The sequence below is a fragment of the Homarus americanus genome, unplaced genomic scaffold, assembly GCF_018991925.1.
Source record: "Homarus americanus isolate GMGI-L3 unplaced genomic scaffold, GMGI_Hamer_2.0 scaffold30535, whole genome shotgun sequence".
Classification (NCBI taxonomy): domain Eukaryota; kingdom Metazoa; phylum Arthropoda; class Malacostraca; order Decapoda; family Nephropidae; genus Homarus; species Homarus americanus.
In genome coordinates this window covers 1,649,820-1,793,998 of record NW_024732440.1, presented here as the reverse complement: position 1 = coordinate 1,793,998, position 144,179 = coordinate 1,649,820, and the positions used below count along the sequence as shown (strand labels likewise).

At 41.7% G+C, this 144,179-nt stretch overlaps 1 protein-coding gene across 1 annotated transcript; it reads right to left on the bottom strand.

Annotated features, from left to right (window-relative positions):
- Positions 1–51,603: 51,603 nt before the first annotated feature.
- LOC121868749 (frizzled-4-like) lies at positions 51,604–123,995 on the bottom strand. Its single transcript, XM_042369626.1, has 4 exons — positions 122,746–123,995; positions 85,753–85,919; positions 56,917–57,146; positions 51,604–56,727 (listed from the first exon to the last, which is right to left on the bottom strand). The coding sequence occupies exons 1-4, from the start codon at positions 123,696–123,698 to the stop codon at positions 56,272–56,274; spliced, it is 1,806 nt and encodes a 601-aa protein (XP_042225560.1). The 5' UTR covers positions 123,699–123,995; the 3' UTR covers positions 51,604–56,271.
- Positions 123,996–144,179: the final 20,184 nt, after the last annotated feature.

Here is a 144,179-nt window from a genome sequence, read left to right as displayed (position 1 = left end):
GTTGTTTTTACCTGCTGTTGTTACATCGTTAAGTATTATTATAATTCTTTTACGACACCTGTCAATAATATTACAATTCCTTTCGTTTTTATGTTGTGGTTGTGGTTGTTGTTTTTTGGTTGTTGTTGTTGTTTGTTTTTGTAATTGTTGTTGTTGTTACTGTTGTTTTTTTATTGTTTTTATTATTGTTGTTTGTTGTTGTAAGTTGTTATTGTTTGTTGTTGTTGTTGCTGTTGTTGTTATTGTTAGTTAGGTGCCAAATTCCTCATGTTGTACAGTAAGGATCTCAGCACACGTTTCTGCCCACATGATGAAGTTATCATTGTGTGGGGGGGAGGGGGTGTAGTGAGGTGAGGGGGGGTGGGGGGTGAGGTGATGGGAGGGGGGTGGGTAGTGAGGGAGGGGGTAGGAGGGGTGTGGGTAGTGAGGGGAGGGGTGATAGGAGGGGAGGGGGGTGGAGGAGGGAGGGGGTGTGGGTAGGGAGGGAGGGGGTAGGGAGGGGAGGAGGTGGTAGGAGGGGAGGGGGGGGTGTAGTGATGGGAGGGGGTGGGTAGGGAGGGAGGGGTGGGTAGAGGGAGGAGGGGGTGGTAGTGAGGGGAGGGGGTGGGTAGTGAGGTGAGGGGGGTGGCAGGGAGGGGAGGGGGGTGGTAGGGGAGGGGGTGGGGGTGGTGAGGGGAGAGGGTGGGGTGGGTGGGAGGAGGGAGGGGGGTGTGGTGAGGGGGGAGGGGGTGGTGAGGGGAGGGGGTGGTGGTGAGGAGGGGGTAGTGAGGGGAGGGGTGGTAGTGAGGGGAGGGGGTGTAGTGGGAGTGGAGGGGGTGGTGGTAGTCAATATGATCACTATCTATCGTAAATGTTGAGTGTGAGGACGTGGTGGCTGGTGAGGTGAGATATGAGGGGGGAGAGGTGAGGGGGGAGAGAGTGAGGGAGAAGAATTAGGGGTGAGAGGGGGAGAGAGTGAGAGGGGAAGGGAGTGCGAACTCGAAGCTTCGGGTTACCGCCCATACCTCTACATGACCAGCACCAGGGCCAAGACAGAGCTAAACCACGACCCTCTCTTACGGTCGACCTTAACTCACTATCCCATTGTAAGACTCGACCTTAAGACAGAGTGAGTGAAAGGTCCTCCTCGTAGTCAGGTTCGGTGGTTAGAGTGGTGTCAGGTTGGTTGGTGATCGAGGCTGACGTTCTGAGTTGGAAAATTTATTCTGAAAGTATTAAAGTTTATTCTGAAAGTTTTAAAGTTTATTCTGAAAGTTTCAAAGCTTATTCTGAAAGTTTTAAAGCTTATTCTGAAAGTTTTAAAGTTTATTCTGAAAGTTTCAAAGCTTATTCTGAAAGTTTTAAAGCTTATTCTGAAAGTTTTAAAGTTTATTCTGAAAGTTTTGATAAGATTACAAAAGTTATTTTATAAGAAATATATACAATAAAAGTTCAAAAGTACCAAAATAGTTTTAGAATCATTGATGAAAGTTTGAAAGTTTATTAACAAGATTAGAAAAAATTAGAAAATATAGAAGTTGTTTACGGATTATCAATATAAGTACGAAAGTTTATTGAGAATTAACACTAAAAGTATAACAAACTTTAAACAAAACTATTCATAAAACCACAAGAATTTATTTCTAGTGAATAATGAAAAAAAAAATCATTTAAAGTCATTAGGAAAAATACAAAAACTCAGGTATAAATTACAGGTACAGTCATATTACAAGGTGACTGTATCATACTTACGGTACAGATACAGTATTAAACTACCCTGAGACATTTCCATAACTGAAGAAGAAAAAAAAATGCTGACAAAAAAATCTTAGAAAATTCTTAAAAAATTCATTACGGTTTTAGTTGAGTCTTTGTATGATTTCGACGCCATCTTTTCCCGATTTGATCTGTTAAGGAGATAGGATATAACTTACGATTCTTTGAAAATTCATTCATAAGATTCTTAAACCTCAGGTGAACTTACTATTATGTTTTACCTGAATTGAAGATAATTTTTTTTTGTTTTTAAGGTTTAGTCACGGTGTAATTTCGACTCCATCTTGTCGCCTCAATATCCTGGCAGTAGAGGATTGATCAAATGCCCCCCTCCCCCTCTAATCCATACGGGTGTCTAATCCTAATGGTGTCTAACCCTAATGATCCCTAATCCAAATGAATAGGTTAGATTGGGGCCCAGCAGGACGGGGTTTATTAGTAGTGGGCCCCAGATGACCAGCACCTCACTGTGTGTGTGTTGATGGAAGGTTCACGGTCTAACATTCACGTGTTTTTATGGTTGTATGAACGTCTATCCGCTTGTTTGTCCTGCCACTCACTCCCTCTGTGTGTGTGTGTGTGTGTGTGTGTGTGTATGTCTGTGTCAGGAAAGTATTAAGGGGTAACTTAACCTAACCTTATGGTGGTAAACGACATCTTAATTGAAACAGACCAAAATTTTTCACCATAAACCAATTAATTTACAGTAAGTTGTAGCTATAATACTATGATCTGGGTAAAGGTTGATGGCGAGATGATTGAGGGTTGTTCTGGAGTCTGTTCAGCGTGTTCTGGCGGACAGTGTAATGAGGGGTTCGAGTTGTTCACACTAATGCCAACGAGCGAGAGAATCCTTAAGGAGCGTTGTTTATGAGGAAGCAGAGCGATCCTATCCTAGTATCTTAATTGGAAGGGGTAGAGGGATGCCACAGGTGAGTAAATAACACAGGTAATAATCATCAATTGTGTTGTGGTTGAATCAAACACTCACTGAAGTCTATGAAAGTGACACCCACAGAGGTCTCTTGTGCTTCTCAGGGCTGCGTTACGGTATAGAGTCACGGAAGTAAACAAAGCAGTGAGCGGTGGAGGAGGTCTTCACAGGTGTTTGTTACTGAGGATCTATGCCACCTGAAATGTCTATGTAAGTCCACTCGCAGGTTAAGCTGGGGATCGAGTTGATGTCAATGGCAGTCAATTTGATGATTGTGTAGATGACTTCAGCGCTGGAGAAACATAATTATGAAGTGTTCCAATCGGCTGGGGTTAGTTTTGCTTGTGTGAGAGAATCATTGGTGATGGGGCAGACAGGTTGAGCTATAGTTTAGGGGAAAACTCCTTGTAGAGCTTCATTGGTAAAGTAGTGGTAGTGATGGAAAGCTTAATGTTAAGGGTGTGGGTGTGTGTGTGTGTGTGTGTGTGTGTGTGTGTGTGTGTGTGTGTGTGTGTGTGGAGAGAGAGAGAGAGAGAGAGGGAAGAGTTTGTGTGTGGTGGGGTAAGTTTATTTGCATGTGTGTGTGGTGAAGGAAGGTTTGTGTGTAAGTCTACGGATATTTGCGTGGGTGTGAGGAAGAATTTATTTTTGTGTCTGGTAATGTTTGTGATATAAGAATTCATTGAACTGATAACAATAATAATGACATCATTTTCTAATAACTGGATAGGTATATTATTAGATCTCACTTCATTATATATCACATAATCACATAAACCATTTAATTACATTTAAACAGAATGGTTAAAAGTGCTGGCAGAGGGTTGAAAATTATTAGGAAAATACCATAAGGGATTATTGTATATTATGAGAGGAGAAGTACAGTGTTGTAAAAATCCCTTCAATGGTTGATAGAAGATGGTGTTTTCAAGGTACTGTGAGTAGGAAGTCGTCCTGGTGGTTAGGTAGTTGTGTTGTTAGATCTTAACTTTGTCCGAGTTATCTATACTCGTAGTTTAAACCTCTTCATATGTGTAGCTGTATAGTTTAGATCCATTTAAATTCACTAGTTCCATGATTCGTGTATTCTAGCAGTTTTACGGACACCTAACCTAACCTAACCTCACCTAACCTAACCTAACCTAACCTAACCTAACCTAACCTAACCTAACCTAACCTAACCTAACCTAACCTAACCTAACCTAACCTAACCTAACCTAGCTTGTCTTCATTAAAGCTGTAATGTGTTTTTCTCTACCTTGTCTACAGTACGTGTTTTCATCTTTTGGCCAATACTGGTGGGTTGTTTTGTGTGTGTGTGTGTGTGTATGTGTGTGTGTGTGTGTACGTCAGAAGAGCTGTCAGCATTTTTTCCCTTTCTGTATAGTGTGAATGAATAGATAAACACCTGAACAAAAGAGAGAGAAAGAAAGAGAGAGAGAGAGAGAGAGAGGCGGTCAGGAAGAGACAGACAAACAGACGGAGAGAGACAGAGACAAACAGACAGACAGACAGACGGGAATACAAAGACAGACGGAAAGAGAATGATCATTAAATAAATATATAAATAAATTAATACATAGTGTTCACAATTAGTGGTAGAGAGGAGACGGTGGTGGTGGTGAAGGTGTGGTGGTGGTGGTGAAGGTGTGTGGTGGTGGTGGTGAAGGTGTGGTGGTGGTGGTGAAGGTGTGGTGGTGGTGGTGAGAGGTGTGGTGGTGGTGGTGAGGTGTGGTGTGGTGGTGGTGGGGTGGTGGGTGGTGAGGTGTGGTGGTGGTGGTGGTGTGTGGTGGTGTGGTGGTGGTGGTGGAGGTGTGGTGGGTGGTGGGTGAGGAGGGTGTGGTGGGGTGGTGGTGGAGGGTTGGTGGTGGTGGTGGTGAAGGTGTGGTGGTGGTGTGGTGGTGGTTGTGGTGGGGTGGTGGGGTGGGGAGGGACGGTGGGGTGGTGGGTGAGGTGTGGTGGTGGTGGAGGGTGTGGTGGTGGTGGGGTGGGGGGACGGTGGTGGTGGTGAGAGGGGGTGTGGTGGTGGTGGTGAAGGGTGGTGGTGGTGGTGAGAGGTGTGGTGGTGGTGGTGAGGAGGGGTGGTGGGGGTGGTGAAGGTGTGGTGGGTGGTGGTGAGAGGTGTGGTGGTGGTGAGGGTGGTGAAGGTGTGGTGTGGTGGTGGAGGTGTGGTGTGGTGGGGTGGTGGAGGTGCGGTGGTGGTGGGGGTGGGGTGAGAGGGTGTGGTGGTGGTGGTGGAGGGTGTGGTGGGGTGGTGGTGGTGGAGGTGTGGTGGTGGGGTGGTGGAGGGTGTGGTGGTGGTGGTGGGGGTGGGAGGTGGTGGTGGTGGGGTGGAGGGTTGTGGTGGTGGTGGTGAGAGGTGTGGTGGTGGTGGGGTGGTGGGGTGTGGTGGGTGGTGGGGTGAAGGTGTGGTGGTGGTGGTGGTGTGAGGGTGTGGTGGTGGTGGTGAAGGGGTGTGGGTGGTGGTGGTGGAAGGTGTGGTGAGAGTGGTGGTGGTGAAGGTTTGATTGGTGGTGAAGGTGTGGTGGTGGGTGGGTGGTGAAGGTGTGGTGGTGGTGGTGAAGGTGTGTGGTGGTGGTGGTGGTGAAGGCTGTCCTGGGAGTAGTAGTGTGGTGTGGTATGGTAGTAAGGTGTGGCTAGGAGTGGTAGTATGGTGTGAATAGGAGTGGTGTAAGGTGTGGCTGTGAGTGAAAATAAGGTGTGGCTGGGAATGTGTAATATAATGTGGCTGTGGGGTGGTGCATGATGTGGCTGGGGGTGGGAATATGGTGGCTGTGAGTGGTACTAAGGTGTGGTGTTGAAGCAAGATGGTCGGAGGTGCTGGGTCAACAAATGTGGTCAAGAAGCCAAAATAAACAATGTGTCACACTTTAAGATGGAGACGCCTCCTGGTGGGTGGCCCCTACACCCCCAGGCACCCGGCCAGATAGATAGATAGATAGATAGATAGAAGACTTTGTTTTATAGTTAGTTACCATAATGTTTCAGTGCTAATTAATTTAAACCATATGAATGACTTACATCTTTACTGGTAATGATAATAGTAAACATATTGATAAACTAAAGCCCCATAAGTCGCCAGGTGCCTATGTGATATTGGCTAAGGTAGATGAATGTTAGGAGGATTTTCATTTACCTTTTGGCGACTATTTTGAATGTCATTAAAATCGGCCGTTGTATATCAGAATCTTTTAGTATAGCGCCCAATCAGACTAACATTTTAATGACTGGAAGCAAATAGTTATAAATTAACATCGTAATCACCTTGAGGAACATAAGTTGATTAATGAATGTGTCAGAATGGTTTTACCAGAAGGCATTCGTGTCTGACAAATATATTATCATTTTATTCAGGCGTTTTCGAATCTGTGAACGATGGACTGGATTATAATGCTGTTTACATAGACTTTAACAAAATTTATGATAGTGTCCCTCAGGAAAGATTAATAAGGAAAGTAGAGACATGAAGCCGTGGTTTAGCGGACGGGAAGCAAACATCACTAGTGGCGTACCATAAGGCTCAGTACTTGGACCATTACTATTTATATATATATTAACAACAAGGACATCAACAAATTTCCTGACGACACAAAAATAGGAATTATAATTAAATCTGACGAGGACTTGGAAATATTACAAGAAAACCTAAGAACCTAAAGAAATTTGGAGTATGGACCAGCACATAGCAGATGTTAGTAGTTATAAGGTGCCCGAATGGAAACGCGAACCAGCTATCACCTGAACACTGTAGATATAGAGGAATCTGAGCACTAGAAAAAAATAATGGGTAATGATGAATAGGGAGTTAATACCTAGGCAATACTGTATTAATGTATGTAGTAAGATTAACAGAATACTAGGGATCATAACAGGAGTGACAGGAGTAGTAGTAACAGGAGTAGTAGTAGTAACAGTAGTAGTCGTAACAGGAACAGAAGTAAGAGAAACAGTAATACTATTTTATAACTATATCTAACCGTTAGTGAGACCACGACTATAGAGTGACCAAGAACATTATTACGTCTTCTTGTTGATCTCATGAGGTTGACGCGTCCACCACTGGCAGCAACCCAGAGGAACCCAACATTTGAGTGACCGCATTATGGGTCTATGAGTGATCTAAGTGACGGTAAACCCAGTTTTATTTATTTTAAGAAATAAATTTCCTCTTGAAAATATACTTTGGATCCATCAATCAACAAACTCGAAATAGCAAAAAAAAATCATATAGGCAGTGTGTATATAATTTACCTTCACTATAATGTTAATGTGTTTACAGCCTTTTTATGATATATGAGTTGTTTGAAGACACCTCTTAATCTTTCGAGGAGCACTGTAGTGTAGTGTAGTGTAGTGTAGTGTAGTGTAGTGTAGTGTTGCCCATCATCTCCGCGGTTGATGTTATCACGGTCAGTGTAGTGGTGACGGTAACGGCAGTGTCACATGATGGCGGTAGTGCCTTCTGTCTCTTAGATGACCAGATTATAACTTTAATATCAAAGACTCCGCCACCGCCGCTTGACTTGATAACAAGGTCGCGTTGCCCTACAGGTTACCCGGTGTATAGCGTGTATGGTTGGGTGTATAACGTGTATGGTTGGGTGTATAGCCTGTATGGTTGGGTGTATAGCGTGTATGGTTAGGTGTATAGCGTGTATGGTTGGGAGTATAACGTATATGGTTGGATGTATAGCGTGTATGGTTGGGTGTATAGCGTGTATGGTTGGGAGTATAGCATGTATGGTTGGGAGTATAGCGTGCAAGGATGGGTTGGGCAAGTTTCATAACGCCATTTGCCTCTGTCTACCCAGCAGTAATTGGGAACTTGAATGTTAATCAATTTGGTGATCGTGTTCCGGGATTATGGTTAGCCAGTGTAGTTGGCGAGTTGTCCGGTCTTTTCGGACTATTCCTTGGCACTGGGTCATGCAACTCGTTAACTCAGGGTGTGGTTGTTGTGTTGGTGACAGTTTCTACACCTGTAACAAATTCACGCTGAGGTGGCCCTTGGACCGTCCATCCTTGCACACAAGAGGCAACCATTATAATGATAGGTGTATGGTTGGTGTATAATGTGATATATTTGAGTGTTTAGCTTATCCATTCCCTGCACAACACTCTTGGTTTGTGTAATGAATTCTAGCATAAATTTAGATCGATCCTGATTTAGCCCTAGAGACATTTACATAAGATTGTGCTCGTGCAGAATGTCCTGTATAACCACGCTATTGAGGGCTACGTAACCACGCTGTTGAGGGCTTTGTGACCACGTTGTTGAGGGCTTCAGTACCCTTTTGTTGACAACCACAGCTCAAGTAGATGTTTTAACACGGGGAGAAGAGGACGGTGATGATAACCCCGGCGTCTACAGTGTTTGAAGACTGGAGATAATTATGAAGAGCCTTAACTTTGTCAACTTCGGGCGGGTATCAACAGAACTTAAAATACTCCGAAGGTCTTGTGTTGTTATTGTTGGCCACAGTAAAGTTGGTATTTTTTTCCACCTATTCTTGATGTGAAGTTAAAGAAGAAATATTAGATTGTATTTCTGAGTTTCTTTAAGGATTGAGTATAAATTTAAGAGATATATGAGTAAATATATGAGAAAAAGTATTAAAATAAGATGGTGGGTGATGGTAGTGGTTAGGTGTGGAGGGGTGACCAAACAGCAGTACAGTAAGATACAAGATGGAGTTGACGGAAAACTAACACGACCTCAGAGCCGGAAGAGAGAGAGAGTACCAGGATAATTGAACGAAATGGAGAACCCTGAAGGAAGGAGACGGGAAAAACCTTAAGGATATATGAGAAAAAGGAATTATTAAGAAAGAGAATAAAGAAGAAACAAGAACTGGAGAGAATAAAGTATAAACAAGTAATGGTACAGATCGTCTCTATAGCAGGCACGTGAGGGTATAAATTTACGAGCCACCAGTTGAATATCATATATGCCAGGCAGAACAGAGAGTAATTACAGGCGGCCATAAGAGGAAAATCAGTAGGTCTTGGTCGCCTGGGTGATATATGACGAGTGCCTGATAACAAGACCAAAGTTAGATAGCCTGAAGCGTAATGAACACAGGGCTCCATCTGTCCAAGAGAATTAATCCCTTGAGTACGATGCCAACCCCAATGAGTACAATAAATCACCCCACGAGTACAATGACTTTATCCATTGAGTTTGATATTTCTTCTTTGTATACAGTGATTTTAATGGACTCATCATCGTTGCCCTGTGGATTTAGGTTCGTCTGGGATGAATGAAATTTGGAAGTAACTTGCAGGGAAGTTTTTGGGAGGTGTAAATAAAATAGGTGTTTTCAGGGTGTTGGGGAAGGAGATTTTTGAGATTTAAGTCCATGGATTTTTTCGGGGAGGTGGATTTATGGGGAAGGAGAATAGGAGATGGAACAAGTCCTCACCAGAGTACAAGGAGCGAGGATACCCTCTATCTGGGTGGGGTGGGGTGGGGGGAGACTATCACATAATCCCTTCTAAATAAAAATGCGGGTTACCGGAAGGCTGCCAGGTGTCGCCAGGGATTATAATTCTTTTGTTTATTATACATATAAAAATATACTTAGATGTATATTTATAGTATACTAATTCTCCACATCATACGTATATTTGATGTATATTGTATAAATCATATTATTATCAAAGTATACATTACGTCTGGCCTAAAATTTATACATATAGAGAATATACGAAAAATATTTTATTATAATCTACACTACGACAGTCATACACATTCAATAACTTTTCAAAATGTTCCTGAAAGAGTTCTACAGTTAGTAATGTTTATGTGTGTACTGTTGCACCAATTGTATGTAATGTAATGTAATGTAATGTATGCATGATGGAAGGAGGGCAGGTAGGTAGGCAGGCAGGCAGGTAGCAGGCAGGTAGGTAGGCAGGCAGGCAGGCAGGTAGGCAGGCAGGTAGGTAGGCAGGCAGGCAGGTAGGCAGGCAGGTGGAGCAGGCAGGTAGGTAGGTAGGCAGGCAGGTAGGCAGGCAGGTAGGGACAGTTACTTGTATTATCAGTGAGAGATAAGATAAGGAAAATGCTTATATTAGACAATGTAGATAACCCTCAAGTGTACCACAAACACCTGGCCTAGTGACTCTTACCTGTTGTGGTGGCTGACTGTCTACGAGGGTCTTGTGACTGTCTCTTGGTGATTGATTGTTGGTTTGACTGTCTGGGGGTCTTGTGACTGTCTCTTGGTGATTGATTGTTGGTTTGACTGTCTAGAAGGGTATTGTGACTGTCTCTTGGTGATTGATTGTTGGTTTGACTGTCTAGAAGGGTATTGTGACTGTCTCTTGGTGATTGACTGTTGGTTTGACTGTCTAGAAGGGTATTGTGACTGTTTCTTGGTGATTGACTGTTGGTTTGACTGTCTAGAAGGGTATTGTGACTGTCTCTTGGTGATTGACTGTTGGTTTGACTGTCTGGAAGGGTCTTGTGACTGCTCTTGGTGATTGACTGTTGGTTTGACTGTCTAGAAGGGTCTTGTGACTGTCTCTTGGTGATTGATTGTTGGTTTGACTGTCTAGAAGGGTATTGTGACTGTTTCGGTGATTGACTGTTGGTTTGACTGTCTTGAAGGGTATTGTGACTGTTTCTTGGTGATTGACTGTTGGTTTGACTGTTTAGAAGGGTATTGTGACTGTTTCTTGGTGATTGACTGTTGGTTTGACTGTCTTGAAGGGTATTGTGACTGTCTCTTGGGATTGATTGTTGGTTTGACTGTCTGGAAGGGTCTTGTGACTTCTCTTGGTGATTGACTGTTGGTTTGACTGTCTAGAGGTATGTGACTGTCTCTTGGTGATTGATTGTTGGTTTGACTGTCTGGAAGGGTTGTGACTGTTCTTGGTGATTGATTGTTAGTTTGACTGTCTAGAAGGGTATTGTGACTGTCTCTTGGTGATTGACTGTTGGTTTGACTGTCTAGAAGGGTATTGTGACTGTCTCTTGGTGATTGACTGTTGGTTTGACTGTCTAGAAGGGTATGTGACTGTCTCTTGGTGATTGATTGTTAGTTTGACTGTCTAGAAGGGTATTGTGACTGTTTCTGGTATTGACTGTTGGTTTGACTGTCTGAAGGGTATTGTGACTGTCTCTTGGTGATTGATTGTTGGTTTGACTGTCTAGAAGGGTAGTGTGACTGTCTCTTGGTGATTGATTGTTGGTTTGACTGTCTAGAAGGGTATTGTGACTGTCTTCTTGGTGATTGATTGTTGGTTTGACTGTCTAGAAGGGTATGACTGTCCTTGGTGAGTGATTGTTGGTTTGACTGTCTGGAAGGGTATTGTGACTGTCTTGTGATTGATTGTTGGTTTGACTGTCTGGAAGCGTCTTGTGACTGTTTCTGGTGATTGATTGTTGGTTTGACTGTCTGGAAGGGTCTTGTGACTGTCTGTTGATGATTAACCGTTGAGCTGACTGTGTAGAATAAGTGTAGAAAGTAATACTATAACTTTATTAGAATGACTGTAAAAACAGTCTCTCTCTCTCTCTCTCTCCATTAAACAGTTAAGTGATGGTAAGAATGCCACTCTAAAATGGGTAACTGTCAACATATATCACAGTTAATTACAGTTAATGGTATCCGGTTTTTTAACATTAACTAAGTGTTAGAAAAGTTTAAACGTTTGTCATAAGGGATGGTGACACACACACACACACACACACACACCTGAAACAACTCCTTAAATGGTTCATAAATTTTCTATTTACTCCATAACCGCAAGTCTTTAACCACACAACATAACTTACGACTTTAGTTAAGGGATAATGGTGACCTCCCTTAACCCTGCCTTCGTCTAAATCAGTAACACTAACCACTGTAATGGAATGTATTAAAGTACAGTTAATTGACCTTTTCCCCTTAGTTAATACACACAGGACAATACTAATTAAATATAAATTGGTACTTAACTAAGGGGTATTGAAAACCATTAATTCCCCTACCCCCGCCCTCCAATGGTAATGGTACTCGTAAAATTAATCCCTTTAGTTATATAATCTTAGGATATTTACTTAATGGGTAATAGTAACCCTTAATTCTTCCCTTACCAATGCAGTAATGGTGATAAATGGTGAGACTAATAGTTAATGATGATAAATGGTGAGACTAATGGTTAATGATGATAAAGGGTGAGACTAATAGTTAATGATGATAAATGGTGAGACTAATGGTTAATGGTGATAAAGGGTGAGACTAATGGTTAATGATGATAAAGGATCAAACTAATGGTTAATGGACATCACAACTTATGTACCTGGATATCTCCTATGCAGGTAATGGGTAAAAGAAGGCATTAATATCTCACTGTGATGATAAGTGGCAGGGTTAATGGGGAGCCTTAAGGGACCAGGGACCAGCTGAGTCCCTTGAGGGCAATACCGCCGAGAGCTTGTCCTCCTCACTCAGGTATAAGGGGGGGAGGGGGGTAGGGGTGAGTAAAGGGGTGTCCGGAGGTGAGGGGTAATGATGATAGGTGAGGCACTTGGGTGATGGTGGTAGTGGGTGAGGGATAAGGGTGATGGTGGTAGTGGTGGTGGTAGGTGAGGGATAAGGGTGATGGTGGTAGTGGTGGTAGTGGGTGAGGGATGGGGGATGGTGGTAGTGGTGGTAGTGGGTGGGGATAAGGGTGATGGTGGTAGTGGTGGTAATGGGTAGGGATGGGTGATAGTGGTAGTGGTGGTGTAGGTGAGGATAGGGGTGATGGTGGTAGTGGTGGTGGTAGGTGAGGGATATGAGTGGTAGTGGTGGTAGGTGAGGAAGGGGGTGATGGTGGTAGTGGTGGTGGTAGGTGAGGGATAAGGGTGATGGTGGTAGTGGTGGTGGTAGGTGAGGGATAAGGGTGATGGTAGTGTGGGGTAGGTGAGGGTTAGGGTGAGAGACAACTGGGCTGAGTGTCTTTACATGTTATATACGTAAGTGACATTCTTACCCCCTTCCGCCCCTTTACCCTTTCTCACTCTACCCCTACCCCTTCCCCACCCTTGCCCCTACCCCTTATCTCCCTGTCCCTACCCTTGTCCCCTACCCCTTGTCCCCTATGTCCCCCTACCCTTGTCCCTTGTCCCCCCTACCCCTTGTTCCCCCTACCCTTACCCCTTACCTACTCCCCTACCCTCTTAAAACTCAAAGCCAGGTGAGGCTTTATCGTGTGTTGAGGAAGCGGCGTAAGGTAAAGGAGGATGACAGGTGAGGTAAATGTTGTGAGGCGTCTACAAACTGATCACTGAGAGATGAAGTCATTCTCGTGGGGAGTTTTCTTTCGCTTAAACTCACAAACACAAATGACGGGTTATCTGCAGTTTGACACAGCCGCAGCCTCTGACGCAGCCGAGGTTCATGGTCCTTAATTCCTTACCCACAAAGGTAAATAAAGTAATATTTATTTTTATAGTCTTTAATTACAGGTGAGAGATTACATTTACCTGTAGTTAATAACCTAACCTGTGATCTAATGGTGTTTATATTATACCGTAAATTTTATCTTCCTCTTAAAAGTGTAAAATATCCCAACGTAAAAGAAGTTTTGAGGCTCTGGGATTTAGTTTATGTGTGGAAGGTAACATCACAGGAGCCGCTTGGAGGTTGGTCCACGGGGACAGCAAACCCGACAAAGGACGCCGCCCCCCTCTTTCCAAAACCCGACTAAAAAGAGAGAGAAGTTGATAAATGTTTTCACTCACGGCACAACAAGAAAGGAAAAATGAGTGCGGTCAACGTTGATAACTGTGGATCAAGAGGTCACTGGTTTACGGGTCACAGGTCACACTGGTCGTGGTCTTATGCTGCCGGTGATACATTTTAACTAAGTAACAAACTCACTACACTACAGGATGTTACTGTCAGATTCACGCTGAGTTACGAGTACCTCTGGCCGTTAAAGTTTTTTTGTTTACTTATTGATGGACTTGGTGAGACACACGTGAGAGTCTACCCTGATAATGTGAACTAAACCCCAAGTTAAGCTTTGTGTAAATTACGACTCAATTCAGGGCGTCAACCACGTGTACCTGGCGCCACACAGTTAGACTAAGTGTATCTCTCTCTATTGTCTGGATATTTGCGATCCTCCTGGGTATTTACGACAACCTGGGAAGGAGAGGAGGAGAGGGTAATGGCCACACTACCAGTACTGACTCACACAGATACCAGTTATATTTTGTCTCCTCAGTGGGAGATTCATACCCAACCCAATGTGACAACCACTCCACCACAGTATCGTTAGAGATGAGAATCAACTGATTATAAAATAAGTGGATAGAGATAAAGTCACTCTAAAATATTATCTCTCAGACTGCAATAAGACTGAACCTTTTAGATATGGTTGTAAACACACTGGGTCCATAATAAGATATCTGAAATCTTGACACTATCTTAATGTCACATCTTGTAAAAATGTTAACTACTTCATAGAGAGAGACAGTGTGTAAGGGAAGGTAATGCATCACCTCTGAGACATCTAATGTTATAATTAACTGACCAGTGGCGCCTGACAGAGAGTCTTTGTGACCCTCAGCTCTCTGGTCTTGTTTGAGTTGCCGCCCACAGGGGTATATGGTGTGTACAGTTAACCAGATACCACTCGCGGCATAATTATTATAGTCTAATGTAAGTATTCACTATTTTGATTTCAATTTAATTATAGTTCATTAATTTAATTATTTTTATTGCGTAGAACTAATATTTCGCATCATATTAAAAAAACATTGTTAGATACTAGAGGCTGCATTAAATGAATTATGATTTCAACTAATATATTCTAATCTTTCTTAATAGTTCTCTAACAATCAATGCTCCTGCGTATAATAAACCTTAAATGAGGAAAAAAAGAAGAAATATACATAGAAATAACTGATAACAATAACGAATAAGAAAATCCGAATGTTGTTCAAAGTCCAACCAACAGTGTCGGTCTAGACGCAGACATGAACTTCATTTACCACATTGCTGTATTTTGTGTGAATATTTCCGCTGTGTTTGGTGGTGCTGGTGAGAGAAAGCGTGAGGAGAGGGAGTGAGAGCTGGAGGGCGGGGAGAAAGGGAGGTGTGAGAAGAGGGGAGTGAGGCTGGGGTAGAGGTAGGTGTGAAAGAAATGGGGACGGCAGGGGAGAACGGCAGAGTCTTTTGATCTGACGTGTAAATATGGATCTGTGTGATTTTTTATTACACATTTCACGAAGAACACATTTTACACTTCCTATTTCTTACTGTTCTTATGTGTTATTGTCCCTACGTGTTATTGTTCTTGTGTGCTAATGTTATTGTTATTTGTTTTTGTTCTCCAACAGTGGGAGTGAGGTGTGGTACTACTGTGGTGGAGGTGTGAGGTGTGGTACTACTGTGGTGGAGGTAAGAGGTGTGAGGTGTGGTACTACTGTGGTGGAGGTAAGAGGTGTGAGGTGTGGTACTACTGTGGTGGAGGTGAGAGGTGTGGTACTACTGTGGTGGAGGTGAGGTGGGGGTGAAGGTGTGGTACTATTCATCAGTCAACTAGTGCACCAGGTGGCAGTGGTCGTGACCCCTGACACTGCGAGTGGTGACCTGTGACCTTTACTGACCGCTAACCCACAGCTGTGATAATCTTATTGACCACTAAGAAAATAGGTTAGGTTAGGTTAGGTGACGTTAGGTTAGGTTAGGTAACATTTTTTGAGACTTTTTTCCTAGATTCTACACTTGGATTGCTTACCCCAAATAGTGGACAAAATATAAGTGACACCAAACTATACTTGTGGTGCCGCCTGATGGTTCATTTCTCAGGTCAGAGTGAGATGAGGGCCACCTGTCTCTACATCACAACTCATCTGTCTCTACGTCACAACCCACCTGTGTGTATCAGTAACATGACTCGATAACAAAAAGAAATCCTGGTGTTCATATTGTGGCACTCTCTCTAGATCCGTTATGGTTGCTTCTCGTTCTACTGTCACTGGTTCGAACCCCGGGTCTCATGGGAGAACTTGAGAAGGGTGTTATCCAATGTTTACTCCAGGTTCTCCTATTTCCTCCCGTACCAACACTAGACAATATATCCCATAACAAAGACTAGATCCACCGCTCGAACAGCTAAATGGTGAGAATTATATTAAAAAAAAAATTAAAATACCATCTTGTGAATAAAAGGTACCGGCCGGCAGGAGTTGGCACCTCGCTCGAGTGTGGTGTGAGTCGGAGTGTGTGACAGCCTGGCAGAAGACGTCGAGATGGTGAGAGTATGTTGGTGGTTGATATGAGGAGAATAATATTATGTGTCCTCTCCTACAGTACAGGTAATTTGATGTGTATCTGTAGCTGTACCTATAATTACACCTGTTCTCTTGTCTAAGTTAACTGTAGTAAAACTCTCCTTGTTCTACCTCCTTAATGATAACTAGCTACCCTCTACGTGCCAGTGACCTGAGACAGTGACCTAACACAGCCTCGCTATAAGTAAGGTGATTAATGATCCTACCTGACGTGACTTCTAACCGACTGAGTCATTACCACGCTCCCCAATGAGGCTGTAATGGAAGATGTAATTATGGTGATTCGTTAACGTCTATAGTGAGTAATTAATGATATGAGTAAATTGGAGTGATAATATGCAGGGTCAAAGGTGGTAAGGTTGAGAAAAACAGCGCTAGTGTGAGCATTCTAAAAACGCCAAGCTTTACCCCCCTTAAGACGCACTGACAGGAATATGTATATGCGGTAAAGGCGTCTTAGATGTCCGCCCCCGCTCCTTACATCCCCCTTCGCGTCCCCCCTCCGTCGCCCCGCCGCCCCCCGCCCCCGCCGCCCCGCCCCGCGCCCTCACCCCCTCGCCTTCACCCCAGCCGCCCTTCACCCCAACCGCCCCTCGCCCCCGCCGCCCCTCGTCCCCGCCACCCCCTCACCCCCGCCACCCCTCACTCCCGCCGCCCCTCGTCCCCGCCGCCCCTCACTCCCGACACAAACATCAGTCAACTGCTCATGAATTATGGAATATTGTAACCTGAGTGCAAACCAAAAACTCCCTTACAAAATCATCAATATCCCTTACCCTTAACATAGAGTATACACAGTGAAGGTTAATTAGTTACATAGAAAACACATAGAGACTTAAAGGTTAGTTATAGACACACTAAGATACACACAGACAGGACTGAAGGAACTGTGTAGGAGAGAGATGTAAAGGTTTATTCATGGGTGAGTCAAGTACAGTATATATAGCCAGTCGTTTGAAGTTATAATGGGCGCAGTTGTAGCTATCTATAGGGCGTCACTTGCCAGGTTTCTCAGCCGCCTGGTACAAGTGACTCAGACTAGGGTACCAGTTGATCGTACCACTAACGCCATTGGTACTAACAGACAGTGATATTAACAACCAAGTGTTATCAGGTCGTGCCGTTAATGTCATAGTGCCAATAGACAATGCTAATAATACCCCCTTGTATAATTAGGCATTGCCACTAACATGGTACCAGCTGACAGTGGCATTAACATCATGGTACCAGCTGACAGTGCCATAACATCATGGTACCAGCTGGACAGTACCATTAACGCCATGATATATGCAAACATTGTCATTAATACTAAGATGTCAACATGCAGTGTCACAACCCCTGCTGCAGTGCCCACAGACTAGCCTGGCTCAACCTACTGTAATTCAACCTAGCCTGGCCTACTTTAATGCAGTCCATTTTAGTGTAATCTACCCTCTTGTAAATCTATTTAGTCTAACCTAACAAAGCTTACACTGGCGTAATCTAACCAGTGCGCCGTTAACTCCCACGGGGAACACCAACGCCATATTTTGTGGTATAATTAATCAGCGTCGAGGTTCTCAGAGAAACCTGCCAGCTGTTGTGTCTCTTAATGGAGGTTTAGAGAAGTTATCTTGTTACTGTAGAGTCCCTTAACCCGTCCATCTGTGTGTCGCAGGTGAGGTGGGAGGTTAGATGGGTCCTCAAGAGCTTCTGTGACGTGAAAATATTTATCTACGAGCCTCTTGAGATTGTAAGCTTCACCCCATGACCCGGGCTAGTAAGACATGTAGACTTGTCGTTGTATTTTGAGGGTAATAAATGCCAGCGTGGTAAATCATATCAGATTGGTGGTGAGCGTCGCCGTGGGTCCAGCTTATCTCACAATGGTTGGCGGTGTTGACGCGGGCGAGGCAACGCACCAACACTGGGATTAGCACTGTCGGGTGAAGCCTCGATGGCTGTCTCCGTCGGCAGTTTACTCTGTGACAGTTTTATGGTGGTTAAGTAAGAGGTGCTCATGTTAATTCTATATTACAGGCGATTATTTGATGATAAATGAATGAACGCGGAGACACACATCTTGTTTTAATGGTGGGCTGTCTCGCCAGTCATGCCCCCACCACTACCGCCTCACACCGATGCTTCTGTTTGTTTTTAATCCTTCACACTCTACACCTTGTTCCTGCAGTACTCAACACATAAATACTGTTGTATGACTCAATGTTTTCAATATTTTACTAAAAAATTCCCGCCAAATTAACCGTGAATCTGTAGTACTACGCTCGTAAGACGGAGTATGATCGTGCGCCAGGCAGCGAGGTGGTGAGGCACTGATGGTGCCAGTGTGACCAGAATGTTTATTCAGAGTTGGCGGTCCAATCCTCTCAGATTTTTACGGCGTTTTATTTACACGTTCTGTCTCTATTTCACTTCTCCATGTTTCTTCTCTTGGTAAATCGTTCTTTATAAATTACTCAGCAACAAAAGACATAAAAAACATATTTTCACAGTCTTTAATGACGTTTTAAAATTTGACGTCCTCTTAACTGTCAATCAACAGTTAGCGTGTTGGCACTCCAAAGAAACGTATGGAGGCACCCGACCCCTCTGGTGCCAATCCCCTGGTAGTGACCTGACCCCTTTGTGGCACCCTGGGAGACGCCAGTGCCATTTGACACCACTCATTGTGTGTAGGGTCGTTTATCACTCGGGCCTCATAAGGCACTTGACACACCAGACCACCGCTATTCTGCGCCATAATTAATGGTTGCTCTCGGCTATCATGTTGTATATTTTTCTCCTCTGATTATTATTATCTCTCCTGACACTCTTACTGTTGCTTTGTTCTCTAAGTTACTCTCGAAAAATGTGATATGAGAATTTGAAGATAAGAATGTATACAATGTCGTCTCTTCCTTTAGTGTTATCGTTTTGTTTATCGTTCTTGTTTATTATTGTTATTATTATTATTATTATTATTATTTCTGTGTGAGCCTAATAAATAAGCATACATGTAAATGCATATTAGTAATGTATACGTGAAAAAATGTATAGAAGTTATTTTGAATATGTATACTATACAAATTTATATAATTTTGAGAAGTGCATATTGTGATGTGTCTCCTGTACTGTATATGTGTACAGTAATATAAAATTTAAATTATGATATGTGTTTTTATGTGTACAAAGCTATGTGTTAAATTATGTGTCATGTGTACAAGATTATATGAATCAATTATAATGTACCTGCTACTGTACCTGTACCTGCGACTGTACCTGTACCTGCTACTGTACCTGTACCTGCGACTGTACCTGTACCTGCTACTGTACCTGTACCTGCTACTGTACCTGTACCTGCTACTGTACCTGTACCTGCTACTGTACCTGTACCTGCGACTGTACCTGTACCTGCGACTGTACCTGTACCTGCTACTGTACCTGTACCTGCTACTGTACCTGTACCTGCGACTGTACCTGTACCTGCTACTGTACCTGTACCTGACTGTACCTGTACCTGCTACTGCTGTACCTGCTGCACCTGCCTGTACCTGCGACCTGTACCTGTACCTGTACCTGCTACTGTACCTGTACTGTACCTGTACCTGCGACTGTAATTATAACTGTAACTTCCTACACTGTTGTCTTTAAGTTAGTTACAGTGTCATTAATTATATTAGTATATACTGTACTTCAGTTAGTACATATTAAATACATAATACATAACAAGTACAGGGTATATTACAAATGCACATTCATATTCATATTTAAAGACTGTACGTAATTACCATAGTGTGTGTGTGTGTGTGTGTGTTTAGGTGTCAATCTCGTTGTCCGTGGCCAATAAGTGATGTGTATATACATGGCTGTGTGAGTATCCATGTAAGTTTATATCAGTATACATATATTTATGTAAGTATATCAGCGTACACATACATCCACATACAGTATACCCATGTGCGTATATCCGTACACGTATACTCCTGTGGGTATAACTGGTATGCGTGTCAGGCACATACCCAGCAGAGGTCGGGCAGGGTCAGTAACACTATACCCGAGGGAAGAAGGGAAACCTGTATAGGGTATATATATATGTTTTTTCCCTGACCTTAAACTGTGAGGGGGGTGGGGTGAAGGAGGGGGTGGAGAGGGGGGGAGAGGGAGGTATGGTAGGTAGAGGGGGGTAGAAGGACAGGAGGAGGTGGGGGAGAGGGGGAGAGATAGATCAGGGGATGGTGGGGGTGATTAGGGAGGGTTAGTATAAAGAAAATATAAATAAATATATCAAATTATAAGTAAGTGAGTTAGCTGTCATAGGAATTAAAAGATGGAGAGCGGAGTACTGCAGGGTAATGTTCTCTCTCCCTGGCTGTTTCTCTCTCCTCATAGACTATATTAAGAGAGGCAATTGGAGTTAAACACAAAGGCATTGATGGAGGGTTGACTGTCTTGCTGAGTAAGAATCTTCAGAATGCATCACAGGAACTAACAGAAAGGCTAAGGAGTGTAAAATGGAAGGGGGAAAAAAGATTGGGTTAAATGTAAACACTGAGAAGAAAGAGGTCATGTGAACTGAACAAGGTCATCCGGGTCATGTTTTCCTTCTGAAGGGTCATAGGATCAAGGGGGTAAGTTTAAAGACCTTTTACATATAGAATTTTTGAGAGAGAACTGCAGAAGGCCAAACCGAACTATGGGTATTGCTGACTCCTGAAGGGAAGTCACTCACACACGGGCGATTGTAAACGATTCCTTGTGATTGAAAATAAAGTCAAGACCTAAGGAGAAGTTTTGAAGTTAAATAACAAGACTGAATAAGAAATGATATTGTACATACCATATCATCATCACCATCGTCACCATTACCATACATTGTCACCACCATCACCATCAATTTGGTTGTTTCTGTATTATTTAAGCCATTTATTTATTGACACTCAGGATCGAATAAGTAACTATTATCAAACAGATCATTGAAAAAACTCACAAGTGACTTTGTAACATATAATTAAGAGGAGATAATAATACCAATACCACGTGCTGGTCAAGCTCCGAAAGAGTTGTCCGGGGGTCTAGCTAACCTCTGGTCGGGGCTTGACCAGCACGAAAAAAAAAAAAGCCTTTTGTGGAAAACTATTGGTGATTAAATACGTTACAAGTATCTACTGCAGTAACACTACAATATGAAAGACAAAGAACATCTCAATATATGTATTTTGTTTGAAGGTTTATTATTATTTACACTATAATATTTGTTTTCCTCTCATCTGTATAGTTTAAGTCTTTACTGTTGGTTTAAGTAATTTCAGATTAAATTGTTTGCTTTTCTCCCGAGCTTATGTTGACATTTTCATTTTTACAATATATCTTTAGTCTGTACTCACCCCTGAAGATGTGAATTACACGAAAGCGCTTGGGAACTTCGTGTTTTCTTCTTTCCTTGTGGTTATCAGCATATACCTAGATTACGCGCACCTACAGTGATTTACTTGCATATCATAAAAGTGCATCGCCCATCATGACCATCCTGTATTTAAAACGAAAAAATAAAAAAAATAATAAGTTATGTAAACTTTCATTTGTTTTTCTGTAACACTGTTCATGTACTGTATACTGTAACTAATATGATGAGCTCCGTGATGACCGAAGGCCAGTGAGAATTAAAAATATATATTGAATTTATTGATATTAGGCGTACAACCTGACCAGATGGTTACGTTTTCAATATAATCCGCCAAGACTGAGATGATACATGTTTATGAGACTGTACACACACACACACACACACACACACACACACACACACACACACACACACACCAAGACAGTGGTTCCCAACTGGTTCTTTCAAAACCAACCAAAATTATTAAAAAATTTTAGCTAAACCTTCATATAATATTTTCTTCCCTTTAGATAACTGAACACTGACTTAAGTTCATCTTGTTCTGCAGTAACTGTTGATAAAGTTTCAGTTTATATTAAAATTATTCACCAACAATGTCAGATATTTCTTTCTCTTGTCCATTTCATTATGTAAATTGACGATACCAATTGAAAAAGAAAATCTCTCCCTCAACACTGAACTTGTTAAAAAGTTTCTGAAATTCAGTCTTAGGAAATGTTACTTTTTTTGTAAGCCTCTTCTTATGCCAGTAGCGAACATCTTATATAATTATTGATATTTTTTGTCTAAGAAGATGAAATAGCATGAGGTGTGTGTGTGTGTGTGTGTGTGTGTAATAATAATAATAATAATTAACGGTTTATTGAAAGAGCTTGGCAGCCAGAAGGCTGAAAATTTACAGTTACATATTTGGGGAATGGGTTACGAATTACAAATAATATACAAGCAACATAAGTGACACAAATAAGACATATAATAACTTAGATGGGGATCAGCTCAAACTATAGTTCATTTCAACATAGTGACAGTGTAAGGAGCAGTGTTTACCGGGAGTGAATACACTGATTTATTACATGTTATTGATAATTTTTACAATGGTTGGGACTGGGCTGTTCTTATAGCGATCAGTTCGTGCACGTATGGGCTGGATGCGGTTGTGGTGTCGAACAGCAATTCTCGGACAGGGGATGTCAGGTGGTAGTAGGAGCCGGTGTCGGGGATGGTGTAGAAGCTTCTTACCAAATTTGTAGATGAGGTCGTGGTGATGGTCAGTGAGAGTCGAAAGGGTCAGTGTGTTGAGCGCTTCTTGATATGTGGAGTAGGAAGGGGAGAGAATAATCTGCATGCCCTCTTTTGCACTTTTTCTAGGTGTTTACGTTGTGTGGCATTTAGGAGGAAGACCAGGTGGGGGAGGCATAGGTGTGTGTGTGTGTGTGTGCGTGCGTGCGTGTGTGTGCGTGCGTGTGCGTGTGTGTGTGTGTGTGCGCGTGCGTCTATAGAAAAATGAACGAACTGCAGTAATTGGAAAAAAATAGCAGATTTGATATAATAATTGCACCAATAATTGTCACATAACTAACCAGTTGTCGCGTCAGGTTCTTTGGAATCACTAGGATGAAAAAGTCATGTCAGCGCTAAATGTCACTACGAGAGGTGTGTGTCCGGCAACTGTCACGTCGAGATGAGAAACATGATTGTAATAATATTATAATCGCCACCTGGTATTTCCCTCAACATGCTGGTGCGTTTCCTTCGTTTGTATCCTTGCATTCGACCTTGTCTTGGGTTTACAGATGATATATATATAACCCCCAAAAAGTATCTGAACGTTGATGTGTACTTTATTATCAAACATACGATCGTTTTTCATTTTGTTTTTAGTCTATGAAAACACATCTAGTCCACCTACAACAACAACCTGAAAATAAACTGGTCACAGGACAGCCATGCGCAGTTTGTAATGAGTAGAGTGTGAGAAAACCAAGTCCAGCTCCTGCCTTCAGCGCCACCATCACCCACAGATACTATGGCTGCCGGAGGTTCCATAGTTGTGGGGTGAAAGTAGTTCCTATGATTCCCATCAATGATCTTCCACTTTCAACATTCCCACAGTGAAGAATTAGGATTGGGAGTTCTCTGAGGTCACTACCAGACTCACAACCGTATTTCCGGTGATGATCTTTTGGCCAACATGACGAGACAGACAAAGCGAAAGAAGACTCATATCTCATCCGACAGCTTCGAATTTCTCTCCAGTAACTTCAACAAACTTCAACTGCAGCAACTGATAGATTATTTCGTTTCATCTGGTGTATCTGATCTCGGGAAAGAAGTGTTCGTTACCAGATGGAGTCAACAGCCCAGAGAAGAAGGTGCTTATAATATAGTTGATGCGGTACTTGTCCGTTCACCTCCAACATTATCTTCTTCATTATAGAACGAGAAAGATGTGATCGTTCATCTCCCCAAAGAAGCTTCACCCAGAGGAGAAATATCTCAAGTCTCACATCCATTGTCAAGATCTGGTTATGGATGAGATGGTGAATTGGTTGAATGACTCCTATATTAAATCGGATCAGTTTCTGTAGGACTGAAGGCGTTCTTGTGGCCCTTTGGTGTGGAGACGTATAGAAGACGATGGTGACTTGGTTTACATCACCTCCATAAAGTCATCGCTACTACAAGTCATACTGTGATGATGAAGACAGTGGTGGTGGTGGTGGTGGTAGTGGTGGTGGTGAAGACAATGGTGGTAGTGGTAGTAGTGGTGGTGGAGATGGTGGTGGTGATGGTAGTAATTGAAGTATTAAGTGGTCACTTCCTGGTCGTGAGGTGTCAAGGAGTCAGCACAGTCATGTTCACTACAACACAACAACACTTCTGCCTCACCCACACACGCACAACTGTAGAAGGAAATTGAAAAATAATGTATTTCAAGTTTTTCCTGAGGTAAATCCTTATGTCCGCTGGGCCGTTGTGTTCATCCTCCCTCACAAGACATCACGGGTGAGGTCATTACAATCTGTTTGTACGTGTGTGAGTGGGTAGGCCAGCCAGACCAGTTCTAAAACTGTACAGTAACTTATTGAACCTTAACTCCTGCTCAATAAATATAATTAGTTCAAATTGTCACTGTGTATTTTTCATTTCATTTATTGGATGTTATTTTTCTGCTTCACCTTAACTCAGGTGTGGATTTACATCTCCACTCAAAGTGAATTTCAACCGAAGGACCTTGGAGAATCCCAGATTGGTATTATGACAACAGGAATTGAATTGATTTAGCCGTGGTCAATGGCTAGTTTATTGTGTATCTTAAACACCTCCAGTGAGCCCAAAAGGATACCGAGCAAAGGTCATAAAGGGTCTTTGTCAGGCCCCAGTCGTCAGGATGTTGTGGGTAAGTCAAAAAAGGTAACCATGAACTCTGCATACTTCACCACTGGGGGCAAATCTGAGTATGGTATTGTGGCATTAAATGTTACTAAGTATTTTCAGTATATTGTCTAACTTGAAATCTTTACGTACGAGTTAGTTTATTTATTATAGGCAAAATGTGTATACAGTCATACTCTGTCATCTATCTTACCATCGTCAATAAAGTTCTCTGCTAATGTACACACAGTAAACTTGAACCTGTCCCTAAAAGGCTTTATTTACTTTCAGTCTGGATCGTAGTGTTCGAATGGGTGGCTGTACACTTTAAATTTTGTATTGTTCACATCAGCATGACGGGATAACTATCTACTTCGTCTTGTGGTGTTCCTGAGAGTCGGATTCAGATTCTGGGTGACTTTGGTCCACTGTATAGGTGAAAGGTCAAAGGGAAGTAAACATCACTCCGGGTCAATGATTGTTGTGTGGCTATTGGTTGACATTGTGTTTGTTATTCTTAAAGCTACGAGAGAGACGATGGGAGGAGGGAAAGTCAAAGATAAAATGAAGGAAAAAGAGGAAGAGAGAGAGAGAGTGAACAAGAGAGAGAAAGAAAGTTTTTAGTGTCAAACATTGTCAACTTTTAAAAATCAGGCAATAGAAGTTGTTTTGCATCATTTATTGTTAAGTTGTACCGAGTGGACGGACTCTCTGTGACCACCAACCACCTTACATAACAACACTAAACCTGCCCTCTCCATGTACGTCCTCCATCCTAAGCGTTCTGAACACAACAACTCGAGAAAAAAGACTTGTAACTAAACCTGATATATGGATATACTACAACAAGATCTCAGACGAATTTTGTAATCAGTATCTTGTATCATTAATGTCCAGAAGTATGAAGATATGGCCTCCTAGACTTCGTGGTGTTGGGACGGGGATAGAGACCACCCTACTGAACCTCGCCCTAGTGGTCTGGCCGTATTGACCTGTTTGTAAATATTAAGCGTCATTCTTTTTTTTTTTCAAAGTAGGAAGATAGATTTTCTGGTTACAGCGGCTGAGGAGGATAATTCAGGTCATTTGGAATCTAGTTCTAAAAGACGCTAACCAAACCTAACCTAACCAGTCACCTTAGGACTAGGAGGAGAGACTGTGCCAAGGAGAAGGTTGCGTTAGTCAGTCACTCCACATTAAAATGAAAGGGACATACTGTACTATTTGTCCCTTACAGAACAAGACCACACATCATTGGTTAAATTCGATCACTCCTGGTGCCTCACTCGACTAACTCAACCAACCACAGGCCAGTAAGTGTTAGTTATGGACCAATCAACGACACGCTCCATTATTAACATTCTATAATCCCGACCAATAATAACCCTCGAACTAAAAGACTTTGCATTTAGCAGTCAACGAACCTGCAAATGCAACGAATGACACTGCATAACCGCAAGAATTTTCACCAATTAGAACTCAAAAGTCATCCTCGCTCGTCCAATCAGAGAGAAGATTGAGTAATTTGTTAACCATTGTTGGACTTTGACGTTTCTTGGATTGCCTTGTTATCTGCACGACATCATTCACTGCTAACTGCCCTGTTAAGACACGAACGTGAGGCAATGTAGGTCGTTCATCGTGTGGTCTTTAAACAAGTCGATTTTTTACCGTATCTCATTTTTAAATCACTGTACCTGTACCTGTATGTGTACCTGTATGTGTAACTGTATGTGTGTTTGTACCTGTATGTGTACCTGTATCTGTGTTTGTACCTGTATGTATGTGTTTGTACCCATGTGTGTGTGTGTGTGTGTGTGTGTGTGTGTGTGCACAATATTCGATTCCTTTCGTGGTATTTTTAAACTGATATAATTAAATAAAAACCAATTGACTAAGGACAGGACAGAGGATGAGTTGACCTTTCTTTCTTTTTAACAATTCTCTTTCCCACCATAAAGTTCACCACGCTCCTGTGTTCTGACCTTAGGACCACAAAGACTCAGCCAAAAGGTCGACATTAAATTTTCCCTTTTTTGGTTTTCATGTCACTGTTTGGCTGTTCGTTCGAGTCTGTTAAATAATTCTGTACTAATGTGTGTGTGTGTGTGTGTGTGTGTGTGTGTGTGTGTGTGTGTGTGTGAAGGATATATACAAGTCTGCTGTGTCCGTCTGTATGTATTTTTTTAATTGATAACTGGTTGACTGTAAGGGTCTGTTAATATAGTATCGATCACTGTATATTAGGGATGTGTAGTAATTAAGCTGTGTGTGTGTCGATGGGCCACTGTTGATGTAGTAACTAAGCTGTGTGTTGGGCCACTGTTAGGGATGTGTAGTAACTAAGCTGTGTGTTGGGCCACTGTTAGGGATGTGTAGTAACTAAGCTGTGTGTTGGCCACTGTTAGGGATGTGTAGTAACTAAGCTGTGTGTTGGGCCACTGTTAGGGATGTGTAGTAACTAAGCTGTGTGTTGGGCCACTGTTAGGGATGTGTAGTAACTAAGCTGTGTGTTGGGCCACTGTTAGGGATGTGTAGTAACTAAGCTGTGTGTTGGGCCACTGACATTATGGAAATTATGACCAAGTAATCCATCTCTTCCCGTCACCCTACATTGGTTTTGTCTCCTCTCCTCCTCCTCCTCCTCTTCTCCCTCCTCCTCTTTCTTTTCCTCCTCTTCCTAAGCCTCTTCTTTTCTCTCCTCCCCCTGCCTCCTCCCCCCCCTAAGCCTCCCCCTTACTACTTGACTCTCAGTAAAGGGATGAGCCATCTGGATCCCACATGATACTTGAGTAGGTTGTACTGAGGTGCTGGGGAGGTATCTTAGGGGTGATGGGGAGGAATTCTAGGATCCTGGGGAGATACTGGGGTGTTGGTGAAGGTGTCAAGAGGCATCCTAGGGGTTGGTGAGGAAGTATTGGGGTGGTTATGTATTTTTTTGGGGGGTGATGGGGAGGTAATTCTGGGAAGGGGGAATATTGTGGGGGGAGTGGAAATAGAGTCTCAATTATGTGGGGAGATATTAGTGTAGTGGGGAGCTTAAGGAAGGGTGAAGAAGTAGGAGTAAAAGAGATGGGGAGGAATTTTAGGGTTGTGGGAGATGATAAGATTGGGAATAAGGGGAGGAAAAATCGTGGGGGAGAAGCCATTGGAGAAGGAGGAGGCAAGGGTCGGGGAGATGTCTTGAAGTGGGGTGAGGGTAGGGCTTGGGGAGGAGGTTGGATGGTGAAAAGGTGGTCTTGGGGAGAGCAGAAAGATGGGGAGAAGTAAGGGGGGAAAGGGTTGAGGCATAATGGGTAATGAGGAGGAGGGAGGTAAAGTAATGGGGGAGAGTAATGGGACCTTGGGAAAGAGGGGTGATAAACGACCCCCTTAAACTCAACTCCACCACCTACTCCCCAGCCATCCACCCAAGGAAGCCAAACTATCTGTAACATTGTGTTGTGTTGTGTTGTGTTGTGTTGTGTTGTGTTGTGTTGTGTTTATAGATTGTACATTTGTTCATGTTTGGTTATATTTACGTTTTTTTTTATTTCTAGTTTGCGTTGTTTACATTGTTTGTAATAAGCTCAACACGGTCACATTCTCCCCTGGTGTGTGTGTGTGGGGGGGGGAGGGGAGGGGATGATGATGTGATAATGATCATGATAATTATACTGTTGCTATTTCTCTTAATTATCTACTGCTCCTGGCAATGTGTTGTTGTATCTTGAACTCTTGAAATATTTATTCTGGAAAACTTGTGTTGGTTGATCTCGTCTTGAAGGAAACATTGCCAACTTTATCACACAGAAAATCTATTATGAGTTCATTTAGTGTGTTTGTGTTGGAGATCTGAGTGTGAGCTTTGTTATCCTTTACCGGGAAACTTCTCAACCCCTGACATATATACTACAGTCAGAGTTACTTTGTTGATCTAGTTTTTGTTTTCACTAATGGGTCGTTTATTTAGGTCCCAGCCACCGTGACCTCATTCTCTTTTGTTGACTGAAAATATGTTGACAACCATGACGAAGGAACATTACTTTTAGAACACATGTGTGAGAACAGTTTGTATGTCATCTGTTTCGTGAAGTACTGATGGACCAGGTAAGGCGTAGTGTTGTATGTATGCATCACACACACACTGTTCACCACTGACGTTGTTAAGCGTTTAAAGACCTTAGTTATTGAAGCGCAGTTATAACATTGTAACGTCAACACAACAACATTCAGTGTTATACCAACTTAAACATGTGCAAAAAATTCACTAGTGATATACTGTAAATGCATATATATATATATCATCGTATCATCATCCTCATCACCATCATTATCGTTATGTATCGTACACTCTCTAGTATTCTTATTGATACTTTTATTAATCGTATGCAAAGAGATTTTAAGAAAGATGGATCTCACTTAAATTAAATATGATCAATGTGAAGGTTATAAGCGACATGAGGAGGAGGTTTTGTGGGATAAGATTCTGTTAAAAAGGCGATCAGGTGGTATTTTCCTGAGATACAAAGCTGCTTGGGGATGTTCTGATAGTGTTTTATAGAATCTGATACTACTACGATAAATCACTCAACAGTACATATCCCTTTAGCGGTAGTTACCTCTCTCGTGTATAGTATCTTGCAAGTTCAGTGTCACGGATTGATTTTTCTTCCATAGGAACTACAAGTCCTCCTTATATTGACTCACAGTATATAAGAAATACACGAGAGAGAGAGAGAGAGAGAGAGAGAGAGAGAGAGAGTGAGTGTGTGTGTGTGTTTTGGGTCAGAGTTGTATTTAGTTTAGTGGTGATAGGCAACAGTGTAGGGTTTTGATAAACACTTTATATTGTAGTGGGTTTTTGTTTACTCAACGTTGGTCTATCATCTGCTCTAGATATTCAAGGAATTCGAAATCTTGATTTTGCATTATTCGATCAAAGACACAGTCGCCTGTGAGTTTTTTGGCTTCTGCTACGTCGATGATATGACATTTGAAGGGGAGTGTTGTTGTGTCGACCAAGATGTTGTCGCTGTGGAGGTCTCTGTGGCAATAGCCTGCGGCGTGGAATTCTTGAATAGCTAAGAAGGCGGCGTAGTGGACGTGATTTAGGTCTTCTCTGTCGAGTTCTAGTACCGCCTTGGTTATGGTTAACCCGGGACAAAACTCCTTCACCAGGGCAGAAGGTTTATTTGTGACCCCGTACAGAAGTGGAGCACCTCCAGCCCCCGGCCAGCGCCTGTAGGACTCGGGCTTCAGCTGTTCGTGGTTGACCGGTGCGGAGTCTCTTCACTACCACGTCTCTGATCTTCCCATTGTTTAAGATGAGGTGGTAATGATCTGTTAACCCCTGGAAGTCGCTACCGATACTTTTTTGGAAACGAAGCCTTCTCCATGACAAATGAGGAAGTCGTTTTACAGCTGTGGTTGATTCTTCACGTGTATGGGTGTGAGAGGTGGTGGTGACGGGGCTGGTGGTGGTGACGGGGGTTAAGGTGGTGATGGTGACGGGGTGGTGGTGACAGGGGTTAAGGTGGTGATGGTGACGGGGCTGGTGGTGGTGACGGGGTTTAAGGTGACTGTAAAGTAGCTGAGTTCTGATATATTTAACACGTCTAACTTCTCGGTGAAATTTTCTGAGGGAACCATTTTGACTGGTATTCAAATTTATTCCCTCTTTATCCAGGTTACAAATATATATATTTTTTTACTTATTCCCTGTCGTAGCTCAGTTGTAGATGACCGACACTTGTGACTCGTACCTTACATCACGTTACCTCAACATAACAACAAATGTTCTCCATAATCACACCACTACATGACGATAACAGATGTTTATAACGTAACACCCATAACGAGTGAGATACACTGTATACCGTCTGCAAGGTTCCCCATGGTATAAATCCAGTAATAACAGTCATTACCAACTTCTATACTATATTTTATTGTTAATCATTACGGTAACCTTAATATTAAAGTGTTTTTCGATTCTAGTGGGAGTCGGAAACACCTATATCACGTGACATGCTTATATGCCATGGTGTTTAGGTAAGAGAGACGCTACGCACAAAGGAGTGGTTGTAAGCGGAAGTCGTATTGGTGGGAGGGAAAAAAACATGTTCCGTAATAACCAAACAGAGTCCGTGTTTCAGTCGCCAGCCATCTTGATGTTCCGTCTCGTGGTTGAATGTAAAGTTTTCGAAAAAGACAATAATATTATTTTAAATCTTTTATTTTTCGTAATTTTGTTGATGTTGATTTTGTTTGTTATTCAGTCATTCGTAATAATGTAATCAATGATTTTTTTTTTGTTTATAAATGGGTAAATTATCTCCAAGTAAACACAATTGAATGGAATCAATATTTCCGATGTTTCCAAAAAAAATAAAAATAAAAATAAAAATTAACCCAAAAATCAAACAAATAAAATCGTAAAATCAAAAACAATCGTAACAAAAATATTAAAAAATACAAAGAAAAAAATAAAACCGCGAAAAAATAAGAAACAAAAAGAGAAAGAGAAACAAAAGATCAAAATAAAATAACATGAAAATTGAGAAATAGTCATGATGGGTCTTGAGGAAGTTAACCCATTGGTTCCCCCAAATTACAACGGGAGATCAAAAAGCAATTTCCGAAGACGGTAGTTAAGGTCGGCAAATGAGTGGTTAGGATGACAGTGGCGGCGATTGAGCTTGTAGTTAGTTAATGTACAGACAGGTGAGCTTATAGTTATTTAATGTACGGACAGGTGAGCTTGTAGTGAGTTAAGTTAGGTTAGGTTAAGTTTCGGGTAAGTGTTGAAACAAATTATTTAGCTGATGTTGATTGTGAAATAATTTGTTTCTTGGTTCGGGTAATTATTTAACATTGACCAATTTTGCGTTCGTGGATGATGGTAATTTAATACCTGGTAAAATAAAAGTCTTATATATTTGTTATACATTTAAAAGAGAACAAAAATATCTATATGAAGTTTTAAATATTTTCTTATACTCGTTGTTGAATTAAGTAAAAACAACTATTGAGGAAAATAAATAATATTACTATTTGAATATGAAGTCACAGTCAACTCACCAGAACACATTGTTAGGAGTATGAACCATCATTATCGTGGGTTTTAAAGGCTGGTGTGATGGCCTAGGTTCACCGATATAAATTACAGGTAATTTAGGTATAGTCTAGCGTGGGGTCACAGGTCCAAACTGGTTCCTTGTCTACTCTAATCACCAACATAAGGTATAGGGATTAGCAGACGATGGTTCCGAGTGATGAGTAAATTTGGTCAAGATATAAGAATTGTTTTGGTTTTCTTTGCATAAAAAATAAATAAATAAAAAAAAATATGAATTATTAGATATTATAAACTGTATAATATTCTCAGAAGAAATGTATAATGTATAGTGTGTGTGTGTGTGTGTGTGTGTGTGTCTCTGTGTGTGTGTGTGTGTGTCTGTGTGTGTGTGTGTGTGTGTGTGTGTGTTAAAAGACCCATAAACCAACTGGGATTTAATAATACTCCGTCATACACAATAATACTTGGTGATTCACTCGCTGGTGTACTTGAGAAAGCCTTATTCTCTTAATTATGTCTCACACCATCGATAATGACCTAAACACTCGTAGGATAAAGCTCAACCAAAAGTCAAGGGAATTATGTCTAAATATTATCCGGTAAACGAGAGAGAAATCCGAATTTATCCGAATACTAAAATCGATTCATAAATACAGGTTAATTTTAGCGAAACTCTTGAGGCCACCAATTAGTGAATTACCTCATTATAACAAAACATTAACCTAGACAATGATTTAATGACTGAAGTAATATTATGATTATATGATTATGTACAAAACAAAACTGGTAATTACTATTTTTATTACTGAGACACAATAATTATTCATATCTACAAGAGAGTAACATGGCAGTGGGGTGATGTACTGGCGCTAAGATAACCTCTACTAAACGTACAATTTCATCCGATATATATTTACGATGTGTATTATCAAATCTATGACATATACTTATTCACAGTCTTTAAATCTCTACGTGTCTATAGCTGCCAAGACTCGTTTGTTTTTATCATAAGGTTTAATAATATAATTTACAAGTACACACCACCAGGTTACCCTACGCTAAAAGTCAGCTACAAGTTCCTACAACGTTGATTATATTCCTGATGATTAATGTATTTTGTAGTTTTTTATATATCTAGATTAGAAATTTAAATAATGTTAAACTTAATATGAAAGTTTAATATTATTTACTGAACCCTTGATACACTGAGTTGAATTTAAGTTTATTAGATTAAGTTTCGGGTGTGAAATTGATTATAAACTAAGAAATTTGAGAATACGTCAAGTTTCAGTATAATTTTGACGCTATTTTTGTGTCTCAGCTTTAACGAGACATACAGAGCAGGATGACAAGACTAAGTCCGGGCATTAGGAACCTTGAGTACTGAGACAGGTTAAAGCATCTGAATTTGCACTCCCTCGAGAGACGTAGAGTGAGGGGCGACATGATAGAGGTGTATAAATGGAAGTCAGGGCTAAACAAAGGTGATATAACAAAGGTACTCAAACTATCCAACCAGGAGCGAACTCGTAACAATGGTTTTAAATTAGACAAATTTAGATTTAGACGCGATATAGGTAAACATTGGTTTGGAAATAGATTAGTGGATGATTGGGACAAATTGCCAAACAGCATCATTAACTCGAACACGCTGGGTAGCTTCAAATATAGGTTGGATGGATATAAGAGCGATAGGGGTTGGGTGTAAACGGGACTGCCTAGTATGGGCCAATAGGCAGTTTCCTCCATTTTTATGTTCTTATACGAACCTGTGTTAATAAATATTGGTTTCATAGTTTAGTTACGATGGACATATCTTTACTTTTACATATGGGAGGAAATTATTACGTGTAAACCTTTGAGAATCTTATCTGTAACCCTCCAGTGACGCCGTAACACCGAGTGACGCCGTAACACCAAGTGACGCCGTATCACCGAGTGACGCCGTAACACCAAATGACCTTAACACCAAATGACGCCGTAACACCAAGTGACGCCGTAACACCAAGTGACGCCGTAACACCAAGTGACGCTTTAACCTCAAGTGACGCCATAACACCAAATGACGCCGTAACACCAAGTGACGCTTTAACCTCAAGTGACGCCGTAACACCAAGTGACGCCTTAACACCAAGTGACACTTTCTGCTTACCCTTCACTCACCCTTACCCTTAAATTCCCAGCCCCTTACCCATATCAACTCCTTCCTTTAACCTTTCATCACTCTTAACCTACAGCCTCACGCCTACCCTCCCATTGCCCTTAACCTCCCCCCTCTACAATCACCCCTACCTAACCTCCCCCAGACCCCCGCCTTCCCCACAATCCCTCACCTCCCCCGAGGCCCCCGCCTTCCCCCCCGCAAGCCCTCACCTCCCCCATGAGCCCTCCACCTCCCTCACAGGCCCCGCCTTCCCCCACAAGCCCTCACCTCCCCATGAACCCCCGCCTTCCCCCACAAGCCCTCCTCCCCCATGAGCCTCACCTCCCCAGCCCCACCTTCCCCCAGCCCTCACCTCCCCCATGAGCCCCCGCCTTCCCCCACAGCCCTCACCTCCCCCCAACCCCCGCCTTCCCCCCACAAGCCCTCACCTCCCCATGAGCCCTCACCTCCCTCTGGCCGGGCCCTATAAATCATGGGTAAAGCAGCTCCAGCGGACACTGAGGTGATGATCAAGGGAGGGGCTACCGGCCTAAACCCAGATCACGCCGCCTGTCTCCTACAACATTATCCCCCTAATTTACTTTATTGATATTTTATCCTTAATAGATTAGATTAAAACAAAAACTGGCTATATTTAACATTGTACCATTATATCATCATCCCTGTACGGTAGTTAGAGGGAAATGAAAGTTATTTAGAGGTTAACGAGGAGATTGCTAGTCCAATAAATTTCGCCGTGTGACATTGCGGATGAAAACCACAGGAGACAACGCGACTTCCGAAAAACAGTTCCCGTATGATTTAGTTCAGTCCCTATTAATGATTTACCTTTACCTTTAGTTCACCGAGTCGTCCCACGTTACCAACTGTGCCCTCTTGTCAACATCAAAGTCAAATCCCGCTATTGTAAAGGACTGAACACTGAGCATCTCATTTGTAATTACTGTACTACTTTTCTGAAGACTCTAGTTTATTTAGTTTGTACTCTCTTATGTAATGATAATTCTCTCAGGACTAAAAATAATATCATTGATCATCTGTAAATAAATATATGTAATACTATTAACAATATTTATTTTAATTACGAGTAAAATGTCATTAAAAACCGTAAATTTATGTCAAGTGAAAAAAAATTATTTGCGTGTATGTAAGAGTGAGAGATCGGGCATCCTTATATATAGGCTACCATAAACAATATATTTATCTAAGTTAGTTTAAAAAAGAGAAATAACATGAATTAAGAGGTATTAACTTACTACCTGGTGAGTTAATACTAGTTTATGTTCCACGATGAGTCTTCTGCCTTAGAGGTGATGAAAATAATAACAATGATGACTATATTTAAACAGAGATAACATCATTGGTAATAGTGATGAGTTAACTTAGACGAGTAATTTGTATTGATGATAAGTATAACGATAGAATGATGGTGAAGGCAATACTACTACTACTACTACTACTACTATTACTACTACTATTATTATTATTATTATTTTTTTATTATCTGATATTTATTATATAGCCTGTAAAATATCCTATAGCCATATAATAAATTCACACAAGAATGAAACTACATAATACTCTTAGTTGAATATTATATGTAGCAAAATTAAAATATACAGCACTTAATAACTATCATGCTTAATATTTGTAGATAAACCTCACGTCGTGTTTGCTCTCTACATAAACTTCTGTTATACTGTAGTGGAGAGTCCTGTCACCTTCCTCGCTGTTCCACGAATCCAGAGATAACCCGAAGCAGTATCTTGTCCATAAATGCTTCGGATTCACGAGTCTTGATCTCGGGGTTCGTGAAAGAGCAGGAGAGACGACAGGCCTTTTGTTTACATCGTAGTCAAACTAGTAGAATGGGCAGAACTAAATAAGCTACCCCTCGGCCCCCCTCGTGGGTATAGTTTTAATATAGATTATCAAGTAGAACGCCATTGGCTCCTATCTGTTGTCTGGTGGGCGGTGGTGCCACATCTCACAAAAGACACCAACCACTGTACTAGTTATAAATGGAGGCAACTGTACATGTGGAGAAAGGTGTTGCTGGTGGGTTAGGTTGGGTCAAGTTAGGTCAGGTTAAGCTAGGTTTTTCTTTAAGCTATTATCTACTGTACACAAACGTCTATGACCAGTCAGATCCCCCCTCTCTCCTAAAAAAGAAGTTATCAGTATTATTATAACTGATAAGACATAAACTACTCCACAGTGTAGGTGTGAGCTTCGTCAACACACAACACTGGATCTATCGTCTTCCGCCTCAACAGGAAGCTTATCATTCCTGGGATAAAAAAAAAATTACTACCATAACTTTATTCCCAGGATGAAGACAGCTGCCCTGGCATTACTACCATATGGTCAATCAATGAGTGATTTACACCTGTACCTGGCGCTCACCTGTAACCCTCCTCCCCACCCCATCCCACTCTCCCTCCACAGTCTCCCTCCCTCCGCCCTACTTCTCCCTTCCCCTCCTCTCCTGCCCCTCCCTCCGCCCATCTCCCAGGGAGAGGTGGGGTGCCAGGAGGTGTGGGGTGCCCAGGAGGAGGTGTGGGTGCTCAGGAGGGGGTGTGGGGTGCTCAGGAGGAAGTGTGGGTGCTCAGGAGGGAGGTGTGGGGTGCTCCAGGAGGAGGTGTGGGTGCTCAGGAGGAAGTGGGGTGCTCAGGGAGGAGGTGTGGGTGCTCAGGAGGACGTGGAGGAGTTCAGGGGAGGAGGTGGGGGGGTGCTCAGGAGGAGGTGGGGTGCTCAGGAAGAGGTGGGGGTTCAGGAGGAGGTGCTCAGGAGGGAGGTGTGGGTGCTCAGGAGGAGGTGTCGGTGCTCAGGGGAGAACTGCTCAGGAGGAGGTGGGGTGCTCAGGAGGAGTGAGGGAGGAGGTGTCAGGAGGGGGGTGCTCAGGAGGAGGTGGGATGCTCAGGAGGAGGTGGGGGGTGCTCAGGAGGAGGTGAGGGTGCTCAGGACGAAGTGTGGGGGTGCTCAGGAGGAGGTGTGTGGGTGTTCAGGAGGAGGTGGGGGTGCTCAGGAGGAAGTATGGGTGCTCAAGAGGAAGTGTGGGTGCTCAGGAGGAGGGTGTGGGTGCCAGGAGGAGGAGGTGGGGTGCTCAGGAGGGTGGGGGTGCTCAGGAGGAAGTGTGGGGTGCTCAGGAGGAAGTGTGTGGAGGTGCTCAGGAGGAAGTGTGGGTGCTCAGGGTGCTCAGGAGGAGGTGTGGGTGCTCAGGAGGAAGTGGGGTGCTCAGGGGGAGGTGGGGTGCTCAGGAGGACGTGGAGGAGTTCAGGGGAGGAGGTGGGGTGCTCAGGAGGTGGGGGGTTCTCAGGAGGAAGTGTGGGTGCTCAGGAGGAGGTGTGGGTGCTCAGGAGGAGGTGCTCAGGAGGAGGTGTGGGTGCTCAGGAGGAAGTGTGGGTGCTCAGGAGGAGGTGGGGTGCTCAGGAGGAGGTGTGGGTGCCAGGGAGGAGGAGGAGGAGGTGGGGTGCTCAGGAGGAAGTGTGGGGTGCTCAGGAGGAGGTGGGGTGCTCAGGAGGAGGTGGGGGTGCTCAGGAGGAAGTGTGGGTGCTCAGGAGGAGGTGGCGTGCTCAGGATGCTCAGGAGGAGGTGGGGTGCTCAGGAGGGGGGGGTGCTCAGGAGGAAGTAAGGGTGCTCAGGAGGAGGTGGATGCTCAGGAGGAGGTGTGGGTGTTCAGGAGGAGGTGGGGGTGATCAGGAGGAAGTGTGGGTGCTCAAGAGGAAGTGTGGGTGCTCAGGAGGAGGTGTGGTGGCTCAGGAGGAGGTGGGGTGCTCAGGAGAAGGTGAGGGTGAGGGGAGCTGAGGGTGCTCAGGAGGTGTGAGTGCTCAGGAGGAGGTGTGGGTGCTCAGGAGGAGGTGAGGGTGTTCAGGAGGAAGTGGTGGTGCTCAGGAGGAGGTGTGGGTGCTCAGGAGGAGTGTGGTGCTTAGGGAGGGTGCTGGGTGCTCAGGAGATGGTAGGGTGTTCAAAAGGGGTGGGGTGCTCATGAGGAAGTGGGAGGTGCTCAGGAGGAGGTGTGGGTGCTCAAGAGGAGGTAGGGAAAGATGGTACTGAGAGAGAGAGAGAGATAGATCGGTGTTGGCCAGGAGAGGGTATGGATAAGGGTAGAGAACAAAGATAAGGGATATGGTTAGGGGGTAAGGGTAGGGGGTAAGGGTAGGGGATGGAGTAAAGGGAAATTGGAACAAGAGTAGAAGACGTAGCAATTGAAAGGTAAGGGTAATTGAGGGGGGTAATGGAAAGGGGTGTAATGAGTGAAAGAGAGACGGTAAGGGGGTAAAGAGTTGGGTAGGTGGGTGGGTGGGTGGTCAGGAAAGGGTGGGCGGGATGGGCGGGGCAGGTAGGCGGAGATGGGTTGGTATTGGTTGTTGGAGTTCCGGAGTAGGGCGTTTCTAAAGGTACTTCAGTTCGATCCCCAGCTGTTTTCTTCCGCCCAACCTTCTCCAATTTGGCAACACTGATCATCCTCCTCCCTGCCCCCATAATTTACTAACAATGGTGTTGTGATGGGCTTGCGGTCTTATCTGGTAACACTTCTGTCGTTACCTGCCCTTTAATTTGTTGAAGAGAGCGATATTCCTCTTCTCTAATCTGGTAACATTGCCGAATTCCGCTCTCTCTAATCTGGTAACACCCGCTTTTTGTGCGTTCTAATACCGTATCATTGGCGATTTTCTCACTCTTAAATTGTTAATAGTCCTTAGTTCCGAGTTCTTTCATTGGTAACACTGTCGTTCTCCGTGGCCTCTGATCAGTGTTCTATATAACTGGCAACACTGTGGCCCGTCGTGTTTTATAGTTGGCAACATTGTCGTTTTTTTTATATTCTTTAATTGGCAACACCGTCGTTCTATGTTCTATAATTGGCTACACTGTCGTTCTTTTTGTTCTATAATTGGCTACACTGTCGTTCGTTATGTTCTATAATTGGCAACACTGTCGTTCTTTTTGTTCTATAATTGGCTACACCGTCGTTCTATGTTCTATAATTGGCAACACTGTATCGTTCTCCATATTCTATAACTGGCAACACTGGTTAGAGGGGTGGATGGAGGGGGGGGGGCTGGGCAACACTGCTGGGGAGGGGGTGGATGGAAAGGGGGGTAAGGAAGTGCTGAATTTAATTGTAAAAAATATTGTTTTTCCCCAATGGTCCAGGAAGCGTTGACCCCATCATAAGTATTGACCCTCTCCCCCACCTTCTCCCGTGACCTTTGACCTGATGGGGTTATAGAGTGGTTAATGCCATTCTGGTTATATACAGTTAACTAGAGAGAATATTTGACTGTTCTATGTTGACTGTCCTTTGTTTTACACACTAACGGTTCCTGGCGATGAGAGAGAGAGAGAGAGGGAAAGAGAGAGAGAGAGAGAGAGAGAGAGAGAGAGAGAGAGAGAGAGTAAATTGATCTGAATGAGTCATAGAATCAATGTGAGGTCAAATTATTTGTTATTTTCTATATTATCTAATTATTCAATATTGCTTCCCACTTCTTTATAATAGTGTGTGTGTGTGTGTGTGTGTGTAGTCTTGTTTTAAAGTCTTCCTTGGACAACAGGCAATAAAAACATCACGACACGATAAAGATATGAGTAAGTGGCAGTGACAAGTGCTGGAGGAGTTAGTGTGGTCATAAAATTGAGACAGACAGACAGACACAGACAAACACAGACATCATAATACCACAACACGTATTAAGAGATCGTACATAACACAAATTTCAAGAATAGTTTGTGTAATTTATATCAATGAGATTTTTTTATATTTTCCCCCCGATTAAAAATAAAAAAATAACTAAATAAATAAATAAAATAGTGAAGAATAAGAATGACATCAATAGTATCAATAATAATTAGTTTATTCTTTCAGGAAGCTATCAGAAGCCACTAAGGAGGACAATTTCCATCCCTGTGGTAACCAAGTCTAATGATCTGCGTCCGTAACACAGCGGGAAGTCAGAGGAGCCAGGCCAGGAGAGGGTATGAGGCGGAAAGCGGTGATCGGCGGCAAGGTTGTATAACAATAAAGGCGGCGGCACGGCTTTACAAAACACAACCACACAACTCCACCATAAAAATCTGGTGACCTATGGCAGCCTCTTGTTCCCCCTCCCCCCCCTCCTCTCCCCCCACCCCCTTAACACCCCAGCGAGGTTCTTGATTAGTCTGTCACATATTTTAAAAGGAGATTGTTCAAGTATGTGTGTTCCTTCAATATATACACGTAACTAGATTACTATAAATATTGGATACATATATATATTTTTTTATTTATGTCGGTCTTCCTTTAATTATCACGTAACTCAAGTATTAAAAGTCGTTTTTTATTAGATACACAGTTCTTTAAATTCTCAATATATACTATAGAGAAACTGTATGGCTGTAGATTATATTAAAAAAACTAAAATTATGCGACAATAAATTCACGAAAATATCCTCCTGTTGTTGGAACCAAGAGACTCACCGCCGCGAGCGTTACTGTAGAGATGACGTTACTTTGACTTCACTGACAAAGCAACAACTGGTAGGCCACTGTCTTCTGCCTGTTGCTCACGCTTCGACTAATGAAAACAAACCTTCACTAAATTTTGTCTGATTGTGGCGGAGGTCGACCATTGAGCAGTGACAAACAATGGGTCCATTCTTGCTCAAATTAGAAATACTTTAATAATGAGTTGTTTTCTGTCGCTAGTGTACACGGGGATGGGTTCTAACATATATCTCATAACCGTAAGTTAAGTGTGTCCCTAGCCTGTTATTTCACCTGCCTTTCGTCTTACTCTGGTATATGATCTGAGTTAATCATTATGTGTTGTATACATTCTATTTAATTCAGGATGTTATTATAAAGATTATCTATAATTTAAACTTTATTCTGAAATCTTAATTAGTTGTCAAAAGGGGTTAAAAAGTGACGTGTTCAGAAGTATGAAGGTTTATCATCATTATAGTGTGTGTGTGTGTGTGTGTAAAACCTTCACTAATCATACTCTCGTACTTATACAACTTATAAGAACCTAATTAAATCTTATGAATCTTACGCAGATGTATAGTTGGTAAAATATTAATGAATCATACACTCATACCACTAGACGTTAGATCATTTATGGGTGAATCATACACAGAACGAATCTTTTTGAGTATAGGATTCAGATAGATGTTGGGTGGCCTGTATGTATGTATGTATGTATGTATGTATGTATGTATGTATGTATGTATGTGAGTCACCAGGGCTAAGGTGATAAGAGTGTAGGGGAACAGCCTCCACAACAACACACTCGATGATAGTGAGTGAATCTCCCTTGTTAGTTCGTTATCTTAGTGCTGATAACGATAACTGTCTTAAGAGCCACCCACACTGCTGCTGCCTCTACACCACCACCACCACCTTGTCTCTGTTGCTTCCACATTACCCAAACTCCACACTACTTACATCACCGTCTCTCTGCTGCTTCCACACTACCCATACAAACCTCATCCTCCCTACTGTCTCCACAACTATCCACACCCCCTTCCTACTGCTAACACCACCAACTCCCCCCTGCGGCTTCCACACTATCCAAGCTCCACATTATCCAGGTTCCACACTACCCACTCCTCCTCCCGGCTGCCTCCACACTACCCAGACTCCTGTGTTAATCTTGTGTTCCCTGATGTACCCAGTCTCAACACCGTGTCGAGGGTCTACCTTAACTGTATACGCCTTTGTTTACATTAAAGACGAAAATAATACTTGAGTCTTTGGTAACCTGGTCCTTGGGATATAATTTACTGAAAACAAAACAAAAACTCTCATTATTAGTGAATATTATAATGCTTCGTTATACCACAAGGCATTATAGAGTATTATAATGTTTCGTTACACTAGAAAGCATTATAGACGGCCCCTGTACTTAACCCCCGCCTTCACTTCCCCCCCCAGTTTGGACTGACTGAGAGGCGAGCGTTGTTGTAGGATGGATCTCTGCTACACCTCCTTAAACAAGAGAGTAGCCGTGTGTGTGTGTGTGTGTGTGTGGAGCAGGTAAGGGCGGAAGCTGAGGACCTAATTAACGCCATTAGAAAAAATCTTGTACCACTATAAAGGTGAATGAATGTCTTAACTTCAGGTGAGTGTCTAGGAAGAGGGTGGGGGTGGGCCTCGGGTTCTTGGGTGTCATCAGTGATAGCGTCAGGGTAGCGACGTACGGAAGCCGATCTGTTAATGCTGATAAAAACAGATTGTGGGTAACTGATGGATAGATTGTGGATAGTGGATGGGTGACAGGGACGTCGTGGATAAGAAGAGTATGGATGACGTATTGGATAGTGTATGATGGATGATGTGGTACAATAATAGATAGTAGTTTAGTGATAGATGGTAAGTGGTGGATATCCTCTTACCACATAATCCACTTACAACTCCATCCACTCACCAAATCCTACGTATGTGACGATACCAAGTTACACACAGGTTTAGTGATGAGTCCCCAGGTGTGTGTCACATAGCTTCACCACACCTGTCTGTGCTATAACAGGTGTGGAAGAACTGCATGTGTTGGAGTATATAAATCATTATTATACTGATACATTGTAAAATAATCGCTTTTGTTTTTCATGTCTTTTTGTTTGGGATTTTGTTGAAACACATTTGAGTTGTTTGTCACCTGTGTTCCCCACGATGTGCTCTCCTCTCCAGCCAGTGATAATTACTGTGTCTAGCCAAGGGGTTTGTCCAATGGTTCATCTCTATAGGTATGAATAAGGCACCTCCTTCATTATTAATAGTTGTACATACACACACACATACAACACAGTCATATACACACCAAAAATACACACCCACACACACACATACACACACACACACACACACGCGCGCGCGCACACACACACACCATTAATCATTCCCACTGTGGCGTAAAAGGTGAACCGAAAATATGAAAAGAAACGCCGCAAAAATGGCATCGTAGAACAACACCATAATAATAACACCATAATAATAACACTATAATAATATAGCACCATAATAATAACACCATAATAATAACACCATAATAATAACACCATAATACTAACACCATAATAATAACACCATAATACTAACACCGTAATAATAACACCATAATACTAACACCGTAATAATAACACCATAATAATAACACCATAATAATAACACCATAATAACACCATAATACTAACACCATAATAATAACACCATAATAATAACACCATAATACTAACACCATAATAATAACACCATAATAATAACACCATAATAATAACACCATAATAATAACACCAATCCACGAACACCATAAAAAAAATGTACATCACAACACCATACCATGTCAAGATCACAACCCTTCATTAACAACATCAAAACGACATTAATAACAACATTAACTACAACTATAGCCACTACCTACAACAACAACAACAACAACAATAGCAATAACAACAACAGGGATGAAATATATAAATGAGAGAGTCTGATATGTGAGTGATAACAGGTGTGTGGGACAAACAGGTGTGTGGGACAAACAGGTGTGTGGGACATTAGGTGTGTAGGACAAAAAGGTGCGAAAGTGTGACGGCGCACCTGTAAAACAATCACCACGACACCTGTACCAACACCTGTGAGCTTACTACATATATCATTCCTTACCTCTCCCTCCTTGTCATATCATCTCATCTCTCTCTCTCTCTCTCTCTCTCTCTCTCTCTCACCTCTTCCATTAACACTCCTCCTCCCTCCTCTCCCACCCCCCACCCTTCCTGCTTCCCATGGCTGTATATAAAGAAGGTAGATAATTACTTTTTTTTTTAATTTTGCCACTTAAAGAAGTTAATTTATTGTGGACTTAATTAGTTAAATCCCTTAAATTTCAACTTTGAGAAAAATGTATTTTGTAAGGTGTAAGTTTCTATGTCTTAAAAAAAATTTAATACTTACTTTATATACCTGCTTTTATTGTACCACCAAAACCATTTTATCAGAAATTGTTATGTAGATAGATAAGAATTACCATTGCAATAAATATATTTGCTAACTAGACATAATCCTGACAGCTCTGTCCTCTTGTTCCACCTTAATATAACCCATGTTGTACTGCTTCCCTCCCTTATCATATTTATGTTTTTCAATTCCACTGTAAATTAAGTGTATACTTTTAATATAAATGTAAAAAAATAATAAAATAAAATAAATAAGATAAATAAATATTGAAGTGATAACCGTGGTAACATTATGAGATGTTCTTATTACTACCATGCTATTGTACTATTCCAGATGATACTAAATGTTACATAATACTTCCTTGAGATAATTGTATAGTATATATCAGGTGCAGCTCAGGTTCTCAACTGGCTCAGCCATGATAATATTGTTATTATTATCCACTCTGTATCTGTGTTTTTCTGGCTAAATAAACTGTTTCAATATAAAAAATATGTTTCAATATCACCTGTATGGCGTTAGTTTCGGTCAAATTGGATTTGCGTATCTGTCCATTCACCCACCTGGTTACTCCACCTGGTTACTCACGCGCCTCCTGGTTACTCACACACCCTCTGATTACTCACACACCATCTGGCTACTCACACACCACCTGGCTACTCACACACCCTCTGATTACTCACACACTATCTGGCTACTCACACGCCATCTGGCTACTCACACACCCTCTGGCTACTCACACACCATCTGGCTACTCACACACCCACTGATTACTCACACACCATCTGGCTACTCACACACCACCTGGCTACTCACACAACCTCTGATTACTCACACACCATCTGGCTACTCACACAACCTCTGATTACTCACACACTATCTGGCTACTCACACACCATCTGGCTACTCACACCCTCCTGATTACTCCACACCATCTGGCTCTCCCCAGCCTCTGATTACTCACACACTATCTGGCTACTCACACAACCTCTGATTCTCACACCCTCTGATTACTCACACACCATCTGGCTTCTCTCACACCCTCCTGATTACTCACACACCATCTAGCTACTCACACACACCCTCTGATTACTCCCTCACACACACCATTTGGCTACTCCACACCCCTCTGACTACTCGCACACTATCTGGCTACTCACACACCACCTGGCTACTCCCACCCTCCTGATTACTCACACACCATCTGGCTACTCCACCCTCTGATTACTCACACTCCCTCTGATTACTCACACACACACCACCTGGCTACTCACACCCTCAGTTACTCACACACCTCTGATTACTCACACACCACCACCCTCTGATTACCATACACCACCTGGCTACTCTCACACACCCTCTGATTACTCACACACTATCTGGCTACTCACACACCCTCTGATTACTCACACACCCTCTGATTACTCACACACCATCTGGCTACTCACACTAAATCACAACACAAAGTTTGATCAACAACGAGAAGTAAACACACAATGTGATTTATCCCACCATTGGCATAACAGCAACAAACCCGCAACCAAGTGTGTTTGACCGCCCCAGCAAAGGCAAACAAAAAGACTTATACTAACAAACACCCAAGAGGTATACAATAAACAATGCGAACACGAAATGCATACACAAACAAGAAGAGTAATCCAAACAAACAAACACCCAAGAGGTATATAATAAACAATGCGAACACGAAATGCTGGATCATAAATTCAATCTGATTTATCCGGTCATTCTTCCTGCAGGGTGGAGGTAGTAAGTTAGTGGTCTGTTTATCAAGTGGATCTCTCGGTCCGGGGGGTAGAGGAGCAGGGATTACAACTCTCTGCTGTATCTTCTTTCATTTCTTACACACACTGCTTCCATGTAAGGCTCTTCCTGGCAGTCGACTAACTCATGTGGCACGCCGTGTTTTGTGATTTCTTTTATCGAGAATGTGAACGTATAGTAATTCCATTGCCTATATCGGCTGTATTATAGGAAATGGTTGGTTTTATATCAATTATTTTCTCCGTAGACTCTTAAATATATGTTTTTATACAGTTCAAAATATTCCTAGGTATGGATTATTTTTATAGGTAGTATAAAATTAACCCTTGCTATATTTATGTCTGTTTTGGTCTTTTGATGTGTTTGTGACATATAGGATTAACAAGATATTTGAACTTGTGATTTTCCTTTACGAGAAAAACAAAAAAATAAAGGTGAGGACAGGTAAGCATAATTACAGGAAAATGTTGACCTCTTCCTCGCTAATATTCACACTTACAGTACAGTGTCTCGGTTCATTCGTTCGTTCCTTGATATATTCGTTATATTTTTCTCGTTTCAAGGAACTGAATTGGGTTTTCTCTTTTCTCTTTGTCATCCGCCAGTTGTATAGAATATATTGTAGGTGTTTCTGGGTGTTGGAGGTGTGGTTTGGTGTTGGAGGTGTGGCTGGGTGTTGGAGGTGTGGTTTGGTGTTGGAGGTGTGGCTGGGTGTTGGAGGTGTGGTTTGGTGTTGGAGATGTGGCTGGGTGTTGGAGGTGTGGTTTGGTGTTGGAGATGTGGCTGGGTGTTGGAGGTGTGGTTTGGTGTTGGAGATGTGGCTGGGTGTTGGAGGTGTGGTTTGGTGTTGGGGATGTGGCTGGGTGTTGGGGTGTGGCTGGGTGTTGGGGGTGTGGCTGGGTGTTGGGGGTGTGGCTGGGTGTTGGAGGTGTGGCTGGGTGTTGGAGGTGCGGCTGGGTGTTGGAGGTGCGGCTACAATATATTCTACTTGGAGTTTGTTCTTGAGGATATACGTGAAATATTTCAATACCTGTCTATTATATATTATTAATCCAGGAAATATATTCAAACCACTCTATTTGTTCTTGTTCTCAATCCACGAAATTATACAGTACACATATCTAGTAATGTGAATACTAATGTTAGATATATACTTTAAATATTCCTCTGTTTATGTCTATTAAGCTACATATACAAACACATACGTAATGTCAATGTATACATAACGTATACAGATATTCATACAAACTTTAAAACACTCGTAATAACGCTATACGTCAGTGACACCGTTACCAATTTGGGAATATTTTTTTTGTTTTTTTATAGAAACGTCCTTGTTACTAGGGGATATATGCTTTTGAGTTGTAAATATTACTCTCTATTTTATAGAAACTCAGGCCAAATTAATAAAAGGGAAATATTGTTAAATTTTAGAATAAATGTAAGTTACTTTTCTTCGTTGTCAAGAAGCATGTAGACTCGGGTCCTGAGAAAAGTATCCTTGGCATTACAGCAATAAGCCCCGAGATTTGAGAGGAAATATTTTTAAACAGAAACTGTGCTGAAACAACCTGGCGACTTTTATTCTAGTTCATCAGAAGTAATATTTTGGCGGTAAATATAGCCCAAGTGGTGTTATGTTTGGATCCCTCGCACGATATGACAGCCAGTGCGACTCAGCACTCACTGAGCCGCGCCATGTAAGGCAGTTGCGTATTAAAGCAAATTTATTGAACGCATCTGCTGTATATTGCCGCTAAGGCACGAGAAAGGTTATTCCATGATGCCCGTTCATTAAAAACATCTGATAGGTATTGCTGTTGTGATTTAAAGGATGCTTGTTCTTTGTTGTCAATTCCTTAAAAGTATCTGCTGCCTGTTGGTTCAAATATTTAGAAATTGTGTTGTATTAAGAATTACACGGATAAAAACATGATAGATATCGCTACCGATAGTCGGAAAATGTTTTATAAATAGTTTATTGACACCATCTACTACATAATACTATAAATCGGTGGATGATAGCCAGTAAGAGGTTAATTTCTTAAAAGCATCTACGTTTTGTTGTAAATTACTAAAAGTATTCAGTCCGGATTATTTTATTAAAAGCACTTGCTGGATATGGCCGTGTGTTCCAGGAAAGTAAAGAGTAAAGAGTTACTTTATTAAAAGTATCCACGAGATAAAACAAGCCTTAAGAACTGACTTCAAAACACAGACTATGATCATGACCAAATCCGACGCACGGCGGCAAAAACTGATAATCCAAATATGGACGTCACTGCTCGCCATAAGTGTTTACCAACACTCGACCATTGGCGGGAAATCACATTTATTATTGGAACTTACTTATTTTTAACAAATAACCCAGTGAGATTACTAGTTATCTTGTGCTCTTAGTTTACGGAGGTTTTTTGTTTTAATTTTATAACGACTTGGCAGATATAATAGCATCTGCGAGATTAAAAACTTGGAATTGCACCAGTAACATATCCATTCAGCAAGGCCATGTCTCGTTAAAAAGAAAATGTGGCAATACCATTACAAACAATAAAACAGGCAACTACATACATACAAACTAAGTTACTAAAACAAGTAATAGAAAAAATTAATAATTCATCGACAGCCAGAAACATTATATAATATATATATATATATATATATATATATATATATATATATATATATATATATATAAACTTCAGCAATAGACTTATTACGTGGAAAGCGTAGTTTTATAACGAAGAGGAGAACCAGGGTAAACAAAAAATTTTTGACCATGTGGGCTTCTTTTAATCGCTAACGTTTCGGAAATAATCGTTTTCCATCATCAGAGCGTAAAAACACAAAAGTTTTGAAAAAGTTTAAAAAAATACAGGTGATATACAAAAAAACATAATATTATACGAAAATTTACCTTCGATAAACTTAAAAAATTTAAAAAAGAGCAATCCAATTGAAAACCGACAAAAATGACGAGAGACCTACATACAAAGCTAAAATCAGGAATAAAAAGTTTGAAATAAAATATTGAGGGGGGTGTATTACCTTAATTCAGACGAGCCTTGGTGAGAAAAACACAATTCACTAGAGGCCACATCACAAAAAGATGGCTTTGCTTTATACCGGTGTAATGCCTCCATGAGGAGGTCTGTATCACAGTCGCTTCTGCCAAGAACTGAGAAATCAGACGGCGAAAACGGGTTGTCATGTTGGTGGGCGTGGTTACGAATAGCTGAATGTGGTGGTTGTGCGATTAACTGGCCTGTTCGAACGGAACGGGCCAAGTGTTCATGGATGCGAGATGTCAAATGTCTTTTAGTTTTACCTATATATGCTGCCCTACAGCTAGCACACGTAAATTGATAAACAACTGAGGATTGCAGGTGTGTGGGTATGGTGTCTTTAATTTTAAATAATTTTTTAATTGAACTCTGGGTTTTAAGGATTAGTCTAAGAGAAATTTGTGGATAGAATTTATTGAAAAGCTTCTTAAGTTTATTTCTGAGGGTGAAACTGAGTGGGCCTGTGTACGGTATGGTGAGATAGATAGAATATTTAGGGACTGTGGATTTGAGGCTGTGTGGGACTAAAAAAACAATTAAGGGTTTTGCTAATATAAGTGTCTGTAAATCTCCTAGGGAAACCATTGTTAAAGAGTAGTTAGAGATTAAAAGAAGCCCACATGGTCAAGATGTGAACCTCCATTGGGGATTGCCTGTGCAACTATGTCGTCGGAGTAGCATTTTACCGAATCCAGCTGGGAGACACATGGCTTTTTAATTTTTTTAGACGTATTTCGCGATTTTCATGGTGTTTTTCGTTTTTGTTTTGCTTTTTCCGCACTTTTCACGATTTTCCGTGGTTTTATAGCGGTTCTCTTACTGTTTTTCACGCCTTTTGTGGTTTATCACCACCTGGAAAATAAGGGCAAAATTCCAGGAAAAATAGGACCAAATTCCCTTGGAAATAACTTCCCAAATTCACCGGTAAATTGGGTAAAAATTCCTGGGAAAATAGGATAAGAATTTCTGGGAAAAAGGACAATGTGGTCAAAGTTCCAGGGAATAATTGGACCTAAATTTCCTGGAAAATAGGGCCACGAATTGCTGGGGACAGATAGTCGAAATTGGAGGGATAATAGGGCCAATATTCTTGAAAAAGTAGAGCCAAACTTCCCGGGAAAATTCTCCATAAAATTTAAAAAAAATTACCCTAACTTTCAGTAATAATTCCCAGAACTCGGTAACAATTCCCATACTTATCAGTAAAAAAATCCCCAAATCTCTATAAAATTTTGTAAAACTCTCCAAAAAAATTCTCCAAATCACCCATACAAAGTTTACCGTCAACGAGTATAATACTTCAGCTGATAGTAATCACTCCAGTGTTCATACCTATCACTACCAAATACCCGCCCCATTAGAGGTCAGCTTCCTATAGTTACTGTATACCCTCAAAGAACAAACTGACCAAGTCATTGAGAGATTTATTCGAGTCACAACTTTCATTACGTCAAAGTATTCAGATCAGAGAACACTACAGAAATGGAATAAGTAAAGAGATCGAATCCCTGATGGTCTGCAGTCTTCACTTGTTCAGTTATTCAAGTGTAGCTCAGCTGTTGTTGGTCATACTAAACAGTAATTAAGAGTTAGAGTTGCCGAACGCCAGGGGTCACTGATTTAAAATGGATGAATTATTGTCCAAACCATTATAGAGTTAGCCAGGCTTGTGCTCACCTTGTATAGGAGTCAGATGCTGTGGGGAGGGGTGTGACCGGGGAGGGGTGTGACTGGGGAGGGGTGTGACCAGGGAGGTGTGTGACTGGGAGGGTGTGACTGGGAGGTGTGACTGTGTGACTGTGTGTGACCGGGAGGTGTGTGACTGGGGAGGGGTGTGACTGGGGAGGGGGTGTGACCGGGGAGGGTGTGACCAGGTGTGACTGGGGAGGGTGTGACTGGGGAGGGTGTGACTGGGGAGGGGTGTGACTGGGGAGGGGTGTGATGGTGTGAGGGAGGTGTGACTGGGGAGGGTGTGACTGGGGGAGGGGGGTGTGACTGGGGAGGGGGTGTGACTGGGGAGGGGTGTGTGACTGGGGAGGGGTGTGACTGGGGGGAGGGTGTGACTGGGGGGTGTGACTGGGGAGGGTGTGACTGGGGAGGGTGTGACTGGGGAGAGAGTGTGTGACTGGGGAGGTGTGACTGGGGAGGGTGTGACTGACTGGGAGGGTGTGACTGGGGAGGGTGTGACTGACTGGGAGGGGTGTGACTGGGGAGGGGGGGTGACTGGGGAGGGGGGTGTGACTATGGGAAGGGGTGTTAAGAGGAGTACAGTATGTCGGCTAGGTTAGGTTAGGTTTCATTTTCTTGTCCGTATCGTTATTTTGACATAATTCATATAACATACACCAGTAGAAGGCCTGCTCACCTCACGAGCTTCTCACTGCACCCCTGGCCTACACACATCATGGGCTCCCACTGTACCCTTGACCCACTCACCTCACGAGCTCCTCACTGCACCCCTGGCCTGCACACATCATGGGCTCCCACTGTACCCTTGACCCCTCACCTCCAGGCTCCTCCTGCACCTCTGCTGGCCTACACACATCATGGGCTCCCACTGTACCCTTGACCCACTCACCTCACGAGCAACTCACTGCACCTCTGGCCCGCACACATCATGGGCTCCCACTGTACCCTTGACCCACTCACCTCACGAGCTTGTCACTACATCCTGGGTTTGCATCTGCCAAGTAATTGTCAATAATGCAACTGCAAATTAACTCTTGCTTTCTGTACAAATAACCTTCAATTTCTTCCCCTTTATCTTGTCTTCCACATACTTTTGTTTATCATTCTTCTTTATAACTTTTATTTTTTTCAGTATATGAACAACAAAAGCCAGAGACAAGGTTAATATAAAAAAAGATAAAAATTCACATTGAACAACTTTAATAAAACTATATATATATAACATATTTACAAAGGCTGGTGGACATCCTTATTGTGTATTACCATTTTCTGGAGGATAAAAAAAAATATACCTGTATATATATATTGGAAGGTTTCATAAAATCCCTAAAATGACAAATATATGAATTCATTCGATTTATAAATTTCCCAAGATGAAATTTAGTCTTATAAATTCCCCATAGAATAATTCATAATCTCCTAAATTCCATAAAATTAAATATAAAGTTTTATAAATGCCCTAAAGATTAGATTTAAAATTCCATAAAAAAAAGTCTCACACGACAAACTAAAACAGAAGAATGTTTTGTAAGATACTACACACTGCAATTTGTCATTTTTAAAGGAAGTGTTTTACTTTAGGAACAATTTAAGGCCGCTGGTTGATGAGGTATCAGTAACATACAATAATTACACTTTATCATACAAAATATACAAGATACACACCATACAAACACACACGAGACACAAGAACATATAACATAATCCACCTGAATTAAGACATTTTTAAGTACCTGTTGTGACATGTTTGTCCGTCACCCTTACTCAGGAGGACTTGGCCAAACAAAATTAACTGGGATGGTGACTTTAGCCATTCAGAACAGGATAACAGCCAATCAGAATTAGCTGGGGGTGACTGTAGCCAATCAGCACTAAGAGAAGAATTGAATTAGCAATCATAATTAACTAGGAGTGGCAGCCAATAATAACTAACTGGGGACTAACTTTGCTTATCATGGCTAAGTGCGAGTAACTTAGCCAATCAGAATAATCTAGGGGTGAAATAAGCAATCAGAATTAACCGAGGCAGATGTAGCCAATCAGAATTTACATCCCTAACACTTTAGAAGCTTGGTATGGTTATATTATACACCCGTTATCATTTCTTCCTGATGGGCATCATGAAAATTAAAAGATGTTGCCTCACATTACAGAGTTTTAGTAAGAGGCATCATCATCCCAGGGGCGGGAAATACCTCCCAACTCTTCACAACAACACAAAACATCATCCTCATTGGTGTCTTTCCACAATGAGGATAAAATTCCCTTAACAGATACTGTACCAGAAAGGCGAGAAGACTTTTAGGATTCTCACAGTAAACATGACCAAGATTCTCATAAATTAGTACTGTACAGGAAAGTGATGTCACATTATACTGGCTCACTTACGCTGTGATATACAAAGTTGATTTTCCAAGATTTAATCAAAATTGCATTGAAACTCAACCGTAAATACAAAAGCTCTCTTGCCACAATGTACAGTATGGGGAAAACTACGGTTACTGTGCATCGTTGAGATTCTTGGCCAAGAACCTGAGTGAGTCTTACGAGAGATACAAATAATGGCTGCCTTGTTTCTTACAATCAATATGGCCTCTGTTTATCACATGTCCACATTAGTAGCATTAAAGTTTACCTCATGTAAACAACTGAGAATTAGACATAACATAATATTTGAGTTTGCCTCAAGATAACAAGGTTACTCAACTTGGTTTATATATAAATATATATATATATATATATATATATATATATATATATATATATATATATATATATATATATATATATATATATATATATATATATATACTGTACACATAATTTGCACTTGATAATATATCACTATGATATATGACATCTGATTACAGTATTAACAGATTTACAAGTAAATACAAAGATTATTCTACTAGTTCATTAATTTACCTATTTTACAGACACAGTAATGGAGGAACCACACAACTCTTGGAAGAACTGTACTGACCTGTACTTAAAAACACCTTCGACAGGTCATCTTTAATCCTTGAGGATGGTTACTCCTTGATTTGCGCCCGGTTGACCTGTAATCATTCTACAAACACTTCATGACCCACAGTTCCTTCTCAATAGGCCATAACCTTTCACCCCAACACAGCCAATGTGCACATGACGGTGACCGTGAGGACAATCCCCCTCAAATATATATTCAGTATCAAACATTTTTAAGTACAGTACCAGATGAAACAACTGAACATTAATTATTCTCATATACAGTACAAAGTATCAACAATAAACTGACATGTGTGTTCAACATTAACTCTGTTCAAAAAATCCAAGTGTTGAACATTAATCTGGCCTAAATATTCCGGTTCAATAGTAAACTGACAGAATATAAAACTGATTAATACTTAACGTCAATATCATATTAGTTAATAATTAATGTCTGACTTTAAAGAAAAAAAAAGAAAAATGTATTAACTCGGCAACAAACCGACTCCTAAATATTTGAAATAAATTAAAAGGAACCCAAAATATTTAAGCTCAGTATAATGGACCCTGAACCTTGGTATGCATTAAAGGGGGGGGGGGGGTCTTCCTCCTTAAAATTTTAAGTCTAACTGAACAAAATAAAGAAATGCCTGAGGTAATAATGTTGACGATTTATATAAAAAAAAAGTTTTCTCAATATGGAAGAATTTACCTAACCCTGAATAAGCCTGTATCCAGAATCTCAAACGATTGTAAGTCAAATTTCACTTGACTGTATTTCACTTTCACTGTATCCCCTCAACTGTACCCTGAAAATGATGCCCAAAATGCCGTAAGAATTTCAATAAAAAAACATCAATTTAAAAACCCTTTGCCCGCGTGATTCACGGCTGCGTCTGGGCATACTGCTGCACTTACAGGTGATCCTCGTAAGTCACAAGAGCTGCTGAAGGGTAAGTGTGGCCAGCGGGGGGTTGAGTGCAATTCCAGTGTGTGGCCTGGAAAATGGTGGTCGAGGGTGATGCTGCAATAATAATAATAATAATAATAATAATAATAATAATAATAATAATAATAATAATAATAATAATAATAATAATAATAATAATAATAATAATAATAACAATAATAATAATAATAATAATAATAATAAGACAAAACTGTAACGAAATTCGAAACACCTCCATATTTTCTGAACATGTTACTGATCCTTCAAGATATTGGAACTGGCCCACTTACAATACTTCCTTCCACTCACTTCACTCTTGGCTGTTAAGTTAGCAGGGTTATTAAGCAGCGCAACAGCTACTTAAATTATTTAATTAACAAAGATAACTCGACTGAACCCAATGATAACGCATCTCTTAACTGACCGGCACATCTCTTCCACATAAAGCACCAGTACTGACTCTCTCTCTCCACACACCCACACACACACACACTCCCACACCCACACACCCACTTTCATTATTCTCTCTATTTTCCCGCATGAAATTATTGACACCGAGTTAGGACACACAACTCTTACTACCAGTGTTGTCAACCATCACAGTCCAACTTCTATCCAAACACTGTTTTACTGTGACTTTGGAACACATTTTCTCGTACTTTTGTCATAATCTTCCAAAGAATAACTTACCAAATCAATTATATTTTCTAAGAGTGACAAAAATGATTAAATTACGACTGAATGCACTTAATCACTGAAACGTAAATGTTAAAACAAATATTCTGATTTCTCTCGTAGCATATGTGATTTTTAACACACTTGTACTCTGTAGTCTTCACAACGTTACCACAAGGAAGGTAAAACTTTGTGGGGTCTTAACATGGTGGCTAACAAGGCTGGTGGTGAAGCCAAATTGTGTGTTTACGATTGGTGGCTCAGGTAATAGCTGTGTTGTGTGGTTGACCAGCTTACATACGACAGACACACACACACACACACACACACACACACACACACACACACACACACACTTTATGTACATTCTATAAATATAAATCTATATGCTTATCTTTCCTCTTCATCACTGCTATTTTACAAGCATTAAAAAATATGTTTGTTTTTTTACAGGCATCGGAAAATAACGTTGCTTTTCTATTTACAGGCAGTAGAAAATAGCTCTGGTGTTTGTATGGGCATTTACAGGATGTATTATTTTTACAAGCATCAGAAAATGTTTGGGTTTTTCTCAGAAGCGTGAGGAAGTATAGTTGTTAACTGTTGGAAGTACACGACTGTATAGCCTTTAGGCAGAGCAGAATAAATAGAAGAAAAACTGTATTCTAGTAATTTTCTTTTTTTCTCGTACAAAAAGTATTATAAAATATAGCGTTTTTACCATGACTTGATTTTTGTTATCATGTGTTTATAAAATATATTCTTAAGGGAAGATAAGACAACTTATAAATAAAGCACCACTAAACACTTAAGGCCCCACGAGGCTTCTTCACCATGATGAAGCCAAGGCCCAAGAAGGCTGTTTTGACTTTGGTTTGTGTCCATCTCGTGACCAACACAAGACAGGGATGGAAGAGGTTAGTCTAGGATTTGGCAGCACTTGTAATATTAATAATAATGTTGAAAATAAAACATCACTTTTACAACCAGTCCTGGCTGTCTATTTGAGTCCGTTTGAGTCACATTAGTCACCTCCACTACGAGTAAGTTCTGTGGCCTGAGTCACTCTGAGGACTCCTGGCCATTTAAGAGTCACATTATGTAGAGTCACTTGTGAATCATCACTGACTCACTCATAGTTATTCCTGCATCTGGAGTACAGCTGCTTCATGGCTGTTGACCCTCATTACAGCTGGGGCTCTTGAGTGTTGGTGCTTGATGACCTCTGGCTCTTGACTGGTTCAGGAGAGGTTGTGTGTCCTACACCTGCGTCTCAGAACCACACTTGTGCCTGGACGCATGTGTGTGGTGGTGGTGATGGTGGTGGTGTTGTTTGGGAGCCACAGGGGGTGGGTACCTCTGGACGTAGCCGCCGTGGACGTCGGGTATCCCTGGCTCCGGAAGGTGGCGGTGCTGGTGAGGCAAATAGTGGTGGTGATGGTGACTGGGCGGGTGTTTGTGCGGCGCCGCCTGTGTCGCCGGCGTTAACTGTGGAGCTTGAAGATACGCCGGCAGGGGTTGCTTCCTGGCGGTGAACCTCCTGAAAAGCTGCCTCCAGGAGTGTAGGACGCGGCCGTTGATGAGAAAGAGACCACCCATGATGCCCACCGCCATGGACATGAAGATCTTGAGCATGAACACCTCCATGTTGGGTCTGACTGTCGGGTCCCGCAGCCACAGCTCCCGCTCCACGTACTCGTAGAAGGTGGCACCAACCTGACCAACACAACGACATATGGTGAGTGAGAGGAACGTGATACCAAGTTACAGGAGTTTACATAACATTAGACTAGATTAGGATCGGTTAAGTAAGGTTAGATTACAATAGTGCACCCTGCACCTGATCTATGGCACCCCTCACCTGAACTATGGCAGCCCTCACCTGACCTAGGCACCGTGACTCACCTGACAGGTAGCGGGGACCATGTAGAGAACGGCCACTACGCCCACCCTGGCAGCGGTAACGTCTACACGGTCGGTCTTCAAGCCCTCCTGACGAAGCCGTGATCGTGCCTTCCAGAGACAAGCGAACACCACCAGCACCAGAGTGGCACCCGTCACCAGGTACAAGAACTGGGGCACCAAGACGAACCTTACCAGCGTCTCTGTGTTCTGCTGGCCGGCATAACAAGTACCTGGTGAAATAGAACACAATATGATTTAGTCTTATTTTGGCCAACTTTTGCTCAACACTAATAATTTAACCTTAACTTACAATTAAATATTTTTGTGATTAGTTATATTTTTGGGTAAGTACAGTATTTTGTTAAACTAAAAAAAATTGGATAATATTTTGGTATAGCACTTTCTTCCCCTTGAAATTTGGGGTAGGATTATTTTGGGGGTAAATTTGTGGTAAAATTTTTCCAAGAAACTATATATTTTTTTATATCTACTTACATGTTGCTTAAATTTAGGGGAAGATAAGACGCTGTTGGGATAAATATTATCACTTATGGAGAGGGATTTTTTGTTTCTGATAAAAATTTGGTAAATCAGATCGACGTGTGGAGAAAAAAAAAAAGTTATTTTTGGCGACACTTCAAAAGATAAGTTTAATATTGTCGATTGAACGGGTTGAGTGAGGCGGCCAGAGTGAAACATGAGGATTTGATGTTAGATCTGATATAAATAAGGTATGGTGAAGTGCTTGAGTCATCCTGTGGCCTTTCCCTAAAGTACGTGGTTTTCCCTTAAAAGTGGTGGTGCCAACAGTACTGGCACTGGGTCAAGTACATGAGGGTAGTGGGTGGATCACAGTGTGTTTGCTCCCCGTCAACCAGCAGTTCAATTTAGCGTCGTGTACACAAAGCGTTAAGTGTCACCTCAAGTACACCTAACGTTTGGACACGCGTCGGTGATGACGTCATTGAAGGGGTAGACGGCAACACGAATAGGCGGTGACGTCATGTACTTGCTCTCTGGTTGAAAGGATAGCAAAAGGAGGAGGCAGTGACATCAGAAATGTCTCTCTATTGGCGGGAGGGAAAATAAACTCAACCAATCACGGTCGAGTTGATAACACTACCCCAATTGGATACGTAACTTCAAAACTGATTCTTCATACTTTGTTTTTTCATTTCATAATTAAAGTACAATAAAACCTTGAAACCATTAAATAAAATATATAATCTGAATGAATAATTTCCGCTCTAATAGTGTTATTAAGTGATCCTAATGCGTGGATAAGTTAGAAGTGTGTTGACAAACTTGCACAAGAGTTAGAACCAATACCATCGATCCTAGCTTGTGGCTGACGTCATGAGATCACGTGTCAGATAACGTAATGTTTACTGCAGGTCACGTGGCCAGTGTTTACAAGGCACAGTCCTCTCTCGTTATTGCTCATGTCTCCTCCAGTACTGACAGTCAACCCAGATCATGAGACTTTCTTCCCAGTCTTCCATCTCTACTGGGAGTTGTTGTCAATCGTCCATCCATCACCAAGGCTAGGAAGGTATAAGACAAACACAGACATACAGCCAGTGTGAAAAACCCTCAACACGCTTTACGTTTATGTATAAATATTCCAACAAGTACTCAACAAAGGATTGCCTGCCCGCGGGGGAAGGGAAATTAGCATAAGCACCAGAGGGATTTAAACTTAAGTGAAACCATCTCATTTACATACCAGAGAAAGATAAAAAAAAAAGTGGGGGAGTGGGTAGGAGGTGGGGTGGGGTGGGGGGGTAAAGTTAAGTGGAGGAGGGAGATGGGGTGGAGGGGGGAGGTGAACGTCAGGTGAGTCGCTCATTATGATACCTGATCGTGTGTGTTCCAGCTCTCCCACACTCTTGTCAAACCTGAGTGCGAACGATTTTTTTTTTTTGCGGTGGAGAATCTGTTAAATGATGCGAGTCACTTTGTTGTCAGTTTGTTTGAACACGATAACTTAAAACTTTTATCTTTATGTCAATTGTATTCTTAAAAACAAAAAGCAATTCTCCTTTGATTATTTAAGTAAGGTGTTCACAGTGTGTTGAGGTAAAATACATAAGAGTTATGCTTATATTGAATGGCACAGGTGATTAAATCCCTTCAGGTATAATTAAGGTAGTCTCAGGTGCAATTTCGACGCCGTTAAAGCACTAATTATAAAATAAACTTGACCTCAAATTCATCTCTTCATTCTCAACAGGTGAGGCGAAATTTGATTGGTTGTTTCAGTGTTCTTTAAAACTCATTGATTTATTCGATTATCATTCAAGTATAAATTATCCAAATTAATATATCGTAATTTAAGTTCGGTTAATATAATTCCAACAGGACTTTTTTTTATTTACTAACGCGAGAAAGAGTGAAGTACATGAGGGTGGTAATAACAAGAGGCAATCACTCGTCTGTCATCGTTTTCTTTGAAGTCTTCACCACCTCGGGTACCATTTTCTTTAATAAGTTTGAGACACAACTATAGAAAGACCAAGAAAATCCCCATGCCAAGTTCCAGCATGACCAGACCATGGACTCCAGGAGGTGACGCACGCACGCACACACACACGCACACACGCACACACGCACGCACACACGCACGCACGCACACACACACTAACGCACTAAATAGTTGACCATCGTTTGTGTTATTATACTTCCACACGACGTACTGCCCCCAGACGCTAGTCATTGCTAGGGAACATTATCACGGACAGACACATTTTCCTTCACCTTACCTCGTCTCTTCGCCTCCTATCTTCACCTTCACCCAGACACCTTTCTCCTCCCTCCCCCTCACACACCCTCATCCTCCTCCCTCCCCCTCACACACACCTCATCCTCCTCCCTCCCCTCCACACCCTCATCCTCCTCCCTCCCCCTCACACCCTCATCCCTCCTCCCTCCCCCTCATCCTCCCCCTCACCTTTAATGACCACAAAAAGCACACAAGGTGAAGTCAATTGTGTTTACGAGCTGGCCAAGACCCCACTACTGTACTGCCTCCACTTAACACTTGTCCCACAACAATTCCACTCTGTTGTTGTCTTGTTGTCGTCGTCTTCTTCTTTATGACGAGTTGGCTGAAGTTACCAATTGAGTTTTGAAGTCTTCAGAACATTGCAATAGATTAGTTCTATTTTTTTATATGTATCTCTGTCATCAAAATAATGTTCATATACTATTGAAATTTTCATTGTCTATTTATATTAACTTGCTGATCAATCAATAAAACTGACAAATTACTACTTATCTTAAACACCCAAGTGTGTGTGTGTGTGTGTGTGTGTGTGTGTGTGTGTGTGTGTGTGTGTGTGTGTGGGTGGAGTGGAGTGGAATGAGTGGGTGTGGAGTGGAATGGTGGGTGGGTGTGAGCAGGTGGAGTGGAGTGTGGAGTGGTGGATGTGTGGGTGGAGTGGAGTGGGTGGGTGTGTGTGGAGTAATGTGGTGGGTGGGTGGGTGTGGGTGGGTGTGGGTGGTGGGTGAGGTTGGGTGGGTGGGTGGGTGGGGGTGGGTGGGTGGGTGTCTGGGTGTCTGGGTGGGTGTCTGGGTGTGTGTGTGTGTGTGTGTGTGTGTGTGTGGGTGTGTGTGTGTGGGTGTGTGTGTGTGTGTGTGTGTGTGTGTGTTTTATCTTATATATTTTCTTCATCTTAGATAAACTTGTTCTTGATAATGTATTTACCTTATACTTGTGGCTTTATGCTTGTGAGACCCTACAGTAATGTCATGTTTTATATGAAAGATTAAACTATCCAGAATCACTTTAATTTTCTCAGAGGATAATGTGTCGAGGTCATATTATACACCAAAGACTGAAGATAAATGGAATAAGATCTGAAATGATGGAGAATATGTGAAGAAAAAAAATTAAAATAACCCAAACACTGTGGTATGGAATTTCACACAGTGTTAGTCACAAGTTATAAGAGAGTTGTGGTAGGTATGTGTTATAAAAGGTTGAAATGTCAATCAAAAGTCATGAGTCGTCCCATATGTTGTCAAGTTGTTCTATTGTTTAAATCGTCCAACTGTCATGTTCATCAGTTATGTTGTTCAGTTGTCTCAAGACTTTACTCAGTTAATGTTTCCTTCAATATATAAAGACTCGTAATTTTAATGCGAGTCGTCTTGTCGTATTTCCCAGATTGTCGTAATATTCCCCAACAGTCGTAGTATTCCTCTAAAAGTCGTAATATTGCCCCAAAAGTCGTAATATTGCCCCAAAAGTCGTAATATTGCCCTAAAAGTCGTAATATTGCCCCAAAAGTCGTAATATTGCCCTAAAAGTCGTAACATTCCCCAACAGTCATAATATTTCCCCCCTGAGGTCGTTACACAACACCCGACCGTCAAGTGGTAAAAGCAACAAGCACCTTAATGAGCCAGGTGTTTCCAGGTAAGTGAGATCATTAGCAGGTACTGTACACCTTGTAATGAAGGTTTTACGTTCAGTTTACGTTCAATTTTATGAATGAGAACAGTGCCACCTGTCTACCTCTTAAATGGTTGGCTGCCCGAGTTTATGAGAGAGAAACAAAATATCAAGACAAAAAATAAGAAAACTTATCAATGGAAAGAAAAAATAATAATATAACTAAATTGACAAAAAAGAATTAACGATGGAGAGGAGGAACTACAGAAGATACTAATTAAAACTTGTCTCATTAACGCCCGTCCTGATCCACCACACACACAATGGGGCTAACACACTAATCCCACCCTTGAGCCCTCATAATAGAGATAGTATCAAGAGATAACACACACACACACACACACACACACACACACACACCAACAACCACTACCACATTTACGATATCACAAGATTACTCATGAATACAACAACAACAATCGCTACAGTAACCACCACAATTACAATTAATTTTCAAACACTCGTTAAGGGATGGTTCAAATCACCTGAAAATTACCCCCATGCTCATCAAAACACCCCAACACTACCTGGAGCATTAGGTCAGGTCAGATTAGGTCAGGTTTACACTATCCATGATATTCTTCTGTTGATTTGTTAAGGTTCAATTGGGTTAGGTAAAGGTTACGATGGTCAATTTAATCGCATGGTGAAATAATCTAGAAAGGGGAGGGGGAGGGGAAGGGGGGGAGGGGAGGGGGGAAGGGGGGCTGATCTGCAGGTGATTCTGAGGTTCTTTCAATCAACAGATAAGAGATAAGGGAAGTGTAATATATATTAATCTAAAGCCGTGAGTCACCAAGATGGGTATCAGGGGAGGTGAGGTTGACGGCCACGGTTGAGGGTAATGGTCATATTTCACAGAGGTAAACACACCTTACCTTGATGTGTGCCAAGATCAAGGTGGTGGGAATCTGACCTAGTACAGGGTCAAAACCATGTACTGATTTGCGCGCTCTCTCTCTCTCTCTCCCTCTCTCTCTGATTGTTATGGTAATCTCTCTCTCTCTCTCTCTCTCTCTCTCTCTCTCTCTCTCTCTACGAGCCACAGGTGTGTTGTCTTACCTGTACTCTTCACACAGGTGTCCATCCTATGTAGTACACCATTAGAGTAATCAACACGACCACGTAGTAACAACATACAACTCACAGTATACAACTGAATACAAAAACATACAACACAATAACATACACCTCACTATAACAACATACACTTCACTATAATCACTATAACATACAACTCATAACTTACAACTCACTATAACAACATACAACTCACTATATCAACAACATGCAAGCAGACCTTCAGTTTGACGTATCAATAGTGCTCTTTTATTTTCGCCTAAGAATTGCCACTCTACTCAAGATTCGATTTCCCACAATTCATTCTAAACTCTATTATTGGAACCGGATTCCTCTCGAATTATGTTCAACCACATCGAATCCCTCCTCCTAGCTCCCCCTCCCTCCTCTTCCTCCTACCATCGTCGACACGAACCATCTACGTTGCACCGACCAGAGATTTGATGTCGAGATTGTGTGGTATAGCTAACTCCTCCCCCCAACCATCCCACCTCATCCCCGTCTTTCATCCCAATTCCGTACTGCAACTTTCTCCCTCCCTAGCAGTGGTCCCTCAGTCTCATCACTTCTCCTGATTTATCAACACAGAAGGATAATGTGATGAGTATAAATATCTTCTTGTTTTTCTCTCTCTCTTCCTTGTACCTGACAGACGTTCGATTAAGGAGCCTTCAACTTTATCAGAAATTTCTTGGTGAATTGTTATCAGGAGTGATCTGGTGTTAACCCCATTATTAGTTATCAGAATCTCGAGCAGGTAGGTAGGTAGGTTAGAGCGGTGGAGTGGTTGGCTGGTGGTGGAGTCGCAGGTTGGTGGTGGTGTAGGGCCGCGGGCGGGCCAGGCGAGATTAGGCTAGTCGTTCATCAGGCTGGACCACCCAGGGTAGAGGGCGCCTCGCTCGACCACCACTCCACGCCGAGTCGGTCAGCTTTTTGTGACTTAATTACCTAAGTTTATCATATGTTACGTTGCTTTATAATGTGGGTTTATTGTACTAGATGTTGGTTTAGATTGTGGGTTTAGGATAATTTATGTTGGTTTAGAGAGCAGGGGGATTTTATTGAGTAAGTAATGCGGTGTTACGGAGCGCGTGTCGAGGTTCGCTCCCTCTTACGTTTATGAGTCAATATGTTAGTGTATATTATGAGCCTTAATTTAACTGTAGCCAATGTTGTGGCAGAGAATTATGTGATGGTAAATCGCGTGCAAGAACAGCTTATATATTGACTACAATATGCATATTTTCATGTCCCATCTGTTAATCGCAGTGATCGTGTTTAAACATAGGTTTTAGTTGAGTTATACTCCGTTTTCATTTACTGTGCTATTGAGAACGTCTGTATAATTTTGTCTATTCATTTCGTGTATTCAAGGCCCAGAGAGACGCGGCTCCAGCCATCCACCATACACTCTGGTATAAACTTGAGTGTTGTTTACATTATCAGCTGGAGGGGTGGTAGCTTTTCCCGCCAAGGTATCAGCTGATCATTTTTGGCGGGAGTCTCATCACAATAAACCGTCGTGTAAACAAACCTGATAAGCCTGACTGTACACACACCCACACGACTTTGATACACAATTGACCTATGATCTTTAAATGAATACGGAGCATGATGCTTCCACTTGTGCTCATGTTTGTATTCAAAAGGTTACAATCTTATACAAGCAATTCAGTTCTAAATGCGAGGCAAGATACTCTGCAGACGATGCTTGTAGGAGAGAGTAAGACTGTCCACGTAGGTCATCAACGTTTATTACACCCACACCAATCATCAGTCTCTTCACTACCAAATACCTTAACAAAAAAAGGTAAATTACACAGTGTAGTCCTATGAACGAGAATCACTTCCAGGTATCACATTCCTTAGGTTTTTATAATACAGTTACAAGATCACCTGGAAATTAGACATCTCGGTATACTTTTTCTCTTAACACCAGTCACCCTAACACTACTGGGAGGGTAAGGTTGGTGTTAGGTTAAGGTTAAGGTTAGGTTAGCTGGGGGTGTGTAATCTTCAGGTGATTCCCTTTACCGTAGCCCTGAGAGAAGGAAGGTCTTGTATATGTCAGGTAAGTTACTGAGGTATAATCATTAACCTGTACACGCTCCTTACTCACTTAAATTACTATCCCTGAGGAACACCGATAAACTACCCACGCGTGTTGATAGCTGACACTGTGTTGAGCTGACACTGGTGAGCTGATAGTGGTGCGCTGATAGTGTGGTGAGTTAGTAGTGGTGAGCTGACTGTGTTGAGTTGGTAGTGGTGTGCTGTTAGTGAGGTAAGCTGACAGTCTGGTGTGCTGATGGTGAAGTAAGCTGACAGTCTGGTGTGCTGATAGTGAGGTAAGCTGACAGTCTGGTGTGCTGATGGTGAAGTAAGCTGACAGTCTGGTGTGCTGTTAGTGAGGTAAGCTGACAGTCTGGTGTGCTGATGGTGAAGTAAGCTGACAGTCTGGTGTGCTGATAGTGAGGTAAGCTGACAGTCTGGTGTGCTGATGGTGAAATAAGCTGACGGTCTGGTGTGCTGATAGTGAGGTAAGCTGACAGTCTGGGGTGTGCTGATGGTGAAGTAAGCTGACAGTCTGGTGTGCTGTTAGTGAGGTAAGCTGACAGTCTGGTGTGCTGATGGTGAAGTAAGCTGACAGTCTGGTGTGCGGAGTTTATAATGGTGAGCTGACATTGTAGTGAACCTGAGCTGACAATGAGGAGAGCTGACAGTCAGGAAGCTGACAGAGAAGTATGTTCACACTACAGGGAGCTGATAGTAAGATGAGATAACAATCGTGAACTGACAGTGTGATAAGGTGCCAGCATGGTGAGCTGACACTGTAGTGAGCTTATAGTGGCCCCAGTAGGTGCAGGTGTGTGGCCCCAGTAGGTGCAGGTGTGTGACCCCAGTAGGTGCAGGTGTGTGACCCCAGTAGGTGCAGGTGTGTGACCCCAGTAGGTGCAGGTGTGTGACCCCAGTAGGTGCAGGTGTGTAAACCCAGTAGATGCAGGTGTGTGACCCCAGTAGGTGCAGGTGTGTGACCCCAGGGGCAGTATGATGGATAAAGGTCCTTCTGAGAATGAACATGGACAGGTAGCCACTGAGGGTAAGGGAGGGGAGGTGGGTGAGTCCTAACACAGGAGGCACTCTTCCTCCCTCCCCCCCTCCCTCTTTCCCTACTCCCTCCCTCTTTCCCTACTCCCTCCCTCTTCCTCCCCCCTCCCTCTTTCCCTACTCCCTCCCTCCTTCCGACCTCTACCCCCCCTTCCCCACTCCTCAAATAGGTGCTCCTACTGGGGTCACACACCTGTTGCTGCTGAGAACACACACACACACACACACACACACACACACACACACACACACACACACACACACTACACCACGTGAGGTCCCTCATAACACCATCTGTGGGGGAGTTACTACACTACGTGTTTGCTGTTCAACACCTACATTAATCTGTATGTTCACTGTATGCTCCTTTACCTTTCTCTAATGAAGGCTTTTGTTAAACCACCAATGTATGTAATAAGTCATTTATGTCCAATGTATATTTTCAGCCTTCGGGCTGCAGAATTTTTTCAATAAACCGTTAATTATTATTACACACACACACTATAGACGGGTCGTGTCCTGCCTCTCACCATGACCTGAGACATGTACAGTGTCGGGGTCACACCAGGCAGGTCATATACAGTTACTAACCTCAAAATACCAACACACTGCCAGCTATAACCACAACTACCACATTCCTGCCGATTACCAGGTGAAATGAGGCTTAGAGAATCACCTGAAGATTAGTTCCTCCCACAACTCCTTTCACCTGGTGACTGTACAGCCTAACGCTACCTGTGGGGGGTTAGGTTACTCTCTCTCTCTCTCTCTCTCTCTCTCTCTCTCTCTCTCTCTCTCTCTCTACAATTACACGCACGGCTGACCCAACTATCGCACCTCTCCACCCTCGCCAATCACAACCTTCCCCGGGATCAACCAAACCCAATCACCGGCTGGCATCAGGATTGTGCTTTATAGGACTCGCTAATCATAGACAAGAGAATGTGTACCCCAATCACACCTTCATCCGGTATGGGCTGAATCCAATTATTGACTGATATCAGGATTGGAGTCGGATCAACGCAATCACTGATTAGATTTAGAGGTTTAGTGTGTGTGTGTGTGCGTCCTTATTAACATACCAGCTCACTACCCATCACAACCTGGGTCTACATATGACCTTAACTAATGACGAGATAAAATTGTGGTAAAGTAAAGAAAAATTTCGACACCAATTTAAGTGAATCAATGGGAAATGTTCTGAGATACGAGTCACTTATGAATACCTAACCTAACCTAACCTAACCTAATCTCGACCTAACTGAGAACGATTGTGAATATAATCAATCACTGTCAAGGATTAAAGTAGTGTTTGGATTATAGGAATATTAACCCACATAGCTTATTTCACCTGGTAATTAAACACCTTATGGCAATCTAGGAGGATTAGGTGAGGTTAAATTAAGCTGGGGGGGTTAATCTTCAGGTGATTTCACTGTTGGAGAGAGAGGGATTAAGATTGATTTACATTAATAAATAAAAACTAACCTCGATTTTCTACACAAACCACAAACTAATATCAACTTTTTTTCAACTCACTAAAAAAAAAATCCACATTATTGTCCATTTCCTAATACCTTGATAATCACTCTTGCAATAACGCACCAACGTCGTATAGTACATCTGCAATAACCTTCCTGTCAACATAAAAACAGCAGTGATGTGTCAAACTGTGTCTTAAAAAACAAGGTGTGTGTGTGTGTGTGTGTGTGTGTACATTAGTGATAGTAGTATTATTATTGGAGTGTGTTGTAATAATAATAATAATTAACGGTTTATTGAAAGAGCTTGGCAGCCAGAAGGCTGAAAATATACAGTAACATATTTGGGGAATGGGTTACGAATTACAAATAATATGCAAGTGACACAAATAAGACATATAATAACTTAGATGGGGATCAGCTCAAACTACAGTTCATTTCAACATAGTGACAGTGTAGGGAGCAGTGTTTACTGGGAGTGAATACACTGATTTATTACATGTTATTGATAATTTTACAATGGTTGGGACTGGGCTGTTCTTATAGCGATCAGTTCGTGCACGTATGGGCTGGATGCGGTTGTGGTGTCGAACAGCAATTCTCGGACAGGGATCTCAGGTGATGTGGGGGGCCGGTGTCAGGGGATGGTGTAGGCTTCTTACTGGGGGTACAGATGAGGTCGTGGTGATGGTCAGTGAGAGTCGAAGGGTCAGTGTGTTGAGCCTTCTTGATATGTGTGGAGTAGGAAGGGAGAATAATCTTGCATGCCCTCTTTTTACTTTCTAGGTGTTTACGTTGTGTGGCATTTAGGGAGGAAGACCAGGTGGGGGCATAGGTGAGCTTGGGAAGTATGAATGTTGTGTAAACACTGAGGAGCTCGGGTGCAGGAACTCCGAGGGACTTGAGTCAGCGGGAGGGAGGTGGAGACGGAAACTGGAGGATTTGACAACTTCACTGACGTGTGGTTTCCAGCCAATTTAGTTTGTTGTCTATGGTGACGCCGAGGAGCTTCGTGGAATCTACAACCTGGAGTGTGTTCGGACCTAGGGTAATGGAAGGAGGTGGGACAATGTCGGAGGAGAGGTTGATGTGCATAACCATTGTCTTGGTATGGTTGATGGTGACATGGTTGTTGGTGGCCCAGTTTTGGAGACTGTTCAATAAATCCTGAAGGGCGGTATAGTTGGGGGCGGAATTGTTGACGCTGATCCCAATGGTGGAGTCGTCGACATATTTCCAGCGAGCAGGGGTTTCTCTTAGGGCATCATTGATGAGCATAAGGAAGCAGAGTGGTCCCATCTTGGTGTGCCTGTGTGTGTGTGTGTGTGTGTATGTGTGTGTGTGTGTGTATGTGCTGTGTGTGGTGTGTGTGTGTGTGTGGGTGTGTGTGTTTGGTGTGTGTGGTGTGTGTGTGTGTGTGGGTGTGTGTGTGTGTGTAACAATAGGACTCTATCTCAGCGGACATCATTCACCTCGAGGTAAACACAATGGTCGATTACGTCAGTGGTGTGTAATAATAATAATAATAATTAACGGTTTATTGAAAGAGCTTGGCAGCCAGAAGGCTGAAAATATACAGTTATATATTTGGGGAATGGGTTACGAATTACAAATAATATACAAGTGACATAAGTGACACAAATAAGACATATAGTAACTTAGATGGGGATCAGCTCAAAATACAGTTCATTTCAACATAGTGACAGTGTAGGGAGCAGTGTTTACTGGGAGTGAATACACTGATTTATTACATGTTATTGATAATTTTTACAATGGTTGGGACTGGGCTGTTCTTATAGCGATCAGTTCGTGCACGTATGGGCTGGATGCGGTTGTGGTGTCGAACAGCAATTCTCGGACAGGGGATCTCAGGTGGTAGTAGGGGCCGGTGTCGGGGATGGTGTAAAAGCTTCTTACCAAATTTGCAGATGAGGTCGTGGTGATGGTCAGTGAGAGTCGAAAGGGTCAGTGTGTTGAGCGCTTCTTGATATGTGGAGTAGGAAGGGGAGAGAATAATCTTGCATGCCCTCTTTTGCACTTTATCTAGGTGTTTACGTTGTGTGGCATTTAGGGAGGAAGACCAGGTGGGGGAGGCATAGGTGAGCTTGGGAAGTATGAATGTTGTGTAAAGCACTGGGAGCTCAGGTGCAGGAACTCCGAGGGACTTGAGTCGGCGGAGGAGGTGGAGACGGAAACTGGAGGATTTGACAACTTCACTGACGTGTGGTTTCCCAATTTAGTTTGTTGTCTATGGTGACGCCGAGGAGCTTCGTGGAATCTACAACCTGGAGTGTGTTCGGACCTAGGGTAATGGAAGGAGGTGGGACAATGTCGGAGGAGAGGTTGATGTGCATAACCATTGTCTTGGTATGGTTGATGGTGACATGGTTGTTGGTGGCCCAGTTTTGGAGACTGTTCAATAAATCCTGAAAGGCGGTATAGTTGGGAGCGGAATTGTTGACGCTGATCCCAATGGTGGAGTCGTCGACATATTTCCAGCGAGCAGGGGCTTCTCTTAGGGCATCATTGAGGAGCATAAGGAAGCAGAGTGGTCCCATCTTGGTGCCTGTGTGTGTGTGTGTGTGTGTATGTGTGTGTGTGTGTATGTGTGTGTGTGGTGTGTGTGTGTGTGGAGTTGTGTGTGTGTTTGGTGTGTGTGGTGTGTGTGTGTGTGTGTGGGTGTGTGTGTGTGTGTAAACAATAGGACTCTATCTCAGCCGGACATCATTCACCTCGAGGTAAACACAATGGTCGATTTTACGTCAGATAATTAATCAAACGTAGAATAAATTATAAACTTAGCCTCTATTTCATTACCAATCCATTATGCAATTAATTAACAAACTTGAAATTAAATAAAGCATCACATGTAACGCAAATAAATACAAGCTAATACTCAAAAAACTCCTTCAATTACCAAAGTCTTGTAAAATCTTAAAACATTATTGGAACTGACAGCGGCTGACCAAGATGGCAGTATCACCTTAATAAAACCACGAGCAAAAGGTGAAGAGAAAAACGGTTCATTGGTCACTGTATCTTACTGTCAACACGATCAGTCTTCGTTAAGTAGTACAGTATTAATAAACAATTCCCCCGTTAAGTTACTCGAAGGACTGACTCTTGAGAATATTGTACATATCCTTAGTAAAAAAAAAAAATAAAATAATAATAATAACAACACTACTACTACTCAATAAAAATAATAATAATAATAATAATAATAATAATACAGTCGCCTGCTAAATAAACTGTTTCAATTCAATTCTTCCTCCCTCCTCCTTCCCTCCTCCCCATAACGAAGAACAAGAACACCACCATCCACTTTCTTAACATTGGTAATTGTTATTCGTTAAGACCATATCCCGCCTCTTCTGACCTTACTGATATATACGTGTTTCCGTGCATGGGTTAATGTTTTTGGAGTGCGAATTTAACCCTTTGAGGACCAGTGGATAAAGCTAGCGTCTACAAAAGGTTAATAATACTGTTCTAGATCAATCCTTAACCTTCTCCTGTTAACAGTAAGACACGTGTGGCACTTAGACCCATCTGTCCCGGATCGCCTGAAGATTAACCACCCTTAACCTAACACTAACCTAATCTAACACCCAACGTAAACAGTATTAGTGTGGTTAAAACTCAGGTAAAATAAGCTGTGGGTGTCTAATCTTCAGGTGGTGTCTCCCTTCAATAACTTTGCTCAGTCGAAACATTTTAAGAACAGTGAGAGAGTGAGAGACAGAGTGAGAGACGAAGAGACGATAATTCTCACATTTTACCATCTCTCTCTCTCTCCTTCAAGTTTTAGTCTCTGGGAACACGAGGGAGACGAGAGAGATAGAGACGCTCAGAGAACAACAGATGTCTCCATAAACATCTCCTCATAACACAGGAGACCCTAAGGAGATTATTATTGGAGACATGAGAGATAGTTGAAAATCTCTCTCTCTCTCTCTCTCTCTCTCTCTCTCTCTCTCTCTCTCTCTCTCTCTCTCTCTCTTCTGGTAGTACGTTGTGTTACAGAGACAGAAATCAAGAGAGACAGACAGACAGACAGACAAAAGGAGAGATCGAGATAGGCAAACACAGACAGACAGACAAAAAGAGAAAATGAGATCGAAAAACACAGACAGACAGACACAAGAGATATAAAAACACTAGTCTCGAATCCCCTCCAAAGATCTCATTATACAATCAAGGTTGTATCATGTGAGTAGGAAATATGTATAGAACGCACCATCAGCCGAGCCTAATACACAGACGAACACTATTACTGAAATTATTACCATCAGCATCAAGGTCAATCCCTGTGGTTAACTTCTATTGTATATTATTATCTTCCCGCATTCGTCTTCCCGATAATCTCAACATCTCACGCGGGATCAAAAATTTAACCTCCCTTTGGATACGACACAAGTACATACATACATATAAAACTACATATATATTCATACATATAGCCATGGAAACCCATATACATAACCAAGGAAATATATATATACACACACATACACAAAATCATATATACACAAAATCATACGTACACACACACACGGGAGAGAGAGAGAAAGGAAATATGGTAGAGATATTCAGGAACTTGTTTTGTAGTGGAGCTGGCAATGCAAACTTCTCAAACAGCTCACGGGGACGAAGTAATTCTTGTTATTAGCGACTTATCGAGATGATCTTGCTTGTTTGGTTGATAACGAATGGTGGAGGTCGATGCTCAAACAACTGCAGTTACCGATGGACCGTTTTTCGGGGGTAGGAGAGAGATTAGAATTGGTTGAGTCTTTGGTTGATGAGTTATCTTGGCAGGATCCAGCCAGCTTTGTTGTATGTTAAGGTCTTGGGGTTTGTTAGGTGGTGAGGAAGTGAATGTTTGTGGTTAGTGTTTGTGATGATTGGTGTGGGGTGGTGGTGATTGTGGTGGTGGTGGTGGTAGTGATTGTGGTGGTGGTGGTGGTGGTGATTTAATTAATTGGTGATGGTGATTGTGGTGGTGGTGGTGATTGTGGTGGTGGTGGTGATTGGCGGTGGTGATTGTGGTAATTGGTGGTGGTAGTTTTTTTTCTAACAGAAGTAAACAAAGAAGGATGTTAAAGGCTGGTCAGCAACGCCATCCGCCACCCACCCACCCAGCACCAATTTGTAGCAGACCACACCCACATCACTGACCACCCACCCACCCACTCCAAGGACCTTAGTCATCACGCCCATCAACAACACCACTCACCCACCTAGTAACCCAATTCCACACCAACTTCCCACGAAGCTACACCTATATCAACACAACACACCCAACCGACCCAGAAGGCCACACCCATATCAACACTCCACCCACACCATACACCCACCCACCTAACCAGTCACGCCCACCGCCCCTTAACCTGAGAGATGGCTAGAGTCTCAGAGGCTGATGACGTGAGAGACACTGTGTGATAGGAAGTGGTGGTAGTAGTAGTGGTGGTGGTGGTAGTAGTAGTGGTGGTAGTGGTGGTTGTAGTGGTGGTGGCAGTAGTGGTAAAACCCAAGCCAGGCAGTAAGTCAACAAGAGGATGGTCGAAGTGTTTGTGTGTGTGTGTGTGTGCTATTCCAGGCCAGGTCTTCCAGGTACTTTCAACAGCACCTCCTACATGCATGCCCAACAGATGACCAGTATTCACTCTCCTGACAACATCATAATATCCCTGAGTTTTTTTTTTTACGGGTGACAGTTTTTACAATACAAAGTGCGGATTATCAATGATTCGCGCGCTATTTTTTTTTTCTTCTCCCGTAAACAAGAATAAGTTTAGGTTAGGTTAGATTTAGAGTTGTGTCTTATCGTATCCTCAATTATTAGTTATGTTATTGGCATGCATGTGACTCCTAATCCAATCTTGATGCAATTTAGACCCGCCATATTGAAACCGTATAGTATTACCGAACCAATAAAACGCGTTCCCAATTTCCCACAACACCACTTACGGGAGAAACTTTTGACTTAGGATCCTCTGAGAATCTATACACCGCTGCCTCACCGTCAGAACACACAACCTATCAGGTGGGCGTAGGTCTGGCCCAGCTTTAAGTAGGGATGAACTGCTGCAGCTGCCCGATGTACTGATAAGCCGAGGCAAGATAAGGCATTTTATGACTTTCCAAACCCGTAATCCCCGTGGGTAATCCGAGGCAGGGGGTTGGTGCAGGGGGAAGTTGATAAGCCCAGGTAATGACGAGTTCGGTGTGACGCCACAATTACCATATTGCTAGAAGAGTTGTGGTGGGGCAGACCTTAGCTGATCATGGCTGTGTGTGTGGTCCAGCGTCTCTCACTACCACAGCTACACACACACACACACGCACGCTACCACAGCTACACACACACACTCACATACTACCACAGCTATACACACACACACACACACGAAGGCACATCAACCACGCCTCGTAAGGTAAATCACACCAAAGTTTTTTTTTGAAGGTTTCCGGACTTGAACTTTCCCTTGAGAACTTCACTTGAGGACAATCTCAGGGCTCCATCGCTCACTCTGCCACCAAGGTTAACGACCTGATCAATCAAGGTATTACTGCTGGCCGTCTGGATGACTGCAAAACAACCACAACCTAGTCTAGCCTAACCAAGCCGAGCCTAACCTAACCTAATCTAACCCAACCTAACTGAACCTAACCCGACCCAACCTAGCTTAACCTAACCTAACCCCCTTTAAGTAGCATCATGTGAAATAAGCTAGGGTGTCTAATCTTCATGTAATCCAAATATCAGCTGGCGGTATAAGAAGTTGAACACGTGAGTAAAAACACATGGAGATGAAACACGGTACAATAACAACCACAATAACATCAGCACCACCAACAATAACAACAACCACAAATACCACAACAACATACGTATCATCGACCAAAACAACAACCAACACAACAACCACCATCACAACAACCACCAACACCACAACAACCACCACCACAACAACCACCACCACCACAACAACCACCACCACAACAAAAATATCAACATTACCATCAACAACCACAACAACCCATCAACCACAACCACAGGATAATCAGATAAAGGCTTTGATGCCTGAGGAAAACGATCAACCACAAACACCCAAGTGGTCGATCTTCCACACGGATGAAGGTGAGGGGAGGGGGGGGGGGGGGGGGGGGGTGAGGGAGGAAGGGGATGAGGGAGAGGGTGAGGGGTGAGGGAAAGGAGGAGAGGTGTGAGGAGAATGGGGAGAGGGTGGGTGAGGGAAGAGGGATGGTGGGGAGGGGGAGGGGAGGTGTGAGGTAAGGGGAGTGGGGAGAGGAGGAAGGGTGAGGGGTGAGGGATGGTAAGACAGATCGATGAGGGGAGAGTGGGGGGGGTGGGGACGAGGAGGAATGAGGAGGAGAGAGAAGAGCGAGGAGGGATGAGAAAGAGAAAAAATATGCATTACTTTCATTAAGAATACACTCAACTGCTGTCTAAATAAATCAACTGTTTAATACATGGTGTGTGTTTAGTGTTCCTCTGTGTTGAATTTCACGACCATAAAAAAAATCATCATTAGGACGAGTATGTGAGAGACAAGCAAGTTTAATCACTAAGCTTATGTGTCCCAGCGAACCTATCAACCTAACCCTGACCAACCTAACCTATCCCCCAGCCCAACCCTAACCCAGCAACCTAACCAAACCTATTTAAGGCTTAGCCTTGGCAACCCAACTGCCTAACCTAACCCAGCCAGCCAGCCCAACCAACCCAGTCCAACCAACCCAGCCTAACCTAACCTATGTTAAGGGAAGGCTGACCATGTGACCCTAGTTTACGCTCGTCTGGTTTCATCACTATTGTTTGTTTATGATCAAGGGCAATTTTAGCCTTCAACACTCAAAAATGGAATAATAAATCATGTAGAGGCTAATGGGATGTGGTCTTTGTTTACAGGGTGTGTGTGTGTGTGTGTGTGTGTGTGTGGTGTGTGGGTCTTGTGTGAGTAGTGGTTTAGTGTGTATGTGGGTCTTGTGTGTGTGTAGTGGTTTTGTGTGTGTGTATTGTGTAGGTCTTGTATGTGTGTGTGTGTGTAGTGTAGGTGTTAACTAATGATGATCTCACGTCGATAATGTATTGGGATATGAAGTTAGTACTCTTTAGATTGTCTACCTAACCTTCCATTCTTCCCTACTAACACCTCCTAAAGTCCCTCACCTCCCAGAACACATTCTCTCTCCCTATAGAACACACTCCCCTCAACCCAGAACACACTCTCTCCTCAAATTGAACACACTCTCACCTCAGAACACACTTTCCCACTCAGAACACACTTTCCTCACTCAGAACACACTTTCTCTCCCCATAACACTCTCACCAGAACACTTTCCTCACTCCAACACCTTCCTCACCTCAGAACACACTCCCCTAGAAAGCACTACCCTCTCTCCTTGTCGTCATCAACATTCACCTTTATATAACCCGGTGTTAGTTACCAAGGAAGGCTTGCGTAGTCGCTTTTTTATTCCACTTCAACATTATTCACAAAACTGTAGCCATCAGCTCTATAGGCCGTCTCGTCACTCTTCCTCAGCATCGCACATAATACAGTCATGTAGGTTAGTCATAAATATACATACAGGTACAGAGGCATACAGGTACAGAGGCATACAGGTACAGAGGCATACAGGTACAGAGGATTACAGGTACAGAGGCATACAGGTACAGAGGATTACAGGTACAGAGGCATACAGGTACAGAGGATTACAGGTACAGAGGCATACAGGTACAGAGGATTACAGGTACAGAGGCATACAGGTACAGAGGATTACAGGTACAGGGTACAAGGTAAGTTATCAATTACAGGTGTAGTGATGACGATGCGGTTCCAGATCACGTATAGTCATCACTCATCATCCTACGAACACTGATAATAAATAATAATAATAATAAATAATAATAATAATAATAATAATAATAATAATAATAATAATAAAATTAACACTATTAATAATAAATAAAATAATAAATAATAATATAATAAAGAAAAAATAATAATAAAATAATAATAATAATAAGTTTCAACAATATATCAAACAATACGCAGGTAAGTCCCTCCCACCACCTCCCATTACTGGTACAATTAACCTGTCACTAAAACACAGCCCACCTGCAGGGGCCGGAAGCTATACACACCTGTGATATGTACACACACACACACACATCTATGATAAGTATCAAGCAATACATACTGCGCACCTGCGTGTTTGTGTGTAGATAGAAAGATACATCACTCTGTGTTGTACCGATTAATGGTCATCTGTTATGTGCTTTATCTCTCTGACAACTAAGCCAGTCAGGCCCACAGTCACGTCCAGGAATTCCTGTCGTATCTTTCAGTGTGATAAGGAAGTTAAGTATAAACCCAGGTGCCGTAAGATTCACCCACAGGTATATAACAATAAAAACAACAATAACAATAATAATACGAAAATAATAATAATAATAATAATAAATAAATGCTCAAGACAGACGTATTCCACCTTACCACCACCATCTTGCTCACTCTACTGTAATGTCCGGATGTTGAAACACTCTTGGACATCTGGACATAATTGGACATTGGATGGCAAGAGGAGTTCTCATTATCTAGAACTACTGAGAAATAACGTGTGTGTGTGTGTGTGTGTGTGTGTGTGTGCGTGTGCGTGTTGCGATACTGTGATTACGTCCTAGAAAAGTAAGTCCCAAAAACTAATAACGTCCAGGCAGGTGATTCAATCCAGGTAAAACATGGGTGACAGATAAGTCAGTGATGTGGTAGGGTAAGGAGAATCTATGAATTACGTGTGTTTGGGGTAAAGTAGGAGAGGGAGAGAGGAAAGGGGAAGTGAGGGAAGGGAGGAGGAAAGGGAGAGGGAAGGAATGAATGGGAGAGGAGGAGGAAGGGAGTAACGAGAGGTCAGGTGAGTACTACACCATATATATAGAAAAGCTGCTGATTCACCCCTCCCCTCACTCCCCTTTCATCCTCTACCACCACCCCCCTCACTCCCTGCAGCAACTACCTCCCTACCTGTCTGTATATGCACTCTGTCTATATCTGTCTTAATATTTCTCTGTCTCATTATCGTCCCTTGGGTCTGTCTGTGTTTTACTTTCTGCGCATAGTAAATATCAACAACACATCAATAACAACAATAACAAGAATAACAATAACAAAAATAACTTAGTAACAACAATAACACGAATAAAAACAATAACAACAATAACAGTAGCGATAATGTCACCCTACCCCCCTTTCTCTCCTCTCATCCCTCTCCCCCTCCTCCTCCCTCTCACCTCCTCTCCCACTTCAACAAGGTAGCCAGTTGGTCGTTACCTGCTGCGGTAATCACCTGAGCAGGTAATTAAGTCCCCAGCTCACCTCCTCACTCACAACACACCCTATTGAGCTCCTCTGACGGTACAATAACATATGAGTAATAACATGACGGTAAACTAACATATGACGGTGCAGCAACATGACAGTGCAATAACATGACGGGCTGTCAGCATGACGGTGCAATAACATGACGGTGCAATAACATGACGGTACAATAACATGACGGTACAATAACATGACGAATTTTACAATAACATGACGGTACAATAACATGACGGGTACCATCGCGCAGCGAGTAAAATAACATGACGGTGCAATAACGCTGACGTTTTAATAACCCGGCGGTGCAATAACATGACGGGACAATAACATGACGGGCCCTAATAACATGACGGGACAATAACATGACAGGACAATATGCTGCTGACGGTACAATAACGCTGACGGGACAATAACTTGACGGGACAATAACATGACGGGACAATAACGCTGACGGTACAATAACATGACAGGAGACCGTAACATGACGGTACAATAACATGACGGGACAATAACATGACAGTGCAATAACATGACGATGCAATAACATGACGATGCAATAACATGACGGTACAATAAAAGACGTTACAATAACATGACGGTGAAAACATGACGGGACAATAACATGACGGTACAATATGATGACGGTACAATAACATGACGGTTTAATACATGACGATGCATAATATGACGATGCAATATATGGAAGTACGTTACGGCGGTAATATGACGGGACAATAAATGATGGTAAATAGCATGATGGTGTAATTGCTCGGTACAGTAAAGGGAAATGTTTAATATATCATAAAAGTCATAAATTAAACAAGAACGACATTAGACGCTGTAATTCCTCCTCTTAACAAATAGTTTTTGTATAACCCGTATTTAGCGTTCAACACTACCTGTTCGTGTTGTGAATAGAAATTTGCAGCACATTAGAACCGGTGTTGTTGTGAATCTACTGGTATTAATCAAATCAAGGTTACGTTATGGATAAAAGTCAACATTTAATGGTACCCAGGTTGTATTGTGGATACTGTTTATCAGGAGACTATAACCGAGTTATGTTGTGGAGATATGCTTTCAATTTGAAGTTAATTAAAACCAAGTTGTATTATGATATACGAGCATATTTGATGCGCACTATATCACGTTTGCATTAAAAAGATACGTTCATGGTTGATTTTAACGGAGAGTCCATTACAAGAGACATCTGGTGGAATTCAATTATAACAAAAAAAAATTATTTTCAGTTCATTTTCATTCTATTGCAACACGAAAAACTCCCATTCCGGATTACATAGTGGATATACTTCAAGAGTTAAAATTTATATCCCGGTTACATTACCAAGACAGTCATTATATCCGGTGTTACATAATGGCGATGCATCATCAAGAGTTACTTATATCCCGGTTACATCACCAAGACAATCTCGTTTAGTTCATTCAGCCTGTATAAAAGCTGAATATATCCGTGTTTCATTACCGACATATTTCTATTTTAATGTTCAATAATACCAGGTTAGTTTACAGTGATATCCGAGTTACATATTTGTTATTACGAGTCGGCATTACAGAAAAAAAAGCACTTCTCGATGATAATGTCAGGTTACATTGAGGAGAATCTCTAGAGGTAGGTTAGGTTAGGTCTCTAGGTTAGGTTAGTTCTCTAGGTAGTTAGTCTTTAGGTTAGGTTAGGTTAGGTTAGCTGTAGGTGAAAATAAGCTAACTGACTTATCTAAATTATATAAAAAACGCAGTCACAGGAAACGGGAAATTTGGAAGACAAAAAACGGAAATCTTTAAAAACTCGAAGGTAAAGAAACAAAAATAAACCAAAGAAAACGAACTCAAAAGAAAAAAGAAAACTTCAAAGAAAATAAAACGGTAGAAAAAAGAAAGATGCCATAGAGAAGGAAATTATAATGTAAACGCCAGTATATTCGATAGTTTCTTCCAATATGTTCATTCTAACGCTGTATTGGTAATGATAAACAAGACAACAATAACAAGACACTGAAACTACTAGTATAACCACTATCACTACAACTACTTGCATAACCACTATCACTACAACTACTAGCATAACCACTATCACTACAACTACTAGCATAACCACTATCACTACAACTACTAGCATAACCACAATCACAACAACTACTAGCATTACCACTATCACCCTCCCTAACTAAACCACTAACGCAATCCCTACGTGCCACCATTACCATATGCTCATACACACAGACAAACCCAAAACACACACACACACACACACACAAAACAAACACCCCACACACACACACACACACACAAAACAACACCCCACACACACACACACACACACCCTCCTCCACACCACATCCCACCATCACTACCATACGGTCATTCCTGCGGCCAGACTCGAAGAAGTGGCGTGTACTTGAGACGTCCCACCTCATGAATATTTATCCAGTAATACTAATAATGTGAACAGTAGATGTGGGTCTCCTCTAAGATGCTGCTAAGGTCTTTGTCATATCTTAAACCCTGGATTATCACCTCTATCATCGCTGAACTATAGAGTATATCATCTTCTGCACTATAACTCTGTTTCTTAGGTTTGAAAGGACGAGTGTGTGGTTGGTGTTAATTATAGGAAATGAATGTTATTGAAAGGTTATTTAAATACCCAGATGACAAGGTATTTGGTGGACCTCTAATTAGCAGGAGGAAGAACAGGTACAGCTTTTGTGTGTGTGGGTGGTGGGTGGGGGGTGAGTCCTAGCGATAGTTGAGAGATACTGATGAGATACGATGAAATACTGACATGCTGGAGAGAGATAATGAGATGATAGGCGAGAGATAAACACAGTGATGGTTAAGAGATAAATAATGAGATGCTGTGAGATATATATACCAAGACGCTGAGATAGAAGAGAGAGGTAATCAGAGGCTGTTGTGAGATATGTGACAAATACTGTGTGACGCTAAGAGACAAATAGTAAGATAATGAGAAATAATATATATACCCATCACCATCATCAACACCAACACCACCATCATCATCACCAACATCTACACCATCATCAACACCACCACCATCATCATTATCACCATCATCAACACCAACACCACCATCATCATCACCAACACATACACACTATTATCATCAACACCACCACAATCATCACCATCATCATCACCAACATTTACACCACCACCATCAACACCACCATCATCACCAACATCTACACCATTATCATCAACACCACCATCATCCAGGCTGTCTTGATCAATCTTCCTCGGCTTAAGATCTCTCTTGGGTCCACAGATTTTAATTCCATTTATTTATCCCAGTCTTACCTCCTCCCCCCACCTTGACCTCCTCCTCCTTCCCACCCTCAACTCAGTACCACATTTACCATCACCTCCTCACTACATGACCAAAGCATATCATTTTTTTTTGTTAACATTAAATCTTGTTCTCTAGCTTATATATATGTCATCCTAGTAGAGTCTCATAGCAAATTGGACGCCATTATTATGTTATTTATGTATTGAGTGAATTAAGTCAGATCCGTTCTCACATCAGAATCTACGAGAATCCAGTAAAGATATCGTATATTATGGTTTATTTGTCACTTATTCCCATTAAAGCCCACAACACCCCCCAACAAAAAATATATGGTGTAATTATGAGGATTTTCGGTCCGATTTACGAGCAATTGCGACTTATCGGAAGGTAAATCTTGTGTCCACTAGCCGAGCGGTATACTGTCCGGCCCTCATGTCTCTTCTCCCTTATATATGGGCCACTTTGTCCTGACTTTATGAATCTTCTGTCTGATTCGCCCAGTGATTGTGTCCAACTGCTGACACACATATATGCACACGCGCACGCACGTGTGTGTGTGTGTGTGTGTGTGTGAGGAGTGTGTAAGGATGAGAATGTGTGGTGTTGTTGTGGCTACACTGAACCAACCTTATTATGAGAGAGAGAGAGAGAGAGAGAGAGAGAGAGAGAGAGAGAGAGAGGGGGGCACAAAACAAAAGAATCATATAATAAATAACTAAAAAAAACACAAAAAGACAAGAGAAGTAGTAGTAATAAAGACTATCTAAGATCTAACTAACCCACCAAACTACCCCTAACTACCCAGCATACTGTTAACACTTTATTGATGTGTTCCTCCGTCACTTTGGCTAAACATAAAACATACTCCTAATAATTTGACAATATTACCTTTTAAATCATCTCTAAGACAAAGGTTGGTAATAGGTTAGAAGAAGTTAGGTTAAGTTTTGCTAGGTAGGGTTAGGTTAGGTTAGGTGTTATAAGTCCATCTAGCTTCGTACAGCCCATCAAAATAAGTATGTTTACGGAGGTCGACTGATGTATTGTTGAAATCCTTCGTCCGTTGTGTCATATTGTTCAAATAATATGGTAGAGATATTTTTTTAGACTGTATAGTATAATAATTAATCTACTGGTTATAATTCTGTTCACGTCAAATAATATAACACAGTAAAGTATAATAACAAAAATTGATACAAATTATACTCCTTACGTCACACCTATAACAGCAAGGTATAATACCCCCCTCCCAAATATGAATAGAAATTATACTCCCACTTGTGTCCAATACATTACACGATATTCATTTAATTATAAGACTATTGCTTCATGTATTCCTTCCTTGTGTCATAAAATACAGGAAAATGCTTCTAAATAACAATGAGATTACAGTGTAGGTTTTTGTACCCGCTTCCTACCATTATACTCAACAGATGGGAGAGTTTCAGGTGAGGTTTTGGGAGTGTGTTAGGAGTGTGTTTGGGAGTGTGTTTTAGAGTGTGTTTGGAGTGTGTTTTAGAGTGTGTTTGGGAGTGTGTTTTGGAGTGTGTTTGAGTGTGTTTTAGAGTGTGTTTGGGAGTGTGTTTTAGAGTGTGTTTTAAGTGTTTTATTTGAGGTGCGGTTCTGGAGTGTGTTTGAGGTGTGCTTTAGGAGTGGGTTTGGTGTGTGTGTGTGTGTTTGAGGTGTGCTTGAAGGGTGTCTTAAGAGTGTGTTTGAGGTGCGTTTGAAGTGTCTGAGTGTGTGTAAGTCGAGGCCCACGTTGAGTACCACTTGAAGCTGCCCCTCAACCTCCATCAGTCACTCTACACCCACTAGCAGGGCCACAAGGAACTACCTACCACCACCACTACCACTATCCCAACTACTACCTCAACCACTATCACAACACCACCACTATACCTCAACAACCACCACCACCACCTTAACAATCATCATCACTACCACCACCACCACACTAACAATTCACACCACCACCACTACCTTCAATCATCATCACTACCACCACCACACCACCACCACCTTAACAATCATCATCACTACCACCACCACCACTTTTCCTCAACCAAACCCACAACAATCACACCTACAATCACCAACCTCAACCACCAGCAACAACAACATCACTATCAACCGAACGGTGTCATAAATCACACACAAGATGAGCTAAGGTGAAATTGAGGACTAATTTAGCTGACTGGTCCGCAACTCCCCTCCCCTCCCACTCATTCACAATTCACAAGATATATTGGTCAACCTTTCATGTACTTATCGATATTAACTTGAACTCCCATGAGAATATAATCACACATTAAAATACACACACACACACATCTAACTACAGTCAATACTCTTAATATCACCAATACACAACCTAACCTGGATAAAGTTGTGGGGGGTTGTGGGGGGGGTTGGGGGGGTTTGTGGGGGGTAGGGGCGGTGGGTGTCTCTGGGGTTTATGGGTTGTGGTTATTGGTGTTAATTAGTTTTAGTGTAAGTCTTGTGTTTTTGTCTGAGGTTTTGGAAAAGTCTGATTTTTTCCTGGACCTAGTCTTGGGGTGTTTTGGCTTAAGTCTGTGAGGTTTTTTGGATTGAGTGTGTCATGGAAGCCTGGGGTTTAGAGGTGTCATGAGCCTGGGGTTATGAGTGTCAGTGAGCCTCTGGGGTATGAGTGTGCAAGTGAAGCTCTGGGGAGGTGCAGAGGTGAAGCTCTGGGGTTTGAGGTTAAGTGCTCTGTGGGTTAAGTGAGTGTCAAGTAGCTCTGGGGTTATGAGTGTGTCAAGGAAGCCTGGGTTAGTGAGTGAGTATGAAGCCTCTATGGTTGTGTGTTATGGAAGCCCCTGGGAAGGAGTGTGTCATGGAAGCCCCTGGGTGGAGTGTGTTATGAAGCCTGGGTTGTGTGTCAAGTGAAGCTCAACTCAGTGTCACCCCGAAGCCTAAATTGGGTAGAATAAACAGCTTCATCGACCAAGGCCTCTTCTGGTCCCATGTATATTCATCATTATTATCCATGTTTATCCTCTCCTTGTCTGGGGGAGAGAAAGAATGATAAACAAACGAAGGGGGATGAGGAAGGGAGGGGAGTGAAGGAGGGAGAGGTGGCGTGAAGGAGGGAGAGGAGGCGTGAAGGAGGCGTGAAGGAGAGAGGGAGGTAAGACCACTGGACATACCCCGTGTGGTAGTTAGTCCAAAGGTAAATATTTGCTGCTAGTAAGTTAAACATTCGCTCGGACTGGGAAAGCTCTGAGCCATGATTCTCTCAAAGGTTCCTAAGTTTAAATATTTCTCCTCTCCCCCACCCACCGCCCTCCTCCTCCACTACCACTCTCTTCTCCCACCACCGCCCCCTCCCTCTACCACCATGCCCCTCCCTCTCCCACCCACCGCCTCCTCCACTCACCAGCGCTCTCTCCTCAAACATAGAATATGATAAAAATAAACACAAAGTAAAAATAGTTAACTGGCTCACTTAAACTACGACATAAACACGTTTCACAAAGGTTCGTAAGTTAAAACTCTCACTGTACGACACAGAGGTGGTCTCCCACATGGCCTTTTATGACATTATACTGAAGACTTTTACCTCACCAAGACGTTTTCACACAATCTCTGTTGCTAGGAAGATATTACCGTAAGAATCTTGAGAGTTGGGGTCCCCAGGGCTCAAGTTTTACCGTTGTTTGTCTTACGAACTGGTGAAGTTGCCATCATCATCACAAGGTTCAGATTCTCAATGATTCGTTCGTTCATTGTCTCTCCAAAAGTGTGACTACCAGAACGCTAATGATAACAGGGGGATCTTACTGTAATAGTTATGATGTTTTAACTGTCTAATTATGCCTTAGATTTAATAGCCCAATTAGACGCTTCTTAGTAACTGCGGGTAAATAAACAAGTACGAATCATTAAGAATTCCCCCGGACCAGAGTGAATTATTTAGCCCGCCTGGAGTTTCCCGCCAATCGAGTTGAATGTTGGGGAAACAAGTGACTAACGCCTGTGTTTACATTCCTAACCCAGAGTTTGGTCTAGGGAAAGTTTGTACACAAGCGTCGACATTCATAATCACTTTCCACTGACTTTGTTGCCGTAAAAACTTTGATCAATCTAATAAAATATATTAGAATTATGATAAATCGAATGTTTCTTACGACATTAATGAAGGAATTAACATCAGATACTAAACCACTCTTCATTAGCATTCAGTAAACACGTAAACACTCCTACATAATTTAGTTTGTAGGGTTTTGTTTGCTACAGAATAAGTTAGAGGTTGGTTGTAACTCACTCACTCAACTCGTAACTCACAGACGGACAACAATAACTCATTTGCATAAAAATAACTGGAATGTTCACTTAATAGTCAACAATAAATTACAAAGAGGAACATAACAGAGAAATAAGGGGGAAGAAGACTGAGAAGGTGAGTGAGGGAGAGAAGAGGAGGGAGAAGGGAGATAAGAGAGAGAATAGAAGGAGAGGGGGGGTGAGACAAAGTATAGAGTGAGGGAAAAGGGGAGTTAGGGGTAATGGAGAGAGGGGGGGGGTTGTTGTCCCTCACCAACCAAACACTCCAGCACAAATATACCCAAGTCCCCCTCCCCTCCCCTCCCCTCCCCCCTCCCCTGTTATAGACACCAACCGGCCTCTAGTCTACCATACACCTCCCTTCCTCTTCCTTCTTCCCCTCCTCCTCTTCCACTTCCTTCTCCGCCACAGCAGGAAATGTCAAATATCACACACACGCACGCACACACACACACACACACACACACACACACACACACACACACACACACACACTAGTCCTTGTGGCTGTGTGAGGAAAAGAAGAGGAGTCATAAGAGGCGAACGAGGAGTAAGAGAGGGAGAAGGAAGAGCAGTAGGAAGAATAAGAGGAGGAAGAGGAGGAGGAGGAATAATCAAACACACACGTAAGGTCACCAGTACAATAAACATCACCAGTTGACTCACCAGTTAGTTCATCAGAGTCGACCTTCCTGAGGACGAGGCAGACGATGGCCTGAGCAGCTGGCACGCCCCACGCCGCCACATGGAACCACGAAGAGTGTCTCAGAATCTGATCGTGGGTCCAGGAGCGCCACGCCCTTAGTAACCACGACACACACAGCATCACCCACCTGCAGGAGGAGGAATAAGATGTGTTATTAAAGGTATAGGGTAGTTGGGGGTGGGGGAGGGGGAGGGGGGGGTTGTTATGGTACAGTGGGGTAGTTAGGGTACAAGGGAGGTTTACTAGGGTACATAACAGGTCAAATGACACTAATTAAGTTACATACAGGTAAGTTACACAGTAAAGACACAAGAGTCACATATATCTTAATTATCAACTATGTTCTCTTACGTCGAAACTAAACTAACCTCCCGACAGGTACAACCAAAAATGTTAATTATCTGGTGAAATATATTGAAGCGTCTAATCTTCAGGTGATCCAACAATAATTCTTTCCCTTGACTTAATGTGTTTCAGTCGACAAGATCCTTCCCACCACCAACTTTTGTCGCTAGTTACGGGCAGTTAGTTACACACCGTTTAACTAACTATCTTCACTTTAAAGTCGAGAAAAAATTACCGTACGTCATTATGAGCATTACAAGGACGGGCAGAATCGACGTCGTGATAAAAATAGCAACAAAAACAGATATAAAATTGAAGGGAAGATAAAATACAGAATAAACGAAGGAATTAGAGAAAAAAGAAGAAATATTTGAACCCCCTAACAAGACCGAAGTAAAGAAAGCGATTACAAGGAAAATTAAGATAAGGACAATAACCAGTAAATACAAGGTGAGAAGGACTTATTATTGGTTATTTAGAGATAGCAGTTAGTGATAGAGAGGAGGTGGATCACTGAACGAGGAGATGAGGGGGTGAAGGGAGGTAGGTCAGAGGAGTGAAGAGGGGAGGGAGGGAGGTGGGTCAGAGGGGTGAAGAGGGGAGAGGGAGGTGGGTCAGAGGGAGGAGGGGAGGGAGGAGGTGGGGAGGGAGAGGGAGGGAGGGAGGAGGGAGGGAGGAGGAGGGTGGGGGAGAAGGAGAGAGGGTGGGGGAGAGGGAGAGAGGGAGGGAGGGTGGGGGAGAGGGAGAGAGGGAGGGTGATGATGATGTTAGCTGATAATAACGAGGGGTAATGAGGGTCGCTGATGAGTGAGGGTAATTATGGTGTTACATGGCCACCGTGTACGATCTGTGGCCATCACTGATACATGGCCACCGTGTACGACCTGTGGCCATCACTGATACATGGCCATCGTGTACGATCTGTGGCCATCACTGATACATGACCACCGTGTACGACCTGTGGCCATCACTGATACATGACCACCGTGTACGATCTGTGGCCATCACTGATACATGGCCACCGTGTACGATCTGTGGCCATCACTGATACATGGCCACCGTGTACGATCTGTGGCCATCACTGATACATGGCCACCGTGTACGATCTGTGGCCATCACTGATACATGGCCACCGTGTACGATCTGTGGCCGTCACTGATACATGTCCACCGTGTACGATCTGTGGCCATCACTAATACATGGCCACGGTGTAACAGTGTGTAGTGAAACAAGTTATGACACATTGAGAAGCACAAACTAAATTACTTCTTTTTCACCACAACTACCACAATTTTTACACACTACCACAATTCCTATTACTACAACTATTCTTCTTACCATAGTACTACCACATATTATTACAACCACCACTACCACAATTCCTAAACACTATCATCCAAACCACTACTCGAAAATTACACCACCACCACAACTACCACAAATAAACTGGGTAAAATAACCACAATGTCATCAATACTATTTCAACAAATAAATAAACCTCGGTGATAATAATAAAAGGATATGACGTCACCAAATTTGGAAAAAATAAAAAAAATTATATGGCCTACACAAATACTAAATAAATATACTGTAAATATATCAACAGGTATATCATATATCAGTACAAAGAAATAAAAGTTGTATATTAAAAAAAAAGCCAAAAAAAAAAAAGTTGATAGAATATTAAAAAGACTTAAATTCTTGGGGACGATAATAAACCAAATAAAATATTGGAACAGACGTCAAAGAAAACGAGAAATATAAACAAAGGCGAAGGACAGGCCGGGGAGGGGGGGGAGGAGGAGGGGAGAAAGAGAGATGGAGAAGGAGGAAGCCATTACCCACACACACATTACCTTCTCGCCACACACACACACACACACACACACACACACACACACCCTCAACTTAATAGAAGCCAATTTTGTTGTAGCAAGAGGATGATAACAATGGAACTTTGCTAATGAACATTATTTATTAGGATCAACCGTGGCCAATTGGTTATTAATGGAGCCGTGTGGTGATTATGGCGGAGTAGCATCAGAGAGAGGCGATGATTACTCCCACGATGATGACTTACGGCGATTTGTTGCTTTAGGATGATGACTGTCTCCTAACGCCTCCCTAACCTAACCTGTCTCTAGATATCCCAACTAAAAGGATTTGGAAGCTAAATTATCAACCTAACCTAACCAGTATTCGTAAGTAAAATTTTCAACCTAATCTAACTTAACCTAATCTAGCCAGCATTCCTAAGGTAAATTCTCAACTTAACCTAACCTAATCTAATCTAACTTAACCTAACCAATAATGTTGAGTTAAAAATTCTCAAGCTAACTAAGGATGTAAATAACTCGATTCACACAATAGGTCTTAGGTAAAATTATCCCCCACAAAATAACTATCGTACAGAAGATTCGTATTCTCAAACACTCAAAAGGTTAATTTGCTCTCCCGTAATTAGGGGTTTAAGAACTCATATAATTGGCTCGTTTTAACTTGGGCACAATTACGGGACTCTCAGAGATTTGTGTTACGTTAAAATTACCGTCACGTCTCCAATTACGGGAGAGGTTAACGTGTGAATGTGTTGGCTCTCCACCACCACTGGAATACATACCTTTGTTGGGTTAGGTTAGGCTGGGTTGGGTTAGGTTGGGTTAGGTTAGGTTGGGTTGGGTTAGGTTAGGTTGGGTTTGGGTTGTTATTCTCTTCCACTAAAAAAATTCTAGTCAAGTATCAGGAAAACTATACCTAAAAGCTCTCAAAAATTTCGCGGCCATTAAGGGAAAAAGCAAAAAAAAAAAAATGAAGATCAGCGCCTTAGTCTTACATAATCAAAACACAAGTTCTTTTTTCCTAGGGCACACACACACACACACACACACACACACACACACACACACACACACAGGTGTTTCCTCCATGGCAAAAAGGAAAATGATTTAACATAAAATTACAAGTAGTTTTTCTTAACATACCTTCATCACTTCCCTTATATAAATGGCTTTTCTTTCTAATACAAATATATATAACAACAAAGACATAATGAAAAGCACAAAGAAACTAATAAAAAAATATTATAGATAAAAGCAAAACAATAACAATGAACACTGTAAGATGATAGACAGTTTCTTAACCACAAATAACACGGAACCAAAACAACAGGAACTATTTATCAGGCAGGAACACACATCACGCCTCCTATCACGTCTCCTATACAAGTAATAGACAAGAGCACCACAGTATTCCCCACTATAACGTCTGGTGTACGGGGTCTGGGGGTTGGAGGAGGTTGGTACAGGGGTTGGAGGGGGTCAAGGTTATCCAAGGTTGGAGGGGTCGTAATTGGTACGGGTCGTAAGGTTGGTACAGGGGCTGGGGAGGGTCAAGGTTGGTAAGGTTGGTGGCACAGGGTTGGGGAGGGTCAAGGTTGGTACAGGGGTTGGGGGGGGTCAAGGTTGGTACAGGGGTTGTAAGGTTGGTACAGAGGGGCAGGGCGTAAGGTTGGTACAGGGGTTGGGGGGGTCGTAAGGTTGGTACAGGGGTTGGGGACACAGGGGTTGGAGGGGTCGTAAGGTTGGTTGGGGAGGGTCGTAAGGTTGGTTGGAGGTTGGGGTTGGTACAGGGGTTGGGGTCGTAAGGTTGGTACAGGGGTTGGGGGTGGTTGGTGGTTGGGGGTCGTAAGGTTGGTACAGGGGTTGGAGGGGTCGTAAGGTTGGTACAAGGGGTTGGGTACAGGGGTTGGAGGGTCGTAAGGTTGGTACAGGGGTTGGAGGGGAGGTTGGTCAGGGGTAGGTTGGCAGGGGTCGTAAGGTTGGTACAGGGGTTGGAGGGGGTCAAGGTTGGTAAGGTTGGTTGACAGGGGGTTGGGGGTCGTAAGGTTGGTACAGGGGGTTGGGGGGTCGTAAGGTTGGTACAGGGGTTGGGGGTCAAGGTTGGCAGGGGTTGGGGGGGTCGTAAGGTTGGTACAGGGGTTGGGGGGTCAAGGTTGGTACAGGGTTGGGGAGGGGTCAAGGTTGGTAGAAGGGGTTGGAGGGGGGTCAAGGTTGGTACAAGGGGTTGGAGGGGGTGAGGGTGGTGAGGTTATGGGAAAAAATATAGTGTGAAAAAAATATATATTGACTTTTTTATTTTATTATTAGGAAATTCTCAATAAGATTTTCTCATTTATTTATTTTTTGCATATTTTAATCTTCCTCATATACACGATAATACATAACACACATCACAACACCTGACACACATCACCTAACACACCACAACACATCACAACACCTGACACACATCACCTAACACACCACAACACATCACAACACCTGACACACATCACCTAACACACCACAACACATCCCCCCTCCCCTTCACCCTTAAGATGACGTCAGAGTAAACATGATGACCATTTTATTAAGGAAACAAAAATGACGATCAATATGACGTCAAACATTCCCTAAAACTTTCCCTACAAAAATCCCTAGAAAAATCCCTAAAAAAAATCCCTAAAACTTTCCCTAAAAAACCCCTAAAAAATTACCTAAAATTCAACCACAGTGAAAAGACAAACAGAGGCGAGGTGTTAAGGACCACTTAAGTCCTTTTTATGGTCCATGGTCAGTGGTCCACCGCCCCCCCCCCTCCCTCCCACAAAACCAGACCAGACCATTATGATTTGGTCCTATTTGGAGCAAGACTAATTAGGCCTGGTTAGGTTATGGTGGTTGGAAGTCAGTAGGTTTGGTTTGGTTTGGTGAGTGACCGAGTTTCTTGTCTACAGTGAGTGACCATCGCCAATGTTCTTGTATAGTTGCGTCTGTCAGCTCCGTGAAGTCTTTTCCTGACTGACTAACTCACTAATTGACTGACTGACTGATTAACTAGCTGACTGACTGACTACGTACCTACCTCATACCCGGGCATGTCACTACCAAGCATTCCTCATTAACGCAGCCTACGACTACTTCCCCCCCCCCCTCACCTACCCTACCCACCCCCCCTTAGCAATTCCTTAATATACCCAGCCAGGCGACTTCTCAACCACCGTCATCACCACCTCCAGTATACTCAGCAGGTGGTATAATCGTTTCAGATATACCAATGTGATATACTGACAGCCGTAATAATTATATAATATAGTAGCAACGTTCTCATACCACCCCCACCCCCTTATATAATCTGGTATAGTTGGTAGTAGATTTAAACCAGCGTGGGGTATAATTAGTTGGATATGATACCTGTTATACTTGTGTTATATCTCTTGGGATATATACAAGGTGTTTCAGGTGTCTTTAAAACCAAATGACGTTAATATTATTGTATATCCTTAAACCTTTATACATGTATTGCAATGTTGATTATGTTCCGTTCTGATTAAATGTTGAAATAGACTTCATGTAATTTCATTTAAACATTACGAGAGTCAATGGGGGAATATTAATGTTTATTATTTTTTTTACGAGAGAGAGAGGGGGGATGTGCATAACAGTTACTGACATGTCAAGTGGTCAGTACAGAACCCAACCACCTCCCACCATCCTCCTCTCCTTACTGTCAACCCTTCCTTCTCACCACCACCCCCCACACCTCCTGTCACTAGTAATTTACATACAAAACTCCTGAACTGGTAACTCTGGTATTGCCATATTAATTACTGGTACACCAAGAGCATACCTGAGTCCTCCTGTTTGGGAATATAACGTAGTATAACGAGAGTTGGATATGACAGGTGGACGTGAGGGTTATGAGCAACACTTAGGAGTATAATCAGGGTATGTTAATTAATGACAGGTGAGCATACTACATTACGATATCAATTACTAAAGAGCATAATGGAGTATAATTGGGGTATAATGCTTCTTTTTTTACGGGGATTGGCCCACCCGAGCACAGATCAACGACCCACATCGGGGCCTGGGGGAGAATAGAGAAAATAAAAACTAAAAGGGAAAAGGTTATATTAATCTACACCTCGATGATGCCGGTACACCAGCTTTTTAAAGTGAGACATTGTAAGAGTGTAGAAACAAAAGAAGGCAGAGCAGTACACAGTTTGGCTGTGTGAGGAAAGAAGGATGTACTATAACGGGTTATTCTAGTGTGACCGACATCCACAGAGAAACGGTGGGCACCGTGGGCAAGACGTGTGTTACGAGCCCACGGCCTTGCCGGCGGTACACAGGATGCCAAATCCATCAAACATTGCCCGTTAAAGTACCTGTAAAAGAGAGAGTGTGAAGCAACATTGCGGCGAAGAGAAAGAAGAAAGATTATTATCAACTAAAGGAGAAGAGTTAATAAGACGAAATGCCTTTGATTCCACCCTATCTAACAGTTGGACAGAAGAAGAGCCACCCCAGATATGAGAGCAGTCCTCCAAGTTAGGACTAATGAATCCCTCATATACTTGAAGCAACTGCTCAGGAGTGAAGTAGTTACGGCATCTGTACAGCATTCCCAACTTTCGGGAGGCAGCTTTAGCAATATTAAGGATGTGTGGCTTCCATGATATATTAGAGGAAATGGCGAGGCCTAGCATATCTATTTAAGAATTTAGCGGAATGAAAGCGTCCTGAAATGTGATTGGTGGGAGATCATCTAATTTGGAAAGTGTAATTGATAAATACTGAGTTTTATTATAGCTGAATTTAACCAAGTTTCTACCTCCCGGTTCGGAGATGCTGCACAGATCCGTATGATGAAAGGTTATTAATATACCGGTATAATACGGGTATGATAAGAGCATTATGAAAGATTCCCCTGGTATAATAGATATAACGGGGTATAATATAATGAAGTGCGAAAGAATATAATGAAGATATGACGGGGGTATAACATCAGCATAGTGTACACAATTTGGTATACAATAATGAATACATATTAAGGTATAAAGAGGTGAATAATGAGGTGTAGGAGTATAATGGTGTGATAACTAATGAAAGTATAATGAGTAAATGGATAAATGGTGATATATGAAGTGAAGGAAGTAACGGAGAGAGGATGAAAGAGAAAAGGAGAGACATAAGAGAATCAGCGAGCGAGCGAGCAAGAGAGAGAGAGAGAGAGAGAGAGAGAGAGAGATAAACGTGGGAGGGGCGATGATTATTGTCCACCGTAATTCCAGAACAATTAGTGCTGGGAAAACAAAGTAGGGGGAGGAGGGAGAGGAGGGGAGGGATAACATTGGCCCTCCAACAGTCAATGGGAAATATTCTCACTCAAAAAGAATGACTACACACACACACACACACACACACACACACACACACACACACACACACACACACACACACACACACACATCATTTGGCTCCGAGATTATAAGTGTGAGGTGAATGGTTGGGAGGATGTAGGATGAGAAGGTGTGAGGGGTGAGGATGAGGGGGGTGTAGGTTAGGTGTAGGATGAGGCGGGGTGTAGGTTAGGGTGCAGGATGAGGCGGGGGTGTAGGTTAGGGTGTAGGATGAGGCAGGGGTGTGGGTTAGGTAGGATGAGGCGGGGGGTGTAGGTTAGTGTGATGAGGCGGGGGGTGTAGGTTGGGTGTAGGATGTGGGGGGGTGTAGGTTAGGGTGTGAGGATGAGGCGTGGGTGTAGGTTAGGGTGTGGGATGAGCGGGGGTGTAGGTTAGGTGTGGGATGAGGGGGGTGGGTGGGGTTGGGGTGTAGGATGAGGCGGGGGTGTAGGTTTGGGTGTAGGATGAGGCAGGTGGGTGGGTTAGGGGTGTAGGATGAGGCGGGGTGTAGGTTGGGGTGAGGATGAGGCGGGGTGTAGGTTAGGGTGTAGGATGAGGCGGGGGTGTGGGTTAGGGTGTAGGATGAGGCAGGGGTGTAGGTTAGGGTGTAGGATGAGGCGTGGGTGTGGGTTAGGGTGTAGGATGAGGCAGGGGTGTAGGTTAGGGTGTAGGATGAGGCGGGGTGTAGGTTAGGGTGTAGGATGAGGCGGGTGTAGGTTGGGGTGTAGGATGAGGCGTGGGTGTGGTTAGGGTGTAGGATGAGGCGGGGGTGTAGGTTAGGGTGTGGATGAGGCGGGGGTGTAGGTTAGGGTGTAGGATGAGGCAGGATGAGGCGGGGGTGTAGGTTAGGGTGTAGGATGAGGCGGGGGTGGTTGGGTGTGGGGATGAGGCAGGGGGTGTAGGTTAGGTGTAGGATTGGGGTGTAGGGTGTAGGATGAGGCAGGATGAGGCGTGTGTGGTGGGTGGGATGAGGCGGCAGGTGGGGGTGGGGGTGATGAGGCGGGGTGTGGGTGGGATGAGGCAGGTGTAGGATGGGGGGTATAGGTTGTGTAGGTGTGTAGGATGAGGCAGGGGTGTAGGTTAGGGTGTGGGATGAGGCGGGGTGTAGGTTAGGGTGTAGGATGAGTGTAGGGTTAGGGTGTAAGGGTGTAGGTTAGGTGTAGGATGAGGCCGGGGTGTAGGTGTAGGATGTGTAGGATAGGATGAGGCGGGGGTGTAGGTTAGGTGTAGGGTGAGAAGATCCAACAATGCCAAACAAAAGCTCATAGTCGCACTACAATGGAACGCAAAGAAAGGTGATGAATTAGGGGGGGTAGGGGGAGGGGGCATGGGTGGAGGGAAGGAAAGGGGGAGAGGAACCAAATGATAAAGAAGGAAAACAAGGAATAACAATAGAATCAGAGAGAGAGAGAGAGAGAGAGAGACCCCGCAACACCCATCTCCTCCGTGTTAATCCAGTCAGGTCAAAGACTCGGTATACACAAGAAACAAAAACAAAGCGACGCTATATGAGTTTGGCCAAGGAGGGGGGAAGGGAGAGGAAGGGGAGGGGGTTGTTCATAAGTAAATATCAGGAACATCAAGAGGAGGGGAGAGAGGGGGGGGGGGAAATGTCAGGGGTGAGCGTCTGTCTGCCCCCTCCGCCTCCTCCTCTTGCCCCTCCTCCCTCCTCCTCGCAATACTGCCACACTACACAAATTACACGTTATAATAAGTAGAACAAGATGGATAGATGTTAGACAGGTAATTTGATTTCCTCCTCAGTTGACTTTTCAGATGACTGTGTGTGTGTGTGTGCGCGTGTGTGTTAAGTTGTGAGGATGCATTTTTTTATGTTGTGATTTTCCTGTTAGCTGTATTTGTTACGTGGACAATACCTCACTCACTATTCGCCTCTGAAAAGTCGTGTTATTTAATTAATTTACTGTTTTTTATCTTCATATTCAACTAAATAACATTATATACAAAACATTACATTATGTATATACGATAAACATTAAAGACAAGGGTAAAAAGGAATACAATCGATATTATATAATCGAGCAAAGTACAGCAATAACAACTTGGATAACTCATAAAGTACACGTAAGGAGAAGTACTCGTCAAGCGCCATCAAAGAATGTAGGTTTTTTTTTTTTTTTTTAAGATATAAGCAAGATGTGGGCAGTCTTATACCTGGAGTGTGTCGGTGGTGGCTGGGCTGGGCTGGGCCGCGCCTCCCTCCTCTCCTCACTGTTGGCGCGAAATCATCAACTGTCCATGACCGCCCCGATTTTCCGCACTTCAAAATAATTCTTAGTAATTTGATGTTAATTTGACTCAATAATTTATTCGCCGGATAAACAACGACATAGTCCAACTCTTAAAATAAATCAACAGTATTTCAAGAATTCTTACGAAAATATAAAAGGGATCTTAGAGATAGTCTGCAGGGACGATAATTTAGTGTGAATAATTGGTAATAGGTAACCGCCACCGCACCCCAGTACAGTACATAATGCCCATGACGGCGCCGTTTTCATGAGCATTTTCGACCCAACCTCCTCCTCCTCTTTTGCGCAAACAGGTAACCTTAGCCCGGGGTTAACATATTAAGATTTATTGTACACTGGAGACTTTGTCAATATTCTGACTGGGAGACTTTACAGCGGTTAAACTACAGATGGGGACGATAAGTGGGTGACCGGCAGACATCTTTACCTGATAAAACAACGATAAATGAAATATATTCATGAGAGGATATTTTTAGTGTTTTATTAAAGCCAACATTTACATATCAAGAGAGACTAGGCTGAGTACGGCCACCGAGGTGTGTTGGTGTGTCCCTGGCTGTGCGGCAGTGTTCCGCCAAAGGCTACCACGGAGTTTGTAAAGGACTGATTTTTTTCCCCGAAAGTTTGTTATATATTAAAGAAAATGCTGAGTGAAAGATTATCGTTACGTGTGTGTGTGGCAACGAGACTTCTATTTAGCGGACTATATGAGAGAGAGTATAGTCCGTTATAGAGATTTATTAGATCAGAAACCCTCCATGTAACAGAATTTGGGAGATTACAATCCATTACATTGAGAAGTCCGCTAGATACCAAACCTCCAAATAACGGACTATACCTGTTAGATTGATGCCCGTTAAATGGAGGTTTCTATATTGTAGGTGTACTTGCAGGCGTCCAGGAAGTGTTGGAAGGATACTATGAATATAAATTACCCTATCCCTTTGTTTCAGGTTCGTCGCTTATAAAACAAAACATGACTGAGGCGTTAAGTTTATACTTTATCTGTTATGAATGTTTTAATGAACCAAGGAAGTACAGAGAGAGTAATATTTATACATCACATACAGGTGTACCCATGGTGACATCACATACAGGTGTACTCGAGGGTGACATCACATACAGGTGTACCCCAAGGTGACATCGCATCCAAGGTAACATCATTCCATTCGAGATCTTCACTATGGTATCGGAAGAAGTTGTTCAAATAACTTTCATGATAATCCAAGTAGTTAGAGTAAACAAAATATCGTAGCACACAGGCAGTAACAAAGTAAACAAATCATTAAACACACAGGTAGTAACAAGGTAAAAACACCGTAACACACAGGTCGGAACAAGGTAAACAAACACCGTAACACACAGATAGTAACAAGGTATAAACACCGTAACACACAGGTCGGAACAAGGTAAACAAAACACCGTAACACACAGGTAGTAACAAGGTAAACAAACACCGTAACACACAGGTAGTAACAAGGTAAACAAACACCGTAACACACAGGTAGTAACAAGGTAAACAAACACCGTAACACACAGATAGTAACAAGGTAAACAAAACACCGTAACACACAGGTAGTAACAAGGTAAACAAAACACCATAACACACATGTAGTACTAATTAAAGGTAAAGGTTTAAGATGTGTTGGTACCACTTCACACAAGCCACTGAAGGACACACCTTGTCTTCCTCCACAATATATGATCAATGTAATGAGATAGGAGTTAGGTGAGGCATAAATCCATCTTGGCAACATACCACCAGATTCAGCTAATGTTAGTTATTATGATGAAGAAAAAAAAAATATATATAATGTATGTTGCAATTAACGCCATATTTATTGTCTCTTAATCACCGACTGTATTAGACACGACTATTTTTTTTCTACACACACACACACACACACACACACACACACACACGTACATACCCTGTGAATGAATGTATTACTCAAGGTTGACGGACCTGTTCATGGTTGATTATATATACACAAGGATACACACAGACGAGAGAGAGAGAGAGAGAGAGAGAGAGAGAGAGAGAGAGAGAGAGAGAAATATATAGGGACACGGAGTGAAGATAAGGCCCGCAAAAGCTAACACACGATGACACTCACTAATACAACAATAACAACATTTCAATACCATGGACAGCCCGCCGATGTAGAGATACGACGAGCACGGTACATACTACACTATACGACGCTACACTATACAACGCTACACTACACAACGCTACACTATACAACGCTACACTATACGACGCTACGACGCTACACTATACAACGCTACACACGCTACTATACAACGCTACACTATACGACGCTACACTATACAACGCTACACTATACAACGCTACACTATACAACGCTACACTACACGACCCTACACTATACAACGCTACACTATACAACGCTACACTATACAACGCTACACTATACAACGCTACACTATACGACGCTACACTATACGACGCTACACTACACGACGCTACACTACACGACCCTACACTATACGACGCTACACTACACGACGCTACACTACACGACGCTACACTATACGACGCTACACTATACAACGCTACACTATACAACGCTACACTATACGACGCTACACTATACGACGCTACACTATACACAAGGACCACAACACACACACGACAGACCGTAACAAGACAGCAACACAGTGATAATATACTAACCATAATAACATTAGCATAGGATAATATTATCTTATAATTTATAACACCAGGAGAATTATAGCCAATCCTCGCTACTGATATTAATGACGAACAGAAGACTAACGGATATATACACACCAGAAGTTAACGAAATAATATCTTATATCATCAACGTATAATAGTTGTGTATCGTATATCATAAGACATCAATTGGTATCTTATATAATAGCACTTTAACTAGCACTGTATTAAGGTGTAAATCATATTATCAAAGTTTTAAATAGTAATAGTTTAATAGCAGTGAAAGTTTTAATAGGATTGGTTTAATAGAAGTGAAAGTTTAAAGAGTGATAGTTTAATAACAGTAAAAGTTTTAATAGTAATAGTTCAATAGCAGTATAAGTTTCAATAGTAAAGGTTAATAGGGTCTATTTTTCACCCTAATTACTATATAATGAGGAAAGGTATTAATTAACTAGTCTCGGGTGTAATTACTAGCAACTACGCTATTTTGGTTGGTCATTCCTTACGATGTACAGTAGTTGGGGTCAGTTAATTACCCTCACTCTAATGAATACAGTTAAGAGGTTAATTATAAGCTTTGAGAATATAACTGTGTCATTACTTTAGTAAGGTAGTTATAGCGCGCGCGCGCGCGTGTGTGTGTGTGTGTGTGTGTGTGTGTGTGTGTGTTATTGTCTGCTAAAACCAACTATTCTAACATGTTCATATATAATAACAATAATTGAAAATGATAGTGAAGATAATGATAATAACAATGATTGATGGTCATGATGATAGTTATAATGACAGGCCTCAAGCAGTCAATTTATACATGGATTTTATATATCAATTTAAACCTATATATCATACGGTAATTCCAATCTTCTTTTAGTGGGTTTTCAATACATTGATTTTTGTACTAACTTTCATATTACTTTTACGGCTTCTCCGTCCGTCCGTCTGTCTGTCTGTCCGTCAAAAATGCAATAATCTAGTCGAGTTACCTGAAGATTCATTACAGTCATACGGAAACATAAGGCACCCGACGGCACGTAACTCTCTCCCCCTCAAATACAACACTGGGAACTTCATTATCAGTCATGTCAGTTAATGAATAAGTCAGGTAAAGATGTATATACACTGAAGGAATGATAAGATAAAAATTGACGAGTAATTGTTGTCCTCTGAGATGGACTTAACGTTTTTGGGGTCCAGCAGTGAGAGGTGGGCCAGCAGTGAGAGGTGGGCCAGCAGTGTGAGGTGGGCCAGCAGTGAGAGGTGGGTCAGCAGTGAGAGGCGGGTCAGCAGTGAGAGGTGGGTCAGCAGTGAGGTGGGTCAGCAGTGAGAGGTGGGTCAGCAGTGAGAGGTGGGTCAGCAGGAGAGGTGGGTCAGCAGAGGTGGGTCAGCAGTGAGAGGTGGGTCAGAGGTGGGTCAGCAGTGAGAGGTGGGTCAGCAGTGAGGTGGGTCAGCAGTGAGAGGTGGGTCAGCAGTGAGAGGTGGGTGGGTGGGCCAGCAGTGAGAGGTGGGCCAGCAGTGTGAGGTGGGCCAGCAGTGAGAGGTGGGTCAGCAGTGAGAGGTGGGCGAGCAGTGTGAGGTGGGTCAGCAGTGAGAGGTGGGTCAGCAGTGTGAGGTGGGTCAGCAGTGTGAGGTGGGTCAGCAGTGAGAGGTGGGCCAGCAGTGAGAGGTGGCCCAGCAGTGAGAGGTGGGCCAGCAGTGTGAGGTGGGCCAGCAGTGTGTGGTGGGTTAGCAGTGTGTGGTGGGCCAACAGTGTGTGGTGGGCCAACAGTGTGTGGTGGGTCAGTAGTGACAGGTACGCCAGGTGCAATTAACTGTTTGTTATTCGTGGGACAGTACAGGTAGGTAGGTCCCTCGCTTGCCATCTGAGTTGTGGGGGTTCGAATCTCGTAGGTGTATGTATGTATGTATGTATGTATGTATGTATGTATGTATGTATGTATGTATGTATGTATGTATGTAATAATAATAATAATAATAATAATAATAATAATAATAAAAATAAACGGTTTATTGAAAAAGTTTGCAGCCCGAAGGCTGAAAATATACATTGGACATAAATGACTTATTACATACATTGGTGGTTTAACAAAAGCCTTCATCAGAGAAAGGTGAAGTAACATACAGAGTAAGTGTGTGTGTGTGTAACTTAAATTTCGTTCACGTCAATCAACCATTAACACGAGCTATATAAATTCTCCTTGATATATGACACGAGCATTAAAAAAAAATCAATCTCAAGGAAGTAACATGTAGTAAATTGTTGTGAAGGAGACACGACTGGACAGCATGATATAAGCAGAAACACATAACACTGAAGTCTTTGACCAATGGTTTAAATCAGCCTTCACCATCGCCGCTCCGGGCCCTATAACCCCGTGTCTGTAACCCTGCACCTGACCCGGACTTTAACTTCAAATCAACTCAATAACCAATAAAAAAATTAACTAAACTAAATCATATATATAATATTAAAAGACAATGTTAGTAAGGATTATTATGAAGACAATATATATTCGCGTTATTTGAGATTAGTTGAGAAAAGTAAACTCGTCGGTACGTGAATATTGAGCAGGTGGTACGAAGGCGGTGTTAGAGTGTAAACAAAGTGTTGGGAGGTAAGCTACAGAGACATAAAACAGGGGGGATAGTTTCAAGCAAGAGCCTCGGGTTAACACTTTAGCCAGACTCCCGACAAGCGGGTGTGTGTGTGTAGCGGGGCCACGACACTCTGCAGACTCCCGACGCCCATGAAAGAAACGGCTTGTTAACTGTTTTCCTGACCAGTGAATGTAGATGTTGATAGTGGCGTGCCCGATACCATCTCCCGCCCATCAACCATAGCTTAAGTCTTTTTTCTTTCTTTACTTAATCTTCTCAAGTCGATGCAATAAATTATTTAATTCTTTGGGTAATTTTTTTAAGTTATATTTTGAAAAAAAGTTTGTTTATTTACTATATCGTATCTATATAGCCAGCCTCTCTCTCTCTCTCTCTCTCTCTCTCTCTCTCTCTCTCTCTAGGAAAAATTCGTGTAATCAAACCTAGTAACAATTAACTTTTTTTTGGTGAAATAGGAAGAAGTCACTTTATTTTTTAACAACTAATCGTCGTTGTATACAGATTAACTTGAATTTTCGAGATAGAAAAAGAAATTATCGAAGAGTTCGTAATTATCACATCACCACTATCTTCCCCTACCACACCTCACCCTTCCCCCACCAACACAGCCCCCTCCACATCACACCTCCTCTTCCCACCCCACTCCATTCTTCCCCACCCCACCTTCCTCCATCACACCTCCCACCTCCCCCATACTGGAGACGCCCGCCCATCATAGTCCTGGGCTAAGTCATGAATCAATCCCCGCCGCCCATTTTCTCTGACGGATGGTGAGGTCGAGTAGAACATTATGGACTCGCTCTAGTAAACAACTCACACCCAAGTGGCACATTGTCGCGTCCCTCACTGTTAACTTGGCCCAGGTCACTGTTAACTTGGTCCAGGTCACTTGTTAACTTGGTCCAGGTCACTTGTTAACTTGGTCCAGGTCACTGTTAACTTGGTCCAGGTCACTGTTAACTTGGTCCAGGTCACTGTTAACTTGGTCCAGGTCACTTTTAACTTGGCCCAGGTCACTTTTAACTTGGTCCAGGTCACTGTTAACTTGGTCCAGGTCACTTGTTAACTTGGTCCAGGTCACTGTTAACTTGGCCCATGTCACCGTTAACCAGTCACTGTTACACCATCCACAATCATTGTTTAAGAGGTCGCACTGTGATTTATCTTAACACTAACAAAAGGCTATCTATACACCGTGCTAAAACACGAAAGATAAATATTTGATAAACTACTGTAGCTACCGAGACTACAGAATATTTCAAAGCCCATGAAATATATTTGTCAGAGTTTCTACACTTTTTAAAATTTACAAAAACAAAAAAAGTAAAGAAAATAAAACAAAGTATAACAAGCAATCGGCTGTACAGGCTATCAGTGATAAGGTTAATCATAAGTTAACAGGCAGAGTTACCAAGGCGGGAATATACCCCTGATAATAGTGCCACGTGAGCAGTAGGTAAAGGGGTGAAGGGTGCTAGTGTCAAGAGCCTTAATTGCACTCTGCAGATTATAATTTTGTCCTCATAACCGATGATGAGGAATAATAAACATTTTCAGTGTAGACAGTATAGGTTAACAGTGTAACGGTGCAGGTACACAAACAATGTACATAGACAGTACAGGTATACAATGTTCCTAGACAGTACAGGTATACAATGTTCCTAGACAGTACAGATATACAATGTTCCTAGACAGTACAGGTATACAATGTTCCTAGACAGTACAGGTATATAAGAGAGAAGCAATGAAGGTTAACAAACAATATAACTAAGGTTTGGCATGACTGACTTATAAGGCTTGACATAATTAACTTTAGGCTTGGCATGGTTGAATTATTAAACAACGCCTTATGAGTCAATCGCGCCAAGCTTACAAGTCTATCGCGCCAAGCTTACAAGTCTATCATACCAAGCTTACAAGTCTATCATGCCAAGCTTAGAAGTCTACCATGCCAAGCTTAGAAGTGTTATGCCAAGCAGTCAATGTGCCATCGCGTCAAGCAGTCAATCATGCCAACCAATCAAGCCTTTAAAATCACAGCACAAGACAGAACGAGCAACAGGTGTGACTGACACTCGTGAAGGGGAACGTCAGCGCTGACAAGAGTGCCAATACTTCACTCTATAGCTCACACGAGAGAGAGAGAGAGAGAGAGAGAGAGAGAGAGAGAGAGAGAGATCAGCATATAGAATGAAAACCACCCAGTAAAGTTCACCATATTTGGCCTGACAAGTCATTGTTCACTCGACAACAGCTGGACCATCCGACCCTAAGGTACAGCATTTTAACATTGTCTTCCTGACACAGGCGGAAAAAAAGCAAAACAAAAGCACCTTGAAAAAAAAACATAAAAGATATATCGCATTATATATAAAAAGTATAATATAAAGGAGTATGTAAAAGATATATCGCTATATTATAAATCGTATTCTCCAAAAGATGTATAGCCTTCTTATGGCAAGTAATCTATCAAATATAAACAGTGATTAATGCAAAACTCATTATGGACATCGAATTTAAAATTACATTCACCCAAGAACGAGTTTTAGGAAAATAATAAATGCATTCCCAATCAAATAATTCAATAAGAAACCTGTTTTACATCATTCTCCAAATAAGCTTTCAACTTAGGAAGATTGATCGGCCAAACACACATCCCGCGGCCCGCATGTTGAGCTGAGTAAATATATTCATAAAACACCCAAACTTAATGACGGTTGTGTGCCTTGTTTGACCCCCGGGGTTGAGGAGATCCTCAATCCTTCGCGCCAAATCCTCCGCTATCTTTTTCGCGCCAAATTCTTAGTTAAGTTACTTTCGCGCCAATTTGTTTCTTTTACCTTTTGTGAGTCAAGTGGTTGTGAGTTTGTAAAGTGTGTATAGAAACGTCTTCACATAAAACACTTTAATTTTGTATCTTCTTAAAGAGCGAGGAGTATAAAGATAGCACAAAGTATCATTTAATCAACAATAGAGTGGCTGAGAGGGGATGCGCGCGCAGAAAGAAGTCGTAGGTTGACCACACGATAAATCTTGACTTCATGAATTTTACATCAGAGCCGCGCGAGACCAGCATATATACCGGCGCTGCCTCGGTCCACATACACAAAAAAGAAACAAAAAATATTCAACTCGTGTCTAACGAGGATATTGTTGAACGTAACAGTATATAGGGTAGATATAAAGTTAATATATATATAGTACTCACTCGTATATTCTCTAAATAACTAGCCTTAAACCCCGAGCACTATAAAATAACAAGTTTCACCGAGTTAACGAACCGTTACCAAAATTTGCAATTTAAATCTTGTTAGTTTGTTTACGAGTGAGAAGACACTAACAAAGAGACAAGATAAACAAAGTTGATATATGAAATAAAAGAGATACACACCAGAGAGGTAGTAGAGGGCAACCACATGTTTACGTCACAATCCTTCTTAGAATACACAAGCGGACAATAAGGACCATCACCCTACACTACACTCAACAATTCCTCACATTTAACTTTTACTGACTAACTGTGACGACATGTTAACTGGCTCGTTGAAACTACCACAAAAAAGAACTGACTGAAGCATTGTGAAGACGGTGACGAGACTGACTTAACAACACTCAGTTATAAAGCAGGAGTCTTTGAGGATTCAGGACAAGTGTTGAGTGACAAAGATACAGGACACACACACGTCGCTGGGTGAATATAAACCTAACTTGTTGTCTTAAGATAAAACAAGAAACGAAGATATATAAAAAAAACTAATTACACTTAACGTTCACTGACCGCTAGTTAGGAGACGAAATTATGTAACAGGATCTTGGAGGAAGACAAGTCCCGTACTGGAATTTTACCTGGTAATAAGCTGACTTATACGGTACAATCTCAAGTGTTAAGTTTATAATAATTCATAATGTTATTTTATTTTTGTTTGTTTTACTGCAAATAAATCAGTAAGGTGTAATCTTTATAATCTTGACTACAAAAGGAATAGCCATCGTATCACCTGAAGATTAAACACCCTAATGCTAACCTAACCTAACCTAATGCTAACCTAACCTAACCCCTAGGCAGCACTTTAACAGTATATGGGGGTGATAAAGTTAAGTTAGGTTAGGATAACGTTAGGTTTGTTAAGTCAGGTTAGGTTAAGTTAAGTTAAGAAAGCGTTAAGTCTGTTTAAGTCAGGTCAAGTTAGGTTAGGTTAACATACAAGTATTCAACCAACACAAAACAAAACTAATGGGTGACAAATCATCAGGTAATCTCATTATATAAATCTTTATGAACAAGAACCCACTGTTATACTACACCTGCCTCGTGTCTCAACATCCGCATGACTGAGCCAATCAAAAACACCATAAAAAATAAAAAAAAAATAACAAGGCAAGAATAACCTTCAACTAGTCACATTCCCAAACAAACCCAAGTTACTCCCCCCGTTATTGTTCCATTTACTTAGGGCAGTCTTAGGGTGATATCGGCTCCATTGTGGCTCCATGGCCTCTCGTCTTAGCTTTAAGTGAGCCAATTTACCTGTGTTGTTATGTAGGTAGAGTTTAAAGTAAGAGGAATGTTGACTTGTGATCCTTTGAGATTATTGAATGAGTATGGTATTGGCCTCGTGGGGTGGGACTGTATGGTGTTGGCCTCGTGTGGATTGTATGGTGTTGGCCTCTGTATGGTGTTGGCCTCGTGGGGGACTGTGTGGTGTTGGCCTCGTGGGGGACTCGTGGGGACTGCATGTTGGCCTCGTGGGGGACTGCATGGTGTTGGCCTCGTGGGGACTGCATGGTGTTGGCCTCGTGGGGGACTGTATGGTGTTGGCCTCGTGTGGGTTGTATGGTGTTGGACTCGTGGGGGACTGTGGTGTTGGCCTCGTGGGGGCTGGTGTTGGCCTCGTGGGGGACTGCATGGTGTTGGCCTCGTGGGGGGAGTGTTGGGGGGACTGATGGTGTTGGCCTCGTGGGAGAGAGAGAGAGAGGCGGTGATAGAACACTTGTCAGATGTTACCTCGCATGCAAATGACACTCTCTGCAGTGCACACGCCGTCGGGAGTCATAAGGGCGTTACTCTCGTTATCCTTAACTAAATAAACGTTCCTAAGGCTGTATACCATGCATAATAATAATAATGTTATCTCAGTCACTCTCTGCTGGAGGCTTGTGATTCCAAGGCTCTTATGGAGGTATGGCTAAGACGAATATACTCTCTCTCTCTCTCTCTCTCTCTCTCTCTCTCTCTCTCTCTCTCTCTCTCTCTCTCTCTCTCTCTCTCTCTCAATGGCGTATGGTAACTAACAACAAGGCGCTATCATGACCTTGATCTAATAAATTATCAGTATAAACAAGCAGGGAAAGGGCCTCCTGACAGTATACCCTGGTCAGTACACTCGCCTCGCTAATGTCCAGTCCTAGAGGAGATAACTATGGGCAATTGTTTACACCTGGTCATGAAGAGTAGCTACACCTGGTCATCAACTAAACTTCATGCAAATTCTTAGCGGCTATTACTACTATTATAGCCCTTGAGCCAACCAGCCCTTACCCTGCAGCCCTTATTATGCCTCCCAGGGCCGTGAGCCATCCCTAACTACGTCTCCCAGGCCCGACCAGCACAGTGAGGGGCATGCCTAAGTAAACACTGCACCTGCCCCTCATTACACGTCATTTGTAGGGACGACTCATGGTTAGTGAGTGAGTGTCTGTCTGTCTAAGTATGTGTGTGGGGGGAATAGCCTAAACGGGTGAGTGGATGTCTGTCTTTTTACGAGTGAACGGGTTTGATTTTCTGAGTCTGTGAATGAATGGATGTCTGTCTTTCTGTTAAGTCTGTGTTCGTGTGTGTGTGTTGGGGTGGTGATGAACGTATGTCCATGTCTGTGTGTAGAGGAGCAGGGAGGGAGGATGTTGGGGTGTGTGGACGTGTATTTAGCTCAAGTAGGTATAAAAGTCGACAATAAACTGAACACAAGATGTTTTAAGAGGAGGAGAAGGACGTGGCAAACCTTCTCCTATATTACTGTGTGGGTCAACACGTCTTCCAGCCTTCACCACACTTTACCTAACTCATGCAGATGTTGACTTAAACCTCTCCCCCCCCCCTTACCCCTTCCCTAGTGGCGAGCGAGTGAGTGAGCGCGCGCACACACACACAGTTTCGTTTCTGTGATGTGGTGATGAACTAGCGTGATGGAGGGTGGCCGAGAGAGGGAGGGGAAGAGTGTGTGTGTGTGAGGGAGGGATGAGAGTGTGTGTGAGGGAGGGATGAGAGTGCTAATAATGGAGTGAGAGAGTAATGGGAGGAAAGGGGTGTGTGGAAGAGAGGGGGGAGCTGGGAGGAGTGAGTGAGAGAGGGAAGAAGACACGGGGGGACGGAGTGGGGGGGGGGAGAGAGAGGGGTAGGTCCTCCTCCCCCTCCTGTGAGCGGCAGGTTGGGAGATGGATCGCCAGACTCCGTGAGGCCTTGTTACCTCTCCTCCCAACCCAAATATTTAAGCAGACCCTGGCTGGTCTGTGGCACGCTGCTGTTGCTGACCCACGACTCTGCTGCTGCTCCTACTGCTGACCCACAACACTGCTGCTGCTGCTGCTCCTGCTGACCCACAACACTGCTGCTGCTGCTCCTGCTGTTGCTGACCCACAACACTGCTGCTGCTCCTGCTGTTACTGATCCACAACACTGCTGCTGCTCCTGTTACTGACCCACAACACTGCTGCTGCTGCTCCTGTTACTGACCCACAACACAGCTGCTGTTTTCCTCTTGCTACTACTGTTCCACCTATCATTGTCCCCTGTTGCTGCTGGACAATGGTGATAGTCACTCAACACCGCTCACCACTGTCTTACTCTCGCCCTCTACTGCTCTCCCCGATTTTGAAGTAGCTGTTGGTGCTGCGGTGATATTACTGTTGTCACTGTCACTCACTGTTACCTGTTAATTGTATACTATATGCAGCAAATCCCAACACCTGGCGGATGATCTTCCAAACTCTGGGTTAAACCGAGTCAGCCATTTCCGATTAACCTGGGGTTCGAACATGTGAAATTTTACACACAAAAAAGACTAATCTCCCTTGATCATCTTAAACCAAGTGAATCAAGTTGCTGTAATCCGCGTTAAATCGGGGTTATCTTGGGGATTTATAGCGATGTTCATAAATCCTTCGAAATCCTGGGCAAACACCAGGATTAAGTCTAAACCTGCTCGGCAGCCAGGCGTCTTAGAAACAACCAATCAATCTTCAGAAGTCTTAAATATCAACCAATGAAATGCAAGTAACTAATTAGACAACCAATGAAAGACAAGCCCCCTTACACGACAACCAATCAATTTCGTCAACTCCTTGTCCAAAAAAACAATAAATTGTACAGGGAAAGAAACCAAAATGTGTGATAACGAGGCCATAAAGAAACCTGTTAAAAACGTGGTAGAAACCTGACAAACACCTTCCTGTTATCTATTAAATTTTCTGAAAATCCCAATACTATTATGAGAAACCTTATTAAAACCTAGACCCTATTAAAACCTATTATAAACAAGCACAGCGAAAGCCTTCAAAAACTCTATATACTTTAACCACATTTGTTAACTCATTACAAATCTAACTAGGGTAGGAAATTCCTTAAAAACTTTGACTGTAAACTTTAAAGACACTCAATGGAATCCTAGCTATACCTGTAAACCCAGAAACTCATAAGATAACTGAAGGTAAACTTAAATAATAATAAAAATACCGCTAATGACAGCAACAACAATAATAATAATAATAATAATAATAATACCAGTAATGACAACAATAATAATAATAATAAAGAGACGAGTCACTAGTGAGTATTGACAAACCAAACGAAGACTTGGTCCAAACTGGGAAGAGGTGACAGCCAGTAGTAATATTTAGTGTATGCTGACTCACTACTCATCCACGCCTCCCCGCTCCGTCTCGTCCCCTTCCCCCCCTCCTCCTCCTATGGACAGTGTCTAAGGGGGGAGGGGGGCTCTCCTTCACTGTATTAATTACCGTATATCATTTGCATTGAGGAAATATTTTAGTAATTTTAAGGGTCTTTTATAGAAACATTACATTCAGATATATTGATATTTAACGTGTGAATATTTTTTTTAAGTAAAATATCTGTTTTCCTCCAAAGCAGACATTCACCTTGGGAGGAAATGCCTGGAGGAGATTTGCCCCGTAGATCACGCACGCCCACACTATGGACATACCACTAAATGGAAAGGTTTCGTCACAATCACTGAGAAAGAGGCAAGGGGTACCTAGTCACTCAAGAGGATGGCTTAATTATATCGTTTGGTTAGGTTAGGAAATATCTTCAGACTAAAGTGATTCAAATATCTGTTCCCATCAAAACACCCAAGACGAGAAGTGGCTCTAATTAAACCAAACACATACCAACACTCACCCAAGACACCGACCATATAAGAAACTACACAGCCTTCCACCTGTCACCTCGTATCAGTACATGACCTCCTCCCTCCCCCTCACGGAAACACACTGTAAAGGCGGACGAATGAAAAACTCCGAAATAGATAAATCCATAACTCCAGCTTGTACTAAAATAATAATAATAATAATAATCCTACGGTACTTTCCAAACTCAACCTTGATATCAGAAACTGGTAATATAAAACTGTATGTAAGATTTTTCATTAAGTTTTTACGTTGAGAAAATTCAAGAGAGCGTAAGAGAACCCCGGGGCTTTTGAGTGTATTTAAGTGGTCGTTCTTGTATAAAATATTAACCATAGTGTACCCTGTAAATCAGAGAGACCCTCAACCCAAACATTTATAATATACCTTCAGACAGACGGCGGGGCATAATAAGGACAAACCACAAGTCCCATCTTAAGACACAAAATAAATAGAAAAATGTTGAACAATATAAACGTAAATAATTCATCAGTAAAGATAATAAGCCTAAAAGAAAAAGTAAACAGAAGGTGAATGGGATAATACTAATTCAGTGGCGACATCTTGAACCACCCTGTCTTAACACAAGGTATTGATGGATAGACGGATGGAGGGACGGACAGACACAGAGACAGACAGACAGAGACATGATCCCAGTACAGATACATGGCTAAAAAAACAAATAAAATCGACATTATTATAACTTCAACCTTCTTAGCTCTGAAATAATACGTGTCCCTCGGTTAGGTTAGGGGTTAAATTATCGTACTCGCGGGGTTAAATCATCGTACTTAAGGGGCTAAATCATCGTAAAAAAAATGGCTAAATAATACTCTCGGGATTAAATCATCATACTCAAAGGGTTAAATCATCATACTCAAAGGGTTAAATCATCATACTCAAAGGGTTAAATCATCGTACTCGAATGGTTAAATCATCGTACTCAAAGGGTTAAATCATCATACTCAAAGGGTTAAATCATCATACTCAAAGGGTTAAATCATCGTACTCAAAGGGTTAAATCATCATACTCAAAGGGTTAAATCATCATACTCAAAGGGTTAAATCATCGTACTCATCATACTCAAAAATCATCATACTCAAAGGGTTAAATCATCATACTCAAAGGGTTAAATCATCATACTCAAAGGGTTAAATCATCGTATTCAAAGGGTTAAATCATCGTATTCAAAGGGTTAAATCATCGTACTCAAAGGGTTAAAGCATCATACTCAAAGGGTTAAATCATCATACTCAAAGGGTTAAATCATCGTACTCAAAGGGTTAAATCATCATACTCAAAGGGTTAAATCATCATACTCAAAGGGTTAAATCATCGTACTCAAAGGGTTAAATCATCGTACTCAAAGGGTTAAATCATCATACTCAAAGGGTTAAATCATCGTACTCGGAGTTTGTCATCGTACTCAAGGGGTTGAAGGTAAGAGTGGATCACCCGTCATCCATCACCTGATACAGATCTTGACCAACAACAAGTACAGGGGAAAAAAATCCCTTTACAGATATATTACATGATAAACACGACCCGGTAAACACTCCACTCTATCTGTGTGTGTGAGTATCTTGAGTGTGTGAGTATCTGTGTGTGTGAGTATCTGTGTGTGTGTGTGTGTGAGTATCTGTGTGTGTGTGTGTGTGTGTGTGTGTGTGTGTGTGTGTGTGTGTGTGTGTGTGTGTGTGTGTGTGTGAGTATCTGTGTGTGAGTGTCTGTGTGTGTGTGTGAGTATCTCCTGTGTGTGTGAGTATCTCCAGGTGTGCGTATCTCCACCACGTACTACTTCATCACGTACTGATTCATCACACACAATCACCACTGTCCCTCTCACATACAGAAAGCTACATAACAATCCCACTCATTCACCAACAATCCCACTCACTCACCAACAATCCCACTCACCCCCTATAACACTTCTTGTGGTTGTGTGACACTGACGGGGAATATTTAAAGAGGCTGATCTCATTCCTCCATAAGTACGGAATCTAATGAAGAAATTGTTGACAATGTTTGGAGAAGTTATGAATGGTGGTGTAAGGGATGTAAATAATTGTTCACTCCCATCCACAGCAAGGAGGAGGAGGCGAGGAGGAAGGGGGGGGGGGAGAAGAAGAGGAAGAGTAGAAGGAGAAAGAATAGGAGGAAGACACATCGATAACAAGGGAAGGGACACACACACACACACACACACACACACTCAACAGTCAGGTAAGACAACTGGTAGGTAATTAACATTCAGGTGTGGAGGCAATATTGTCTTGGTTTCCTGAGCACTGCCTCTGCTCGCTGCCTCTCTAAAACTCAACTGCCTTCACTTAATAGGTCAGTACACGCTAAACCTTTCAACACCTGCGCTTGTATACACTATTCAAGGTAAGCTAGCAATTAATAAGTTCGGTTCACGTGAAGATTAGGCACCCTAGTTTGTTTTACCTGGTGATTAAACACCCTAATGCTAATTTAACCTAACGTAATCTAATCAAACCTAATTTAACCTAAACTAAGAGTCCATAATGTATTGATGGCATGCATAAATTTCTCTACAACAAACTCATCAAGCAACACGCACTCTTGTCATACTAAATAAACAAGAGGAAGAACTAATAGCTGGTGGTTATGACAGTACTCCCTCTGGTTAATATTTCACGTACTAAAATATTGACTCTTTACCTGTTGACCTCAAATAAGACTCAATATGACCCAAGACTACTACTATTACTACCAGTACTGCTACTACTAATATTAATGTTACTACAACTACTATGACTACTGTAATTACTACTAATATTAATGTTACTACAACTACTATGACTACTGTAATTATTACTACCGATACTACTACTATTACCACTAATAATATGACTACTACTAATACCACCAACATCATTACTACCACCACTGCCATCACCACTACTACTGTCACCACCACCATAACTACTACTACTACTACAGCAATCATAACCACCACTATCGCCACCATTCCTACTACTACTACCACCACAATCAACACCATCATCCTTTCCTCCCCACCATAACCATCCTTCATCCTCCTCTCACCTGACCAATCATCACCTGTAATTACGCCCCAAAGACTTACCCATCTTCCTACAGCTTCCAAACAGAGCGTCAGCCAGCAGTGAGCGTCCGGTAGAGCCATCCATCGCGGGATAATTGCGAGTGGCCGAAGATGTACGTTAGGAATGTGTGATTCACTAACCTAGGCAAGCTCTACCGGACACAACACCACCTGTATCCCCGAATTAAGCCACGCAGACCCATCACCCCTTACCGCTACGTCTAACCTCTCTCAACCTATGCTAAGAAAAAACTAACGTAGCTTCATCTAATCAAGCTTAAACTAGTACTGTCATAATATAAATCTAATCTAGCCTATCCAAAGCTAAGGCAATGTAGCGTCTTCTAGTCCGCGCTTAAATTTAACTTCAGGTAACTCGATTCTCATAGCCTGTAAGACAAACACCACACCCCCCAACACACACACACAATAACATCAATTCACATTCTTAAAGGACATTCTTCTATATCCTTTCTACCCTCCTAAGAATGACCATAAAATCCATACTAATCCTCTTTGACTGTGAAATGACACACACACACACATAGTGGACGTCAAGTCGTGACACACACAAAATACCGGAAGAGGAAGCCGATCTAGGTGAGGATTCTTAAAAATTTTGATATTCATTTCCTCTCATAACTGTAGATGAGAGATCACACCTTACCACTGGGCAGGTGTTCCGATAAAGTGAAGCGCATGAACCTGAGAATGTGAAGTACTTTTCCTGTCGCTCCTATGACCAACAACTGACAATAATGACCTAAAAAAAACGTCACATAACTCGGCTGTTCTATCCAACTCAACACGTAAGTTTCAATTAAGCGTCTGTGTATAACTTGGATGCTTTTATGGCCGCTAAGTTTTGGTTCAGGTTAAAGGGGAGTTATTTACTTAAGACTCGTCCTCACACATCCAACATATACAGTAAGGGTTGACCAGAAGCGCGATCCATTGAGACATTAGTTGAATCTTCCCCACACTCAACTCTTACTACTACGACGCCACTGACACATCTTGACTAGGGATATCACAATGGGGTAAAGACACACCTTTCCCTGACTATAATATCATAATATTTGTTCTAACTGGATGAATGTAACACTAGGAACCCCACACAAGAGATCCGGCATTAATCCACGAACGTCACTTTCCCAACCCCAGACAAGAGATCCGAATTCAGATATAAACGAATCCATTTACGCACACCAGGACCAAGAACATTCACAATGGTTCCAAGAATCAACAAGTGAAGCCTACACCACCACCCCCCCCCTCTCCCACCAGCCAGGCGATAACTAGTGGTGCTTGAAATTACCTCTCTCAATTGTCGTTTCGAGGAACCTTGACGCCATTTTTGTTTTTGTTTTTTGTATCGCACGGATCATCTTGTTCAATTCACGGCTTTGTGTTCTGTAATTGTTGGTATTTCCTTTACATCCAGAACTGTGTCGTAAGTCTGCCCACCACACTCTATTTAACTGTCCACCACACACTTTTTTTTTTAACTATTCACCACGCACTCTAACTGTCTACCACACTAAGAACTAAATATTAAGTGTGTCTGATAAGTTAAAAGCTTCCTTACAACACTGCACTTAGTTTATCAGTTACGGATGTTGTTAGTTAAGTTTGACGCAGCTTAATAATAATAATAATAATAATAATAATAATAATAATAATAATAATAATAATAATAATAATAATAATAATAATAATAATAATAATCCAAACCCTTATACTACTACTACAACCATCGCCTCCCTCACTAGGAATAATAATAAGCAAACTGAACACCACCAGGGCAGAGGGCGACTGACAGTGTACAAGTCTCCATCTCTTTTGGTGGACCACGGTGCGGGACCTGGTGTTGCAGGGTATACACTATGTTCTGCTTTGTGTATATAATAATGGTCAAGACGAATTTAGTTGCCTTGAGATAAATATCCTTAAGTATAACGCATACCTAAACCTCTATATAGTTAGGTTCCGTATAGTGACACTCGTTATGATGGTGTTACTTGTTGCACCCGACAATACTTATACTAAACACTGCTTGTAACATTCATTGGTCTCTATTTATAACCCTGAAAACTGAGCAGCGTGTTGACCTGACTTTTAATTGAACTCGCACCCGAATGAAAACATACGTCTTATGTATGTAACATGTATGCATGTATGTATGCATGTATGTATGTATGTATGTATGTATGTATGTATGTATGAATCTATGTATATAACTGCTGCAGTGCCACACAGTACACAACTGCTGCAGTGTCATAGTTTTTTTTTTTCAACGTTTATAAACACTTAAGAAATTTCCCTAAAAAAAAATCTCATAAAACTAAGTCCATTTTATGAGTCCTTCACGTAAAATCTTGACAATTATGGTTCGCTCAAATCTAGAGAACAACCCACAAGTTTAGTCCATACAATTATCACTGTGGGGGAGTAGGGGGGAAGGAGGTAGTGACGGCTCCTCCACATTCTTGTTATGTTGATCACTGCCGCCCCTCTCACTCCCTGGCCGCCATACTCTCACTCCCTGGCCGCCATACTCTCACTCCCTGGCCGCCATACTCTCACTCCCTGGCCGCCATACTCACACTGCCTGGCCGCTAGACTTAAAGGGATGGTTGAAGTATGGACAATGTGACGACATTGTGTGGGAAAGAGACGGGCTAAATTCGAGACGCAGGCCCTTAACACGGCCCGGGCAGTGAACAATCGACAACAGAACACAGATTCAATAAGCTCGGGAGAGTTGGAATCTCCCAAACGTAGAATTAGAATAAAGTAATAATCCGAAAAAAAGATGTTTTCTCAGTAGAACTCAACTACAAGTAAATCAAGACGATACCAGGGACGAGAAGACCAGTTCTTTAGAGATGTTTTCAGCTAAAGACAGAGAAATGCCAGATGAAGAGGATGTTAAGTTACCAAACGTTCTCTAGACGTACGCGAACTTGTAGGAGTATTTTTACGTTTTTCAATAATTCCAAGAAGAAATTAAGACAGACAGGGAGTCATGAGGAGAGAGGAGTTTCATGGTCTGATACGCCCTATCTGAGGCACGACACGCGTTACAGCACCAGCGATTGAACCTGTACTGAGAAGTGAAAGATTTAGTAGAAGATGGGATGTCAAACTCCATCCTGGCCAAGATGACCTCCACCTTGCGGTCAGTGGACTCGAGTTACAGAAAAATTAATGCCAGGAAGACCACCGAGCCTTCCTAAGACACTACAATAAGTTTCTAGATTCAAGTGGGAGGGACTGATAGTGGTCGCTACCAATCAGGAGACAGAGATGAGATTATGATCGGTCGACCCTAAAGGAGCAGAGACAAAGGTTGGAGATAAAACAGAAATCGAGTGTCAGATGAATATTCGTGACGACCAGGAACTCGACCTGAGAGTGTGATTATTTGTTCAAGATCGTCGAGTGGGGAGAAAGGGCCTCGAGTCCACTAGAATCCTCCACAATAGAGCCGAGCCATTCTTTGTAGTGTAGACTGAATTCCCCAACAAAGAATTTCAACGCAGGTGTGTGAAGAGACCAACTTCTCGTGGCAAGAGGTTAAGTAGTTGAATAGTTCCACGTAACTGAGGGTGTTGGGTGCAAAGTAAACACAAAGGTTATAGAGAACCGCAGTAATTTTAAGACTCAGAAGGCATCGGGATTTGGTGATTTAACATCTAAGTGGTGAAGAATTGGTGCACTGGCGTTAAAGCAGACACAAAAACACAACTTTAGAATTGGAAACTGAGGTGTAAGTTTATGTATAAAGTTAGTAATCTGGTAAGTTGGAAGGGAGGGGAGGGCTACACACACACACGCGCGCACACACACACACACACTTGGGTTTCAGATGGGAGGGAAAAGTTAACAGATGTAGAGACATTTTCTACAGAGAGGAGATTAAAAGAGGTGAGGATATTGCCAATTATGGGTAGTCCTCCCTCTGTACGTCGGAGGAGTCAGTCTACATGTCAGGACTGTTGTGGTGTCCTCCCAGCATGTGAGGAGAGAGAAGGGGGTGTGGTTGTGTGTGAGGTTCTGCCTGTTGAGTGGAGCTATATAGGGTGTGCAGGTGTGTACACAGGAAAAAAACTGCGTAAGTGAGAACGCCAATGGCTTGAAACCACTCAATATTACCACATACGTTTACTTAACAGGCTCAACTGGTTAATCAAAACCACTTAGAAAATTATCTTACAATTGAAAAATACACAATGATTGTCAACTATCAAAGCTCTTTATGACCATGATGCAATAAACCACATCCTGAGTGACCAAACATACAGCAAACTTAGCGTTAATATATACAATTATTCACTAAAAAGGCGATTTTTTTGTGAATATCAAATGAACAACAGCGTCATAAACTGTCGTTGTAAACACGTTAGGAAAGCTAACCAAAGGTAACGTAACCAAACTAAACCGGAGTCGATACAAAACAGTGGTGGTGGTGCGCGTGACAGTATTATAGATGTGTAGCACCAGCACAAACGGCCACCAGTACACACATCTGGGGCTTCCACTTCCTCCCGCTGCTGCACTCTCACGGATTCTTCAACCAAGTTTTCAACAAATCAACTCAAAAGTCGAAGGTAGAAATAATTTAAATATTTAACAAAAATAAATAAGCAAATATAAAAAAAAATCTGGTCACTATTTGGTGCTATTATAGTATGCGGTCTACCGAGCTGCAGTTGGTCTACCGGGATATTTACACTGTAGCGTCCAGTAAACATCCCGGTATAGTGGTAGATCACCTCCCGCTCGCATACCCCAGTGTAAATATCCCGGTAGACCGCACACTATAGTAGTACCACCATTGTTGATACAAAACTTTAATACATTGGACATTTAAAAACACCAACAATAATTTATTTAGAACTCTGAACTAACATACTGGCTGTCGTATCACACGTCTTTAGCCATTTTTTGCCCGAGATGAACAAGGTGTGATGGGATGAACATGGCGTGGTGGTAAGGTGGACCAGGAGTGATGAGGTGGCCCAGGCGTGGGGAAGTAGACCAGGAACGGTGAGGTGGACCAGGAGTGATGAGGTGGACCAGAGCAGTGAGGTGGACCAGGCGTTGTGAGGGACTGGCCGCCAGGACTAGTAGAGCCAGCAGCACACTTGAACTTGATGACCATATTAGGAGCAGCGCGAGGCTGAGACAACAGTGAGGGTAGTAGCTCCCTCCCCTCCCCTGTGTATGGTCAGTCAGGTAAAACTCTTTGTCTCTACCCAATTTGTCGGTGTCCAATTATTGCATCACATCTAAACGTAAGTGAAATGACTTTTTTTAGCATAGTTATGTCTCCTATATGTCATCCGTACGACCAGTTGCTAAGATAACCCAAGAAGCAACCGTAGAGATGAATCTTCTTTAACTTTGAATTGTTGACGACTAGTGTTGTGCTAACCTGGACAAGGCGCTTCAAGACCTTAGTTGTTAAAGCAGAGTAATACATTATAACAACAACATCAACTTGTCGGGTGGTCACTGAAGACGACCTGTAATCCGAACCCGTCCAGCTGCGCCAGACTTTGAGGAAATAATTTAACAAGAAATAAAAGAATCTTCAATACTTCTATCTGGACAAATGGATACTTCAGTGACACAAGAAATTACTCTATTTTCTACGCGTGATTTTTGTTAACTTTGTAACATTCATTTTTAGTTAGTCAGACCATTTCGCGTTGTTTTAAGACTAGGTCAGTGCACTGTAAAGTTTGATAACCGAACTGCCACGGTGTTCCAGGGTATTACCATAAATTTCACAAGGCAATTGTCTGTATATACACGCAGATGAAGCCACAAAGTAAGAAATGAAGGACTCGCCTGAACGATACACTCCAGCATCACTATGTTTACTGCCGTGACTGGTTCGTGTTCACCAAGCTACAATTATTCTTTTCTTTTTCCTGTGTTCTGTCTGTATCTTGATTGACCTCGTGTCTACCGTGAAAACGAACCGGGTCTTTTAAGTCTCACAGCTCCATCTGTGACCAAACTTTCCGGGTGGTTATCTGATCAACCAGACTCTTGCTGGCCCTAGACCTCTGACCCTCAACAGTCTATCAGTAATGTCGGTTCTAGAAAGTAGTTATTACTTCACGAAGATATTTTGTATTCTGTTTTTGCATCATTCGAGGTGTTAATATAAAATGTGCGTGAAAAATTACGCAGCTATTGATGAAAATTCTTTACCTAACACCTCATAATACCTTACCGGTAAACCACGAGCGTATTTTAGAAATTTATCTTAACTCTTAAATAACCTTTGTGTTGAAAAATCCACCCGACCATATTCCTTAAGAGGAAAACTAAAGTAGTATTAATCTGGCGGATTTCAAGATTCACATATTAACTCTTCCCCGCAGAAAAATACTAATATTGGTAAAAAAAAACATCTTTAAAGTTTCTTGAGGGGACCGAACTATACAAGGAGGTTTAAACAACAGACAATATCCTATCATGCGAAAAACTTAAGGTCAATAAGACGTGTCCTCATTGGGCGTCTACACCTACTGTAGAAGCTTCAGGAGTATAGGTTCGGAACTGGTCAACCCTCTCTCCCCCAAGGCACTGTTCTCTACGCTACAATTTGTACAAGATGCGCATCATTAAGCTGTCACACTTTATTTTGATACTTCTGGAAAATAAAAAAAATACCATCCTTGTGTCTCCAATTATGTACTAGTCACACTTGATTTGTCCACTCGTGCTGGGACGTGGTGAAGAGGTATGTGCGTGGCATACGGAATTTTGCACCAGGCCTGGAAGCTTCAAGACACAATTATATAATCTGATCCTGCTCATGATAATTTGATGTGTTTGCAACTGCACCTGGGAACATATTTCTGTCGTTATACAGGACCTGTCTGAAGAAGTGTGGTCTTTTGCGCGTTATGCAGGCTATGTAGTTGCATCCCCCCACCCCCCTCAAGTTCTTGTCGAACCCGTTTCTCGGTTAAGTCTCATAACCTGTGTTGTAACGTTTTTTGAGGAAATTGAACATGTGTATCATATCTCGTCTGCTCCTCCTCCCATGACTCCCAAAACACAGAGGGTTTCCAGCCTTAAAAATTTCTCACATTTTTAGTTTGTTTTCCTCCCGTTCTTCCTCCTTCGGGTGGCCCAAACTGAGTCAGCATGCAGTATAGTCATTGATTCTTATATATCATTAAGCAGTCTGAAATGTATAAACGTTTTCTTGACTACAGTGTCGCGACTCTATACGTAAAATTTATACGTTGAAAAAATCGTTGTCAAATCATTATGTTTCTAGATGCACGTTGTTCCCACCATCATCCACTGTGCGTAATAAAGACGACCAAACTAGAATGTTAACGTTTGACAATGTCTAAGCCGAGACACTATGTCCCGCTTGCAGTAGTGTATCGTTAATCCCCGCAGCTGACATCGTTGCCCGGATCCACAAGAATGAAAGGCATCTTGTCCCTTTTATTGTTGTTTTGAATGCAAGGACTCGGTGAAAACACAAGAAGACTATCACCCTTATCAGCATACGTCGCCACTTCACCACCACTTCACTACCACATCAACGACCACTACTTCACTAATACCACATCAACGACCACTACTTCACTAATACCACATCAACGACCACCACTTCACTAATACCACATCAACGACCACCACTTCACTAATACCACATCAACCACTTCATAAATTCAACTTCCCACCATTTTCCACTTCTCTCCCGGGTATTACCTTATACAGAATAGCAGCCTGTGACTTCCCTCTCTCTGGTTGCACTTCTTCCTTAATCACACGACAGGAATCGGAGGAATACTGGTTTGTTGACATCCGGCATACCTCCATAATGGCGAGAGCTATCCCGGCTGACATTGACGACAAGAAATAGGTGCAAGGGACCATAATTTTACGACGGCTGAGGCTTGGGACTGACAAATATATGATAAGGTCGTGATAAGACGACTAACTTCATTGATAACAACTAACCTATTGCCCCCCCCCACCCCACCCACCTGTTCTGGAATCTTCCATCACCTTACCACTGTTTGAGGCTATTTTACCTCTACTACTAGCTACGATATCTCCCTCTTCTAATAGCTACAGTTCCTACCTTTACTATTAGCTACAGTTCCTCCTCCTCCTACTACAAGCTACGGTATCTTCCTCTACTACTAGATAGTTCCTACCACTAGTACTTGCTACAGTACCTTCCTCTACTACTAGCAACGATACTTGCCTCTGCTACTAGCTTCGATACCTGCCTACTACTATTACTACGATACCTCCCTCTATTACTACAATACCTCCCTCTACTATTACTACGATATTTCCCTCTATTACTACCATACTTCCTTCTATTAGCTACTATACCTCAATATACTACTAGCTACAATACCCCTCTCTACTACTAGCTACGATACCCACCTCGGCGACTAGCTGTGGTACCTCCCGAATACTAAATGTGGTACCGTACCAAATCAAAAACTTATACCAAACAAAACCAACCAAGACGCTTATGCTACAGTGTACAGTACAAGTATGGTCTTCAATGGAGATAGTTCAATTCAATTTCAATTATTTATTCCTTGATAGAGGAAGCGGGATCCTAGTGCTGTCACTAGGTACCCCTGTACAATGACACCAGAAGCATCTGGCAAGTGTGACAAGTATATACAGTATAAATATTATAAAGGGGCTTCCTAAGCCTAAGGAAGGAAGGATATTCCTTTAACACATAATCAATGTTATTTACATAATATCTGGCCAGTATGGGGAGGATCATCGTGTCTCCGTCAGGGGGTCGAGGAGTGGTGGTCCAGCAGGCGTCACGGAAGCGTTGTGTGTGGGGACATCTTAGGAGGTAGTGGATAAGGGTGCTGCTGTCGGGTCTTCTGCATAATGCACAAGAATGGAGATAGTTTATTAACCCTTGTATACGTCTCTCTCTCTCTCTCTCTCTGCTGAATAAAATCCCCTGACGTTAGCCAAATATAGTGTTAAAAGTGGCGTCCAGTAGTGAAGTGGTCAAGCGTCTATAATAGGGTTTGTTATTAAGCTAATCACCAACAATTATAAAGTAATTTAATAATAAACTTCGGTGCAAGTTACCAGTCGTGTTGGACCACCTGAAGATTAAACACCCCAACGCTACCTGGGGTGGGGGGGGGTTAAAGTTAGGGTGGTTAATTTTTAGGTGAATTAAGCTAGGGGTTAATCTTCAGGTGATCCAAATTACAGAGAGATTAGTAAAGGTTAGGTTAGGTTAGTTTAGTTTACCTAATTTGGGGATACCTAGAGAGCCTTATCATCTTAATGTAACTTTCCCCACGCTATATATTATGCTAACATTTCTGTTTCAAAGAAGTGGTTACAGTTCCGTCACCACAACCTCTGGAACCAAGACACCGTCGACGCACGCCTGGCATCCTGGTATAATTTCGCGGTTGTAAAAAAAAAAATGAATGAACCTCGGGAATGTTACATGTGAAGTAAGCAGAGCCGAGGAGGGGGGGAGTAAAGTATCCACGGAGCCCTAAAGCAAGGGACTCCACAGACGGAGGAGTGTATACCCAGGAAGTAGGACTCGGTTGACGGAGTGTTAGTCTCATCACAGGATTCGGTCAACAGGGTGGTATAATCGGTCAGTGGACTGGTATACCGACGGACTGGTATAACCTAGATCTATAGCTCCGATAATGGAGTTGTAACTAATGTTTTAGCGCAGTGTTAATAACTTTTAGACGGTTAGGAAACAGAGGGTAACGCTCAGGTGTAGGAGAACATCACCTTAACCCCGCTATATCATGACCCGGAGTATGTCATTGTGAACCTGTTTAGTGGCTCACACAAAATATTGTGGCGGACGTGAACTTATAGTACATAATTTACTGCCATCATCACCTCGAATTCATTACTCATTACTCCTTTTGTTATTATTTGATGCTAGAGAGTTAAAAGGCCAGTTGGGGGAACAACTGTTAAAATTAAAGCAATTGAAGATTTATCGTTACTCCATGCAGATGACCTGGTAACCTGACGTGACGTGTAAGGGGGAAGACCCACTTGTGACCCGTCAATCCAGGGTTAAGGTTGGCTTAACAGAATATTCCAGTATATCGAAATTACTCCGGCTTGGAATAAATCTGGACAAAAGGTCAGCAAATTGGACGATATAACTAGAGAATACTGACGTCTGTCTCTACTGGGGGGCTCCCTAGGGTTAGGAAAGTGAAGGTTGGGTACACAGTACTTACCATACGGAGGCGGCGGTGGTGAAGTAGTAGAGGAGGAGAAAGACGAGGGCACAAGTAGTGTGCAGGGCGCCCTCCGTCACGGCCACCACGCCCAGCTCGGGGTCTACATGGCAGGTAACACGACCAGGACCTGCCACCAGGCGCACCAGGTAGCCAACCGCCACCAGGTTGTAGCACAGCGCCAGGTGCACCGCCGCCCGCTCCGGGTACCTGAAGGCGGCTGCGTCTAACAAGAAAGACAGCACTGTGAAGAGGGTGACGGCGAAGCACACCACTGCCCAGATGGCCATCCACACCCCCGCGAACGACTTGTCGCTGCTATTGAAGGAGATGTTGGCCTGACAGAGCGGCGCGCACGTGCCAGTAGCGTTGATGTAGCGGTACTTGTGGGCGTGGGCGTAGTGGCTACACCTTCGGAGCGGCTGAGGGCGTGGGGAGGTTGTGGGTGGGGCATGGGGCGGCATCTTCTCCCCGGGGCCTTCCATACACATGTGGTCCTCGTTGTTTTCTGGTGGGAACCTGGAGCAGTTGAGGAAGGGCGGCCAGGGGTAGCCCAGCTCCGCCATCACGGGGGCGCACCTGTTCCTTACTGTCTCACACAGGTCCCTGCACGGGCCGATGGGCGTGGGTACCTGAGGCGTGCACATGGGCGTGTATATGGAGCACAGGAAGAACTGGAGTTGAGAGGAACAGCCATACTGAATGAGCGGCTTGAAGGAATTGAGGCGCGACTCTGCGTCCTTCTGCAGCTCTGTACCCACCAGGTTGGGCATGGAGGTCAGGTTGTACCCGACGTCGCGGCAGGCGGCCAGGCGGATGGTCTCACAGCGCCGCGGTCCTCCTGGGTGATCCTGTGACATCACCACGGGGTAGTCCGCCCACGCCCCCGATACAGCACAGGCCGCCCACACGCCCACAACCACCCATACCAGGGCGTTGGTGGGCCCCGCCATGATGGAGCCGCTGTTATCTGAGCATCTGAAGGAGGCCCACCGCGGCTCACTCCTGCTGCCCCACCACCACTAACATTACCTCTTCTGCCCACTCTAGCACTCCCCAGCACGGCTAACACCTCCTAACACTGTCACTGACACATTTCACTTCGGGGTTCACGTTTCAACTTCTGATAAAGGCACTCAACATGGCACAAACCCCGATCATGAGAGCAAATGAGAAGAGTGCGGTGCGTAGGGACATACAGCTTCCCTCTCCGGCAGCCAGTTGGCAAATACAATGAATGTAGTGTTGGCAGCGTTGAGAGACGCGACGCCCCGCCCCTCTCGCGCCACACAGCCTTATGATTGGTCGCGCTGCCGCTTCCCAACACCTCATCATCTGGGATTTGTTTTTTTGCATTGTGATTTTTCCCTAAGTATATTTGAGTGGCGCATAGGAATATTAACGTTGCTTATTTAAATCTTGTAAATTATAGAGGTCTATAAAATTCATAGAACATAAAATCAAAGCGATAACTCTTGACAAAGGAAATATTGATAATGAAGTCAAAGACAAAGGTGATAGTTTCGGACAAGTGTAGAGGCCAGTTAAGTGAGCGTGCTATGCAAACTTGGCATTCTCAGTCGTGCAAATTTCGCATAATGAGCGCGAGTGGACGCTGCATCACAATGTAAATAAAAGTTCACTCAATCGCACTTTAACTGTCTCTAGCGCTTGGAAACTGCATTCCGGTGTCAAGTCTTCTAAAATGCAGTTCTGATTATGCCCTGCTCCTCGTCGTAAAGGTGTTGCTATCAGTGAGTAAATATTTACTTGAGATATAAGATGAATTATTGCGCCGTTTTACCACTCAAATCATAATTTATTACTACAATTAAAGCTAAGAACGTTTTATGTGGATGAATAACACATGGGGAAGTCTCAGCAAGAAGTGCTCACTCTTAACCTTTCTTTAACCCGAGTATATACACTTGTCCGCTAATTGCTGGCAGCCAAACCAGTATTCTAAATAGCTTAATCAAATATTTGCATTTGTTATACTTGTTGATACACCAACATCTTTTTGTTACGTGTAAGAAACATTTTAACTGTTTGACGACAATAAGAAGAGTACTGTATCTTTATGTTGCTGTAATACACGCCGCCTCAAGTCTTCTTTAATTTTAGACTTCACTCGCCTTAATCTTTAAATAATTCATATGAACAAGAAAACTGTTGTCATCAAATAAGTTTTTTATGGACAATAAAGTTAGAATTTCTTGTTGGAGTTTTCACGGGGGATTCATTATGATATCTAAAGACAAACGCAGGAAAAAAAATATCTGCCTTTGGATCAAATATATGAAATCATTATGGTCGTGGCGTGTGAACCCAAGTAAACTTTATTAATAAAAGAAATTTCTAATATAACAGGTGCTTTCAATTATGGAATTAAATTTAAGGGCCCCACACCGTGTCGGAAACAACAGAACCACTCGGTAATTGTCGAACAAGGTCGTTATGTTAGCAGTTATCCCTAGCGAAGACAAGGGTATGAATAACGAACTTACTTTGAATAATCTCTAATGTGAAAACATATCATTAATAATTCCTCATACTGAACACTCATCCTATATATAAATAACATCAAAAACTCTCAATTTATTAAAGCTCAAGTAAATTAGTTTTCCACCTTGAGCCGAAATGTTGACAAGGCTGCCAACCTTCTGTGTGTCGTGAGAAGTAAAATTTTCGTGCTTTGAATTTACTTTGGTAAGAAAATGATGTTTGAACGTTTATCTATTGCAGTAAGAATGTGTGTGTGTGTGTGTGACCGACCGACTGTGTCAGTGTCCCGCCAACAAGACCAAATTTTAAGTTGAGAGACTGAATGGAGTGTATTATTTAATATGACTCTGACTATAAGACATTGGGACCAGAATGGAGATGAAATATCTGCTATAGTATTGCTGATATTACTTGAAGTAAACTGGGGGTTAATTATCGTATTCTCTTTCATCAAGTTACGTCGCACTGAAGAAAAACAACACATCGATGGACCGCATCATCATCTAATAAGTGAATTGTTTTGGTATATCAAGTCGTTTATGCCAAGCTAATTTATTAAATCAGTGTAATATAATGTCTTCAGGTAGCAACTCATACCACAACCTTTTAAGTTCCTACAGGGGCTACGACACTGTCTCTGTTTATTATGTCCACAACTATACATTATGGCAAGAGGAACAAATATTTTACCGTATAATTAAGCCAAAATATCATAGAACACATTACATTTCCCATTCATCTTTCTTCATAATGATCCATGAGATGAAAAAGTATTAAATCGTTCAAAATGAAAGTTGTGTTTAGTGATGTTCAGATGTGGTAAGTAATCTTTCAGGATGTGTGTGTGTGTGTGTGTGTGTGTGTGTGTGTGTGTGTGTGTGCGTGTGTGTGTGATCTCGTGTGGAGATTATTGTGTCAGACAAGAAAATAAGCATATTTTTTTTATTCAGAATAAAAAAAAAATAAATATAGGAGATTATCAATGTTCGGTACAGCTTGGTCAGGTACAGTCTACCATCAAGGAGTGAATGACGTCACAATCCTTTTAAAAAGTGAATGACGTCACACTCCCTTAAGAAGTGAATGACGTCACATTCCCTTACGAAGAGAATGACGTCACAATGCCCTTAAGAAGTGAATGATGTCCCACTCCCCTTAAGAGGTGAATGATGTCCCACTCCCCTTAAGAGGTGAATGATGTCCCACTCCCCTTAAGAGGTGAATGATGTCCCACTCCCCTTAAGAGGTGAATGATGTCCCACTCCCCTTAAGAGGTGAATGATGTCCCACTCCCCTTAAGAGGTGAATGATGTCCCACTCCCCTTAAGAGGGGAATGACGTCACTCGCTCCTCGTGTTTACACTCACGTTGCTCACCGGTGAAGTAAACAATTTACAGGTTGTTGCACTTTACCGCTGAAGGAGTTGACTAGTCGCTCTTCCCCGACATAAACAATTTACAACTTGATGCAAGCTCTAGCTCAAGGGCCAACCCCTTGCTCAAGGACTAGCTTCTCGCTCAAGGATCAGCCCCTCTTTCAAGGATCAGCCCCTCTCTCAAGGACCAGCCTCTCGATCAAGGACCAGCTCAAGGATCAGCCCCTCTCTCTCTCTCAAGGATCAGCCCCTCTCTCAAGGACCAGCCCCTCTCTCAAGGATCAGCCCCTCTCTCCAGCCCTCTCTCAAGGACCAGCCCCCTCTCTCTCTCAAGGACCAGCCCCTCTCTCAAGGATCAGCCCCTCTCTCACCTCTCTCAAGGAGCCCCTCTCTCAGCCCCTCTCTCAAGGATCAGCCCCTCTCTCAAGGGCCCTCTCTCTCTCAGCCCCTCTCTCAAGGACCAGCCCCTCTCTCAAGGATCAGCCCCTCTCTCAAGGACCAGCCCCTCTCTCAAGGATCAGCCCCTCTCTCAAGGACCAGCCCCTCTCTCAAGGATCAACCATGAGCGATTGAGGATTTTCTCAGCCTAATGGAAATTAATTTATATAGAGTAAAACTTATTGTGATATATTAAGGACGTCGTTTACGAATATAAGATGACCAAATTATTCCTCAGGTAAATATTCTGGATAAAGTTAATTATTTCCCAGGACACACAAGACACCAATCATTACAACACACCTCTAAGGGAAAGTTGAAGACTAATTTATTAAGTGATATCGTCAAGTTTCCCACCCCCTAAAAAAAAAACTCACGAACCACACAACCATTTTTTTTCACAGTTTAAGCGATAAATAGTGTCAATGAAAAATTCTCAGTCAATTAGACATTTTGGGAGGTCTGGCGTCATCAGCAGAGAACCATTCACTATTACTCTACACTATATTTACTAACGATATACATTATGAATACATTTAATTTAAGGATATTTGTTTACACATTATTCATAAATTATTGTAATTCATTTATTTCTCCGTACAAACATGCGGTTATAATAACATACGTCTTAATGACTGTTAGATTGTCTGGACGTGTGGCCGAAGGTAGCAGAAAAACCTTGCCTAAAAATATGAATATTTAATAATTTATAGAAAGTGACAAACTGATACATTTTGGTACCCAGGCAGCCTCAACCCCACCTTCCTTGACTGACTTGTTGATAAATAATCATTTTCCGAGGAATGTTTTATCGTACACTCTCTCTGTCAGAGTACCCTGGCTTATGTATCGGCCGTGACTTCCTCCTTTCCCTCTCACTATTTTCTTTACCTAATCAATATCCATTACATATAAATATACTGTAGATACTTGAAGCAATAGTATGGGAAAATATAGAAATGAGATAGGTGAAGACATAACCTATGTCCGTCCTTGACAAAATTAAGTGTACAAAAAAAAACGAATATACCAGATTTCAGCCCTGTTAAAAACTGTGATTACGTATAATAAAGAAAGATAAAATAAATGTGTTTTGAATGAGGCGGTTCCACCTTTGGGGTTGGAGGGCCGACCACTGGGGTTCCCCCCTTCTTGACACATCTGGGGTCACCGTCTGTATAAGTATATCCATGCCAAACTTCATCCTTTATCGTCTAAACTATAGACGTGAATAGCGAACAAACATACACATACACTATACTTTATATTATGATATTTGAGACTATTAGTTTTTATTTAAAAACTTGTCGTCAATTTTAATCATTGACCTCGGGATGATCTGGCAGTTTACTGAGTGATTTTTCACTAATAACTCTCCCCAAATAGCATAAAATCATATAATTTGTGATTTTCAAAACATCCTACGAGACGTGTGTGGAATTTAGGCGTGGAGTGAGGCTGAGTGGGGTCAACACTGTGGTATTAATACCCGCTGGGATTTATCAACACAGCTCCACTACTGAGAACTGGCCCCTTGTTTACACGCATGACCCTCGCAGGTTTGACTTAAACCAATAAGCAATCATCTGTAGCTTTGCTTTGTGTACCGATATGTTGGTATGGTGTATAGCTGGTCCTTGTAACCCAGACACTATTTACACTCTCAAGTATAAGCAGCCTCTATCAGAAGAAGAGGCGCCACATTCACTTGAATAGGCCATCATGGATTTTTCATCCAGAAAATACAGTACTACAAAAATATATTCACTATTTAAGATAACATGAATTAGCTTGGGTATTTTAGCTCTACATTGTTTTATCCCAGTCGACATGTTCCCCGTCTTCCCATCAGTGTATCGACAACTATGACACAACCAATGTACATCATGAGTAATAAACCCGTGAACGAGAAAGACCATAAATCAATACCTAATATTTTCTTCCAATAACTGTTAGACATTGATGATAATAAAGCCACAGTATACATCAGTGGCTCGTGTAGACAATAGACAGAGAGAGTTTACAGAAGTGAGAGGAAAGCATCACCAGTTTGTTTTACAACCTCTTACCTTGATGATCGATGTGCAGACTGAGAGGGTGAGCTGGGCAGAAAGTTCGCCAGCTCCAGTATTCACAAAGGAGGACCCGGATTTTCTAAGGTTCATACATCAAATTTTCCACTTCAGGTTAGGATTTCTTCCATTTCTCCTTCTAGTACAATTTCTTCCTTTTATTCAACTAATTACTCTTCTTTCATATTGAGCACGACTGTTCCCTGCTGACACTAATAAGGTTTGAGTGACATACTAATAACATTGGGAAGACACTACTAACATTTTTTTTGGTATATAAATGATTTTTTTTTTGTGAACTTCGATGCATGTTTCGCCGACCGGGGAGGAACGTCACGCAATATCTCCCATAATTTTTGTATCCGATTCTTTTTTCTTTTGCCATATCCAGCCACTGTACGGGCCAGTGTAGTGAAGAAATATATGTTTAGTTACCATTCAAGTTTGTCCTTTTCTTTATTCACGAGAGGTAAACATAATCCTTATTCATTATAGAAGGAAGGCAACTTGTGACGGTCATCTACCATCATCCATAACACCAAAAGGTCGGTGACTGATTTGTTTTATCATGTCTGCCAAATTTCGTGAAAAGTTATCTATGCCAAATTATTTAAACACTCAGTCCTGTGTTGTGTAAAGTATCTAACTGGTTCACTGCAACTAAAGCACAAATATGGCGTCGAAATTATATGGAGATTTTACTACATTTAAATGTCTTCTGTCATCCTCAGAAGGATCAGTTGTGGGTGTGGCCGGGGGTGTTGGGGTTTAAAATATGTTAAAATATCAATTATATAGAAAAACACAAACGACAGAAGATAAAAGTTTACGAAAATATTATATTCAGAAGAATAACCACAACAGCGATAACAAACACCGGTTCCTCTACAGTCTAGACTAAAAATCTCACTTGTCGAGTGAAAAGCGACACAAAAACTGCAAACAAGAAACATAAACTTCGGGATAATTGACCCACTAAATATGGACAACGCGGGCACCCTTATCTTATTGTTCCTATTTTTTATGTGTGTGTGTGTGTGTGTGTGTGTGTGTGTGGTGGTCATCCCTTCACTAAGCACCCCGGTGGCTGCCACGAAATTTACCAAATTCGAGCTTCACTTAAAATGGGAGTCTGGCCTCAGTGTCTGAAGACTGATGACTGACTCTATGGCGCGAACCTTCCCTCACGCACACTGCCACTTTGTCTTCCATTTTAGGACATGTATTGGTTACTTTATTCAGTATATATATATATATATATATATATATATATATATATATATATATATATATATATATATATATATATATATATATATATATATATATATATATGTGTGTGTGTGTGTGTGTGTGTGTGTTTATGTAATAACACTCGGTAAAGTGATTTATGCGTCACCCTGTATATAAGTAAATTATATTTTTAAATGTTATGTTAACAAGTGATTTAGTGTTGAATAATATAATTATCCCTTAAGCGTTATTAGTGAAGTGACATGATATACCATACACGAGTGATTTATATTACTCCGTCACGGCTCGGTTACCTTGTTACATACCTGTGTTACCATTGTCATAAAAGCTCCTACTAAAGGCGCCGCCCAAAAGAACTACTGTAAAAATCACTTAGCTATGTCTCACTCTCGACCCGCTGTTAACAAGTGACCAACACAGGTCACAGGTCAGGTCGACACAAGGCAAGAAAAATGGGACTGATAGTTTCCGCCTAACCTAACTTAACATAATGTTAACCTTAACCTAACGTAACCTTATTCTGACCTAACCTTAACCCAACCAAACCAAGTCTAGCTTAAACTAACCTTAACTTTAAACTAACATTAACCAAACCTTAATCTTAATCTAACCAAAACCTAATCCTAACCTAACCTAACCTAACCAAAACCTAATCCTAACCTAACCTAACACCTGAAAACTGTTCCACCAGGATAGTGTACACTGTACTGTACCTGTGAGCGGCCGCCACTAACTCAGAACAGTAGCTACCTCTTCTAAATTACCTCCCACAACGACTGATAGACATTCCACCACGGTGCCCGCAACGATCCGCCTTGAGTACACTCTCGGCTCCTATACAGTATTCAAATTTACTTCCCAAATGCTAAACTGTTCAACCCTTTTTTCATTTTAATAACCCGTGTAGAGACTGCGGACAAGGTGCAATTTTCTCTGAATAACATTTGCATAGGAAACGTGGAGAAGCTGCTCAAGAAAACGGAACCTCCAAAGAAACACAAATGACAGTCGTAAATAATGTTCCCGCCCAGGTTCACTTTGTTTCGTCACATTTCATTATTCTTCTGGCCAATAGTGCATTTCCCTTGTATTTTCTTGGCACTTTTTATTTCATCTAAAATACTTAAAGGAACACAAGAGGTAATGGTTGTATATAAGGAGGGAATGTTTCCATTAATATTAGAGTCCATTGCCTTTCTACCAAGTTATACTTAATGTGTTAAGGGAATAAGGGTGTGTGTTGGTAGGAGCTGTGTGTGTGTGTGTGTGCGTGTGTGTGTGTGTGCGTGCGTGTGAGCATTTTGTAATGCTTTGAGCTGTGTTTTTATATTTTTATAAACATTTCATTTTATTGGTAAAAGCCTTAAGATAATGTACCAATTTTATAATGATTAGTCAGTGTATGTATGTATGTATGTATATGTTACTGCCTCTCATTAGTGCTGTTCTCTTTACATGACTATCATTACCATGATAATGAGGATGGAAATAATGATGATAATGAAAAGACAATGAATACATTAATAAAGAAGGTATTAATGACAATGACATCTTCCTTGACTCTCATATCTAAGGCTTATTATTAAACACTTTACAGCATCTAAAATGATGAGAACAGCCATTAGGGAAAACACACTAATGGAAGACAGTTACGCGCAATTACAGAAGACAGTCAATAATTACAGGGCCTTCACGAGACCATTCATTATGTGTGCAGCTTACCCTATTACAGCTCATTTAAATAACAATTTGCATATATACATAAATACACACCTCAAATAAACTTCATTTAAACACTGCTATCTGAGAACACGCTGCACCTCTGCCAAATAACATTACCATCACTGTCATTGTATATTTACGTTCACTTGAAAAAACAAACAAAAAAACAACGCATCGGAACACACTTTAACATCGAACCAAAAAAAGTTTCATCGCAATATTGTTCATAAAATCCACAATTGTAAAGTGACGGAGGAAAATACCCATAAGAAGTCACCTACAACCATAATAATAAAACAAAAACATTCATTTACAGCAAAAAAATAAAAACATAAAACCACTCACAAACACATTCAGCTCAATAACCAAACAAAAAAAACACATCATAATACCAATCACACACTCCACAATACCAAATCAAACAAAAACGATAAGGTAATAACAATGGCAGTCCACAATTCATTTCACCAACGAGTCGGGCAGCTCTCAGCAGTGGACGGCGGAGCAGCTCAAGTCAAACAGCTCGCTAGATTATAATGCGTTTGTTGACGTGGTGATGAGGCGTTTGGTGAGCGTAATAACCCAGTGGGCCGTCTGCTGCCTCGCCCCCAGCCACACTACACTGGCCTTGGCCCGTCCGACTGGCTGCTTAGTGCTCATTCCTTCATTCCTGTCTCGACACTATTAAAGGGCATGTTGTAGGGTATGTTGAAAGGCATGTTTGTAGCCTGTAGGTGTAGGGCATGTAGGTTTAATCTGAGGTCTTTCCAGGGCCTCTAAGGGTCTTGTTATATTGGTTTAGATCCTAAACTTCAGGGTATCAAGGTTCATCCCGGAGGGTTTCACAGATCATAGGCCCTTATTACTTCACTGTAACCTATTATTGTTATACAGTAGTATCAAAGTTAGACGAGAAGTAATTCTTAAGATCCTTCAGGGAGTCTGAAGGTTTCTTAAGCATGTTTCGCTTCATAAATTTATTGAATGGACCTTATCACACGTTGATCAAACCTACCAAGTTTACTGCAAATCCGCACAGGACCGAAAACATTATTCTGTCCCGCAAATGGGCGTAGCATAATTATAAAAATAAAAGTTCCAAATATATTTTTCCCAAGACATTTTACTGAAATATTGTCTTTAATGACTACCAAGATTCAACGCAATGCCGGATTAACCACCAGGCACTGGCTTCAGCCCCCCCCCCCCCCCGACTCTAAGGGGCCCCCAAATCCAAACATTCTCGAAGTTGAAGCATATAAAACATGAACTTCGTTCAACGACGTCCTAGCAACGTCTCAATTTTCTGTCTTTTATGAACATTGAATGTGTTATTTTGCAGAAGCTTAATATTAATGAAATCATTGATAAATTTTGGTATATTTTGTTCTTGCTATATATATATATATATATATATATATATATATATATATATATATATATATATATATATATATATATTGAGGGTTAATCCGGCCCTGACTCAACGAGTTGGTTGGTGTTGTTTGCTGTTGAGGAACTTCTTAAAATTAGGTTTATTATGAGAGTTGTAGCCTGGTTATCGTCATGGTGTCGCGTGTTCATTGTTCAGTATTCTATAATTTCTTATCGTGGTTTTTGGTTTGTGTTTTAAAAATCTTTGATCAACCTTTGTACACTTCAATTACATTCAAGAAATCTTGTACATGCCCAGTACTTGCCAACGCGCCAAGTGCGTAACAAAATACTGACCGACTGGTGATCGCCCGACCGACTAGTAAGCGTACAAGCGAAGAACATTTGGTGGGAATGTTTATCCCAAGTCCCCCACCACGAGCGAACTTAATAGCTCCGTTTTCTGTGACTGCCTGTACTTGCCTCTCCCAACATTTGCACTCAATTCATAAATCAGCCCTTATATGTACCGTTACATTTAAAAATGTGGTTATTCAAGAAAAATATATAAATCATACATTTATGAAAATAGTATTCATATGGAATAAGTACGTTACTATGTGGTATGAACTTATGGCGCCTTGCTATTTTTTTATGCCTAATAATAATAAAAAAAATTCTCTCATCCACTATTGTGATCCTGACGAGGCAGTTCATTTTTTTGCTTCCGCCCTCGCCCAACCAATTAGTTTGGAACAAGTGTGGTATTCAAATCTTCTGAAAACTACTCTTATCAAGTGTTTTCCTAATTTCAGTCTCTTCCGATTCAATGCACAACAATGTTGTTCTAAAAGTCCCTGCTCTCCTATATCTTTATCGCTCCTGATTTTCCCCACTCTCCACAAATTTGCCTTGCAATTTATATTTTTCTTAAGTTTCACAGTTGTGCCAGTCTTACAGTCGCTGCAATACTAGCCACATAACTTAGATTTTGACAGATTCCTCCATATCTACACAATCCTTGCAAAAGACTGGTTTGTTGTGCTGTCTGTAATTGCATGCCAGTATGAGGACAATCAATGTGTACCATTGCACCTCATGTTTACTTCAGTCTACCTATACTATACATGTGCTGTGAATAATTTGCTATGTGGTATGGACAATTACCACTAGAGGACACTAGTATCGGGCTTGAAGGGGGTGCATAAACTTAATGAACTGTGATACACAACGCCAAAGGCTTCAGTGCCTGCCCACTTTTTTTCCAGGGAAAGTGTTGAAGACCATGCATTCAGCAAAACGGGGGGGAGGGGGGTGTTCCATTATACGTATTATTAATTTTCTAATACCTTTACGGCATACTGTATAGTATTTTTTATAAAGTATAATTTATGTTTTTTAAGTACAGTATCGCATACACCGTATTATTTTTAACCTATGATGTATTATATTATAGAACCTAAGGTATGTCTGTGTTCACTTCTCCAAACACTTTTAATACAGTATAATCTTTACGGTTGTTCACCAATTACTGTACTGTAAACCTTAATAATATTCATGCTAAATAAAAGCCTTTACTATTTGTTAGGATGCGTTTGTGTGAAAATAACATGATAAACACAAATTAGTGGAAGTCAAAGAAAAACAAATGACTGAAGATGAAGACCCTTTATACTGGGGTTGCATTGACAAAATTACCCACCCAAACCCCGACAGTCTGCCATGTCCTGAGGTCTTGTGTGTCCTGGGACAAGTACTGTACTGTCCATCTGGATTCCGTGCAATGCTGTAAACAGCTGCAAGTCAAGTCGACCTAGAGTTACAATGCAAGTTCCAACCCTGATCCTATGGCTAATTCACAAGCCAAGGACTCAAAATATACACTAGAAAAAAAACCTGAATTGGTTAGCTTGACCTGAATTCCCCAGACATAAGCATAGTAATTGCCGTTTAAAATAAACCTTATAGTACTTTTCTTGCCGAGAAGAACTCATCACGAAAGGGAAACAGGGATTCCAGGTAACATGACTTTCCCAACAGCCATAAAATGAGACCATGTCAATTCTGTGATTTATGGCCAATGGGTTAACTTGCCAAGGGACTTGCAAGATTCTAGGCCAGCTAAGGGGGGGGAGGGGGGGGGGAAGAGGTCATAATATGACGTAGAGGCACCAATTTAGAGCCCTATACTGAACTGTAACTGGTAAGCGCATAACTTGGCAAAGAACTACCAATAACCATAAATGATATCGTACTCTTGGTTCCACGCTTCAAAATAGGACACCTAATTAAAACAATTTACAGTAATTGGAAACATATGCAATCTTCTGAATGGCTGAGAAGCAACTGCTCAGGCATTTGCATATATACAGTACTTTATTAAGATGACTTGAAAAGTGATGTCAAGGAGCATTATTCAAGTAAAAGGAGTGATGGATGAGCTCCCTCATGGTTCGTACACTTAACGATAGGAAATGAAGATGCTAATAAGGAAAACATTACAAGTAGGTAGTAGTCTCCAAGCCTCAGATACCAGAGGAAGAACTACTACAGGAGGAGTTAGTGACTTAATGGGGATGATCTTGTTCAGTATTTCCCTATTTTCCTTTGAGACTTTACTTGGGCTTCGCTTACACCAACACACACCCAAATCTTCTACAGTACACAGGACTTTATTTTATCTTCTCACTCACTGTAAATGGATCTGAACCTGTGCTACATTTACCTGTGGAAAACCACATATCACTATCAAACTTGCTACCTACCCTGACATCTTTTAAACGTGGAATCCAGCTAGTACTTAACCGACACTGAAAACTATTTTCCTGGATTATGTTTAAATAGGAAACAATTAAAATTTTAGATTTAAAGTCCAACATTGTTTCCTATACAGTAGGTAGTTACTTGGGCAACAGACCTTGAAGATAAACCCCAAGGAAAATTAACTGATGCAGAGAGTAGATCACTCAGAAATTAGGACAGATCACCACAAAAACACGAAAAAGTGTTCTTAATGCTTGACTTAGAATTGATTACAGCTATCAATTCTTCCAAAGAATTCCAATATGTTCCACACTAAACAGAAAGTACATAAAATGCAGAGCAAGAGTATATTATGTGTACTGTAGACTTGATACTCCAAAGGTGTAATACCCAGCATAAACATGACATGGAAGTTTCCCGAGGTCTTTAGAGAAACAAACTATGATCACATTTTAGAAACCTTGGACCAGACCCCTCATCTGCAAAATAATAATCTCACAAAAAATTGTTTGATCTATACATAGGAGTTTTAATTTTGCTCAGTACAAGAAAGTGCTGAACTTGAAACCAACTCACTGACCACCGGAGCCATTAAAACAGAAAACTTTATCACAGCACAATCTAAAGATCCATGTATGTATGTATCTAAGACTGTACGGTCATATGTATGCAACTAATATCACAAGAACACTTAGCTTGCTAGAAGGTCAGAGCCAGAGTAGTGGGTTGCACAGTGACTGGAATCTGAGGTTTATGTCCTTTTAAATAATATCGGTGTATGAACAGATAAAAGCATCTCGTATTATGCTCACAGTAAAACTCTCAAGCTTTCTCCTTTCTTATCATGTAAATATTTTGTTGACTTAAATATGATGGTAAGAGTTGGGGCTCTGGAATGTTAGGCACTGATCTCTTTACTTGCTGACTACACAGAGTTGCAAGAACCAAACTAACAATACAGTAGGTTATATAAAAAAGGGTGAACACCCTAAAAAGGGCTCGTATAAAAAAAAATCACAGGTACAGAACTGCAAAAAGTCATTAAAGGGACAAATCCAGCTCAACGCTTAATTTACTTAAAAAAAAAAAAAAAAAAATCATCCAATACAGAAAACTCCTGTGACAAACACATCAGTTGAGACAGTCAGTCTTACAAGTGTTGCACCATCTGGTATCCATTAAATTATCGCAGAAGTTCTGTACAGTACGTATATACATGTACTCGGCAAATCAAAATACAGTAGCTTGCATGCCATTACACATAATTAACCTCATAAATAGTACATAATCTAAATCAAAGATTGTGCAGTGTGGGTAAAGTAAGCACTGTTAACATGAAAATTTTGTAACGTTTTGATAATAGTTAACCCTACGTTACCAACTGCGATAGAATACAAGCAATACACACCGTCAAAATGGTTCCAGGCAGGGATTACTGTATAAAGTCTGTTGTATCATTCCCAAGTTCATGTCTGAGGGATTCAGGCTAACCAAACTACAGTACTTCAAGGTTCTTTTCTTTTTGAACTACCCCTTGATCAGGGCTGGATCTTGTCTCATAACACTGGTATGACTGGGTAAGTGGCTGTTTGCAACATTCGCACTGATTCCAAATGGAGTGTCCCTACCATACAACCCATGACATGGCAGTGCTGTGGGATGTTTTGGTGAGGAGTCTTGATGGTTACTTGATGAATGACCCATAGGACATGAAAGAAAGTTAAAAAAGAGGAAGAAGAGATAAAAATTTTGATTAGGGTTTCAAAGTACAAGTTATTTTATATTTTAATATCTTTGAAATCAAAACTGACAATAAAGGTCTTTTTCCATTTATAGATATCGGGAGGACTTTACAGTATACGAAAATAATGATTTTAAGGCAAGAATTTCAGTAACTTATGGTACAGTATAGAACAATGAACAAGATATGACAAGTGATTGATTATTGTTTTAGGCTTAGTTGAATAATGAACTCATACAAAATCATTCACATAAGAGTAAATTAATATCAAATACAAAAAATTAACTGAAAATACAAATACTGGAGTCCAAAAAGAGAAGACAGTCTCCTGCATTTCTTGGTACCTAAATATGCAAGCAAAATGCAGTCTTTACTTATACACCACCAAATAATAGTAAAGATAGAGAAAAATAAATTGAGTGGTCATATGGAGATAGAAGTCAAATTATATGGAAAATACACAATGTAATTAATTGCATGTGAGGAAATTGCCACACAATCTAGTGCCAGCTCACATTTTTGTATTGCAATACTGGTGAATGTGAAGAACACACACTGTAAATCAAATGTTTTTACATCCTGAAAGCACAACAATGTGGGTAGCACTAAAACCCATCCCATTCATATGTATTAATGGCATTGTGTGTATTTCTACGGACTTACTCACTTCTCAAAAATGTGGCTGTAAGCCTCGAGTATACTTGTCATGACAAACCAGTTTAACTTCTTTCACCTGAAAACACCAGTTTCCAGCTATGCTAAAATTCTATCAACAGAGTAACTGATATCCTATTTGTAAAAACTTCATGGAGATACCAGCTCACCATTGCTCTACTTTAGCATGATAAGATTCTACAGGTGAAAATATCCAGGAACTAAAGCACATCATGCTTGTGGGACCTCCCTTGCATGTTCCAAGTCACCCGACTTCATTGCATACTCTGCTATGGACAAGGAGCAGTGCTTCTCATCTTTCATCATGAGGCACTCTACCATCTGGGGATGTCCTTTATTTTGTGTAGTAAGTACATTTTGTATGCTATTACTTAAGACAAAGTAAGACCAAAAACTGCTGCATTCCCATAAAGGAATTTCTAACTTTATTAAAATATCCTTGAAGCAACATGACAAGCCAATTTCTTAATTACTCAGGACTCATATGAGGATGTGATTGCCCAGAATACTAGTTTTTCATGATATACTTTGTCGCAAATTATATTTAGGCCAGGGCTTAGTTGTCATTTTATATGCAGAATTTACTATTTCAACAATTGTAACATATCCTAAAGACTAGTGCTCTGAGCAATCAAAACAACCTTCGATGTGAGTGTATCCTGAACAATAGTCATTGGTGTAATTATACCAATATATAACATGATAAAAACAAGATCAACAACACACTCTGGCCTTTGATATTATACAATAAATCAGTGCATTAAGAGTGGTACAAAAAATATAGAATACAAGACATTGGGATCTTGTTAACATGGAGAAAAGGTGGTGAGATGGTGATGACTATGACCAGAAGGTGAATGCCATTTAGGTGATGATGAAATGTGGCCAGTCTTAGGCAAGTGTAAGAAATGCCAAGTCAGAGGAAGAATATGAAGCTTGGTATACATTAAAAAAAGGGGGAGAGATAATATTTTTTAGACTAGAAAATAATCTACCATAAATTGTTGTAATAACTGAGGTAAATACCACTTAAGATATACAAAATAATATATAAGAACAAACACTGACTTAAATTTCACGTAAATGGGACTTAATTACATTGGTTATTAATTGTTCACTAAACCAACATATATGGGAATATACATTATAAACTATAATTTCACTGGGAACAGAAATAAGAATAAAAAAGGAAATACAATATCAGGTGCCAGTCAGTAATCAGTACTGTTTGTAGACAAAGTTCCTCAGTATTACCATGACACCTGCAGATGAACATTTTAGTTGACTGGAAAATCCCATAACCATGAGAATGACAATGGGAGAGATGAAACGTACAACTCACACTCTAGAGTAACCGAAGCCATTCTTGAGGTTTCATCATAGATATAGTTTACAATATTCACAATGCTTTCATCAGCAAACTATGTACAGAACAGTAGTGTACAAGGAGTATGTATCTTATGTATGTTTATGTATCGCAGTGGGCGGGGGCCACTTGAGATGGTTCAGGTTCACAGAGCAGCAAAAAAAAGTTACTGAAGCTAATTCAACGTATTTGGCCAGGAACCTTAAGCAGTAGCTGAAGTTCATTAAAGCTTACTGTTTGTTTATTTGTGTTTTTAGCTGCAAATGGACAATGAGCCTTGATGAAACTCAGTCTATCAATAGCATACAGTGTATGAATCATGTCCATAACTTTTCCTTTCACATGGATTACAAGTAATTCAACAAGAGCTTTCTTCAAACATATATACATAAGAATAAAGAAAAAACCCGAAATTCCACCCTTTCCTGGCCGGAGTTTATGCTGAGCCAGCTATGTGACCACTCCACTCTCCCCTCTACCTACAGCAGGCGGTGGCTGGAAGCCAGACAGCTGCTGGCACCATTAGTATGGAAACTCTGGACCTAGGAAAGTAACCTAGGTCCAAATTGGAAACTGGCCCCTCTTGACTTTACATATGGAAGATATCTACATTTGGCTTTTTACTATGGAAGCAAACATTACAGTCAGGAAGCAAGGCTAGGTATGTTGGAACCAATGGAACCTTGTATTGTTTCCTATCCTGAGATACTAATTAGAGGCCCTGTTATATCAACATATTAAACAGGAATATTATAGTGAAACAAGGTATGGAAGGTAAAGAAAAGATATAAAATACAGGAAATAATAAAGTGAGTGAAAGAAGAAGAGGTGTGGAGTGGATATAAGCAACCACTAAGTCTGAAAATTTTGCCTACACAATACTGCATCAGACAAAAATATAAATGCACAGAGAGCGAGAAGTCGCATATAGAAAAATATATTAGTTTGGCAATGTTGGAATCACAATTTTTTGGGAAGTCACACTTGGTATTTGCCAACATTTTTAGAATTTTATTAAAAACCTCAGCAAAAGGAGCTGTTTTTTTCTATTGGCCTTCACATCTTAGCAGCACATATGTATATCTTTTTTGCACAAATACAACAATGAAGTTGTACTGCAACAATGTTGATAGAAGAAAATATTCATAAAAATTAATAATAATATATATTGTGGAAGTCAAGTAAGTCAAGAGGAGTCAGGTACTACAAGTTAACAAAATTATGTAATAGTTTACACGCATTTGTGTACTGTGTGTAACAGTATGAGTGTACAAGTGTGCATATCAAGTGTGTACAAAAATACAGCCTATATAACACTACACACTGCCTAGCTTCCAGCCACACCAGTACCAGTGCCTACCTGCTCTCTGCGGTGCTCTTATGAGTGCGACAAAAAAAAGCTGTAAAGACTGGAGTCATTGGCACTCTTGCTAGAACTCCAACTTTTAGATATCTGAGCTCTTAAAAATTCTCTAAAGCTTAAGGAAGATTAAACTATCAACATAACACTTGGCATTCATGACTAAGGACCATAATTAGGTGAGACACACTCAAGGATGCAATACCTTTACAAACAATATAACCAGTCAATGTCCTTCACATGGGTTATACCCTTATACTCTTTTTCTGTAACACAACACTGTCATCACATAGTTTTCAAGCCATTCATGTTATTATGACCTACATGAACTAGTTACATATCTGAGAACAAATCTTGTCAGGGAAAATGCTGCCCGAAAAAAAAAAAAAAAAAATATATATATATATATTATATACAGTATATATTATATATATATATATATATATATATATATATATATATATATATATATATATATATATATATATATATATATATATATATATATATATATATATATATATATACACTGTAATAATAATAATAAGTAAATAAATGTTCTATGGCTTGGTGAAGGACTCTGATTGATAAAATTCAAGTGCAATTGTATCATCTGATTCCAGTGTGCCCGCTTAATACAGGTCCAAAACTCTTTTCCAGGTACACCTAAGTCTGTTGTAGCAGTGAAGTGCCTCATACTAGATAGTTCACTCAAGTCCAATATGTCTCAAGTCCAAGAACTTGACTCACACACTTTAGTTCTTTTCTTTATAAATCAAGTCCCTAAAAAAAGAAAAAAAAATCTATCCTATATTTTACTTTATATAACACTGGACTGAGATGAATATCTGGACCAGAGACATGCAACACTCTTGATGCAGCACACAGTACAAAGGGCACATATTAAAGGATTTTACAATCATCACTGCTAGCTAACTTGATAAAATTCAACAGTAAGAGCCTTAAAATAGGGTACAATTCTTTGGAAAAATGGAATTTAAAGTTATAAAACTGCTATAGCCCTTGAGATAAGCAGCAACAAAGATGTATAGTGTAAAACAATTCTCAACCTTGGAGGCAGTATGGCATACAAAGGGAGCAAACTTTTAATGAAAGATGGGCAACTGTGAAGCATTATTTCATAAATGGAGGCAGTGATAATTATTCACAATGATGTTGCCTTTGTGTGAAGGTTGCCTAATATAAATATATTCCAAGTACTGTATAGATTTTCCTAATGAGCAATTAAGGCAATTATAATAAATCATGTTATTGTTGTGTTGCCCTGGTTCAATTCCACTAGAACCCAGCAGCCTCCTGGAAGCCAACAATTTCCATAAAACATGTAAAGATCATCTTTGCCAAATGCTACTTCTAAATTAACTGATTATAATTTTGAGACAGGCTTGCCTGTTCTTTAATGTCTGAAACAACAGATGATCTTGCCAATTCAGTGTTAGCAACAGCATTTTCAAATACTGTATTGGGTCTGACAACCCAATACCCCTTAAAAAACCCTGGGTAAAAAGAAAAAGAAAAGAAAAAAAGCTTATTTCCAAAATTTAAATCTATTAAAATAGAAGAGCTAGGGTAGGTGGTTTCACGGTATTCAAAAGAGATAAGCTGAATAAAAATATTGAGACCTAAAGAGAGATTTACATTCAACTGAAGTTTCAGAGTTAGCATCCTGGATATGACATAGGACAAACAAATTTTCATCCTCTTTATAAAATACATAATATTTACTGTACTTTCGATGGAAACATTATAACTGGATGAAAATTTTGGCACAAGTGTGAAGAAAGTGGTGATTAGATGATATTTTACAAGTACTGTAGGCCAATATTAAGTACAGTACCCAACACATCTCTCAAAATCATTTATGGTAAAGTCCACATTTAAAGAAATATATGAAAAATTACATTTATTTACCTCATTTCCCTCTTATGCTTTTGAAATCGAGTGACTTTTACCATTCTAACAGTACAATGTGCATGTGTGTGTGTGTGTAAAGCCCTGCTAGAAATGAGCTGAGGTTCTGCAGGGTCTTGTTTTCTTGCTTATCTTTCTTTATTGAGCATAACTTCTTGTGGGAAAAAAATCTGAATAGGTACATTCCTCAACCCCCGATATTCCTGCATACCAAAAAAAATATTTTCTATCGAGAAAAAAAGTATTTCTGAACTTTTAAATGAATTTCCTAATCTTCTACAAATGACACAAGCAGTTTAAGTTCCTCCAAAACCTCTCATTGGAAGACATCTTGATATACGATACCCAAAATATATGATAGAACATGGCATGTACTGTATAGTGAAGCTACTTGGGGGCAGTGATGCATACAATATGTAAACAAACACTAATGCATTTGCCTGACTGCCATATATATATATACAGTATATATATATACAGTATATATATATATATATATATATATATATATATATATATATATATATATATATATATATATATATATATATATATATATATATATATATATATATATATATATATATATATATATATATGAGAGTATTATATGGGTGTGAATCACGGAATCTGGATGCAAGAAGAACACATTTGCAGTGAGTAACAGAGTGACAAGTATTAGAATAATCTGTAGGGTAATTGTGACAAAGAGAGTAAGAAATGACTGATGTATGGTCAACCAGTCCACAGGTTGAAAATCCAAGGTATTCTGGACCCAGACACATGACTATAACAAACCTGAAAATTAGTTTACACATTTTAACATCCTGAGTTTCTGAAGAGACCTGATGTATAC

Excerpts from the sequence above, each read along its gene's own strand:
- LOC121868749 (XM_042369626.1), bottom strand. The coding sequence starts at position 123,698 with ATGGCGGGGCCCACCAACGCCCTGGTATGGGTGGTTGTGGGCGTGTGG. Across the intron at positions 57,147-85,752 it reads CGACTCTGATGAACTAACTG|GTACTTGTTATGCCGGCCAG; the intron begins GTGAGTCAACTG and ends CTATTTCACCAG. Across the intron at positions 56,728-56,916 it reads TGGTCCCCGCTACCTGTCAG|GTTGGTGCCACCTTCTACGA; the intron begins GTGAGTCACGGT and ends TGTGTTGGTCAG.